Source organism: Gossypium hirsutum, chromosome D11, assembly GCF_007990345.1.
Source record: "Gossypium hirsutum isolate 1008001.06 chromosome D11, Gossypium_hirsutum_v2.1, whole genome shotgun sequence".
NCBI lineage: Eukaryota > Viridiplantae > Streptophyta > Magnoliopsida > Malvales > Malvaceae > Gossypium > Gossypium hirsutum.
This window is the reverse complement of record NC_053447.1, coordinates 54789060-54933238: the sequence shown is the minus strand read 5'-3', so window position 1 is coordinate 54933238 and position 144179 is coordinate 54789060. Positions and strand designations below refer to the sequence as shown.

Here is a 144179-nt window from a genome sequence, read left to right as displayed (position 1 = left end):
TAATTTCATAATCATGTAGGTGATAATCTTATGGCAGCTGGAGGCCCGTATATAAAGACTTAGGTATATTTCCTTGATCATTCTCTCCTCAATACTCCTATCATTATTTGACAAAAATCTACCATAACCTTCATCACATACATTATGATGTCCGGTGATGAAGATAGGATTTGTTTCTTCTACATAATGAGAGTGATGTTTTAGGCCCATTGATAAAATTATAATAGAAATGTGTTTTCATGCTCAAATGATTCGATATGAGATACTATACTCATTTGTATATCTTAGCCTATTCGAGATTAATGAAATAAAATAGTAAAGTATACAAGTGTAACTGTTCCAAGACACGTTCTATCTAAATATCATGGAGAAAGAGATAGATTGCATAATAACATTCTCACAAAAAGGTTATGTTAGACCACAACTTCTTACAACTTTGGTAGCCGTGATGCATTATTAAATATTACTCATTATTTGTAATATTAAAAGTGTTTTAATATTACTATCAACGTTATAAGATTCTATAGAAATATTTATATAATTAAATTTGGACACAATACATGCATGCATGATGCATATATTAAGAGGGTTTTAGTGATTTTAATAGGGTAAAAATCTTATTGAACTTATTTATATAAGATATTTAAATAATTTAGTTAAATAGATTTTACAGAATTCAGATAAATAGATTTTAAATGATATTTTAAAAGGATATCATATCCTTTTAGCATTGCCTTATCCTATTGAGAATGTCGGATTATTCAAAAGTGTATTGAATAAATAATATCTCAATCATATTGTTAATTTAGCCAACACTCTTTGACTAGCACACAAAGAGATCTTTTTGAAAACTCTAAAAAGTTCACAAAAAAGTTTCCAGTTGTGTTCACTGGATGGATTGAGTAGAGGTTAGAACGAAAGGTTGTGACTATGGTTTGTAACATACTATTAGGAACATTATCACCATTTGTATCAAATTAAAAGGCACAAATTTATCTACTCATATAAAAGAAGGTATGTTTTGAACCATCTTTAATTCATATTCGTTATCACGTACATAGATCCATGGTGTGAGGTCGTCATAATTTTAAATTCCTTTGTGCTACTGCTCTTTGGTAACCCAACCAAGTGCTAGCTTGAATGCTACAAACATACCAACATTCATCAACCCAGCTCACTCCACTCTTAAATGAAGACATCTTCCTCCATAGGGGTTTATCAAAATCCTACCTTCGTTTATTATTACAATTTACAATCACCATTCTCTTTTGAACCTCACAAATACTACCTAAACCTCTTACACTTTCCTCAAACACCCACCATTTTACCTTTCACCACATTGTTTGCTTCCGTGATTAAGTCGCCATTATTGAATCTTTTACTTTATATTTTTAACCTTTTACACCATTTTCAATTGCTAAGGCAACACATACTCTACAAGTCAATCCTATTTATGTTATTTTAGCCTACCAAACATTTTTAGCCATACTTATGGAACCTACCAACCATCTTACGCTTGTGCTGTGTTCTTTTCAACCTCATCATACCAACCGTTGGACTACAATCCTCAAAATATCTTGCTCAACTATAACTTCTCACCTGTACTATTGCTACTTAAAAAGAAACTTAAAATCAAACAAATAACTAGATATAACAACTTTGGCAAAGCTAACGAAATAAATGGACTAATCATGAGCAACCACAACGTGTTCCCTAATACTATCTTGAAGCTCCGGCTCCACAACTGAACATGAAAACCAAAATTGTGAAAGGTAAACTCTTAGAACAATAAAAATGTAGATTAGAAAAACCCTAATCCTCATGTATTAAACATAAAGCTTGAATGCTCTGAACAATGCTGATAATACACGAAATCATAATGTGCAAACTAATATGCTCAATACACTTATTTGATCTTGATTTGGCAAAATGGGTTGTTGCATTGATAGAATTGAAAAACCTCAAACAATCTCATCAAGATGATTATGAATGGTTGGATGCATAGCATAATCCTCTTTTTTCTAGTGAATTGGCAAGTTGAAGTTCCAATTAACATCAAGTTGTCTCTAGACACCTAAGATGGCACTATAGATCTAGTTGGCCATCTTAATCAATTTTGTTCGTTTCATGGCCTTTTAGGCATTTTTGGTCTAGTGTAATATCAAGTTTTCCCCTTAACTCTCAAATGCCTCAATAAGAAATTTTTGGTATTCTTTGATACTAGGTTCCATTATTAACTTGGTTTAGCTCAATTGTAATTTTCTAAAACATTTTGGTAGTTGTAGAACCATAACTTATACATCAACGAGTTTGATGTCTCTTAAATAAAACCCTAATGTGACTATTTGGGAATTTATCAAAACGTTTAATGCTACTACATTATAAGTGAAAAATCTTAATGTTGAATAGGCCATTACTGCCTTAATTGTAGGCATCTACTTTAGGCCTTTGAGATATGCTCTCATAGGCACCCTGTTTCTAACATATTTCATATTATTTTAGTTGGATTCTCTCTCTATATATATGTATGTGCGTGCGCGTGTGTGTCACATACACATATTGTGTTTAATTTTTAACCTTGTCAAATTAAATTAATTCATGAAAATATTTTTATAAATAATTTGTGTGAACAAAATAATCCCAACTTTCTTTGGATTCCAATCATTCCAACCATAGGTGTGATCCTATAGGATCTTGTTATGCTGGCAATAGTATTAAAACACTTTTAATATTACAAATAGTGAGTGGTATTTAGCAGTGCATCATTACTACCCAAGTTGTAAGAAGTTGTGGTCCAACATAACCTTTGTGATAATATTATTATGTAGTTTATCTTTTTGTTCGTGATATCTAGATTGAACACAAGTGATTGAACAATCATAATTGTATAGTCTAATATTTTATTTCTTGATTCTTGAATAGATTAAGATATATAAATGAATCTGATATCCCATATCAACTTATTTGATCGACTCATTTGTGCATGGTTATGCATTTCTAATGTAATCTTACCAAAGGCCAAAAACATCACTCCCATTATGTAGGAGGAGAAAATCCTATCTTGATAATACACATCTTACTACATGCTTTGTGGTATATCTAGAAAGAACATTTTATAGTATATCCAATTATGGAAGATGTTTGACTGCATCAAAATATACAACTCCAAATGTTGGAACTATGATGACCTCAAGTCTAAGGATCACATACACCATCATGTATGAGAATTGGTGTGATTATTACTTAATATTCCAAAAAGCATTATCATGGTAAGCCAATCCAATACACTACCCATGCATTGATTTGATATCCCATATTTATGAAAATATATTGTCATCAATCAACCATACATTAGTCTCAACATATTATTGTTGCCCCAACCTTATACAATATTTGACTAAGGATGGTTTAATAATAATCATATTATCCGTATAAATTTATTATTAATCAATTTATTTAACACACAAAAATAAAGACTGAAAAAACAATGTCAATGTCTTTAATTAATAAACAATATGAGTAAGTATATTATTATAATTATCTCATGATTGGTCTTTGGGCATATTCCAACACATCCGACCTACTAAATTGTACCAGTTGTACAAGAAATCTCAAAAGTATGTAGAAGTTAAAGAGATAAAAGAATATAATATTGTAAAATACAATGCCCAAAAAGAGATTAGAGGAAAGGAAACAAAAAATCCACTAGAACAAATACAAAGTCAAACCATCAAAGTCACAAGTTCTACTCAAGGTCTAATCAACACAAAGACAAGCTGCAACATGATCAAAAACAAAGAATGTCCTTGAGCTCACTCAAAATTTGAATAATACACTCATTTTAACACCACTCACACAAACATTATGCACACTATAATGAAGGAAGGCCTAGTGGAATGACTGCCTCCTATGAAAACTGATTATAGCAAGCAAAACTTTAAAAAGCATTGTGAATTCTAAAATGACACTATGAACTCCACTAAAGAATGCATCAGTCTTAAGAATATAATTGAAACATTAGTCTAAGAAGAACTTAAACAATACGTGAAGTGAGACTCTTCTACTATAGATAGGATGCATCTAGCTTTTCATAAGCAAGATAAAAATCGAAACAAATGTCATATAGTAGGAACCTTGATGTCATTGTTGGATTAAATGAGCATTAGGCTAGTAGAAAGTCCAAAGTAAGAACCATTAAAAAGTCTCATAGCACTTTATGTGTGCCCTCAAAAGAGGAAACTTTAAAATTAGTTTGTATTTGTTTGATTAGAACTATGATGTATTATTTATTAATAATGGAAATGACCCAATGGTGGTTTCTATAATAATTGTAAACTACACAATTCAGTGAGTTCTTATTGATAATGACAGTGTAATGGACCTTCATCAATTGTAGGCTTCCCTTAAAAAAGACCAACCTGAGCAACACTAATTAATCTTGTAAAATGCCAACACACAATAAGACAAACAACAAAATAGTAATAAAAGAACATGACATGGCACTTACCTCTCTTAATTTTCTTGGAAACAACACATACATACTACCATTCTCTTTCAACCTTAATTATAGGTCATAATAAATAGGATCAAAACTTAAGTTTTTGGTGCCAAGAGAAATCGAATCGAAAAAGGAAAACTCCTCCTTAGCGAGAAGCAACCTAAAATGCAAGAAGAAAGCCAAGAGAAAATTAGAAGGAGTGGACAACAATAAAATCTATTGAAATATGAAACTCAAGAAGGATTAAGTAAATATCCAATTGATTCAAAGTGTGGAAGGGTTGGATCTTAAATGGAAGTCTGATCTACCGTAATTTGATATGTCAAATTAGCAACCTGTTATACTTAATGACCTTGTTTTCGAGCAAATTAGCATATTTTTCGTTGTTTAATGTAGATTTTAAATTTCCAAGTTAGTCAGTGAAAACATTTTTTTACGCATTTTGAGACCCATTTTGACCAATTGTTCCATTAGGGGCTCTAACGTATGATTAAGTGTTGTAGGTACTCAACGGTAGCCCAAAATTGTGCGAAAACATCACTGAAGAAAGGGGTATCACGACATCGAAGCATGCGAATTGCAATACCTCAAACAAGCCCAGGATAAAGACCACCTAAAGTGGTATCGCAATATCCACTTTCCAAAAGGGACCCCATTTCAAGATTGATTACGATATCGTGATATCCTACCTTAGGAAATTGTGAAGGGGACAAAAAATGACAAGGGGTAATCTTTTTCCAACCAAAGCACCGACCAGAGAAGACCCGTTTTAGGAAATTTTGGTTACAAAATAGGGGTTAGAAATTGCTGCTAAAATAACAAATTTTGGCTGTGAAGAGAGATAAATACATTATCCTTAGTTTAGCTTGCTTTTCTCTTTAATTCTCTTAGACTTTCTTCTTTATTTTTAAGGTTTCATAGTTCTCGTATTCCTTAGTTGTAGAGTTATTTTTCTATAACGTCTCTTCTTGTTCTTGTTGTTCTTTAAGTTAGTTATCATTGTAGGTAGGGTTTATTTTCACTTTCAATCTATTTCCTTTGTTTGTAATGACATGTCACCCTTTAGTTTAATATATTTCAGGTTTTTTAGTTTAATCTATTAAAGACTTCAACTTTTATGTTTCTTGTACTTCATTCTACTATTGAATGTTCATTTACACTTTTCTTTTAAAGTTTTATAGATTAAAAATCCAAACATTCATCTTTTTCTCAAGCTTTGTGTTAATGGCTGCCATTTCCTTTTCTTGCATGTTTGTTAGCTTAGTTTTTATCATGGATAACTAAACTCTAAAGGGATTGGTTGATGGAGATGTGGGTAAGTTGATTTTTGGATGAGGGACTAAGTTGCAAATAAATTGGACTAAATTGAATAAACCTAAAAACTTAGGATTGACACCCCTAAGGGAATATTTAGGCAAGTGAGACCGAGAGGTAATCTTTTTTAGCACCAATTCGTTAGTTCTGGGTTAGTCGGTGAGATCGAGAGATAAATCAGACTAATTTGTCTAATTTTGTAAAGTTGAGATCGAGAGGTAAAATGAAACAAGTTTAGGAGTTTAAGCACTTTAGATCCCTAATTCAAAGATTAGTGAACCACAGCAAAATCAATTAACCACCGTTTGTTATTCATTAGTTAATTTAGTAACTTGTATATTTTAAATTTAGTTCTTGTGTTAATTAGTTGATAAATTAGTGTAATTATTCTTGATTTTATGGCTTTCCATACTATAGTGTTTAGCGATTAGTTAGTTAGACTCTTTATTTTGCATGTTTGTAGCTATAATTTGCTCGATCATTGACTCTCTTGGGTTTGATCCTCAAAGTACTTCGTACCCCGTTTACAATTATATTACAATTGACCTGTCACACTTGTAGACACCGCACTATAGTATATTTTTCGGTCTTTTGTTGTATTTAGTGTTATTTTTATATCTCGTTGTTTGTTAGGGAGGCGAGGGAGGCGGTCAAAGTCATGTTCTTAAAGAGAGTATGAAGAAAAAAATTTCCAAAAAGTCCAAATTGAAGTTAGAAGACAGATTCAATCCAAAATAGTATAAAAACAAATGAAAAATAATGGAAAGAAGAAGGGTTCGGTTCAAGAGAGGTGCCTAAGATAGGATTGATAACAAGTTTCTTGAAGGCTAAAAAACTGATCTTGTAAAGAAAGGAGGCACTGATCCATATATAGAAAATAAAAACAAAACATATTAGTAATCATGCAAAAACAAAACAAAACAAAAACAAAGAGATAACTAAAGGAAAAGTAATTCGTTTTATAAGAAAGGGGGATATCATAAAAAAGAATCATTCTTGAGTGAAAACAACATAAAGCGAGGTTGTTCTTGATGATTTCTTGATCTGAAAGTAACGAGCATCAAGAAATATGTTAGATCTTAACAAACTGAATAGTATAGAAAAGAAAAGAAAAGCTTAATCATATTTGAATATTCAAGGATTCTTGAATTTTAATTCACGTTTCGAGAAGGGGAAACCTTGGATCTTGGAACCTAAAATTAAAACATCGTAAAAGTGCATTAGAAAAAGATTTGATTGAACATAATCAAGATAGAAAAAATATTATGGAGAGATGGAAAAAGATTTGATGGAAGATGGAGAAAGGCAATGTCCTATGGAGCCCTTGGAAGAAGAAACTTAAATAAAGTTATACTTAACGTATGACACTCCTAACACAATAGGCTTCATGGGCTAGGCATGTATGCTTTATTTGCACAATGAGCCTTAACGCCTAGGCTTGTCATCATCTTCTAAATGGGCTTCTCTTTATTAATTGTGTTCTTAAGTCCATGAACAATCTTGTATCCTTCTAATTCATTCTTGATCTTTAATGTATTAATTTTCCATATATATATTAAGTTAAGCTCTTTAAACACTTAAAGAGCTTATTCTCGAGTATTTTGTAGTATATTTTATCATTTTTCGCATTTATTAGGTTTCATACTTAATCTTAGTTTTTATAGTGTTTTTATGTTTTTTGGAATAAATGGTAAGTTTACGTCATTCAGAACTTAATCTTAAAGCTGAACTTGTTTCAGACACTTGGTTGATGTGAAAATAAGGAAAAGAGTTTAAACTAAAGCCAAAGATGTGACACCAAGATGTTGATGTCGCGAGACCAAGCCTTTTGTCATCAACTAATGAGAGGGACTTCAAAAATTTGCACTTGAGATTGGATTATCTTCAAGGTCGTGACACCAAGGAGTTGATGTCGCGACACGAGCACTCGTGATCGCAACATTAGGCCAATGATGTTGCAACACCGACCACAACCCTACAAATGAAAAAGTCAAGTTGCCTGCTGATGATGTCGTGACACGAAAGGGTTGTTGTCACGACACTAAATACCAAAAGCATCCATTCAAGTAGACTATCAAGGATGTCACGACATCAACCTCTAACGAGGCAAATTGGCTTAGGGGTATTTTGTAGTCTAACAAGCTTCAAATTAGATTTTAAGTGAGGGTTTACTTGTCTTTTATAAGTCAAACATTATCAGAGTATAAATAAAACTTTATGAATATATTTTTAGGGAGGTAGAAAATTAGGTTAGATAATTAGCCATTAGACATTTTTCTTCTCTTTTATTTTATTTTATTTTATTCTTATTTTTAGAATAGAATTTTCTTTTATTCTCTTTTAGAATAAATTTTTATTTTTTTCATTTCTTCTCATTTCTTAAAAACGTTACAAATGATAGACGATCAAGTTGTCGCACTTCATTGGAATTCCATCAATTAAATGATCATTTTCTTAAACTCTTTATTTATTCCATGCCTACCATATGTTTGATAAGATGCTTACTTGAAATTAAAGTTTAATTATGTGATAAATTGGTTGTTGGTTGATTGATTAATTATTTATTATATTAATTTGATGTTTATTATTGATTAATTGGTTTTTCTATTATATCAAAGTACTTAGTACGCTAGAATTGACACCTCTAATGGAAAATCTAGATAAATGAGACTGAGAAGAGAGTTTATCCTTCTTAGTTTGATATAATTGTACTAGGTAGCGCGACCGAGAGGAAAATTACTTGTCTAAGTGAGTCCAAGAAGGGAACTTGGTTGGTAATTCCAAAGGTGAGACTAAGAGGAGATTCTTAGTGAGGAGTGGCAAGTGATCTAATAGGGATAGGTTATTGGCTTAGTCAGCAATCAACTAATCAATCAACCATCATTTTTATCATTTGCATAGTCAAAGGTAATAGGAAGAAAGCTTAGATTAAATAGTTTAATTGATAATTTAGAATTAGTCTCAATATACTTTCATATTTGATTTGCACCAATAATTTCCAACTCAATTAGATTAGTAATTGCTTAACTTGTAACTAACTTGATAAGCACATTTACCAATTTGACAATCCTTTGGGTTTGGTCCTTAGAATATTTTGTGTTCCATTATAACACTTATAAATATTAAAACTAACCTTCACACTTGCAGTAAAAGCTACTTTTTAATCATCGATATTTTTTTGCAAAATTCTCTACTAGACTTACGTACACCATAGTGTGATCATGAACTACAAAGTCCACCATTTGAAAGCTTCAACTCTTTTTCTTATTATCTCTTAGTCATGAAGTCTTGTGCAAATAGGTTGAGTTTTGAATTTAATTACTTGGATTTGGATCTCGTGATTGGTGTAACGCCCTCACCTCGATCCGGTTCACCAAATTCGATTCTCGGGTGTTACATTTTCCATTATAGACTTTTTACTGACTTATAAAATTTTACAACTCAATTGAAAAATCTTCTAATTGAATTTGCATTTGAGACACAGTATATAATTACATTGACCATGATGGGCTTTACATGATAATAGCATGACTTAGTTACATAGTTCTAATAATTTATTTCTAGGTGCTATCACTCGCTCGGCCGTATTACTAACATAGTTTGTATACAATCCTAAGCCTTATAAACGAATCTCTTAGTTCTTTACATTGTTCCCATCAAACTTGATCACGCCAACCTAAGCTCACTCTGTATGCATCATAGTCCAACTCGCTACACCTTTGGCATAATCCTGGGTCGTCCTTCTTGGTAGGGGTAAACAAAACTTGATTCGACTCGAAAAAATTGAAAAAAATTCGAATTTCGAGTTAAACGAATTGAGTTATTCGAGTTATTCGAATCAACTAGAATTTTTTTTCGAATTTCGAGTTCGAATCGAGTTGAGTTTTCAAATTCGAATAACTCGAATAATTCGAATAATTCGAATATCAAACTATAATATTTTACATTTTTACCCTAAACTCCCAAACCTTTTTATTTTTCCCTCAAAACTTTTACTTCTTCCCACCTCCCCCCAAAACTTTTACTCCCCTCCCCTCCCAACCCCCAATCTACCCAAAATCCATTTCCCACCAAAATTTTACTCTCCCATTTACTTTTTCTCAAAATTTTACTCCCAAAACCCCTCAAAACCTTTTATTTTCCCCCAAAATTTTGACTCACTCCCACTTTTCCCCTAAAACTTTTATTCTCTTCTCATCCTACCTCCCATCTACCCCAAACCCTCCCCCCTCCAATTTTTTTTAAATATTTTCCCTCCAAAATTTTACTCCCTCTATTTACTTTCCCTCAAACTTTTATTCCCCAAAACTTTTTATTTCCCCCCTAAACTTTTACTTCTCACCCTTTACTCTCAAAGAAAAAATCAAAATTATCCAAAAAAAATCACTAAGCATAAATAGTAATAATTTTATTTATATCTACTATTTATATTATTTATATTATTGAATTGTTTAGTCATAATGAATATTTATATTAAAATTGAATTATTAATTACGCCATAAAATATTCATGTTAAAATTTTATATTGGTATCAATTTCACATTTTATTTTTAAAATAACTTTTATTAAAAAAATCATATTTTTACATTTAATATATATTTTAATTCCAAAATACATAGTGACAAGAATCTGAAGATAATTGAAACAACTAAGCAAGCAAAGAAGCTAACCAGTATATAAAAAATTAATAAATAAATTATGAGGTGATGAAAGTTAATAAAAAATTTGATTAAAGTGGTCAAATTTTATTACGATGGGTGACAATGGTTACAAGGACCCAAAATTATTTTTTAAAATTTAACTCGAACAAATATATTCGATTCGATTCGATTCGAATTCCATCTCACTCGACTCGATTCGAGAAAACTTCAAATAAAGTTAGGATGATAAAACGAGATTCGAAAACTCGATTAACTCAAAAATTTTTGATTCGATTCGATTCGATTCGATCGAATGCTCACCCCTACTTCTTGGTGTGGCTTTAGATAAGCTAACCTGTGACATAAAATACACTGAGGCAAGTTCACGAGAACTTAGTGAGTAAACCCTCATTTACCTTTGTTTGAGAACTCCATTTTCTATCTCCTTGTTCCCATTCTTCAATTTGACTTAGGCGAATACCTCTAAGGTTTCATTCATTATGCCATAGGTGTCAAGCCTCACACAGATATCATAACTTGCTTTCCATAACTTTGATATCTCATTCACGTTATTCATTTTGTCATTTCATGGTTCCTTAACCATTCCTGTTATAGAGGGCCTTACAAAAAAAAATATCTTTGGTTTGCCACTAAATCTTGCGCATTGTTCTTACTTTAATACTATACGGGGTTCAACTTAATACTTCATATTGAAGTTTTCTTTCAGAGTCTTCCATACACAAGGTTTCCTACGGAATGTGGCATAATTATTGTACTCCCAGAATGCCCCATAAATCATTTTGTCATAACTCCTTATATGTTCCTTTTTTTTTTCATTCAAGATCTGCCACACAGGCGGTCCTTTATGTAATAGCCACAGGGGTTGTTCTTTAGACTGTGCCACAAAGGCGTCTAGCCATAAAAGCTTCTGTGTCTAGAGATTTGCCATAGAGGCATTTCCTTTCAAAGGTTCGTCACATAGGCTTACCTTTCTTGAGTTTTGCCACAAAGGCTCCTTTACATCCAGTACTCACCACAAAAACTTTCCTGTCTAGATTTTTGCCACAAAGATTGTCCTTTAATTAGTGTTTTAAACGATAGGGATTCGTCTAAACTGACACTTAGTGAGGTTTGCCCCTTATCATTCTGGGACATACAAAGAACCACATTAGGTAATAACCTTCCTTAAACTTCCCCATATGATTCCATAACCCATCAGTTACGGTCTTACAGATATGGTCTTTAATGTCATTCCATAAACTTCCTCAAACTCTAGAGACAAACGCGAACTCATCATATATCGACTCGCTCATGACAGACATTCTTATGCTTACTAGACACACATGCACTTCTTATCAGACTCGTTCTTACTTTCAAACATAAGCACGTCATAGTCATTCAGATTCATAAGTCTTACATCTCTTATCAGCTTAGTCACATCATACTTTACTAGTTCCGATCTCAAGCTTTGGTCACTTAGCATAGAAGTTTATAGAAGGCACATTGTGCATGCACGAGTCAATTTAGGGGCTCACCTAACATCCACGTACAACAGCTTGATCTTCAGGCTCGCACATGCATTCACGAACTCTTAGAAATCACTGCCCACGAGACATAGAAATATTGTCAAAACTTTATTCATATAACCTTTATTTTGTCTGAAACCTAATCAACCTCCATGCCAGTCTTTACCTCATATCTTTTCATTTAAAAACATAGGCTAGCTTACTCTCACAGAAAGCCACATGTGAGACTAGAATACTTACCTTGGGTGAGGAAACCATCCTATACATTAACATTGATCCTTAGTGTTAGCTTAGCAAGAAATTCCTGATTAGCTTTTGGAGCTAAGCATCACTGGTTGTTATCAAATAGAAGGGAAAAGATAACTTATTTCCTTCTAAACTAAGTTACAATACTTTATAGAGAAAACTCATACTCTTTTAGTAGAATTTGACACACGGCATTTACTTTCAAGGTTGCTCTTATTAGTGGCTTACAGTTGTAGAGAAGCGTATTCTAGAATCCAAAATCATTCCATATATTTGATTTTACCCATCGTTCCATCATAACTATTTTGTTAGTACCTAACTTATACCTTAACTAGACAAACTAGGCGTACCTTAACTTGGCGATGTCTTCTTATAACTAAAAAATCCTTAATATTTTTTCCAATCTTTCCCTTTTCACAATCATACACTTTCCAAAGATCATGCATTTCCTTACATCCTATCGTTGCCTATGCGCCCTACTAGTGTGCCAAAAACGTCATCTTAGTGGATAGGACCGAGCCCATAAAATTTCTTTTGGGGCATTCATCTAGACTCAAGACTCACTAATTTTAGGTGTTGCAATTGGGCCCTGAAGAAAAGTGAGCACACCTCTATTATGGGCTTGAGATTTGGCCTTAGAGCTCGCATCACCTAAGCAAGTATTGCCTTACGCTTTTTGGAGAAATTCACTTATTACATTAAAAAAAAAACCTTCCCCTAGAATTGGCTATGATTTTCTTTTCTTCTTTATTAAAAGCCTCTCAACATATCATTTGTCTTCTCCACCACAAATTATTCTCTCCTCTCATTTACCATGTCATGCTTCACATTAACAAACTTTACACGATGAAGAATGGATTTTTGTATTTAAACTTGTGTTCATGAAACTTCAGTGAGTCTTTATGGTTATTAAAGTGTACCATTTTATCTAGCCTTGAATGACAAACTGTTTACATTCTATATTAAATTAAATTGTAGTTTAAGTTGGTTTACATCAAAAATGGTTTTAAAAATATCAATTTTATGTTAGTGACACGATATTCCCGGATCCTCCTTAAGGGTAGGGTTTGGAGTGTTACAATTTGAGCTAACAGGAATGTAATCAAGTCAAACAATTTAACTTCCATAAAATTGCTCCCATTTAATCGATAAAGCTAAATTCTTTAGGAGATGTAATCAAGTTAAACAATTTGAGTTTCAGAGATTTGCTTGCACTTAATCAGTAAAGTTAAATCTCTTAAGGGTTTTAATCAAGTTAAACAATTTGACTTCCACAAATCTGCCCCCACTCAGTCCGTAAAGCTAAACCTAGTAGGGGATGTCATCAAGTCAAATAATTTAGCATCCACATATTTGCTCCTACTTAATCGATAAAACAAAATATCTCAAGAGATATAACCAACTCAAACAAATTGTTATGCATATTTGCTCCCCTTAATCGGTAGAGCTATATTCCTCAGGGGATGCAATCAAGTCAAATTAATCGATAGAATGAGGAATAAATCAAGTCAAGCAAATTGTATTCCATAGATTTGCTCGTACATAATTTATATAGCCCCCTCCCCCAAGATACAATCTAGTCAAATGAACTAATTTTAACAGATGTGTTGTTTGTAAGTGCTTAAATAGCCATAACTTGATAGCTCAATGATAGCTTGGTGCAATTTTTCACCAAGATATTGTATAGCCTACCTCAGGCTTAGGGGGCATATTGTTATACTAGTCCAAGAAAACAGGCCTCCTGCTTAAAATAATCAATAACTCAACACACCCAAGCTTTAAGATCATCCAACTGGCACACAATGTTTAAGCTATTAAGTGCAACAATTATATGTGACATAAATCAAGATGCAGGATCAACAAAAAGATTGGAGGGACAACCTTGCCAAACAAAGATGCTTGCTCATATCAATCACATGAAACCTTTACATATGCTTTCCTTGATCATTCTCTCGCAATTACTTTAACTATTACGTGATGGAAATCCCAACGAAAACATCTCTAAGTACAAAACACAAATAACCTCCAACTTTCTTTTCTTTTTTTTCCCTTCAAGAAGACATTAACAATTTTAGTCAAATTTGATATAATATAAAACTTCAGTAATTTAAATTGACTCGGTTTTATTCATTAATGGTAAAGGAATATATCCATTGAGGCCAAAATTTTGGAAAGTGGACACGTGGCAAAGATAGACGTCAAAGAAAATGATGTCATTTCGTTGAGCCGCCATCTTTAAGGTGCAGACAAAAATTGGAAAGCTAAACCAATAATCTTCAGTTTCAAAGCTCTCAATAGCTGGCACTTGGCGTGGGAGTAGGACCCTCTCTCAAATAATCAATAAAAAATACTAACAAATAACCAAAGTATTGCCTTGGCCTAATCCCCTCCTTTCATTTCATTTTCTTTTTTTCTTTTTTTTTAATTATTCTCTCTCGTTTTTTTTCCGTATAACGACAAAAATCCTACATCCATAAAATGCCAACCCTTCCTCCCCTCCCAAAAATTTCAATCCCCTTCTTCCTCTTTGAGCTGCTTTTGCTTCAATTCATCCCCCTTTCGTTTTGCTGCGCTTCATCTCTACTTCTTTTGTTTCAGTTCATCTTCAGCTTTCTTTTAAGTTATATATATGAACATGAAGCATCCACAATCAAGTTTGCCTCCAGGGTTTAGGTTCCACCCTACAGACGAGGAACTCATCCTTCATTATCTAAAGAAGAAAATCACTTCCTCTCCTTTCCCTGTTTCCATCATCGCCGACGTTGATATTTACAAGTTTGATCCCTGGGATTTACCAGGTCAGAACCCTTTTTCATGTTTATCATCATGCCATGTTTCAAAGCTTCTTTTTTTTAACGTTGTGTTTTTTTTTATCAGATAAAGCTGCGTTTGGTGAGAAAGAATGGTACTTTTTCAGTCCTAGAGATCGTAAGTACCCTAACGGTGCAAGGCCGAACAGGGCAGCAGCCTCCGGCTACTGGAAAGCAACCGGCACGGATAAGGTTATAGTTACCTCTTCAATGGCAGATAGAAGAGGAGAAGTGCAAGAGAATATTGGTGTGAAGAAAGCTCTGGTTTTTTACAAAGGAAGGCCTCCTAAGGGGATGAAGACCAATTGGATCATGCATGAATATCGACTTGCAGATAACCCTAATTCCAACTTCAACAATAGACCACTCAAGTCCAAAGATTCCTCCATGAGGGTGAGCCTCATCTTTTAAACACTCCATTTATTTTGGCTTCCAAAATTGAATTTTCATTTCAAGAAAATGAAACCTTTTATCATATACAAGAGTGCTTTTTTTTTTTTTTGGAAAAAAGAATATCTGAAACGAAGTATATAAATTTAGGACAGTTTTGTAGGATCTTGAAATTTCAAACTTATGCTTTGATAAGTGTGATGGTGACATTGATTTTTTGCCCTTTCCTTTTTCAAATAAAAAGAAAAGAAAAAACAATGATTGCATTTTGTATGATGGATTTATAACTTCTTCATGGCTGGTAATGTGGTGTAATTCCATTTGAAGTCTACCCTCTACATTTAAATATACTCTCACATTCATCATTTTCTTATTAATGTTCTTAAAAATCATGCCTGCAAATGATGAAATGATTGAAATTTCTCTGTGGCTGACATACCTGAGTTCATTTTTCTCTGTTTTTTTCCTTTCAGCTAGATGATTGGGTTCTTTGCCGGATCTACAAGAAATCCAATGCTTTATCTTCAACAACAGCAATAGGAGCAGCAACAAGTGATCAAGATTTAGAGGAAGAAGAAGCAGAACAGTTCATTAAAGATGCCCTTTTACCAGCAGCAATTAAAAGCCCTCCAACCACCAATGCCCTTCTGCCTCAGAAATCTTGTTCCTTCTCCAACCTGTTAGACGCCATGGATTACTCAATGCTCAGTAGTTTCCTGGCAGACAACCAGTGCAATGGATCCGGATATGATCCCACTTCATTCACCTGTGAGCAGCCACTAGTGAATAACTACACCATTGGAAACAACAGCAGCAGCAGCAGCAGCATGATGGTGCAAAAGCTTCCCCAGTTGAGCCCTTCGGTTCCAAACATGGAAAACAAGCTCAAGCGCCAATACTCAAGCATTGATGAGGATCACCCATCAAAGAAACTTAACAGTTCTTGCAGTTACAGTAACAGCAGCAGCCAATCTGATATGACTCACTACACCTTTCTAAACCAGTCATTGTTCAACCAGAGTTTACTCCTAAGTCCTCACGTTCAGTTCCAAGGATAAAAAAGAAAAAGAAGAAAGATTCTAACATTTAAAAAAAATGGAAAAGAATAGAAAACAATGATTGTCTAGGGCCCTTAGTGCAGGGTGTGTAAAGAAGGAGACGTGTGTGGGTTTTCTGTAGGAAGAAAAACATGGTTAGAAACATTGAACTCCTTAGTATGGTATCAAAAAGCTGATACCATATTACATAGTCAAAAAGCTAATGAAAAAAAAACCAAACTAAAAAAGGAGTTAAAAAGGGAATCAATCATACATAATTTTTGTAGAAAATTTATGTAGTGGTGGAATTGGCAGATCAAATTCACACTTTGTAAACAGTGTGTTGCTTGAACTTGATGATTTGATTTTTTTTTATGGGAATGAAAAAGGAAAGTTTATTATTATTGTCAAGCTAATCAATACTTTGCATTCTTTGTTAATCACCAACTTTCCTACCACAAAGACAAAAGGAATCAAGATTGTCACTTCCTTCGTTTTAGTAATGACACATAAACAATTTTAACATATATTAATGGGAATTGGATGCTTAAATTGTAGATATGGATCTTAATAAAATAATCAGGTACAGTGCTTATTAATTCTTATGGTTTGGTGTTTCATTTTGATGGTGGGATAAGAGACAAGTGAGGAAGCTGTTTCATTACTAAAAACAAATGCAATATGGGAGCAATAAAATAATAAACAAAATTTTCCAGTACCTAACGAGAATTGAAGAATTACAGGAATATCCTCTAATCATGTTTCTTTATTTGCTAATCTTGACATTAAAGAAATGAGATATAATGTCACATGATTGGTGCCTAAACCATATAATTAATTTTATAGTAGAAATCGTGTCACAATCAACACTAATCCTTCACATTATTAGCTTGGGTTTTTCGAGAAGATAAGAGCTCAATTATGCTTGTAATTTAAGAAATGTTTAAATTATTCATGAGGGGCCCTTCACAAAATATTTTGTGTAGAATAATTGAGGGACACTGATAGTTTTGCTGTAAAATATTCATTAGAGCTTACTTTCCCCCTAAAACCCCTCCCTCCACTCACTCTCGAAACCATTACTTTCTGCTTTTTTTTTCTTATAGTTTTTATTTTTAAACTATAATTAATATTACCCTGAAAAATTGTCTATTAAATTAAACTATAAAACTATTTCTTTGAATCAATGTTGAAAACCCTAGATTTAGAATTTAAAAAATCCTACAATTTCATATTTATTTGTTTAGCTTTTTCCGTGTGTAGCATTGAACATGAGTGCAAAATTTTTAATGTTAAAAATTAGGAAAAATCTCAAAATTATATATGAATTTTGATTTAATGTGTAATTTGATACACGAGCTTTAATTTGGTGCAATTTTACATACGAAACTTTAATTGTGGTTCAAATGTATACATAAAACTTTAATTTTGATTCAATCATACACATTTGAAGAAATAAATACATCAATTTATGTTTATATTAGATAAATATAATAACTTGTGTATGTAATATATAAATATAAAATGCTCCTATACCAATAATTGTGTTAATATTTTGTGAGAATAGAATCAAATACAAATATTATGTATAAAATTACACTATCCATGTATAATTTTAAGATTTATCCCTTAAAAATTCCACATAATCTAATTTAACCAAATTTCTTTGACATATTAAACTTTAATTATTAAATCAAAAGTTCCTATGATAAAAAATAAAAGGTTAAATTTTAAATGTACAAAGAAAATAAGAATTGGGAGGATAATTAAACTTGAATATTACTTTTTCATATTATTAGAGAAAATAAAAATTAGTCTAATTCTCGTATGCTAAAAATAGGAAATTAAACAAGAACTCTGTTACAAAAAATTCAAATAACATCAATCGAGTAGTAGTAAAGTCTCAGATTTAAGTCTTATGAATATAAGAAATGTTGTTAGGTATTTAAAAATTCGACAAATACTAAATCGAATTGATTTTGATACATAATTAATATAACATATGGTGAAGGCGAGAAGTTTGCATAAAGTTAAAAGGGTTATGAAAGCTTCAAGGTTATATATTACTTAAAAGAGTTGGAGTTGATAGGTAGAGTTTGGCACTTGTTGCAGGCAGCAGCTTGTTTTGGTAAAATTTTATCTGTTCCACTTTTCTCAACTTGTATTCAAGGTTCATTGCACATTCATGATTGAACATCAACAAGTTTTTGAGTAGTAGCTTCAATGTACGTTACGTAAATTCGGATATTTATAGAGTAAGGACATCTTATATTCATCAAACATATATTTTAATATCCAACATCAATTTTGTTTTGGTTTTCGTACATGTTTTTGAGGACCCATGTACACAAATTTATCTTTCGAGTATCCAACATTATTTTTTTTATTAATTTTATACTAAACATTTATGAATTTCAAGATTGAGTTTTTTTTTACACACAAGCATATAAATATTAAGAAAATAAATTGAAAATATTGTTTTTTTTTAAAGAGAACCCATCGAAACACTAATTCAAGAAATTACTAATTAATCAAAGTTGGTTTTATCGAAAGGAAAAAAGAAATCAAAATTAGGCCTAAAATTGAAAACTTAGATATATAAAACAAATAACTTAGAAGCCCCAGTAAGGCATATTTTAAAGACTCGGCCTTACCCACAATTAGTATTCCAGACCTTTCAAGAGATGATGGTGCCCAAACTCCAAACCAAACAAAATTAATCAAAAGTAAAATTATTTGTCTAAGTCTGAAAGTTAGCCCGAAATTTAAAAAAGTTTAGATAAAAATATTAGGCCTAAAAAATAGGATTGGGCAAAAAATTTAATTGCACTTAAAATATAAGTCGAGCTTAAGCATTTAAGGTCTAACTTGACCCAATCTATTTTAAGTTTGTAATAATTTATATTATGATATTTTAAAAGATTGAGCCTTACCCACAATCCAAACCTTTCAAGAGATGATGATGCCCAAAGTCCAAACCAAAGAAAATAAAGTAAATTTATCCTGGTAAAAGTATTTTTTTTGGGGGGGGACTTACTACATTATTTGATTTTTTAGTTTGATACTTTTGTAAAAGTGGTATTTGTGTTTTTCATTATAAATGCGGTACTTGTATCTAACAAAAGTTATAAATTTGAGTATTTGAAAGTATATTTATTCAAGTTTAAAGGCTCGTTTTAACATTTGTGAGAGTTTGAACAAAAATACTAAGTCTAAAAAATGTATTTTTTTTAAAAAAAAGGTCCGTTTAAAATATCAATTGCTTAGATCTTGAATGTTCAAGTCTGAGCTCAGCTCAGCTCTTTTTCTATGTAATTTATGTTTATTTTTATATATTATGTAATTCATAACATTTAAAAATTAAATCTACAGTAATCTATAATACTATAATGTAAAGATTAAAAAATTTTAATATGCCTATAAATAAAATTTTAATAAATGAAAATATTAAACTAAAATAATATAAATATTTAAAAAAAATGAAAATGGACAGGCCTAAAATATGTTTGTGTTAGTTATTTAAAAATACAGCTCGACTTGGGTAAAATTTTATGTACATATTTTAGGCCGAGTTAGGCCCGGAGAAGTATAAAATGTGTTAATATTATGTTTAAGCTCAGCCTGAACATGGCCCAATTTATGAACACCTCTACCTAAAAGAAACATTGTTAATTTTTTTAGTATTTAGTTTGGGTTTTAGAGTTGATTTGATGAAAATTCATAATTAATTAATAATATTAGTAATTGGCTTTCATTAAATTAACCTTAAAACTCGAAAATGATCATAATAACCAAACTATATTTAACAAATTAAATACAAAATGAATTAAACTTACAATTAACACTGAATTTATTTTATTAACAAAATCATGAAAATTTAAATCTAACAATGTTACAAATTAACTTTAATTAAATCAACTTTAAAATTCAAATTAAATACTAAAAAATTAATATGATTACATATACATATATACCATTAAAATATATTTTAAATAGCAATAAATTTATTTTCTGCCAAAAAAATATAATAAATAAAAAATGTGATAAATGATAGTATTCTAATACTAATTTTGTAATTTGAAAAATCCATCGAACAACATGTATTAAATATTAGTGTCAACTAAAATCCTCTAAATACGTAAGTCAATTTTGAGTCCAACAATATGTTTCTTGAAACTAAGAGGGTTAAAACACCCAATCCAAACTTTACTTTTATTATATTTCTAAAATTACACTAAAACAATACTTATCAACAAATTCTCAACTTATTTAGTTAATTTATACTAAATTACGACCTACTTATTTTATAAGGAAAAGAAATTAATGCCATTTTTTAAAAGTAAATTATAGTAGAGATCATTCAACTATGATTATCTTTCTTTTTTGCCATCCAATTATGAAAAGTTATAAAATAATCATCTAACTATTCAAATTTGTTTTTTTTTCACCAGTTGGCTAAGTAAAAATGAAAACACTAAAAAATCTAAGATAGTTGAGTGGCCAAAAAAATAAACTAAATAGTTGAGTGACCTTTTTGTAATTTTTCATAGTTGGGTGACCTAAAAAGAAAATTATTAATAGTTGAGTGATCATTTTATAACTTTTCATAATTGGGTGACAAAATAAAAACTCATAGTTGGTGAATACTAATGTAGTTTATCCTTCTTCTTTTTTTACTTCAAAACTTAGATTAGAGTTTGATAGATAAATGTTTTTCCAAAAACAAAATTAGGCTTCGTGTTATAAAATAAAAAGACAAAAAGAAACAAAGAAAATAGGAGAGCCAAAGAGACGTATTTTATTAATCAATTGGAATATTTACAAAGCTTCTCTAAAGTCTTTATTTATAGGCATAAGAAGTATAAATGAAGTAGAGATCTACTTCTAATGACAATTAGAATTTGAAGTACATCAAAATTTATCTTGATCTTGATGGACATCCACTTAATAAGATTTTTATAACACTCCCCTTTGGATGTCCATTGGTAGATAATGTGTCTCGTTAAAACCTTACTAAGATAAAAACCTTGTGGGAAAAAAAATTTCTAGTGAAGGAAAAAAAGTACACATAGTTAGAATACATATAATATGCTGGCTCATTAAAAACCTTACTAGGAAAACCCAATGGGACAAAACCTCAGTTAAAGAAAAAGAGTACATCGTGTATTTACTCCCCCTCATGAAAACATCACATGCTTTCTCATATTCTACATATTCAATCTTGAATACTAATTTTTCAAATGACTATTTGAATGCATTTGCTAAACTTTTATATCACCATTCTTTTGAAAGTCATGAGTGAAGGAGAATTTCGGAGGAAATATATTTTGATTTGTTCAAGAGTTTCAACAATAATTATAACAAACTTTAATCATGATTCTTCTATAAAAATGCAAATAGGTATTTTAGATCATTTTATAATCCTCTTTCAACTACTATTGATTAAGTCAAATTTACCACATATGTTCAATTATTTCAATTCATATAAATGAACAATTTCCCGAGAATTTCAATATGCTTCTAGCATACTAAATCCTTCAAGGATTTTAATATAAACTTTACACTATATAGTAATTCATAAAAGGTTGTAACAACAATCATTAGACGCAAGTTAAATCTTTTATGAACTGTCACTTTAGTAATATATCTAAAAGTTATTGTATCCATGCATCGCCCAAGAATTCAAGTAATTGATTTGTTGGATTTAATCAATAAATAAGTGTGTGTCTCAATGCTTGTAAGGCTTGATTAGGAGGGTGAGGTCTTGGGTTTGAGACTTGTGGGGGAGTCTATTTATTTTGTTTCCATGTGGGTTGGCCATGTAATAGAACTGGGGTCATGTTGGGATTCTGGTTAGTGGGAGGTGGTTAGTAGTGGGGTGCTAATTTTACTCCTAAAACCCCTCAACTTTATCCCCAAGCCTCTCATCTTTATTTTTTTAAAAGTATTTCCATTATTCCATTTTGTTTCCCGATGTTCTTTTCCTCTTCTGTTGTTGTCTGTTGACTTCTTTTTCTCAAAAAAATTCTCTTTTCGATACTTGGTTGTGGGACTTTATTCTTGTTTCATTAATTCCTTCGGTGGTGGTTCTTAGTGCAAGGTAAGGTTTAAGTTTTAATTCTGCTTGTGTTTATTGTGTTTCGATGGTTGGTGGCAAAAAGGTGTGGATTAGGAATTTGATTCTATGTATGTGTTGTTTAGGAGAAGATCGAGAATCATTGGGTTTCCCTCCGGCGACCTAATTTTCGTTGGTGGGCTGCTGTTTTTTTTTGAAGGTAAGAGGTTAATTTGAGATGTTAGGTTGATTATAACGACTTTGTGAGTCAAATTTGGTAATAATTAAAGTGACTGATTTGGTGAACAAATGGTCGTTTTTAGGTTTTGGACGACTCGTGAGAGTTTTGGCATTGAAATCTAGTCAAGTGTGTAACGAGAAACTCAAAAAATAGCGAATAACGAAAGCCAAAATTGGGGCTTATCGACGCCACACGGTCGTGTGCCAGGCCGTGTGGGTCACACGGGCAAGGCTATTTTGGGCCGTGTAGGCTACACACGCCCCAAATTTTAGAATTTTTCCCTATGGTCATACATGTCGTCTCGATCGACTGTGGGCCTTCTGTGCGGTCGGTATGTGTTATATAAGCCTTAAAGCATGAAATCTGCTATTCTATTAGTATGAATTCGACGTGAATAACATTCAAATGCTTGTAATGTGATGCGATATGTTTGATCTGTCATGTATAAGCATGTTCACTATATGTTATACGAGTATGCATGATATATATATTATGGTATCTGTTATTCTGTTATATTTGGTATTCTGTTTGTTTCTGGCTATGGGGCGGCTCATGTATTATGTGGAGGAAGTGTTCAGTGTGAGGCGTTAACTCGCCATTATACTGGCAGCACTACGGTGATATTTCTAAAAAGTGTCGTAAGGACACTAAGTGGTGTGTTCAGAAATGGTGTGTAGCGGATGAGGATAGGATTGTAATTTACATGTGACTCTAATTCTGCATGAGACATTCGTCAGTAACTATTCTGTTATGTATTCAATCTGTGATTATGTTTCTGTTAGTTACACACTAGTTATAAAACTCACTCTTTGTCTGTCTGTCACATTTAGATAACCCTCAGACTTAGGCGTGTCGGTGCAACGGAAGCTCAGATATGCCCACAATTCTGTAAAACTTTATTTACATAAATTTGGCTTATTTAAAATTTCATTTTGAAAGTTTTGTAATTTTTGAACTCTCTGGACATTTGGGTTTATTTTTGGATTTGGACTTTTAATTTGAGTTTTGGCATGACATTTAAGAAAACAAACTTGATTTCCAAAATGTAACGTCTTAAGAACTTCCACTGCAAATTATTCAATTTATTTAAAAAATATAAACAATTAACGGTTTTAACTATTAAGTATCACAAACGTTTTCATATAGAACGAGTTTTAATGAGCAATGATATGCGAAGTATTTCAATAGGCGAGAGTCAGATTTATAACTACTTTACGTAACATTTCCAAATTCGGTCATAACGTCTAGACGGGGTTTTGGGTGTTACAATCCACCACAAAAGAATATTATATCATTTCATAATTAATGCCAAGACTTAGAAAAAAACTTAATATTTTATTCCGTTTTTGCAAAACTACTTCATTTGTACCTTTATTGGCTTTATACCTTTAGATATTTGGACTACTGATCCAAGAACTCCACGAATTTAATTGTACTTGAGTTGCGTCTTTCTATTTTGACCAATTTATTTCATATCTATATTTCTCAATAGATTTATTCTATTTTAACCAATTTATTCCATATTTATATTTCTCAATAGATTTATTCAAGATCCTCCTTTTATTTTATTATTTCAACAATATTATTGCATGCAAAACCATTGTTGACCACTTTTATTATCGGTTCGATATTTTCTCGAATTGACATAACTTATCGAGATCTCTTATTTCACTATTTTAATCTTCAATTTCAGATACCTGAGTCTCTTCTAGAGTTTTACTTATTAGTTATGTCTTGGATTTCTTCTAGAGCACCCTCTTTCACTATATGATCATCTAGATTTATTATTTTCTTTTATGAGAATTTTTATATTTGGAACATGTACTGAGTTATCCTGATTGAGTTTCTGGTCAAATTACTCACACTCCTAACTCATTACAAGTTATTATTTTACTCCCCCAAATATCTGGAAAACTATTGAATCAAAGTAGTAATCACAAATAATATCATAATTGAATCTCCAAAACATTCAAAACATCTAATAATACAATGAGACTTATAATTAATATATATTCTGAACTTTCTTTGAGGATTCACTTATCTTTGTGCATTGTGGGGGAGCAATTGGAACATATACGCACATACAAAAATTCTAAGATGAGAAATATTTAGCTCTTGACTAAAACCCAATTGTAATGGAGAGTATTTATAATTTATTGGCTTGAGGCGTACGACACGTAAATCAATATAACCTTATGTTGAAATAGAAAGTTTAGTTCTCATAAATAATGGTTTAGATATTAATTAGATGCGTTCAATTAATAATTTCTCTAAACTATTATGTGCATAAATAAGAAGCTTTTACGGAAGTTTTTCAAACTCAATCAATAAAAGACTGAGATATAAACTCAATAGCTTTAGCAATATGAAATTAATTATTTAAGTAAGCAATCTTGCAAACGACATGTTGCAAGTTGATAATGCATATGTGATTATGTTGTAGATGCATCTATCAGGAATCATATAATATCAAAATCATCCACATGGTGGATGAATGAGCCTATATTCATTTCAGAAAGGCAAGACATTAAATCTCAACTTTAGCCAGTGGGTTTCTAGCAATCAATTTTCATTGAAAACAAGCAACAAATGATAAATCTTTAAATTAAAGAATCTTCTGGTTCTTTAATGAATGTTTATATGAATTCTCAATTAATTTTCACATCATATATGATCTAGGATGGTATAACTGGCCACGCCAAGTAGTAAATGCATTTGTATCAGTAAACTTCTGGTTTACTTTAACGTGCATGTCAATTGTACTAATAACATCAATATAAATGGTGACAAATTAATAATTTTACTGTCATTCCTTTTACTTTGTATACACATATAAGTACTGTTATCACGTTTACTACTGGAAATGTCTAAATCAGTGTGAAGTTTATAATGCCACTAAGTCAACAAAATAAATATAATTTCCAAACAATTATATGCAATATTCGCTTCAGGGAATATGCCAAAATCTTCAAATGTCCAAAAAGAAAAATGATGCCATAATGAGAATATTATATCATCTTTTCCTCATTCACAATCTCAATATGATATCCATTATGAATATTTTTTTTTAAAACCAATAGATTAACCATCACAAAATATTAAAATATTAGCTATTCTGGAGCTTTCGACTAATTTTGTACTATCAAATATTGAAATAATATTTGTTTGTTTCAGTACCAAATAAAATAAATATTTTATATCTGTAATGATAGAATTCATTACTATATTCTCATATCTTTCCTCAAAGAATATTAACAGAAACAAAATATTTGGTCATACGCCACATATGTGGCAAATAATCTTTCATATTACATTGATAACATAAGTTATCTTTACCTTTTAAAAAGTTATCTTGAGAACTTTCATTGTTCTCTTATTTTTTACTATGTTCCCACTTTTAGTCGTTCATAGTTATATCTTATATTTTCTTTATATTTACATTCACTTCAGGGAATGCAACAAATCTAGTAAGATAGACTTCTAAACGCCTCTATTGATTCTTTATTGCATAATCACCATCACAAACATACGTGGATTTTAAATCAGAATCTTTCTACTCATGCTGTCATGATTAGTCTCCAATTATAATAAACATAATATAATAAATAAATTATAGTAAAATATATCTGAATCTTTAACGTCATCGTCATCACCCACTTAAGGATTATATAAATTTATTTGGTTAATGATTACCCATAGTGTGCAAGTCCTAGTTGAAGATTGAAATAGTAGTAGCTCTAAAAGGCAATCGACAACAACTTTAGCAACAAATTTGGAGTGATCGGCTATTGCATTGGTTGCTGCTTGAAAGGGGTAAGACTTGGTGAAAGGGAAAAAAAATTGTGACTTATGGAGAAAAACAATTAAAAGAGAATCGTGCTGATAACATATTATAAAATAAAGAGATATAGAGAGAATAAAGAACAAATAAAATATGGGAAGCAATAGAGAATGTATTTTATTGATTAATGAGATATTTATAAAGCTTCTCCAAGGTCTCTATTTATAGGCATAAAAAGTATAAATGAAATAGAAATCTACTTCTAATAACTATTAGAATTTAAAGTACATCAAAACTTATCTTGATCTTGATAGACATCCACTTAAAGATATTCATAACACTTCGTACTTTTTGTTTTCATTTTTTATTTTCACTTAAAAAATTGTTTCCAATTTCTATTTTTTAAAATTGAAAAACACATTTGATAAATGATGATTTATTTTTAATAATGAAAATACGGAAACATATTTAGTAAACCATTTTTTTTATAATAGAAACATGAGAAATAAAATAAAAATTACTACATTTATATAGATTTAAAATAGGGTAAAATATTTCGATATTTGAAGATTGTTGAGGAAAAAAAAGAATATTTTTGCGTTTAGGGTTAACTCCTTAATTAAATTTAAAGTAAAAAAATTCAGTTTTACAAAATATTTTTATTGAAATCAATTAAAACAACTTATTATTGTTTTCTAATTTTCACATATTTTTATTTTTTGAAAATCATTTTCAAAATTTTTAATCAAACACATTTTCTTTAATATTTTTTATTTTCCATTTTTCAAGAAATTGAAAATGAAGAAAAAATAGGAAGTTATAAGTGAAGTGGGTAATTTTATAAGGTAGGGATCCACTTACACAATGTAAAAATTAAAATAATTTTTCACACTTCTATAATTATATATATGGTTAGTATTTTAATGATCCAACCGTTGAATTTATCAATATAAATGTACTTGTCATGCATATAGAACGGGTTTTAATGAGCAAAGATACGCGAAGTCTTTCAATAGGTGAGAGTCAGATTTATAACTACTTTACGTAACATTTCCAGATTCGGCCATAACGTCTAGGCAGGGTTTGGGGTGTTATAATCCACCACAAAAGAATATTATATCTTTTCATAATTAATGCCAGGACTTAGCAAAAACTTCATATTTTATTCCATTTTTGCAAAACTACTTCATTTGTACCCTTACTGGCTTTATACATTTAGATATTTGGACTACTGATCCAAAAACTCCACGAATTTAATTGTACTTGAGTTGCGTCTTTTTATTTTGACCAATTTATTCCATATCTATATTTCCCAATAGATTTATTCAAGATCCTCCTTTTATTTCAACAATAATATTTCATGCAAAATCATTGTTGACCACTTTTATTATCAGTTCAATATTTTCTCAAATTGACATAACTTATCGAGATATTTTATTTCACTATTTTAATCTTCAATTTCAGGTACCTGAATCTTTTCTGGGGTTTTACTTATTAGTTATGTCTTGGGTTTCTTTTGGAGCACCCTCCTTCACTATATAATCATCTAGATTTATTATTTTATTTTATGAGAATTTTTATATTTGGAACTTGTAATGAGTTATCCTGATTGAACTTCTGGTCAAATTACTCTCACCCCTAACTCATTACAAGTTATTTTTATCTCCCCCTAATATCGGGAAAACTATCGAATCAAAATAGTAATCACAAATCATGTCATAATTGAATCTCCAAAACATTCAAAACATCTAATAATACAATGAGACTTGTAATTAATATATATTTTGAACTTTCTTTGAGGATTCACTCATTTTTGTGCATTGTGGTGGAGCAATTGGAACATATATGCACATACAAAAATTCTAAGATGAGAAATATTTAGCTCTTGACTAAAACCCAATTGTAATGGAGAGTATTTATATTTTATTGGCTTGAGGCGTACGACACGTAAATCAATATAACATTATGTTGAAATAGAAAGTTTAGTTCTCATAAATAATGGTTTAGATATTAATCAGATGCGTTCAATTAATAATTTCTCTAAACTATTATGTGCGTAAATAAGAAGCTTTTACGGAAGTTTTTCAAACTCAATCAATAAATGACTGAGATATAAACTCATTAGCTTTAGCAATATGAAATTAATTATTTAAGTAAGCAATCTTGCAAACGACAGGTTGCAAGTTGATAATGCATATGTGATTATGTTGTAGATGCATCTATCAGGAATCATATAATATCAAAATCATCCACATGGTGGATGAATGAGCCTATATTCATTTCAGAAAGGCAAGACATTAAATCTCAACTTCAGCCAGTGGGTTTCTAGCAATCAATTTTCATTGAAAACAAGCAACAAATGATAAATCTTTAAATTAAAGAATCTTCTGGTTCTTTAATGAATGTTCATATGAATTCTCAATTAATTTTCACATCATATATGATCCAGGATGGTATAACTGGTCACGCCAAGTAGTAAATACATTTGTATCAGTAAACTTTTGGTTTACTTTAACATGGATGTCAATTGTACTAATAATATCAATATAAATTGTGACAAATTAATAATTTTACCGTCATTCCTTTTACTTTGTATCCACATATAAGTACTATTATAATGTTTACTACTGAAAATGTCTAAATCAATGTGAAGTTTATAATGCCACTAAGTCATCAAAATAAATATAATTTCCAAATAATTATATGCAATATTCGCTTTAGGGAATATGCCAAAATCTTCAAATGTCTAAAAAGAAAAATGATGCCATAATGAGAATATTATATCATCTTTTCCTCATTCACAATCTCAAGATGATATCCATTATGAATATCTTTTAAAACCAATGGATTAACCATCACAAGATATTAATATATTAGCTCTTCTAGAGCTTTCGACTAATTTTGTACTATCAAATATTGAAATAATATTTGTTTGTTTCAGTACCAAATAAAATAAATATTTTATATCTGTAATGATAGAATTCATTACTATATTCTCATATCTTTCCTCAAAGAATATTAACAGAAACAAAATATTTGGTTATACGCCACATATGTGGCAAATAATCTTTCATATCACATTGATAACATAAGTTATCTTTACCTTTTAAAAAGTTATCTTGAGAACTATCATTGTTCTCTTATTTTTTACTATGTTCCCACTTTTAGTGGTTCATAATTATATCTTTTATTTTTTTTATATTTACATTCACTTCAGGGAATACAACAAATCTAGTAAGACAAACTTCTAAACGCCTCTATTGATTCTTTATTGCATAATCACCATCGCAAACAAACGTGGATTTCAAATCAGAATCTTTCTACTCATGTTGTCATGATTAGTCTCCAATTATAATAAACATAATATAATAAATAAATTATAGTAAAATATATCTGAATCTTTAACATCATCGTCATCACCCACTTAAGGATTATATAAATTTATTTGGTTAATGATTACCCATAGTGTGCAAGCCCTAGTTGAAGATTGAAATAGTAGTAGCTCTAAAAGGCAATCGACAACAGCTTTAGCAACAAATTTGGAGCGATCAGCTATTGCATTGGTCGCTGCTTGAAAGGGGTAAGACTTGGTGAAAGGGAAAAAAAATGTGACTTATGGAGAAAAACAATTAAAAGAGAATCGTGCTGATAACGTATTATAAAATAAAGAGATATAGAGAGAATAAAGAACAAATAAAATATGGGAAGCAATAGAGAATGTATTTTATTGATCAATGAGATATTTACAAAGCTTCTCCAAGGTCTCTATTTATAGGCACAAGAAATATAAATGAAATAGAAATCTACTTCTAATGACTATTAGATTTTTAAATTACATCAAAACTTATCTTGATCTTGATAGACATCCACTTAAAGATATTCATAACACTTCGTACTTTTTGTTTTCATTTTTTTATTTTCATTTAAAAATTGTTTCCAATTTCTATTCTTTAAAATTGAAAAACACATTTGATATATGATGATTTATTTTTAATAATGAAAATACGGAAACATATTTAGTAAACCATTTTTTTTATAATAGAAACATGAGAAATAAAATAAAAATTACTACATTTATATATATTTAAACTAGGGTAAAATATTTCGATATTTGAAGATTGTTGAGGAAAAAAAAGAATATTTTTGCGTCTAGGGTTAACTCCTAAGTTAATTTTATAGTAAAAAAATTCAGTTTTACAAAATATTTTTATTGAAATCAATTAAAACAACTTATTATTGTTTTCTAATTTTCACATTTTTATTTTTTGAAAATTATTTTCAAAAGTTTTAATCAAACACATCTTCTTTAATATTTTTTATTTTCTATTTTTCAAGAAATTGAAAATGAAGAAAAAATAGGAAGTTATAAGTGAAGTGGGTAATTTTATAAGGTAGAGATCCACTTATACAATTTAAAAATTAAAATAGTTTTGCACATTTCCATAATTATATATATGGTTAATATTTTAACGATCCAACCATTGAATTTATCAATATAAATGAACTAACTGTTATGCATGTAAATTTCAAACTGATATGATATCTCTTTCATATTAATCTAAAGTACTCAATATATTAATATATATATATATTCAACGGTTGAATTTTTTTTATTACATAAAACAAATAGTTAGAAGTTTTAATTAATCTAAAGCACTCAATATATTAATATATATATTCAACGGTTGATTTTTTTTACATAAAACAAATAGTTAGAAGTTTTAAATTTACATCAAATTTGACATGCATGATCTACATGGCTAGATCATAAAATATAAACATATAAATAGTTACGAAAGTAAGTAAAACTATAGATTTTACAATGTGTAAGTGGATCCCTCTAATAATTGTAAAATTTGAACATCTATATTATTATTGAAGCCATCTATATATTAAGTTAATGTCACGAGTCAGTCAAGCATCGACTCGATTAGAGAAGTTATGAAAATGACATTTCATAATTACAATAAGTTATATTACTCGATGATGCTTTATTATTTATATTTTAAAAAAACCAACAAAAGAATGCATATAGTGCGATTTGGAACCATGTCAATTGTATTAGTAAAACATTAAATTTACCACTGGACAAAAGCTTTATTTTAATGTGCACATTTTATTACCTCCATCAATAAAATTACAAAAAAATTAATAATGTTATTGATTAAGTTGGTGTCAGAATTTAATCTAATTTTTTATTATTTTAATATCATAAATATTTCATGTGTTATTATTAATTAGTTTCAGACCATACGTTTCATTATTTATTATATGTTACTTTTAAGCACACTTTTGTTCTAAATACATGCATGTGATAGAATTTCTTATTAGTAATGTTATTGGTTGAGTGGTGTCACAAGTTAAGTCAACACCAACTTAGGATTGATGACAACACCATGATAAACGATTGTATTCATTTGGTATTCTTAATATGATGTATTTATTTATTTGAATTTCATTTTTCTTTTTTAGTATAATTTTTTTTAATATTGTAATATTTCATGCGTTGTTATTAAGTAATTTCAAACTGTACATTTATGATAGAATTTTTTGTTATTAATAAAAGTATTTTAAATTTTATGTTAAATAATATTTGCACCCTTCGTCTCTTTTTTATGAAAAATAAAAAGAATAAATTGAATTAATGTCTAACTTATGTTGTTAAACTTAATCAAAAAAAATATATTCAACTAGAAATTCTACCAAACATTAGAAAATATATATTTAGAATATAATGGTGTGTTTAAAATAACATAGAACAGATTATAAAATGTATTGTTTGAAATTAATTAATAAAAGCACATGCAATATATATAATATTAAAATGAAAATATTAAATTAAATTGTGAGAAAAACGAATTTTAAATACATAAATATATTTGATTAAGAATATTAAATGCACTACAATTGTTTATCATGATGTTGTCATCAATTTTGGATGATGTCGAGTTAACTTTTGACACCAACTCAATCAATAACATTATGAATAAAAAATTTCATTGCATGTTTATGTGTGTGAAAACTAAATATTTTACACAATATATGTGTTTAAAAATAACATACAATAAATAATGATCCGTAAGATTTGGGACTAATTAATGATAATATATTAAACATATAATATTAAAGTGAAAAAAAATGATCAAATTGTGAGTAAAACGAAATTCAAGCACATAACTACATCAGGTTAAGAGTACTAGATACAATACAATTGTTTATGATGGTGTTGTCATCAATCTTGAGTTCCTAAAATTAAAAATACAAGGGCTAAATTTTAATTTTTTTAATAAAATTTGTTGGTGTGAAATTTTGAAATAAAAAAATATACTTGTATTTAAATTTTGAAATTTTAATTTTTTAAATAAAAAATCATTTAGATCATTTTAAAGTTTATAAATTTTAAATTAATAAAGATAAAATTATAGTTTAGTACCCTTTAAAATGATAAAAATTTGATTTAATCTTTTAAAAATTATAAAGATATAGATATTAAAAGAATGAAAAAATATTTTTATCATCATAAAAATATACAATTTATTTTCAACCCCTAAACAATTTCTAACTTTACCAGTTAGTACAGAAAGTATATGTGAATGATAATGACAAGCTTCGTAGGAAAAGAAATTAACCGCTGTCTTGAAGAGCTCAAACGACTCTTGCAATTACCAATGAAATAACAAGAGAAAGAAGAAGAAGGGTTGGCCTTATTTAAAGAGCTGACAGTTACAATTTAAGTGGTGCAGCAGCTGGCCATAATTTGAAAAAAAAACATGCTAAAAACAGCCAAATTAACAATCTGCCTCATTTGTAACAAACCGAAGTTTATGTGAAATAACAAATTAACTAATTTAAGGTAAGATTTTCTAAAAACATGCTGTCAAAATCAAGATTTTGAGAATGAAATTACAATTTTCTTATATATTCACGAGGTTACTACAAAAGGATTTCTTACTCTCCTGTTCTTTAACTTTTAATCCAGATGGAGTACTCATATGGTGGAGAACCCTCTCACACTGCCCATCATCCAACTAATTCCCAAGATAATGAAAGACAACGCAATGACTTTGCACCGCCGCACCAACCATTGCCTCACCAACCTGGATATGGTGCTGCACCACCGCACCAACTCGGATATGTTGCTGCACCCATGCACCAAGCTGGATATGGGGCAACACTACTACACCAACCAGGATATGGGGCTGCACCACAGCACCAACCAGGATATGGGACTGCATCATTACACCACCTTGGATATGGGGCCCCACCGTCGCACCAAGCCGGATATGGAGTCGCACCGTCACACCAAGCCGAGTTTGGAGCTGTACCATCGCACCAAGCTGGATATGGGGCTGCACCGCTACACCAACCCGGATATGTGGTTACACCGTCACACCAAGCCGGATATGGGGCTGCATTATCACACCATTCAGGATACGGGGTTGCACCTCTTCACCAACTCGGAGATAGAGCTGCACAACACCAACCTGGATATGGAGCAGCACCGATGTACCAGCCAGGATACGGTGGTAACTACCTACCTCCTGAATATGGTTCATACAACTACATAACAACACCAGGACATGTTCAACCTTGCGGCCATGGAACTAGTGAAGGGAGGTTTGATCATCATGGTCATAACCGTCCATATTCCCCATCTATAACTCACCATTCATCCTATCCTGGTTCTGCTTCCAACCCCTCCATGAAACCTACAGTCAAAATATTTTGCAAATCTGATCCAAATCTTAATCTTTCAGTTAGAGATAACAAGGTTGTTCTTGCTAAAGCTAATCCCTCCGATGAACACCAGGTATGTAACTGGAAACTATATCAGCAAAACAGTTTTTGATTATGTACCATTTTTGTGCCTCTTGCAGATAGTTCGAAAGCTTGTTCATATTCAACAAATTAGTTAACAAACCGAAAGTCCATTTTGATTCTTAAAGCTTAAAAGGAACGCAAAGAAATTGATCCTATTTTGATTTGCATTTTCCTTTCTTTGGTTGCTATTTTAGCTTTGGTACAAGGATGATAAGTTCGGGTCCAACGTGAAAGATGAAGAGGGTTTTCCTGGATTTGCTCTGGTTAATAAAGCCACCGGTCTGGCCCTCAAACATGCTAGTGGAGCTACTCAACTGGTAAGAATTGTCCATTGCCTTTTATTTTTCATTGCTTGAAAACTTTTGTTGATACATGCAAGAAGTAGTAGGCATCTACATTAAAATATGCGATACACTGTTTGCTCATTCATCATTATTTTTTTTATTTTAAGCTAGTAAAAATGAACAACATTCTTTATATATTAACTTCAAATTTGCATTGAAAAATGTTTTCTTTCCTCTACAGGTGCAATTAGAACCTTTCAAGCCATACGAATTTGATAAGTCCCTGATGTGGAGTGAGGGCAAGGTGATCGATAATGAAGGCTATAGAGCTATAAGAATGGCTAATGACATTCACCTAAATATGGATGCATACCTAGGTGATCGCCCTCAAGTCCAAGATGGCAATGAGATTGGGCTTTGGGAATGGAACTCTGGAAATAACCAAATATGGAAGATATCACCACATTGTAAGTTTCTTAAAAACTAAAAAGAAAAGGCAACACGGTAATAAAAAAAAAAAAACCAGAAAATGTCACTAACTCTTCACTGGGTTCATCCAACTACTTGTCAGCACCAGGACATGAAAAACAAGGTTGTCATGCAAGTAGTGAAGGAAGGCTTGAACATCATGGTCACGATGGTCCTTATTCCTCATCTGACACCCACCATTCCTCCCACTTTGATTCTGCTTCCAGCCTCTCCAAGAAACCTGCAGTAAAAATATTTTGCAAATCTGATCCAAATCTTAATCTTTCAGTTAGAGATAACAAGGTTGTTCTTGCTAAAGCTAATCCCTCCGATGAACACCAGGCATGTAACTGGAAAGTATATCAGCAAAATAGTTTTTGATTATGTATCATTTTTGTCCCTCTTGCATATAGTTCTAAAGCTTTTTTACTTCATATTCAACAAATTAGTTAACAACCCGAAAGTCCATTTTGATTCTTAAAGCTTAAAAGGAAAGCAACTAATTTGATCTTATTTTGATTTGCATTTTCCTTTCTTTGGTTGCTATTTTAGCTTTGGTACAAGGATGATAAGTTTGGGTCCAACGTGAAAGATGAAGAGGGTTCTCCTGGCTTTGCTCTGGTTAATAAAGCCACCGGTCTGGCCCTCAAACATGCTAGTGGAGCTACTCAACTAGTAAGAATTCTTCATTGCCTTATTTTTCATTGCTTGAAAACTTTTGTTGATACATGCAAGAAGTAGTAGGCATCTACATTAAAATATGCGATACACTGTTTGCTCATTCATCATTATTTTTTTTATTTTTTATTTTAAGCTAGTAAAAATGAACAACATTCTTTATATATTAACTTCAAATTTGCATTGAAAAATGTTTTCTTTCCTCTACAGGTGCAATTAGAACGTTTCAAGGCAAACGAATTTGATAAGTCCCTGATTTGGAGTGAGGGCAAGGTGATCGATAATGAAGGCTATAGAGCTATAAGAATGGCTAATGACATTCACCTAAATATGGATGCGTACCTAGGTGATCGCCCTCAAGTCCAAGATGGCAATGAGATTGGGCTTTGGGAATGGAACTCTGGGAATAACCAAATATGGAAGATATCACCACATTGTAAGTTTCTTAAAAACTAAAAAGAAAAGACAACCTAATAAAAAATCCTAGCAAATGTCTCTTACTCTTCACTCGGTTTATACAACTAATCAGCAGTGTCAGGGCACGAAAAACATGGTGGTCATAAATTTGGTGAAGGAAGGTCCGATTGTCATGGTAATGATTGTCCCTACTCCTCATCTCACACTCACCATTCCAATCATTCTGGTCATGCTTCCAACCTCTCAAAGGAACCTACTGTCAAAATCTGCTGTAAAGCTGATCCAAAATTAAATCTTTCGGTTAGATTTGACAAGGTTGTTCTTGCTAAAGCCGATCCCTATGATGAACACCAAGTATGTATCTGTCAACTATATTAGCAAAATAGTTTTAGATTATGGGAATTTTTTTATTTCGTTTAGATTTACCTTGTTTATCCACTTTTCCTCTCTTGCATAGAATTATAAGGTTTTTGACTTGGTATTTAACAAATTAGTTAACAGCCAAAAAGCCCATTTTGATTGTTAAAACTTAAAAGGAGGGCAAAGAATTTGTTCTTATTTTGATTTTCATTTTACTTGCTTTGTTCGCTATTTTAGCACTGGTTCAAGGATGATAAGTTCGGGTCCAACGTGAAAGATGAAGAGGGTTTCCCCGGCTTTGCTCTGGTTAATAAAGCCACTGGATTAGCCCTCAAGCATGCTTGTGGAGCTGCTCAACCAGTAAGAATTATTCATTGCCTTGTATTTTTCTTTGCTTGATAAGGTTTGCTGACATCGGTAAGAAGCAACAAACATCCTCATTCAAAAATGTGATACATTTTTCCTCTCTTTTATTCATTTTTTTCTTGAGTCAGTAAAAATGAACAACATTTTGAATATATTAACTTTACATTTGTGTTGAGAAAAAAGTTCTTTTTTTTCTTTGTAGGTGCAATTGGCATGTTTCAATTCAAATGATTTATCCCTAATGTGGAGTGAAAGCAAGGTGATTGATAATGAAGGCTATAGACGTATAAGAATGTTTAATAACATTCACTTGAATATGGATGTATACCTCGGTGATCACCCTGATATCCAAGAAGGCAATAAAATTGTGCTTTGGGAATGGAAGAATGGAGATAACCAAATATGGAAGATATCATCGCATTGTAAGTTTTAGCAACCGAGAACTTGGATAAACATGATCATCAGTCAAATGGTGTAGCCAATTAAGCTCGATTACCTTCATTTCTTTTATGTTTCTTCCAGTAATCAGTGATATATGCAGGATGGTTGCAATGTGGTGGAGTCAGTTTCGTGATCCAATAGCTTGAAAGGACCGATTGCTGCTTAATTATCTACTTAATATAAATATATGTTGGAAAGTACTAAATATCTGCTGGCTGCATAGTTTCTGTGAATGCCTGCAAATTTATTCTATTCAAATATGCTTCTCTTTGTTCTTTTTTTTTTTTTTTGGTTGAGGTCATTAGTAGAGAAAATGAATACCAACCCAAAACAAATCAGTTGATGAAGGATTCAAATGAAAATTTCTTCATTTGGCAAAACAATGAAGATTTAATAACATTTTGCCATCGCTACAATATGTGCTACCATCATCTTGTATGCTTCTGCACACTATAATTAGTTCTGAGTTTTTGAGATCAACCTTTCTAAACAAAAGCTGAAAACTCTCTTTCAGATATAATAGTATGAGGTCTTTAAATATTAAAAAATCAATACAAACTTAAACTAATTAAGCCTGCCTAAGTAGATGCGAACTAAAAAAAAGGCATGTTGAGGACCCAAACATTATAAAAGGTTCTCCCTGTCTCACCTTTTCTTTTAAAGAATCTTTATTAAAAGATATAGATCACAAATCATAGGAGTTAGGCAAGACTAGTGATCGAGTATTCGATCCTTACTCTAGGTATGGAACAAATTTAAAATTCGCAAGCAGTATCTACTTTGAAAATATAGAGGATTGATTATTGGATGAGATACCTTTAAAATATTATATTATATTATTTTCTTGTCATTTTCGTGTGCAAATATATGAAACTTTAGCATCAAAATACTTTAGTTGATATTGCCAAGAATGACATCAACGCGGATAATCTGTTTAATTTAAACAGTAAATAGATTGGATACATTGTGTTTTTTCTATCTGTAATAATAATATTCCATAATGATTAATGTGTAAAGAAGGGTGTTCACATTATTCATATTGTGATTTAACCTTTATATATCATAAGTTGGTTTGATTTATCTTCACACCTCATTATTACATTTACTATTTCTCATTTCATCTAAATTATGCTCATAAAAACAAATCCCACCTCACAATTCACAACTTAACTTTAAATTAATATTTTCATTTTAAATTATCCTTAAATTCTAAATCCTTCTTATCTCAATTAGGTATTTCTGTTGTTAAAATTGTTAATTTAACTGTTAAATGACACATCAGATCTTATATGACATAATTCAAAACGAAAAAAATTAAAAATAAATATTTCGGATTTAGTTTTCTTTAAACTTTTCATTTTAAATTTAGCTAGATAAGATTTGGCATATCATTTAACATGTTAAATTAACAGTTTTAATAATGATTTAAAAATGTAATTAAAATATTTTAAAATTTTAAAACAAAATTAAAATGAATGTCATAATTTGAAAATATCCATTACAATTAACTCTTAAAATAAATACTTTATTCATAAATCATAATCTTTTTCATTTTATATTCATCATAAAGTTATTTAAACTGTTGTGAGTTTGAAGTTTTGAATATTAATGTAAACTCAAGTGCATATTGACTTATTTTCAATCTAATATAATAATTATTTTTTACAAATCCGATGTTTAAAATGAATCATGATTGAAATGTAGCTTAATCATTTGATTAAGTCTTAATGAATTTTTTAATCTTCTTTTAATTTCTTGACTTTTGACTAATTATACTCATTTAAGGAAGGTATTATCCATAGTCTACCAAAATTAATATTCAACCCATCTAATACTATCTCATAATCATTCAGTGTTCTAAAAAAATAAAAACAAATTGAAATAGATGAAAGCTTTTTTAAATAAAATATGTCCTTGTAATTTCACATGGATAAGTATAATTGTTTTATTTATTTTTAATTGAATTTTTGAAATTTTAAAATTGGACCAATTTATATATGATCTCAATAGAAATTCTTGAAATTTACCCCTTCAAATTCTCACTAATTAAATTATGTAAATAGTCACCTAATTATGAGTATGTTTGTATGTTAGTCATTCAATAATGGAAATTTCAATTTGGTCACTAATGTTTACGATTTTTTTTTGTTACTCTCTCGTTAAGTCACAAAAGGAAGCTCGACATAACTTTTTTGTTGATACAATAACAAAGTTAGTCCCCAGTATTTACATATTCCATCAATTAGTTCACAACTCTAAAAAAATAAAATTTTAAATTCTACAAAATTATCATTCCTAGACAATTCTCCATCATTGCAAAGGTGTCCGCGACCACTCCTTTTTGTAACACCCCTAACCCGTATCCGTCACCGAAATAGGGTTACGAAGCATTACCGGAATATATAGATCAAGTAAACAAATATTTCATTTTATACAATATTCATGTCAGAAATCAAACATAAAGTTCCTTATATGAACCCTCGAGGTCCAAAACATGCATTAGAAATGAGTCGGGACTAAACCGGGTACTTAGAGAATTTTTCGCAAAATCTCAAAATTTTTTCTAGGTGCAGGGGTCTCACGCCCGTGTGGTCAGGCCGTGTGGTTCACATGGCCAAGGAACACACCCGTGTCTCAGGCAGTGTAACTCTCTGACTTGGGTCATACGCCCGTGTGCTAGGCCGTGTGTAAATACCTGGGCATTCTGTTTTGAAATTTTAAAGATGCATGGGACACACGACTAGGTCACATGCCCATGTGCTAGGCCGTGTGTCACACACAGCTAAGATACACGCCCGTGTCTCTGCCCGTGTGGACGAAAATAAGCTATTTTCCAAGTCATATTTCTCACCCCATTTTGTCATCCTCCTACACCAACACTTTAACACATTCACAAGCTATTATAGGTCATTTAACCCAACTCAAAATCAAGTCCTATACATGATATAATACATCATATAATCAAGTATACACACTTAAATTACCAAGTTAACATATATGCATATCTTATCAAATATGCTAACTTAATTCAATCATCAATATGCCAATATATTTTCTATCAATCAACCATTTCTAACACATACCAAACATATCCATCACAAGCCATTCCAATGTCTAGTTACAATTAAAGCATTCATATGCTGATATTGGCTAATTAACCTATACATGTCATTATAACCATAATTGATTTACCATATATATATATATACCAAAATGGACTGATGGATAGTGTGAGTGATCTTCGCCAAGCTTCCAATCCAATGAGCCTCCAAATTACTATAGAACAGGGGAAAATAAAATAGAGTAAGCATGAAATGCTTGGTAAGTTCATATAACATGGTAATTAACTTACCACTCATTTAAATTCAATATAAACATACAAGGCACATTCAATCAACTTGATCACGAGCCCTAACACGTATCCTCATCACCTTTGTTAGTCATATTTTCATATAAATATAAAGAAACGTGTATGGGCTCAACAATAATTAGATTTCCATGTACATATACTTTCCACATTGTACAAGCCCATTTTACTCGGCCCAAAACCCAAAATTTTTGCAGCCCAAATTCCCAAACCAACTAAGCCCAAACATAATAGCCCAAAACATTAACTTGTTTCAGTAAAACAAAATTGAAACCCTAACCCTTGCTCCCTTGCGTCGCTGCCTCCATGTGCGATGTCAGCACACCCACCACCCTTAGCCTGACAGGCATCTGTGACCATGCACCAAAATAGCAATGGTCAGCCCTTCAACGTCCATTGACTTCACCTGAAAAAGACAGAAACAAGCAAAGACACAGAACACAGTAGCATAGATTAACAATAACCGTGGCTATAAAAACCACGAAAAATAACAATGTAAATGAGAGGATTTTTCTTTGGTTTTTCTTTTCTGATTCAATGAAAGAGAGCAATCAAAAACCTTGAAAAAAAGGTGATCTTTTTATTACAATCTTCCCTTTTGTATTATTGTTATCTATATATATAAAAACAAAAATAAAAACTACATATCCGTTCTTCGTCGCCGTTGGGATTCGAAAGGTCCTTCCTTCTTTCGGCTATTTTTGGCCACTTTTTCTATAAAAAAAACAACCTCAGATTCGGAATCAGGGGGTCGAGAGGGTTAAAAAGGTGTTTTTTTAAAAAATTCGGCCACCGTGCGAGGCGACACCGTCGCCGGCGACCGGCGGCCGGTGCGGTAGACCTTGGCCGAACTTTAGGCCGAAAACTGGGCTGAAGGAGAGAGGGGGGACAGTATCCTTAGTTTTTTTTTAAAGGAAGGAGAAAAATAAAAATTTTGAAGGATTTTTGGCTTAAATAGCCTAGTGAAACGACGTCGTTTCACTTGGCCTCCCCAGGTGCCAAAACGGCGTCGTTTTGGGGAGGCCGACCTGCGACCCGACCTGCTCCAGGGAGGATCCGCGTGTTTTCGCAGAATGGGTTATTTACAGCCCTGGTCCTGCCGAAGTTTTTGCTTCTTTTAATTTACTCCCTATTGCTTATTTTTAACCTTTTTAAAATTTTCCCCCAGAATTTTGCTTAGTTATCAATCAGATCCCTAACCCATCAGCGCGCTGAAAAGCGAACACGTGTCCAGGGTCTGGTTTATTCACTCATTCGGCCCTCCGCCCTTACGTACCTTTCCATTTTGGCCCCTCCGTATTTATTTTATTACAGTTTCGACCTTTAAATTTTATTTTTATCCCTAATCGGTCCATCTGTGTTATTTTTGTTATATTATTAATTAATCTACTTATTATCTACTTATTATTTTCTTTTTATATTTATCTATTCATTATAATATTATTATATCATATTATTAGTTTTGTATTATTATTATTATCATTATTATTTATTCATTTATACCATCTAATTTTAGATTTAATCATATACATATATACACATCTTTGATATATATATACTTACTTATTTTTTTATATACTTTATAATTCATATACATACGTATTCATATATTTTTTATATTTTATATACACGTCTATATATATTTATGTACATAGTTTTTACTTTACCTCCACAAATATATACACACTTATATTTTTCTTATACATTTTTAATTTATATACATATCTACATGTATCTATATACCTACTTTATTTTCATAAACACGTACATATATATCCTTTTATAACTTTATTCATTCTCTTTATTTGTTTATGTATTTACGTTTTCATCATTATTTCAAAAGAATGTTTTAACTTTACTTGCTTATTATACTTGTTATTTTGCATGTTATTAATTTGCCCTTTTTTATTCATTTTTATTATTGTGCCTTGTATTATTTTTATACTATCGCATTCAATATTGCTTTGTACGCGTATTAACACCGTGTTTTATTTCTACCATTTTGTGTTAGACTAATTTTATTCAATGCATAAATTATGAATTTTGAATAAGTAATATCTCGTGTTTAGATTCGAGAAGGTTGTACCCTAACTTAGGGGTGAGCATTCGATCGAATCGAATCGAAAATTTTCGAGTTAATCGAGTTTTCGAATCTCATTTTATCATCCTAACCTCATTTGAAGTTTTCTCGAATCAAGTCGAGTGAGATGGAATTCGAATCGAATCGAACCGAATATATTTGTTCGAGTTAAATTTTAAAAAAATAATTTTGGGTCCTTGTAACCATTGTCACCCATCGTAATAAAATTTGTCCACCTTAATCAAATTTTTTATTAACTTTCATCACCTCATAATTTATTTATTAATTTTTTATATACTGGTTAGCTTATTTGTTTGCTTAGTTGTTTCAATTATCTTCAGATTCTTGCCACTATGTATTTTGGAATTAAAAAATATATTAAATATAAAAACATGATTTTTTAATAAAATTTATTTTAAAAATAAAATGTGAAATTGATACCAATATAAAATTTTAACACGAATATTTTATGGCATAATTAAGAATTCAATTTAATATAAATATTCAATATGACTAAACAATTCAATAATATAAATAATATAAAATGTGAAATTTAATTTAATAATATAAATAGTAGATATAAATAAAATTATTACTATTTATGTTTAGTGATTTTTTTTGGATAATTTTGATTCTTTATTTCAGAGTAAATAGTGAGAAGTAAAAGTTTAGAGGGGAAATAAAAAGTTTTTGGGAATAAAAGTTTGAGGGAAAGTAAATAGGGGGAGTAAAATTTAGGAGGGAAAATTTAAAAAAAAAATTGGAGGGGGAGGGTTTAGGGTTGATGGGAGGTGGAATGGGAAGAGAATAAAAGTTTTAGGGGAAAAGTGGGAGGGAGTAAAAATTTTGGGGGAAAATAAAAGGTTTTGAGGGTTTTTGGGAGTAAAATTTTGAGAAAAAGTAAATGGAAGAGTAAAATTTTGGTGGGAAATAGATTTTGGGTAGATTGGGGGGTTGGAAGGAGAGGGGAGTAAAAGTTTTGGGGGGAAAGTGGGAAGGAGTAAAAGTTTTGAGGGAAAAGTAAAAAGGTTGGGAGTTTGGGGTAAAAATGCAAAATATTATAGTTTGATATTCGAATTATTCGAATTATTCGAGTTATTCGAATTCGAAAACTCAACTCGATTCGAACTCAAAATTCGAAAAAAATTCGAGTTGATTCGAATAACTCGATTCGTTTAACTCGAAATTTGAATTTTTTTTCGATTTTTTCGAGTCGAATCGAATTTTGCTCACCCCTACCCTAACTTACTGGGTTTCGATTTTCACAATAGATCTAAATACACGAATCTTTTCAAACTCAAGTATTAAACGATCTCGGGAATCAAGAAGAGATCATGTCCTAACTTACTGGGCATGATCCCCTTTTTTTTCTCAAGTTTTAAACGATCTCAGGAATTAAGAAAAGATTGTGTCCTAACTTACTGGGCATGATCCCTTTTTCAAATCCGAGATAGCTAAAAATCTTCTAAATAAGTAAATTTTGGCATTCATTCGCACATCGGGAATTCAAGACATTGTGTCCTAACTTATTGGATATAATTCTCTTTCTCGATTAACGTAAAATATGCTCTTTTCCCGAAAATTTTCAACATTCCAATAAAGGATCATATTTTAAAACTCTTTAAAGTTTTCAATCTTCGACACTAAGACATTAATTAATCAACTAAGTACCAATTTTGGGCGTGTCGAGGGTGCTAACCCTTCCTCGTACGTAACCGACTCCCGAACCCGTTTTTCTAAATTTCGTGGACCAAAATCATTGTTTTAGTAAAATTAAATTGTTTATTAAAAACAACCACATTTCAAGGTGGCTCAATCACACCTTATCAAAAAAGATTGGTGGCGACTCCCATTTTCGTTTTCATTTTTAAAAATCCAAGTCGACCCCGTTTTATCAAAAAAATGGTGTCAACACACATCATGTACTCATATAACATATACAAATTATATCCTCATATTTCACGTACATTTTTATAATAATTCATCTCGAGTTCAGATTATTTCATATCGAAAATTTGCCCATTAAATCATTTGAAATATCAATGCCACACGCGTAGTACACTTAAGGTGTACAAATCTATAATCATGGATGAACATATTCATCAAAAAAATTCCATGTTCATATATTGTCATCTAGTATTTCCATATATCATGTATCATCATTTTCATGTATTTCAGACAGATACGTGTATTAATTAATTTCATGTTCATATTTTCTCATGTCAGGATTTTGCCCATTGAATCGTTAAAAACATCGATAGATACACAGGTAGTACACTCAAAGTGTACAAATCAAAAATCCGTCAATTCATATTCAGAAATGCTCTTTAAAGTACATAATCGGGAAATCCTCTCTCAAGCCATATAACAGGAAGCTCACAAAGAGCCATTAATCAGGAAGCTCACAAAGAGCCTATCAGAAAGCTTATTCGGGCTATATAACAGGAAGCTCATAAGAGTCATAATCAGGAAGTTCACAAAGAACTTTTAATCAGGAAGCTCACGAAGAGCCTTTAATCAGGAGCTCCGGATAGCCATATATCGGGAAGTTCAAGCGAGCCATATTAGGATGCTCACAAAGAGCTACGTTTGTATCCACAATATATGCAGGATCACAACCAATCATATAACAGGACGCTCACAAAGAGCTACGGTAGTCCGCAACACATGCAAGATCACTACCGATCAGGATGCTCATAGGAACCATATAACGGGAAGCCCAAGAGGGATTATAGCGGGATGTTCGTAGGAGTTGTGGTGTGTTCGCAACACATGCAGGACCACAACCAATCAGGAGATCCTGTATCCATCGAATTCCATTATTCAAACGGGATTTAATATTTATCGGGTTTTGCCGGATATGTAACCAATTTCATATATTTGACAATTATACAATTCAAACACACAACATTTAATTCAAACATATAAATATACACAATTTAGTTACACGAACTTACCTCGACAAATGTTCGTGTACGTAAAATTTACTAATCCGATATTTTCTCTTTTCCTCGTTCTAAATCCGAAATTGGTCTATCTAAATCTATATGAATTAATTTAACATTAATTCATGTTCATTTCAATTCAATTCACATCTTAGGCAAAATTATCATTTTCCCCTAAACTTTTAATTGATGACGATTTCGTCTTTAGGCTCGAAAAATGAAATTCATGTAATTTAATCCTTATTCCAAGTCTAGCCAATTTTTACATATAAAATTTATAGTCCATGTATTTCATAAAATTTAGAATTTTTTTCGTGAATTTTACATCTTTTCAATTTAGTCCCTAAATCATAATTTCATCAAAATTTCCTTTACAAAAGTTGTTTATCTATTAACAACCTTTCATTTTCTACCATAAAACTTCATAATTCATCTATGTTCATACATGGAAAAACCCTATTACCTTGATAAATTTACAATTTAATCCCTGAGATAGCTAGATTAAGTTATTACGATCTCGAAAATATAAAAATCATTAAAAACGGGAAAGAATACTTACCTAATCAAGAAAAATAAGTTGGCTTGAGCTTAGGTTTCCATGGCTGGGGTTTCCATGCTTTTAATTTGGGAAAGATGATATAAATAATGATATTTTTATTTTTTTTATCATTTAATCATCTTTTATTATTTCACTTTCCAATTTCATCCTTTTCTTTATTTTATTTTCCATGGATGAACCATCATCCTTAACCACTAAGCATTTCTAATGGTCTATTTGCCATATAAGGACCTCAATTTTTGAATTCCATAGCTATTTAATCATTTTAGCTATTAGAACTCAACTTTTGCACTTTGTGCAATTTGGTCCTTTATCAAATTAAACATGTAATCGGTAAAATTTCTTTATGAAAATTTTTTATACGACATTACTATCATACTATAAACCATAAAATAATATAAAAATAATTTTTTCTTCCGAAATTGGATTTGTGGTCTGAAACTACTGTTTCGATTTTACCGAAAATGAGCTCAATTTAGTACTTGAGCTTTCATAAGCTCGATGAAGTCTAAGAAACATTGTGTGACGTATTTATGAAATGTTATGATTATGAATGCTTGTATAAATCGTTTATTATATGTTGTAATTGTTCCGATATGGACCGTAACATCCCGTAACTTAGACCCGGCGATCGGGTCGAGCGAGGGGTGTTACAACCCTGGTATCAATACTTGGGTTATTGCTTGCCTAAGTGAGGCCCCCAAATGACGCTTAAAGACCTATTTGAATAAATTTTTTTGTAATTGTTTGTGGATGCTTAGATTTATTGTATGAATTATAAAACTTGTATACAACTAAGAAACACTTAAAAGATAGATCAATCAAGGTCAAATGTAATGTTTTTTGTCCAGCCAAGCCTTTAAACTGGGTGATGGGTGTTATAGAAAGTCGCGGGTAGGTAATTTTAGGGGCTATGAGACATTTCTCTATTGACCACAATATTGTAAACACTCCCTATGATAAAGGTAACATTAGACGAAAAGTTTCAATACAAGTCATCTTTGGCACAATTGTTAAAGGACATAGGGGTGTTGTAGAAAATTTTGAGTAAACTCTCTAGTGCCTTGAAAGAGAGTCCAATAAAGCCCTAGTCCTCCCATCTAGCCTTCTTATTAGTTAACAATTATTCTTCCTCTTCCCTTGGGAGGGGGACTTGGATTAGGACTTGATAAGGAGAGAAGGGGTCACCTTGTCTTATCTCTTTGTAAAGCTTGATATTATTTAACCTCTCGTAGTTTACCATAATCTATAGTTCAAAACTAGTAATATAATCCATGATTAGACCAATCTACTCTGTAAGAAAAATGAAGTTTGCAACTTTGTACATATAAAACAATGCAAACTTTCTTTTACTTTTTTTTCTATATTGATCTCTCATCTCATCTTTTATAATAACTTTAACTTAAATTTTCAAATCAAAATATCAAAATTTAACCATTTATATGCTTTCGTAAAGACTTTATAGATATATATATTGTAAATAAAGTAAATTAATCCATTAAATTAAAGTCGTGTTGTTCTGGCCATCCTCGATCAAGTCATCATGAACAAGAGACAAGACATAATCAAATGATTTTATATATCAAATCAAAATATCAAAATTTAACCATTTATATGTTTTCTTAAAGACTTTATAAATATATATATATGGTTTTTTTTGGTAAATAAAGCAAATTAATCCATTACACTAAAGTCGTGTTGTTCTGGCCATCCTCAACTAAGTCATCGTGTACAAGAGACAAGACATGATCAAATGGTTTTATATATGAAATCAAAATATCAAAATTCAACCATTAATATATTTTCTTAAACACTTTATATATGTATTTTTAATTACCAATAATTTATCAAGGACTTTTTCTTTTCTTTTTAAAATGATTCTAACCAAAATAACATCACAGCCAAATTACATTAAAACCAAATTTGTGACTTAACCAATAGTTACATTTTATCATTTATCAAAATTGACATCTAATTAATAATTTAGGATTTGAATATCTATAAATACATCCCCTATCTACAAAAAAGAGTTTTTCTTTCTCAAGGTTGTGGGGTATATGTATATATATGGTCTCCAAGCTAGAAATTGCCTCTCTCTTTTTTTCTAGAGCATTAGATTCATTGTTCTATAAGCCATTGAATTAAGAGGTCAAATTAGTTTGATTAGAAGTGCTGTGATGTTAGAATTACTTTTAGTTAAGCTTCATAAAGACGATTATGTAATCCAACAGTTGTGATTAGAAAGCATCATTTTATCCCTAAGAATTGCATAGATTTGGTTAGTAAAAACCTTTAAAATAGATTATTTTCTACAAATTATATGGAGTATATTTTTCATTTTTAGTAAACCAAAAATGTATTTAATTCAAGGTTTAACCATTAAACCGTAGTTAACACAACTATATCTCCAACGCAAGGACAAATATCACTGTTCAAATAGGCTAGAATATACGGTTAATGTTTTCTTTTTATTCCACAAACAGTCTTAAAAATTGTAATATGTCTCTTTTTAATATTTTATTATACTCAACGGATAGTGTAGAAAGAAATTTATTTTCCTAAGAAACTTGTAAGAATTTTCCCAACCTTAAAAGAATATTAGCCCCCATGTAGGATGCATGTTTTTCCTGCAGCTTCTAGAATATTTTTTTATTAAAATATAGATTTCTTTTTTCAACTTCAACTATTTATTTATTGAATCCAAAAAAAGATAAGCTCTTGATTTTGAATTTATTTGGGAATAAATTCTTGGCATAAACCAAAGTTTTAGTTAAAATAAAAACTTAAATGGTAAGAAAAATAGAAGGATTCAGAGAAATTTCTTTTAAAAGAAAATTAGGAATAGTGGAAAATGGGATGATATGGGTTTCCTATGGGGTTTGATTCAATCAAAGATTAGGTTGAAGGTGTGTGATACGAAATTTCCGCGTCTTTTATTTTAGAGAATAAAATTATATAGGTAGCGAATAAAAGCTTGAATCCCCTCCATTATTCATTTAGATTTGGAATTGATGAATGAAACAGTAAAAATGATGCTAGTTTGTGAAAACCCACGTGAGCAAACTTAAAGTTTGTCCTTCCGTTGGAGACCCACATGATTCAGGAATGAAGTAGATTGTGTTTAAAATGTTGATTACCTAATTGAATCTTAGATGAAATGGTTACACAAATATTAGGTTGAATCACGAAATAAATGACTTGAGGAAGAAGATTCATATCAAATCTAGAAGTTCAGACTAAATCTGATCTAAATATATTTAGTTGTGTTTAAAAAGGGTTGTTCACTTTAATTTTCACAAATTTCACTTCATCAAAATTCCAACTATAATTTAATGTGGCCAAAATTAAGTTAATTTAAAATCTAAATCCAAGAAATTCTTTAAAAACAAAACAAGGCCATGTGACTTAAGCAGCAGTGTTATACCAACTAAATCAAAAATCACAAAAGATACCCTTTTCCTTTAAAATAATCAGTATTATTATTAATTGTGATTTAACCAAATGTTACAAAAAGACTGAACAGTGTCCAACCAAAGAAAGTGGTGAAGAAAAAGAAAAACCCGAGATGGCGGATAAGATGATGATCGCAATACAAAGGAAGAAAAAGAAAGGCGGTCTCATTTTTCAAAAGCTGACAACGATTTTAGAATTCTACGCGGTGGAGGCTGGCAATTGGTTGGTATCCCCATGTTTTCATGCAACAAATCAGGGCTTCCTTTTTTTTTCCTTTCTTAATACAATATTGTCTCCTCCAATTTCCTTTTTTTTTTTTTTTTTAAATATTCATAACTTAAACACATATTGTGTTGCTTGGTAAAAGGAGATGTATATATAAAATAGGGTGCTAAAACTTTCCTGAAAGCATGAATCTCCTAAGGGTAGACGGAAGCTTTGGTTTGAATAGAAAGTAAAAAACAAAAATGGAGGGTTCAATGTATATCCACACAATCACATGACCCTTTCTTCCCTTTCAGTAACCGATTCCCTATCAATCATCTCTTTTTTTCCTTTTCTCCTCATGTTTTTTTCCTGCTGCCTTTCTGTTACACTCATATCTACATTTTCATCCAATCCTCTTTTGGTTTTTTTCCTAACAACTTCATTCACTTCCCATGTCATCAAATCAAAATAACAGATATTAAAACATGTTTTAAACATTAATATCACATTATTATTATTGTACGTGTCTAAATTCAATACTTTAGAATACAAATGGAGTTTCTTGTACAATGATTCATTGTACATCAAATTAAAAAGTAAAATGGTCTTTTCTGTTGCATACCTGACAAAATAATCAGTTTTCTCACATCGACCAGTTTTTAACAATAGAATCAAATAGATGCAACTAGGGATAAGGGTATTAATTAGTTGAAAATTTATTGGAAAAAAAGGAAACAGCTAAGCTGATGAAAGCGTATATTAATTGAGGGTTTACGGGAGGGGCACATGTAATAATTAATCATTAAAAATGAGAGTACTTAAGACAGAAGATTAAGTTGAAGCATTGCTGTTTAAGAAAACAGTGTGGGATTGTTATTGTCAGGGATATTAATTAATTAGTTAAGTGATTCACAATCTGGTTCATCTCATGCAGTGAATTTGATGGAGGAGGTGGTTAAACTGACATTTCAGTGAACATCCACTTATTATGGCTTTCTTGAAATCTAATGTTAATTATTCCTATTTACAATTATTGTAAGTTTTAACAGAGACAATATATTTCATTTAACAGACAGTTGAAAATAAGTAACTAAAACAAATAAACCTTAAATGTATGTTTGGTTTTAAGTAGGAAATATGATCACAACATTAGAACATGGAATCAATGAGAATTTATAGCTAAAATGGAAAGGTCAAAAATAAGAAGAAAAAATTTCCACTACCACAAGAAAGAATTCATGTACATAAACCTTTCTCAGACATATATATCTGTTGATAAAAATGTAATGAAGTGAAAAATATTTTCAATACCATGAATCTACCTATACAAATTGTATACCCATTTGTCTTTTCCATCCAAATACCAAGAAACTTTCCAATCTAATAAAAATAAATAATTTACCTAGTGGAGAAAAAAAAAAGAAAAAAAGAAAAAAAAATGACTGTTTCAAATCATATATTCCTAGGAAATTTCAACAAGCCAACTTGGTGATGATCGTCATCAAATAGTACCCATCATATGATTCTTAGTAATCCCATAAACATCTCAAATCTTCAAAAGACTTGCTGATTCCAAATCCCATATCGTTCTTGGAAACCACCGATGAAATCTCATTGTTGTTAATTTCAGTGCTGAGACCGGTATCTTGTGAGAGACTGACCATTGATTGATTTGATGAAAACTGCTCCACCTTGCACTGCCTGTTAGCAGGATCATTGCCCGCGAAGCCAGTTCCGGCAGTGGTCCTCCCTTGGTGCAAGTAGGTGGAAGTGGGAGTGGCTTGATGGAAGACGATGGGATTTTGGATTGGGATTTGTGGGTTGAAAATATTGGAGCTTCCGTAAGGATGATTTGGCGGAACCTGAAGGAAGGTTTGATTGTTGATGGCGGCCTTGAATTCGTTATCGCCGCCGTCCATGAAAGTGCAGGAGGAGCCAGGCTTGTTGGAATTATAAGTAGGGTCCATGAGAGGAGGCAGTGAAGCATAATCCATAAAATCATCACCATAAGAATTCATTCTCAACAGCTGATGATGATCAGGGATTGGACTTTTCTTGGTCCCTGTATTATTCTTATCGAAAACCCTACAAACAACCCATTCATCCTGCAACAAGAAACAACAAAAGTTAACATACAAATGCATAGATTCTTCATTTGCACAAAAGCAAAGAAAAAAAAGACCCCATGAAAAGATACCCCTCAACCAACAGAACAGTAAAAAGATGATGATAATGATAAAAATTGAAAAGAAGAAAAAGGGGGTTTTAAAAGTGTAGCTTTAGTTGAAAAATATGTTACCTTTGCACCTTTGGGGAGATTATAGTAAGAGAATTTGCCTTCAAGTCTGTATTCATGCATGACCCAATTAGATTTCTCTCCTTTGGGAGCTCTCCCTTTGTAGAAAACAAGGGTCTTCTTCATCCCAACAAGGCAACCTTTCCCTTTGAAAATCTCTTTGTCTTTGCCAGTTGCCTTCCAATAACCAGCTTCAGTTGCTCGGTTTGTTCTCATCCCTGTCGGGTACTTCCTGTCTCTCTGACAAAAGAAGTACCATTGCTTCTCTCCCATCTTAGCTTTCTCTGCAAATTTAAGCAAAAGATTAGATGCAAATACAAGGCAGCAAAGCAGTAATAAACAAAACTAAACACCCAAGCAAAGAAAACCAAAAACACACAGTTGGCTTAAACAGAAAGCTTACTAGGTAAATCCCAAGGCTCACACTTGTTCAAATCAACTTCACCAATAGCGCTTGCACTGAAGTTGCTGTTCATCACCTTCTCTGTGAGATAATGAGTTATGATCTCCTCATCAGTGGGATGGAACCGAAACCCAGGAGGCAAATCGATGAGTTCGTCGTCTCCTTTGTTCACAACAATAGCTTCTTCCATGGAAATATTAAACAAAAAACAAACCCAGAAACAAACAAGTATAAATAACACAAAAGGGAGCTGTTATAGAGAGCAGAAGAACTATAGAAGATGTGAAGCTAGCTTGCAGAAGATGAAATGAAGGGAAGGCCGTTAAGAAAGTAGAACAAAGGGGAAAAAGGGGGCTTAAATAGAGGAGCTTGTTGAAGAGCTAATGTTGATTGAAGATCCGTAGGCTGCAAGGCACTTGTCAAGGAAGCCTTGATTCGGTATTTCTCAAATTAAAATTGGTTTGCTTTTCTCTCTGTTTATTTTATTTGTTTTGGTAATTTATGTAGCTTTCTTAGCCATATCTACCTGTTTGAAAAATACAAATTAGTACGAAAATTCATTTATTTAAAATGGTAAAATGAAGCTAGTTGGGGACCCATGTTTCCAGCTCTCTTTTCACATTAAACTATGTGACTTTTCTCTGCTTTAAACCTAACCCAAAGCTAAAAATTCTGTTGCCTGTTTGCAGTGTTTTAAATTCCCAGTAAACCTCATCTATTTTATAAGAGGAGGAGGGTTTTACTTTCGAAGGTTTACAAAAATGGGGTGCTGTAATTCATGGTTTTATATTAAAATAGTAGCAAATTTAGGTTTGGTTTTGTTGGGAATGTATATGGTCATACTTGACATTGTAGACTAATTGGGTATTTTGGTCTGACTTGGTATGTTATACAGATAATTGCAAGTATTAAAAGGTATAATGATTTATTTAACACTCCAATCTTATAAAAAGAATCATTTTAGCCCTCAAAATTGGAAGTGGTTAGACACTGAAAAGGTCAAAAAGATAAAGAACAAGGGGAACGAAATTTCATGGAATTCTCCATTTCACACGATAAATAGGTGGCATATTTGGCTATTAATACGTGTAAATAGATTTGAAGTGGAATGTGGATTAATAATCTTATTATACCATAAACATGAAATGGTGAGAATTGAAAACAATATGCTTAAATAAGTAATTTTGTAGGGACCTATTACTTTTATTTGCTAATATTTGGAAATTCAAATTTCTTTTGTCAATTGCACTTTTGTTTTATATGTAAAAAAATCCCAAGCCTTTTTTTGGCTCTCATGTGAAAATCCTATATGCAATGAATCAAGTACTGGAAATTCTTGGCCAAAATATATACAAATAAATGCTAAAAAGATAAAGACGTATAATTATTTCCTGTCAATAGAATAGACAGATTTCTAAATCCATCCCTCACTTTCTTTTATGAATCTTAAATTAATTTAAAGCACACCTGTATACTTTGTACACACTTCAGATTTGTCTTTATCTCAACCGTCAAATTACCAAAATTGTTGAAAACGAAAATTCAGTAGTAACTATTACAAACTTAATATATCAAAACAACATTAAAACAAACAAAAACAAATTTCATCTCACTTACTAAACTTTAATACTGTTACCCGATCGATTAATCAAACTAAAATAGTATTAACCGAATTAATTAAATTTTTTTATTTCTTTAACCGTTAGCTGAATCGAATTTTTTTTAAAAAATTTTAACCGAATTGAAATATTTCAGTTAATACGGTCGGTTCTCACTTACTAAACTTTAAATGTTTTGTTGTTTGGTTAAAACAAGTATAAAACACATAAAAAATTAATTGACAATATTCATTTGGTCGAATTAACCGAATGAGTAATAGCCTAATACATATAATATATAGTATTATTTTTTAAGTTCAGTTAATCGAAATTCTAAAAAACGTTTAACCGACCTCCGACCGGACTAGATCAATTAATCAACCGATTAACCGAATTAAATCGGTTCGGTCGGTTAATTCGATTTTAACCAAAATTTGAACACCCCTAGTTTAATATTGTTGATACAAGAATGTGGTGCAAAGACATCCAATCGGAGTGGAGAGTTGCAAAATGGAGGTAAAAGCCATGGAGGAGAGAATGGATTGAAGAAGAATAAATTCAGGAAAGCTTAGTTTGGAACAGAGGAGAAAGTCGATTCCAAAGAGTGAAAAGTGTCCCCCTACTGAGCAGAAAGAATGATATAAATGGGTTGACTCCTTATGCCATGCGACACTTTCTAATGGACCAACCTATCATTCATTGGTTCTTTGTTAGGTTCGTAATTTAATGAAAAATGACTATGCTATAAGATATGTAGGTGACAAATAATAGATATCTTGTCAAAATTGTTAGCTTGTCAAGGGTAGTAGATTTGCATACTCCTAACAACATAGCAGAATTGTTCTTGTGGCAAAAGGAATAAGCCACTAGCAAACAAGTTTAGATGGTGAAACTAGTGGTCAAGTAGAGCCAAGCGATGAGGGTATCCTTGACAAAGGTGTCTTTAGTGGGCTAAGTGTAGCAATTGCCCTCTACTCGAATGTGAGGTTACAATCCTTGAGACGAGAATATGCATCGGGTGAAGGTTGCTTGTTTTTATTTGTGGCTAGATTTTCTTTCGGTGTAGGTTTCAAAAATTCTGAAGTTTCTATTTTTTTTTAATTAGGTAAACTACATTCATGGTCACTCTAAAATAGGGTTTGCCATATTTTGGTCACTCTTTTTTTTAAATTTAGTTACTCTAAATAAGATAATTGTACGAATTAGTCACTATTATTAAAATTTCTATTTTTTTAATAGGTTGCTGACATGGCATATTAGCTCATTGAGTGATTGACATGTGGCATTTTTTGTTTACTTTTGACTAAAGTTTAGGGACCTGTCTATAGAGTTTAAGGGGAAAAAGTTTTTGACTAATTATAGAGAGGTCTCTAAACTTTAGTCAAAAGTCAACAAGAAATGTCACCTGTCAGTCACTTAATGTGTTAATGTGTCACATCAAAAATTCGTTAAAAGAGAACAAAAATTTAAACGGCAGTGATTAATTCATACGATATCTTATTTAGAGTGACTAAATTGAGGAAAAAAATTTGGAGTGATCAAAATAGGACAAACCTTATTTTAGAGTGACCATGGGTGTAATTTACCCTTTTTAATTTTTAATTTTATAATTGAAAACTTGTTGGTGAGTTGTGATTCAGGGAAACACTATTTGAGCTATTACTTAAGTTGTACAGATTATTAGAGTTATGATGAAGCATAGGATAAGTTGTAATGCCTGATTGGTTGTTGTGGTGACTTCTTAGGGAATGTATGTGAGAATTATTCTCTTAGGTATAAGGGGGATGAGATCATTTATAAGTAGGAGCTTTGTTTTTACTATTCTATATTTTGAAATTTTCTTAGCTATTTGGGAGTTCCCTTGTTTATGTATTACTTGTTTTCTTTCTCTATCTTCTACAATAATTTATCTTTTCCTTTTTTCTTTCTTATTAGGTGTTCTGCTTATTATTCATTTACTATCTCTGTTCTTGATCTTATCTGAGTACGTTAGGTGAGATTTTCATATTTTTCTTTAGCTTTTTATCTATGTTTTACCTTCTTTTCTTAGTTGGTGAGATGGATGGTGGTAGTAAGAAGAAACATGTTGCTAAAAAGAAAAAGAAGAAGAAATGGGGGTAGGGGGAGAGGTCAATCAACTAATGCATTAATAGTGAGAACTTTGAGTGCACAATTACTACAGAGGAGATGGAAGCCCTATTGGAGTGTCATGGCATATAATTGGATAATTATCACTATGAATTCTTGATACCAAAGAGGGAGAATGCACTGAGTATGATGGCTATAACAATTAAAGGTAGACTAGCTTCCTTTATACCCTAATATGCCCACAAAACTAGAATCCATCTTCCTATTCATCTCTTCTTTGTGGAGGTGTTAATTGCATATAGAATCACGCTAGGATAATTAATTGGGACCTCCTAATGGGCACTTGTGACATATGTTATTGCTTGTTGTCTATGAGGTGAACAGTCACTAAAGGTAATGTTGCACAAAAATTGCATCATTTCCCCCATCAACAAAAGATTCTAGAAGTTTTGGCATCATTATTAGACCAAGGCTGAAGATTTGTTGCACAAAAAGAATGCATTGAAGGCTTTCATTGATAAAGCCACGGTGGATGCTGCAAAGTTTAAGAAATTAAACATAGAAATTTCCACCAGGGAGGTCTACTTAGGATTAAGGTATGGCACACTATGGATGTCACAAGTGAATAAATCCATAAACGAGTTTAGGATTTATTTAACTTATGTTATATCTGATGCATTGTCAATCCAAACAATGACATTTATGTCTCTATCTTCTGGGAGTCATTCATTTCGATGCCCAAGACAATGCATTTCCCCAATTAGACTTGATAGACAATATAATAGTCTTTCAATCTATTCGCTCAAATTTCATTAGACTATGAACTATTTAGATTATCTACTAATATAAATTTCCTTCTCAAATTATGAACTAACCACATAATGCAACTTAATATTAGTTAAATACTAGATAATTAAGGAGTCAATATTTACTTACATTTTACTTTATATGAAAAATCATCGAGAACCAATACAAATGATATTGATGTACAATGGAATTTTTTTAAAACTAATTTGTTCAAAAAGTTACAAGTATAAAATGACGAATACACTACACTTAAGGAATTGGATCCTAACATAACCACAAAGAATTCTACTGTTTTTATTGTGGTATATTGCCTATCACCTAATGTAATCGACTAATCCTCTCACTTATATAGGTTGGTTGGTGAAACCATAAATAAGGCTCCCACTTTTGAGTATTGATTTCTTTAAACCCACATGTTCAAATGCTTACCAATGTAAGACTTCCACCACAATTCCAATATCAAATGATATCCATTTCACTCGAAAATTATTATAGTTGTTACGACCACTAAAGGATTATTATCATTTGTATTTAAGAGTTAGTCTTCATTTATATCATCAAACTTAAGTTTCCATCACTCACTAAGTGGGGCTTGCATTAATAAACACCACACTCCTCAAATATGTCTTTCTTTTAGCATTAGATTTTGTCCAATCCTCGTTACTGCATACAATTGCATTTATAAATCCTATGAATGGTTTGCTTACCTCTTGCCTTGTCCTCTCTGAACTCTCAAGAAAAATCTTCTTCTCAGTTACAATATTATATTGTTCTAATTTTAAGGGGGTTAAGTTACATACTACTTTAATTGCCCTCTTCGCACCGCGGATACTACTGTATCTTAATTGAATGAAATTATAAATTGGAAAAACGAAAAACGGGTGTATAAGTTTCAAATATGTTATAAAGACTTCTTTCAATTTACCTTCTCTACTGATGTCATTGTCTATCGTCTCCCTTTATTTTTTTGATGATGTGGAAAGTTGACAGGATTAGAGAAACGTTGCCCCTCAAAGTGTATGCTCGCAATGGGGTTTCATCTTTGGTAACCATGTAATGGTGGGAGACCCTTGCACAGGTTATTATAGTTTCGCGTTGAAGGCTTGGCATAAGACTTGGATAACTGAATGTTGGCTACTTGAAGTTTTTTTTAGTTGCTTCATACCTTCACGCCTTCTGTAACACCCCAGTTATTTAGCTAAACAATCAGCCAAACAAGGATGCTACTCATAGACTGAAATCAACTTAATATGTTAATGTATGATTTTTACTTGCTTGCAAGCTAAAATACACAATCCACATATTCATAAGGGTAAGTTAAAAGAATTTCATACTCATGAGCGAATTAACCAAATGTCAATCAATATGATACGATATTCTTATAGCATTAGACCTACATAATGTCTTGTAGTTCAACTACATAACCAATTATGACCTTGAGCTTAAATCCTACAATTCGCCCCAAATGTACGAATGTTATCATGAAGGGAATCAAACTCACACTAGTTTGAAGGATCCTGACTTTGTCCTTCCTCTAAGTGTCATCTAGCTCGGTATACCTAGAAAAACAAAGAAACAGGGTAAAATCAAGTGAGTTTGTGAATCCCAACTACTCTATCATGATATTAAGTTTGATAAATTTCTGCTAGACTTGCTGGACTGAATGCTTATCACCATTGGCACATGTAGGTCATACCTTAACATAGGGCTCTTATTGACATCATTCGTACATTATCTAGGCTTACAGGTAGACACATTTTGTGGATTGGAATTGTCACACTTAAAGATTTATTGTAATCATATCCCGTAGATAAATCATATGAAGAGAGCCTTAACATATGTCTCCATTACAAATTTATACGTAAGGATTAATCCCAGCAGACTCACACTTGAAAAATAATTTTCGTGAATTCTTGTTTAATAGACTTTTACGTATGACTCTACGCCTTACGAACTTGGACATGCGGAACCATGTTTTGGTGGTCTTAGACATACCGATTCATACCTTTCAAATAAATGTTTGAAGGCAGTCATTGTAGACACGTACTTGTACACATGCTCGGGAGGTAGTCTCTATAGGCACATGCTTGGAAAACAAAATGTCTTGTGGACTTTCTTAACTTGTAAACTTGAGGACAAGTTTTGCATACTTATATACACGGATTCATACTTAACAGATGCATATATGCTGATTCATTCTTGATAAGAAATCTTTGCAGACTCATACTTGATAATAGTCTTTTTGGACTCATGCTTGAAATAGTATCTGCAGACTCATACATGAAATAGTCCTTGCGGACTCATACTTGAAATAGTCCTTATAGACTATTGCTTAAAAGATATTCCTTGCAGAATCTTACATGAAGATTCATAGATACAAATTCATATATGCTAAATTCGTGCTTGGTGGGCTAAAATGAGAGAAATCATTCCATACGAATTCAAACATACAAATTCAATGAACAAATAGTCTTGCTGATTTTTATATGGTGGAGTCCAGTGTATAGCCTTAGTATGGAAACTTGAGGACACATCCAACGAACTGTTATAACTTGAAATATGTGGGAAAGTCTAGCAAATCGTCATAACTTGAAACATGAGGGCAAGTCCAGCGGACCGTCATAACTTGAAACATGAGGAAAAGTTTAACAAACTATCACAATTGCGTATGTCAATAGCCATGGGACTTGCATACATATATGAGGCTTAGAGCCTTAGACTTTGTAGAGTCTCATACTTGAAAAAAACCCTCGTAAGGCCATCACATACTTGTGCGCATAAATCCCCATACAGTCCAATCGAACCTCGAAAAAGCCAAATAACATGTGGCACAAAGTGTACAACATGACATCTCCTTATTCAATCATCCACCATTACATCCCTGCATACTCTGCATATCATTCATTTTCACCAAAACAACACATATCAAGCATTCATCAACATAACATAATCAATAATACTTTACCTAGTAACAACTTATCAATATAAAAAGCTTATGCTTATAATCAGTCATGCATTTGCACACCAAACTTAACATTTATCAATATTACAGCAGAAATCTCACCAAAACAATAAACATACACCATAACACTGTACTCATTAAACCATTCTTCAATACCATAACTCAAGCTCACAACCAACATGCACCTTATCTCATAACATACATACACGATTATGGTAACTTTCTTACAACAAGGTAACACTTCCTCGTCAGTATAACACACAACCTGAACATCATAGTACAAAGCATGCAAAACAAACACTGAAGATGGTAACACTAACCAACAAGAATACCTAGAAGTTGATACCACTTTCTCCTGCTTAGTTTCTCCATTTTCACTCAATCCTTAACCTCCGTTATTAGCAGCTTGCCAAAATCTCCATTACTCAAGCTAAAATGTTTTTTTCTACCTACATGCAGACTGTTCCCTTATTCCTTTTTCTATCGCTTGCAAAACAAAGCAGAGAAGTAATGGAAGAAAGAAAGTGAATGTGAGAATGAGAGAGAACTGCAGAAAGACAACTCCGATTCTCCCTCATTTATAACCCTTCTCCTGCCCTGATCTCTAGAACTCAATAAATATTATAAAATTTTATAACCTCATCATTATGTTTTCCATTAAGAAACAGTGTAGTTACATCTCAACCATTCGGTTTCACTCCAAATATTCCCCAACCGACCACATAAGTATTCTATAATTACTCTAAGGCCCGCTTCAACCCAAATATTTACAACTTGATACTAAATAATTTTCATAGGGAAAAATTAAATAATAATAAATTAAGTAACCCAGGGATTTCAGTTCAAATATATACAGGCTTTATTTCTAGATTGGAGGGTGACACCTTCTTAGATAAAATTGATAATCTTTTTGTTTGGTTACTTATCAACACGTACTTTAAGTGGTTTTGTGCTACCCCCCCAAAAAAATAGTTTTTGAAAATTTTAGTATACCCTTAATTTTTTTTTTGAAAAGTTCAATTATGCTCCCAAATTTTTTTGAAAATTATTATTAAACCTTTGAGTTTTTTTTTAATTTCAATTAGACTCTTCAATTTTTTTTTGTAAATTTTCATAAAACCTCTAACATTTTTTTAAGTTTTAATTAAACCTACCAAAATTTTGAAAAATTCTCACTAAAACCCTCAAAGTTTTTAAAAATTTTTGTTAGCCCTCCCAAAACTTAATGCCAAGATTCGCCACTGGGTATTAAATTTGCGAATGAACTCTTTGAGGAGTTAAGCTGAACTTTGTTGTAATGTTTTGTTGGTGAGGAACCTACTTATGAATAATTTTTCCAACCTATCAAATGAATGTGTAGAGCCCTTTGGCAAAGATAAATGCTAAGCCTTTACACTATTTTTTAAGGCCATTAAAAAAGTGTGTCATATCACGGTGTCTAAACTAACCAATATATTGATGGTGTTGTTGTAGTGCACCAAAAGAACTTAAGGGTTGGATGTTATACATCTCCTTGGGCAATTTGAAAGTTAGAGACATACATTCTTTTACTACCTCGAAAAACTTGTATTTTTGCGGAAGGACTACATTTATTTTTTGAGGGTTTTTTTTTCTTAAAAGGATTAGCTTGTTGTTGAGGATCTTGCATTTGTGACTAATACAAAGGGTTAGCCTTTAGATTTCTATTCGGTCTTGGGCTCCTTCTTCTATTGGGGAAGGGTTGAGATGTCTCTTCCTATTGTTCTTCTTGTTAAGGGTTCTATAGTTAAGGGTTTTTGTTTTCCTTAAGTTCTACAATCTTCTCATTTCTTGAGTTCACTTTTTGATGTTTGTAAAGTCATTGTTGCATGGAATTTGTTCTTAAAATATTCTTACGTTTTTCTTGTATCTTTTTTAATTTTTGTGAACCAGAGTTTAGGTTATGTGAGGTTTGCCCACCATTGAGGGCATTGGGGTGGACTTAATGGAGTGGTGTTTGGGTTTGTTGGTTTAGATACTGAGTGTAATATTAGGATGAAGGTAATATGCATAGTTTGTGTGGTATGGATAATGGGGTCATATGGATTATATGGGTCATAATTGCTATTTGGTTGTGATTGTTGTTAAGGTTATTGTTACCTTGTGCTAGTCTGAGATTGGCCTTAAGTTGAAAGGAAGGAAAGAATCGATTCCAAAGAGTAAAAAAGGTATATAAATGGGTTGACCCCTTTATGCCACGTGGTGCTTCCTAATAGGTTGGTTTGTCACTCGTTAATTCCTTATTAGATTGACAATGTGATGTAAAGTAAATAAATTGTAGGGTATGTGAGTGTCAAATAATAAATGTCTTATTAGAGTGGCTAAATTATTAAGAGATAGTAATTACCTGACAGAGCAATTTTTGTGACAGAAGTAGAGCATCCCTAACAAAGGTGTGCTTCATGTTGTATGTGTAATAAAATATTTGAAGAACAATATTAACATGTGACGATAGTTTAATATTTTTACCGTAATTCAAAGTGTATTTTTTTTTCCATAAACATGAAAAACATAATTCACCCTTTAGAAATTCAATAAGCATGTGTAAATTTGACTAGCAAGCCAAAATAACAATAAAAAAAATGAAATAATGATAGGTGAGTTGGGTGAAGCCACGCATATGTTTCCTAATGTATAACATAAATAAAACCAACGCGTGGGAGCAGACACTAAATAGGTTGAAAAAGTTAACAGTTCCGGCGCCGACAAATTGAAAATAGAAATCAAAATTAGGAAACAAATGAAGAAGTAATTCCATCGAAAGGGTACGAAACCAAATCTTGTTGACCAATAAAACTCAACTACTCAGCAAAGCTTATTGACCTTTTAAAACAAGATTAGGTTTAAGATTATGAACAAATTTGAGTTCAACACTATTCTCGATTACGTACAAAACATTATGTACACGTACACTTGATCATCCAAATTATTGTATTACTACTTAATTAAGCATAGATTATCCAGAGATTTCTAGGACTGAAATTGATGACTAAGAAGGATTTTTTTATTTATTTCGAAAACAACACTTTTGAACAATAATGAAAAATAAATATAATTTAGGGCGCAATATTCTTATGGGTTACATTGGGTTGAGATTTCCAATCTCATACCTTAAGTTCGGCCTGTTTAGACTCAATCAAATGATTAAACTTATAGTTTAAAATTAATTTCTAAACAAAAAAATGGGCTAGACAGACTCGAACTGAAATATATAAACTTAAACCCGACCTAAAGTAGCCCAAATCGATTGAACCAAATGGATTACTCGATCTATAAACACTTCTAATCTAATTGGTTTTTTAATAATATTTTATTGGAAATTTTGTGAAATAGATGAGGAAAAAAATGACTAAATCTTGGACTTTGAGGTTTATCATGATTGGGCATAAACATAAAGAAAGAGAAGGATTAGTGAAAAAGAAAACGAAGGGAAGTAGAAGTAATAGTAGTTTAGAAGATTGGGTGGTGGGCCAAAGCCAAGCAAATACCATGCCAATGCCATATATATAATTGACATTATGAAGCTTCAGCATGCTGAGCTGGAGACTCGCTTTCCACATTTGATTCAGTTATGTGTTCATATTCTATCTTACCACCTCATCACCCCTTTTTTTTCTTATTAATTTTGTATTAATCCAAATTTGATTAATTATAAAAAAGAGACTTGTTTGGATTGTGGAAACGCAAGATACGGAATATAATAAAAAAGAAGAGAGTTTGTCAAAGAATAGCGTGTGGACCTATGAAAAGAGACGGCTTCAGAAAGTGTTACCCTAACTCTCATAACTTAAAACTGTTGACTTTTGTACCCTATCAACGAAGCTGCAAAGCAAAGAACCCTTTCGCCATTGGTGACGATTACTGACGCTCTGCACCTCATAAACTATAATTAAAAGAATACCCATGACGTCATTCAATTTTCCTCATATGTCATGGTTAGCACCAATAATATACTCATCCCTCAACCCCCACTATATATCTTGGTCTTTTAATATCCCATTTTAATTAGTTTAAGAACAAAGGTAAACTGAATCAAGTGGGCAACTAGATTATATATTCAATAAATTTAAAGTTTGAATTTCGATATTTCTAATTTAATAGCAACGCGATTAGCACGACTCGAATCCAGATCGATGAAACCATCGTATATTCATTTGTAAAAAGAAAAAGAAAATAGTATTGTAATAAAGTTAGAGAGGAGCCACTGTTTCAGATTTTGAAACAGTTGGCTGGCAATGAGACAGATAAGGAGATCAGATTTATATTAATTAATAATAATATATATAAAGATGAGTAAGCAGTAAGGTTTTTAAGGCAATTTTCATTTATTCACTCACATGTCAGCTTGAAAATGATAAGATTTTTTAATCCCATATTTACTTTTTTTTAATCACTTATTAATTAAGGTGAGTTTGGGTACATAAAAAAGAAAGTCAAGATAATGGACTTTTAGAAGGGTTTTTTTTTTTATTTTATATATATATATATTGTGTTGGGTTGGAGAAAGTTCTACAGTGGACTTTTCTTTTTAAGCTAATCAATCTCTTCTCCACTAATTAAAATCAAACTGTCCTAACCATCAAATTAACTAACAAATGATAAAACTGTAGTGAAAAGTAACATATATATGATCCAACTATATGTGACATATCTGTCTTTGTCTGTGAGTACTGCCCAGAAGACTTGCTATGCTCATAAATCTGAAGGAATTAAGATGCAATTGTTTATGATTAAGATGACAATTATTTATTCTTGTTTTTTCGTTTGTGTATTATAATGATTATTTCTGGTTGTAGTTATAAACATATATTGATTGTAATTATATTTGATTGATTTTGGTTTTTCTTATACGATAATTGTGATTGTAGCTTTAACTTTAAAAAACTATTCGATGATTAGGAAAAACAGTTTTATCGAAAACATAACCAGTTTATTGAAACATATTAATTGTGATTCATTTGTTGACGTGTTAAGCATCATGGTATTGTATTTTCTGGGTGCTCTTGCGTACTATATGTACATATGTCCAATGAAACTTGCTATGCTCATAAATCTGAAGGAATTAAGATGCAATTGTTTATGATTAAGATGACAATTATTTATTCTTGTTTTTTCGTTTGTGTATTATAATGATTATTTCTGGTTGTAGTTATAAACATATATTGATTGTAATTATATTTGATTGATTTTGGTTTTTCTTATACGATAATTGTGATTGTAGCTTTAACTTTAAAAAACTATTCGATGATTAGGAAAAACAGTTTTATCGAAACATAACCAGTTTATTGAAAACATATTAATTGTGATTCATTTGTTGACGTGTTAAGCATCATGGTATTGTATTTTCTGGGTGCTCTTGCCCTAACAAGTAGGGGAGAATATAGAAAAGAAATTTGGGAGAGCAAATTGAATTACAAATTTTTGATATAGATTTTATAATATTATTATTTTTGAAGAGACTAAATTGAGTTACAACTTTTTAATTTTGGGGGACCAATGCTCGTGCCCCTGCTTGATCGCTTGTATTCATCCTTGCTAACGAGGGGCTTATGGGAGTCGATTCCCTAGATTTTGTCCCTCATCCCTCAAGAAGATCATGAGGGCTTCTTATGGATTACTGAATAGATAAAATCATGAAAATTAAAGAGTTTGCGTAAGATAAGATTTGTGCATATGACTTTTAAAAAATGTTTCGAATGAGAAAATTTTAAAATTTAGGTCTTATAAAACCTTTTTTATAGAGAAAAATAAAATACTGGATATGGACTTGGCAGATTAACAAGTACATAATGTTTGTAATTACACAAGTTGATTGTGAATCTTGAAGATTCATAAAAATAATTTAGAAGGCAATAATTAGAGATATCCAAGGTTTGAGCAAAATAATTGGTGAATGGAACATATGATTGCTGCTGTTTGAAGGCCTCGATAAAACCAGACAGCTTGCTTTTAATTGGGGGATTGGAACAAATGATTCTGTAATAATTGAATGGAGAGTTTAAGATAAGGAGAGTGAGCCAACCATCAACTTCACAATCACTACCTTGTTGTATTTAAAGCATTTTCTTTTTCCTTTTTAAAAGACAAAGTGGGGTCTCCACATCAAATAAATGATTTGAGAAGACACACCAAAAGCTTCCCAACTGAATTCATGGCAATCACTAACTACACCCATTTTATTTATCTCATATATAACATTGCCTTTTATCATATACCTCATTTAAAACCTAATAAAAACCATATATGTATATTCAAAGAGAGACAATATTTGGTGAAACCTAGTACTTAATATGTGTTTTTGTTCTATTATCCTCTTTTTCTTAGGAAACAAAATGGAGTAGAGTCAACTTCACACTCATCGAAGAAAGGAGTAGAAATAAGTCTGCATATGCAAGCGACATGTCAAGTTAATTAAATAATTAAATCCATACCAAATGTGAGAGTAAAGGATCTTCCACTTAATCCTTTTGATTCAATTTCATATTTTTCTATGTTATTACCAATAAAATGTTTCAAAATATCTGTTAATTTTGAATTATTAATTTCTATATATATATAACTCCAATTTCATCGTTAAAATAAATATTGAAAATGGATAACTACGCCTAAGGTCACTAAACTATTCCTAATAATTTTATGTTTTGATCACTCAACTTCAAAAACTTATAAAATGATTATTGAATTATTTAAAATTTTTTGTTTGAGTCATTGGGTTTTTCTAAAGCCCGGCTAGTGAGCTTCAAGTAACGATTTGGTGATTGGTACGATGGATCAGTACCCATTGACAAGTAGAAGAACATACCTTAGATCAAAATAAATCTGGCAGTTTATATCGGAGAAGAAATTTATTTGGATTTTGGTTCACAGATCCGTGACGTTCAAAGTTATTTCATGAAAAAAAACTAAACTATAGAAAAGAAAGAGAAAAAGAGATTTTAATTGGTGCAAGTAGTGCAAACGAAGAAAGTCATACAATAATGATTTTAATAGTTCAATGACTTAAATGAAAACTTTTAAATAATTTAATGAGTATTTTGTAATTTTTTAAAGTTAAATGACCGAAACGTAAACCCACTAATTTAGAAAACTTGATGTGGTTTAAAAAATAAAGATTTATAGAATGGTGTTCATCAACTGAAAACAAAGCCCAGACATTATTAGAACCAGAAAGAAAAGCCCAGGCATCACTAACAAACCAGAAAATTTGGATCTCAAAAGCCCATTATGAAACCCCAAAGCCCCCATAGATCATTAGATTAGATCCATCCTCATAAACCCATCAATTCTTCTTTTAGAACCCTCCCTGGGGACGGAATTTTTTCAGAAAAAGAACAAGCGAGCAGCAGCAAGCAAATTAATACCCAAAAATCTAAGGTGCAATTTTTATTTTACCTTATAATGTGAAATATATATACGGAAACTAAGAAATCACATTTGGGTTTCTGAAAAGTTCTCTCTTTTTTTTTCTGACAAATTTGATTGTAAGAACTGTATTTCTTGTTAATTTTGTATGGTTTTATGTCTCCATGCTGGCAGTGTTTTGTTGTTGTTGTTATTTTTCATTTCTAAGTTTGGAGTCCTTTTACTATATTATGGGTTTTGGTCAAAATTCAATGCAAGAAATTATGTGTTAATTTCTTTTAGTCATCTACATTTCAATGGCCTAGGTGTAATCTTTGGATTTTATTATTATTTTTAGGAAACGAAATAAGGTACTGTGATGCTTTAATGGCTGCTATTCCATCATCACAGCCTTTTAGCAGTCCTCAAATGCAGCAATTTGGATATCAAGGTGTTGAAGGAGCAACGTCAAACCCTATAGGAGCGGATTCTGTGGCTACCCTTTTGATTCGGCATCTTCCCGAGGCCATTCCTCCTGAAACCCTCTTGCGGCTTTTCTCTCACTACGGAGCGTCATCTGTTCAACCTTGCTCTAGTGGAAAGTAAATGAATTTTAAACTTTTGATGGTTCCTTTATAAATTTTATTCAATTTGAAATTAGTTTCCAAGGCCTTGTATATCTTTGTTTTTATTATGCATAATCATTTTTCCTTATTTGGTTAAATAGGTTGAGAAACTGTGCATTTGTGGATTTCAAAAATGAAGCATTGGCTTCTCAAGCGCATCGTCAATTAAATGGGTAAATATCTTGCTTATGTTTGTTCTCCCATGTTAGGCACTTGGTTTATCAAACATTTGAGTTATCTCTCACTGGCATTAGATGGGAACCCCTGTATTATAGTTATATTTCATGATTTGTGTATCAATTATGTTTTTATTTGTTGATATCAATACAACATCAGAAACCAGTATCTGACTATCCTATTTATTTGGTGTCCCAGCCTGAAGTTTCTTGGTAAAGTCTTGTTAGTGGAGAGAGCTAGTAAGCCGGCTGAGCAAAATAAACCTCAACAAACTGGAGTTCAGCTTGGAAAGGATTTTTCACAATCTGCATCTTTGCTGAAAGATGCCAACTCGACCAGAGACCCGAATCTAGGTTCAAGATCGGGATCAATACCTGCTAGTGAACCAATTGCTCCTAGACTTGGTGTAGACTATCCATTTCCTCCTCACCTTGAGTGAGTCTTTCCTTCTATCCTTTCAAGTTTCCTTTTACTCTTTATCAGCAGATGCTTGAAATATAAAGGTCCTAATATAATGTCAAGTATTATGCACACATCGTATACAGTAATCGGCATAAAGTTGGGTTTTTTTTTGCCACCAGTGGATAAGGATTTATTCAATAATGATTTTATAGTTTGAATAGGGTATCCTGCTTTCTTTCTAAATGCAATGAACATGTCAGATATGAACAAAAGCTTATGCATATTTGTGGTGCAGATATGCTTACCCTCCACCAGATGGAAATATTTTGACTAATATTGTCAATGCACTTATTGCTGTTCCCCGCTTCTATACTCAGGTTTTTTTTTTTTTTGTTTCACTTTATTGTAAACCTGCTTAAATATTTTATGATCTTTCCTTTTAGGTTCTTGTAACCATAGTTGGAGATATGTCCCTTACCAACACAGTATCTCAATTTCAGGTGTTGCACCTAATGAATAAAATGAATATTCCAGCTCCATTTCGTATGGCTTTGCCCACACCACCTCTGCCACCTCCAGTACCTGCACCACAACAACCACCCCCACCTCCTGCTTCCACACCTGCTCAGCCTCATTTGGAAGATGCATCTTCTAGTGAATCTGAAATGGAGTCTTCGGATGAGGCAAGATACTGCTGCTAAAATAAAATGCTGAAAATCAATAACATAGATCTAACCGTATTTATGAATTCTGTAGTTGTTGATTGTTAGTTGACTAACATGTTTGTAGGAGGTCAATGACAAAGGTGTGCCAAAATCTGCAAGGAAGCGTGCAAGGCGAGAAGTTATTGTAGGCCCTGCAATTGATAAAAGTGTAGCTCATGAAGCTGTTGGAGTGAAACCTGCCACCTTGATCCCAAAAGAAATCCCATTGATGAAAAAGAAGAACCCTTTACTACAGGTCATACTATTATCTAATGGGACTATTTTAGGGTAACCTTTCCTCTCTGAAGTTTGATGATCTTCTCGGTGTTTTCACAGATCAAAATTGCCCCCAAACACATTCCATATGAGCGGAAAGATGATGGTGCTGATGATGACCATAAACAGATTTTAGAGGAACTGAATGAGGAAGGCTTAGATGCTAAACAATTTACTTCTGCCGACGAGTTGGAAAAGGGAAAATTGCCCCCAGAAGAAATCTTATCACTTCCAATGTTTAAGGTATTCGATCTTATCTCAGCAGATGCTTTTAGATTGTAGATTAAATCAAATATGCAATGACCCTAGTTTCCATTTACTCATCTCTTGAAGTATGAAAGCTTTTCGTTCATGTGCATCTGAGAAAACATAAACTGAACTGGGACTCTTGGTTTTGCAGAACTATACAGCTGGTAATCCTGCTTCTGTGTTGTATATAAAGAACTTGGCAAAGGATGTTGTTCCTGAAGATTTCTACTTCATATTTGGTGAGACTAAATGGATTTATTCTTACTTTACACAAATAGTAAGCTTGAGCACTCAGTGCCCATGATAAAATGGGAAAAGAAGATAGTAGTTATAACTTTTCCAGCTAAAACTGCTCTTTTTAAGTACTTGGAGTTTAAATGCCTCTTTACTTTGTTCCTTGTTGGTATTAGCAAAAAGATTTTGGCTGATTAAATGTTGTTGTAATGTAGGATCATTATTTGGAAGCATTGATGCTGCTACATCCGGTCTTAATGTGAAGCTAATGCAGGTTACCTTACTTCTGGATTGCTCTCTGTAGCATTATTTCTAATGTGCACTGGCTTATTTAAATTTCTTCTCCCAACTTTATTGCTGAACTTTTTGTTGATAAAATGTCTTGCCGTTCAGAGTGTTTCACTTGCATGCAAATAAAAAGGTGCTGTGATTACCTAATTGTGAAGCTGAAAGTGATCTTTTGATTTCAGGAGGGAAGGATGAGGGGTCAAGCGTTTGTGACATTTCCATCAGTTGAACTTGCCCATCGTGCTTTGGTATGTTTATCTCGGGTTTTTGTTTTTTCCTGTTACAAGGGAGTTTGTCCACTTTGTTTATCTTGTAATAGTAGCTGCATAGCCTGCTCAGCAGTATCAGTTGTCCTCAATGTTTAAAAGAACAGACTGAAGTTGAAACCAGTGTGAACAAAATTAGATACTTAGCCAGACCAGCTAGAAATAACTTGGTAGTAAAGAATAACATACAAAAGTGAGGCAGGATGAATTAGCTCTCTTCTTTAGAAGTTATCATCTCAACATTATGTTTCTTTTGCCTAAACTGCTGACCTGGCCCCCTTTCACAGTAAATCTTTTTCTTGTGACAAAGTTAGCAAAGTTAAACACATCTTTGAAGCTCAGAACAACATTCTTGAGACTCTCCTGTTTGTATTTCTACTATACAATAATTATTAACTTGTAAAATTTGTGCAAATCACAAACCTTCATTAGCAAGTGTTTAGTCTTATTAGCAAGTGACTTTAACCATCTTCTAAGAGGTAATTCTTAGTACACAAGCTATTCATGTTTAGTTCTTAATTTCTCACCGGAGTAGTTACTCCCAGTGATTACTGCTTTATTTTAGGTCTATCAATTCTTTGTTGTCTTTGGTAGCAGTGATGGACTGCTCATGTAGTATTCAATTGGATTCTCCTTCCTTGCAGAACCTCGTAAATGGATATGTATTCAAAGGCAAACCAATAATTGTCCAGTTTGGCCGGAATCCAGCTGCAGCAAAAACAAATTAAATTGATATGAGGTGGTAGGAGCAAGTCTCCATATATTGTTGATTAGGCCTTATTAAGTCAGGTAGTCTTACCTTCATAATGTTATAATCCCAAGGATGCACCGAGCAATGTGTGATAGGGTTTGTGAAATGATATATCTTGCAACTAAAATTTTCATGTAGCAAAGCAGAGCAGGGTCTTGCAACTTGGCTTCCTTGAAGGTTCACTCCAAAAGTCATGATTTGTACCTTCATTGGTGAAAGGAGAGCAAAGCAGAGCAGGGTCTTGCAACTTGCCGATACAGAATTTAAAGGTGCAGAGTCGCTAGGGTAAACCTTTATCGTTCCAGAGCTCTAATGTGAAGCCGTTGCAATGCCCTCAGTTTTTCTTGGTCGATCATAAACTGGGTACAAGCATGCTGTGCTGAAGTAGAACTTATTTTTAGGCTTGGTACTCCTGATTGTGATTTGGAATTTGGATAAAATAAATTAGATACAGAATAGGAAAGCTTACACTTATTTGGAGCCTTTCGATACTTCAGGTTGTAATATTATTATTATTATAATCAATGGTTTCAAACACTCCTTTTTCATCATTTTCTCTGCTTTGTTCAAACAAATTATCATGCATAATTGAATCAAACCAAGCTCAAGCTATAACAAGCTCAAGTTGCACTTGATTCAAACAAATTCTTTTCCTTTGTTGCTTTCACTTCAACAAACCCAAACCCATCTCTCCCATTCTCCTCGGTAAAACACAACCATCAAAAGTACTTCCAATTTCTCATTCTTAATAAAAAACCCAGAGAAACCAAAGAGTCCCAAATAAGTCCACTTCCACTCTCAACTGCCTTCATTTTCCCACTCTCAATGCTTTATTTTGATGCTATACTGTAATGAAAATCTCAAAGATGCCATCTTTCTTTACCATCATCTATTAACGGTTACAATTAATTTGTAAGGTAAACTTTCTTATTGCTGGTTCAAGCAAAAATTAATATGATATATTGATATGAACAAGAGCAACAAGAGACTGAACTTATCAGTTCAGATTTCAGGGATTCTGTATATTCCATACCATAGATGTTGCCTTGTTGGTGATGACATTTTGCAGGAAGAATGGTCTGAATTTAGTATCAAAATGAAAATGTTGTATCATTTTGATTCCTTAAGATGAAAATCTTAGTCCAAAAGGATCTCAACTTCTTCATTTTAGGAGATCTGCCTCTTCAGATGAGACAGATTGTTCAAGTATCTGTAATAAAGATATGAAATAGAAATCAGATGATTAACACCTGCTGAGACATTCAATTTAATATGATTTCTATTCATTGTTTGCAGTTTAAATAATACAATATTGCTATCTGAAAGACTTTCAATAATACAATTCATTTCAACTAATGAATAGATCTCAACTACATAGAAGATATCTTTCATGTCAGTCTGAAAAGACAATCTTTATTTCTGTCAGAACTACCTGTAAGTCATCTAATGCCATATCCCCAAAACAACTGCAACGCCAAAGAGTAGTGCAAGCGCCACGTCTCCTCCCGGGAGGATCGAGAACCTGTCAAATTGAAGATGTTAATCAAGAAATGGGGAAAATGCAGTGCACATATTTATCTTTTTTCTGTCAAGTATATGCAGTACATTGGTATATTTAGGCAAACACCTGAGCTTCTTCCTTGACTGCTGTATATATGCCATTGCAGGGGGTAGGATGCCAAAGAGGAAACAGTTTGCATAAACCCCAGCAAAATCAAGGGCTTTTGAAAAAGTTGAGCGGAAGAAGGAGGCTATAAGAACTGGAGCACTGAGCACTAGTGGCATTACAAATATTTCTAATGATTTAAGGTCAGTTGTTCTTAAGAGTTGTTCATCTTCTGAAGCAGATCGAAATGAAACTTTCCCGAACTTTCTGCATTCGTGCTGACTCGAATAAATCACAAAACCAACTTTGCCTGAACCATTAGAGACCAACTGAGATTGATAAGGAATTTGCTTTTGCAAATTTGTTTTCCCTAGAACCAGTTCCAGGGTATCAAGAAGTTGCTTTGGAAAGCTTACAGCATATCCTACCAGGCTAGTTGCCAAAGCAGAAAATGCAAAGCCTTGAACTGCAGACAAAGCAGAAGGATTCACTGAAAGTAAAAGGGATATAGGGTCTTTGGGGGAGGTATTTCCAGCCAGTCCTAAAACAATCAAATTCCATGACACAACCATAACTAAAGGAACAGCCCCTCCGATCAGTATTGCTTTTCGAGCCTCGGATACTGAATTTCCAGCAATCTTGCAAATAAAAGGAGTGATAACATGGAATCCTAATGTGAGTACAGTAACAGGAATGGCAGGCAAATTTGATGATAGACTCCATGAGGCATGGGCAAAGGAGCCTAATACATTTTCTCTGGCCACAGATAAACCAATGGCCACCAATGCAGTAATGGAGAAAAGCATGAGGAAGCATAAAAGCCTGTTTGAAACATCAATGACCTTGAACGGAAAGAACATAATAACAGTCCCAGTAGCTAGTGGAAACAAAGCATGAGCCAATAACAAATTCATCCAAGGAAACCATTGACACACTATTGAACCAATGCCTGAAACACAAGCCACTAATAAAGAAAAACTAAGGGAGGCATAAATGACCGCAACAAAAGCACCGAAATGACTTCCTAATGCCTTTGTTGCAAGGCCAGTAAAGCTCACTTCCGCTACACCCTCTTCTTCCATTACTGCAAAACTTAGTTCTGCAATAAGAATGATGGAGGAAATAACATAAACCCAAGAAATAATAATGGCAACGGTTGATGGAAGTGGACCTGATATTATCGTTGCAGCGGGTAAACCCAACATTCCAGGCCCTACAGCCGTACCAATAATCAAACTAACAGCACCCCAGAAGCTCTTGTCTTCTTGTTGGGATCCTTCTGGTAGCTGCTTGTTCACTGTTTCAACATTATGTTCCTTACCATCAAGGGGAACAACAGGAAGTGCCGAACTTTGGGGTGTAGATTTAAGGAGCGGCTGGTGATTCTTGGAGGGTAATGTAGAGAAGAAATGTTGGGTTATGGCAAAGAATGGAAGAGGCTTATTCTTGAATGCTGGTGAGTAGGGAATGGACAGCCTGGGAGGCTGAGTGTAGAGATATGGAAGACTGAGTCTTGACTTCAATGGTGAGATGAAAGATGGATGGTGAGAAAGTAACATATTGGCAAGACAACTTTGTTAGCAAAAGAATCTTAGAGAATCTTGTGTACTTTTAATTTTTTGGGAATCTTTGAATGGAGGCTGATAGGTAGGGAAAGTTTCAGGGGAAAATCTTAGCTTCTATCTTGTCAGAGTGGAAGTACAAAAAAACTTATATGGAGGAGATCATGGATCTATATAGACCAATTAGAGGGGCAAGAATGAAGAATGGGACTCATCCAAGAAAAAGAAGAGCAACCATTCAAAGCCATGTTTCATGGGCCACGTTAAAAGTGGGCTTACACTCGTAAAATATTTGGTAATATACATTTTTATATGTTTGGTATCAACTATCAAGTATTGCCGGCGCACCTTCCATTTTCGAATCTTAAAAATAATATTTTTAGAATATAACATTTATTATCTTATCCCTAGTTCTTTTTTCAAAACGATTTAGAGAAATACTACTTTCATATTTTTTATTTGCAATATTGGCACTCAGCAACTTATGAAACATGCATTTTTCATAAGAATTTTTCAAAAGTGTCGTGAAAGAGTATTTAGCAAAAAAAAAAAGGTTAAAATTTAAGTGTTTTGTATTATTGTTAAAATGTGTTTTTGAGAAATAACATTAATTTTAAATTTTAAATTTTAAGTATTTTTAAGAAATTAATGTTAATTATTTGTATATTTTGTTTTGAATATATAAATATTAATTATTTAAAATAAATTTAAACAATGAAATAATTATGTATTCAATACAAATATTAAATAAAATACATATTAAAAATGTTTATTTTCACAAATGCAAAAGCTAAAAAAAAATATTGCTTTTGCTTTTAGATTCAAAAGCAATTTTAATTTCAAAAGTTGTCTATTTAACCTCACTTATAAATCTAAAGGCACATTTTAAAATTAACGAGAGACAATGTTAAAGCAAACTTGTTACCATCTATGAAGAAATAAAACATCTTGTTTTTCTTTTTACAAATCATATTTACTCAAGTTCGACTCGACCCAAAATATGGACCTAAATTTTTGTATAACCCCACCTATATTTATAAATAGTTAAACCCAAGGTAATTTTAGGTTATTTTTAATTTAATATGTAATAAATTTATATCTTTTATTTATTAAGCTTTTATATTAATCATTTTAATATTTTTAATATTTACATTATAGTAGTAGAGATTTAATTTGGAAAAATTACAATAGAAGTCACTTAACTATGGTCAATTTTATTTTTTTGTAACTTAACTATAAAAAGTTTTAAATTGGTCACCAAACTTATTGGGTTAATCTCTTTTCGTCCTTTTCCGTTAATTGCTGATAAAACTTGGACGGAAGGATGACATGGCTGTTTTGAAATTGGTATAATTATAATTTAGTCCTTAACAATTACATATTTTATCAATTTGATCTTAATTCTAATAAAATCAACAAATTTAACCCTCAATTTTTACGTATTATATCGATTTATTCATAATTTTACGTTAATATATCAAAAACTTTATCTTATATTAATATTAAATAAAAATACTTTTCCCATTTCTGTTCCTCCTACCCCTCCCCCAGGGACAGTGGAGGAGAGGGAGGGGAGAATGGGAGGGAGAAGAGGTATTTTTCTAAATATTAATATAAAATAATTTTAAATATATAAATATAAATATTATGATTAAATTAATATAATATATAAAAGTTGAGGATTAGATTTACTGATTTTATTAAAATTAGGACCAAATTCATAAAATATATAATCGCTAAAAATTAAATAAGTTATTATACCAATTTTAAACTCGCCACTTCAAAAGTCTTAAAACAAGTAAGAGAAAATGACCACAAACAAAAAGATAACTCAATAAAATGGATGACAAGAAAATGTTAAGCTCTACTGAACAAAAAGAAAACTCCGACCAACTTAAAACTTTTTAAAAATTGACGCAAAAAAAAAAAAAAAAACCATAAATGGGTTACTTCACTTAAAAAATAGGGTAGACAAGACCAAGCCTGAGCCTTAAATGAAAGCGCGAGCCCTATTCCTTAAACCAGGCTAAATTTTTTCTCCAAACTCGGAACTCGGGCGGTACCCCGGCCATGAAACACACAATACCACGCCGCCAAACAAGCTTCTCACCACTTTAGTCCACTACTGTCCCGGCCTCCTTCATTGACTTGACCCAAAGCCCTCTCCTTCCGACAGACAAGGAAATTAAATGAGGTCATTTGACAGCGTAAACTTCACTTACAACATTTCTTCTGCTCGAGTCATGAGATATTGTCTGCTCTCTTAGCGGTGGTGCGAACTGGCGGCTGCTCCACCGCTATTTGAAACCATTTCTCCGGGCTGCACATCCGAGCCTCGACTCTGGATTTTAGGTACACAACTACACACCCTTTCGACTTTGTTTGATGTTCGGCTTTCACTTATGTGCATATGATTGATTTCATTTTATTGGAGCCCCATAGCTGATAAGGTAGAATAGAATTGACTAACCCAATTTATCATTAACATCATTTGTTTTTTGAATTGGTGTTTACCAGTCTGCAAGAAATACAGCCAAGTGGGAAGCAAAAGCAACATGAAGGGCATAGCTAACCTTTTGCAAACTTGCATAGACAACAAATCTCTTCTGCTAGGCAAAGTCCTCCATGCTTACATTCTTCGCACCAACCTTTTAACCAATACTTTCCTATGCAACCGTCTCATTGAACTCTATTCCAAATGCAACGACCCAACATATGCTCATCGTACATTCGACAATACCCCTCAGAAGGACATTTATTCCTGGAACGCCGTTTTGAGTTTCTATTGCAAAACTGGGAACTTAACTTTTGCCCGTAAAGTGTTCGAACAAATGCCTGAAAGAAACGTTGTTTCCTGGAACAACCTGATTAGTTTAATGTTAAAAAATGGGCACCAGGAAAAAGCTTTGGATGTTTATAAGCTTATGGTTTTGGAAGGTTTTTTGCCCACCCATATTACTTTTGCTAGCGTTTTAAGTGCCTGTGGAAGTGTTTTTGATTTGCAGCTCGGGAAGAGATGTCATGGTCTTGTCATTAAGATTGGTCTTGATAAGAATATCTTTGTCTGTAATGGGTTATTGTCTGTTTATGCTAAATGTGGGGTTATGAGGGAAGCTGTTCAAATTTTTGCAGACATTGATGAACCTAATGAGGTTACTTTTACTTCAATGATGGGTGGGTTAGGAAGGATTGATGGGGTCGTTGAGGCTTTGGAGATGTTTAGAATGATGTCTCGGAAAGGGGTTCGGATTGATTCTGTTTCATTGTCTGCTGTTTTGAGTGTTTGTGCAAAGGGGGGAGAGTATGATGAATTTGGCTGTTATGAAAATGGAGATAGATTATTACGTAATGTTGTACTTGGAGAACAAATACATGGTCTTGCATTTAAGCTTGGATTTGAACATGATCTTTATTTGGGCAACTCATTGCTTGATATGTATGCTAAGAATGGGATTATGAAGAGTGCTGAGATGGTTTTCCATACTTTGGGAAAACCCAGTGTTGTCTCCTGGAATATAATGATTGCTGGATATGGCCAGAAAGGAAATAGTGGGAAAGCTATTGAGTGTTTTCAAAGAATGCAGTTTAGTGGTTTTAAACCTGATGAGGTTACATATATTAATATGCTTGCAGCGTGTATAAAGGGTGGAGATGTTGAAACTGCACGTCAAATGTTTGATAACATGTCATGCCCAAGTGTTATTTCATGGAATGCTATAATCTCTGGCTATTCCCAGAATGAGAATCACAGAGAAGCAATAGATCTTTTTAGGGAAATGCAGTTTCAAAGTGTAAAACCTGATCGGACTACTGTGACTGTTATCCTTGGCTCATGTGCTGGAATGGCCTTTCTGGAGGGTGGAAAACAGGTCCATGCTGCCTTGCAAAAGGCTGCTCTTCATACTGATAATTATGTTGCTGGTGGGCTGATTGGCATGTACTCAAAGTGTGGGAAGATAGAAAGGGCAGAGCACATATTTTCTTCCATGCCAGAGTTAGATATTGTCTGTTGGAATTCTATGATTGCAGGTCTTACTCTTAATTCTCTAAACAGAGAAGCTTTCATGCTCTTTAAGCAAATGCGACAGGGTAGAATGTTGCCTACTGAGTTCTCTTATGCCACAGTATTGAGCTGTTGCACGAAATTATCTTCTTTATTTCAAGGTAGGCAGGTCCACTCTCAGATAGTAAAAGATGGTTATGAGAGTGATGTGTTTGTAGGCACTGCTCTTGTTGATATGTATTGTAAATGTGGTGACATAGATGGGGCATGGAAGCATTTTGATATGATGCCTGTCAGAAACATCGTTACATGGAATGAGATGATACATGGATATGCCCAGAATGGATATGGAGATGAGGCGGTTCATCTATATGAAGACATGATTGCATCAGGTGCGAAACCTGATGCTGTAACCTTTATTGCTGTTTTGACTGCTTGTAGCCACTCAGGATTAGTAGACTTGGGGTTCAGAATTTTCAACTCAATGAAGAGTGAGCATGGAATTGACCCAGAATTGGATCATTATACTTGCATCATTGACTGTCTCAGCCGAGCTGGTCATTTTCATGATGCAGAGCTCCTTATGGAAAAGATGCCATATAGAGATGATCCAATTGTATGGGAAGTTGTGCTTAGTTCTTGTAGAGTCCACGGTAATGTCAGTTTAGCTCAACAGGCAGCACAGGAACTCTTTCGCCTGGACCCTGAGAGCTCTACCCCTTATGTGCTTTTAGCCAATATCTATTCATCTTTAGGAAGATGGGATGATGTAAGAGTTATAAGAGAGCTGATGAGTGAAAAGCAGATTGTTAAGGATCCTGGTTATAGTTGGACCGAAGATAAAGAGCAAGATACATGTCTACTTGTTGGGTGATACATTTATGGATGGTCAATGAGGCTTTTGACGACATTACTCTCTATGTTAGAAATCAGTCATTTAGGTTTTGTGGGCTGTGCCGAAGATGCAACTAAAATCACTCAATAGAAGGCCAAGAGAATGACATGGGAAACCAATGATCTTTGCTACCAAAATGATTTGGCCATAGTTTGCTTATTGTTTAACTTATTTATTTATGTAAAAAGGTGGAGAATGTTGCAGAGTTTTGAAGTGGAGGTTCAGTGGCGAATCACCCAAGAACCCGCAAAAGAGTCCATGTTGCCATCCCCTGTTGTTCACAGGATGGTAGTGCCTTTCTAAAGTGGTAATAAATACCTATATTCCCCTAGTCATGTATATACCTAAAAACTATTACTTTGCCTATTGTTTTCCTTTTTCTGGTGGGGTGATCATTGATCAATGATCATTAGGATTTTTCTATGCTTCACCTTTATTAGTGATATTGAGGTTTGGGTTTTTTATATTATCACGTACTGTTGAAATGTCATTTGTGGTGAAATGGTGGCAATTGTGTTGGCTGACATGCATGACTGTTGTGGGCAGAAAGAGAATGAGTTGAAAAGGTTTAAGGGCATAGCTGGAAATCAAAATGCTGTCAAACCAATAATTTCGTTGCAACACAGGTTGCCTTTAATATTTTCTTGTAAACTTCTCTATTCTGATTCCTCACATTACATTCTTCTATGTCATCCATTTATTACATTTTCAAATTGTTTAGGTTTTGGAAGGTTTGAGAAATCCTAATGAGGGGGAGAAGGGATTGGAACCTTAAACCTCAAATCTTGTAGAAGTCTTGGCCATGCATGTTATTATGGCATTTTGTTCTTTATTGATGGTATACAGTGAATATTCTGTCAAACTTGGGTCTTTTTGTTTGCATATTCAATTATTTTGTAGAAGGTACAACTTTGTGGGAAGCATGAGCTTGAGTCCCAACTCTTTTAATTAGGAGAAACATGTAATTGGTCAAACACCTAGGAGCTTTGTCTATTTGTATCTCCCTAAAATTGTTTATGACCTGATTTTACATGCAACATGTTAACCACATTTTGAAATTCATCTTGGTTGGTGAGAAAATGGAAAGAGATGGAATTGCAAAAAGGAATTAAACTGCACCTTCATGACCATTTTTGAGTTGAGGGTTTGTACAAACTAAACTGAATTATGCATTTCGTTTGGTGTGTTTCTTTATGGAAACCAACAAGAAAGGAAATTTGATTGATATTGACCTGAAGGGGTTTTGGACTTGGAGAAACATGTACGAGGAGGTAATGGTTATCCCAATGCGTGGTTTCTTTTTGTAGGAAGTTTTCTGTTGGTATCTCATGATGAATATCATCGGTGTATTTTTCTTCATAGGAGAGAGAACCATATGTTACTCAAGCTGGAAACATGAACTCAGCCTACATCAAGGGCGTGATTGAAGAGGAGAAAAATATTATAAAGGTAACGGGGTTCAGAGTTTATGAATGTTAATTCTTTTAAACTATGTATAGAGCGACTTAATTCGTTCTTGGCATGATTGGTGAAATCAATCGTTGTGCTTTCGTAGCATTGTGGATGTTAATCATAGAACTTGTTGTGTAGATTCTTTAAATCATGAGCTGTTTGTGAATTAAGTTCTTCTCTGTTATCAGCTGATGAATAAGAGAGATGTCTTAAGGCCTGATTATTCTGAAGATACATGATTCTGGTTTCCTTCCTTAACATTGTCAGTACAATTGCTTCTGAATTATAAAATTTTCAAGCAAGAATTCACAAGAATAAGAATCAGCATATGACATATGATTGCAGTGATGTGTTGATAAATTAATTTCTCCCATGTGGATTCTTGAAATGTTTGAAGTTGAACGTTTTCATGTTGATTGTTCAAAATGGAGCATATGATTGAATTTATATAGTTGTTAGGTAAGTGTGAAAATCATTTATTAATCTTTAAATTAATACATAATTAAAAATTATATCTATATCTAATTTCTTGACAATAATTTAAATATAAAATAAAAATTATAAGAATATGTCAAATAGCATTTTTTACAAAACTTTTTGGTATTTATGCAGTGTTTTATTTTCATTTAACTCATAATAGTTATATAATAATATTGTTTGTCTACTAAATAATTACACCAATTAAAAACTCAAACCTAAATTTTCTTAAAATCATTTCAATGAAACAATCAGAGCATAAATTATAACATTTTCCTTTAATAATAAAATTTTAATTTATAATAATATATTATATAGACTTAATAATAATTAATATCCAATTAAAATTTAATTTGAAGTTATATATATTATATATATATATGAAAGTAGACAATGAACATTAGAATTAAAAGTGATAAATGAAATTAAGTAGGATCTAAATAAATATTTATATTCATGTTATTAAGATATTCATATTTTTATATCATAAAACATTTGTTACCAAATATTTATAAATTATAAATTCTATTTATTATTAAAATATTAGGATAAATTATATTACATGTCATTCAAATATGCTTAAGTTTCTCTTTTGATCACCCAACTGTAAAAAGTTATAAAATGATCATTCAACTAATTGTGTTTATCTTTTTTGGTTTAGCTGCTAACTCGGTAATGAAAAGATGATGCGATAGTTATCAAAATTGACATAACAAAATTATCTCCCAAAATTCACATATTTGTATTAATTTGGTCTTAATTTTAAAAAAAAATCTTAATGTCTACACATTGCGCAATTTCTTCTTGACTATGAAAAATATAAATTTTCAAGAAATAATTTTAAATCTCAAAATTTCAAAACATAGATTTTACCTAATTTAATCATGAATTATTAAAAATAAAAAATATTTAAAAATCAATGATTTATATAAATATAAAAAATATTTAAAATATTAATTTCCTCGTTCATAATTTTCATTGTTAACTAGTATGATTTTCGATCGACGCTTTGTGTGGGGTTAATTGTTTGTTTGTACTAAATTATAAAGTAAAAATTTGAAGGTTAAAATATTATCTAAGTCCTTATATATTTTGTACATTTGAAATTTAGTCCACCTACTTTTATTTTTAAAAATAGAATCCTCTACTTTTCAAATTAAAAGTTTAGGTTAAATTGTAACCACTGGTAAATTTCTTCTATTAGATTTTCTGGTCTGATATTTGAAATTAAAAAAAATCATTTAATAGTTATGTAACAAAAAAAATGACGTTGAAAATGTTGATTATGGCTTTTTCTTAAAAATGACCATTTGAAATTGTCATAATAGAATAATATTTTTGTTGGAATAGTGTTCTCAAGAAAAATTGATGTAAGCAGTTTGATTGAAATAGTTAACAATATTAACTATTAAGACTAACTAATTATATCATAAAAGTAGGGGATCAAATTATGTCAAAATTAAAGTATATAAATTAAATGTCAAGTTTCAGCATGGTCTAGGGGCCAAAATTAAAATTTGACCATTGCCTTATAATATAAAGAAAAGCGACGCAAACCTAAAAAAAATGGGAAGCAACGTGTTAATCTCTAAAACTCTTAGGGTATTCAAATTATATACAACTGTTGACACCATTTTTTTGATAAAAACGGGTCAACTTGGATTTTGAAAAAGAAAACGAAAATGGGAGTCGCCACCAATCTTTTTTGATGAGGTGTGATCGGGTCACCTCGTAAAGCGGTTGTTTTTAATAAACGATTTAGATTTTATTAAAACAACGATTTTGGTCCACGAAATTCAAAAAAATAGGTCCGGGAGTCGATTACGCACGAGGAAGGGTTAGCACCCTCGATACGCCCAAAATTGGTACCTAGTTGATTAATTAGTGTCATTGTGTCGAAAATTAAAAGCTCGAAAAGAATTTAAAAATACGATCCTTCTTTATATTGTGTTATTTAAAAATGCTTTAATTAAATCAAAAATAGAAAATGCCTCCTTATCTCGAAGTAACAAGATGTCACACCCAGTAAGTTAGGACCCGACATCTCATATTTTGAGAGTAAGTTTGCATTTCACTTTTTATTTAAACCTCATTTATTTTAATTTTAAAAGGATATTCAATTACTTAGAATCTACGAGAAAAATCAAAGCTCAGTAAGTTAGGGCACGATTTCTCGAATTTTCTAAATATAGAATATTGCCTTTATTTTTTGAAATTTTATGTGTTTGAAATTTAAAAGGATATTTTGCTATTTGGGTTTAACGAGAAAATCGAGAGCCAGTAAGTTAGGGTACAATTTTTCAAATTTCCAAAATGAAAAATATTGACTTATTTAGCAAAATTCCATTTCGAATAATAGCGGGTAATCTATTTGAAGGTAAGCATTTGTTTTGTTTGGAATAAAATAAAGTAACCTAAGTTGGATAACTATGTCGGAGTTTAATTTACAATATGATGACGTGAAATAACAATATAATAATAAACATGGAATACTGATACATGGATAATTACGCAAATGTATGACAATAATATGAAGATAAGAGTAAACTAATTATGGTACACACAATGACAATACACACTCAACATACATTATTTGAATACTAGTATTAAAAGTTAAAGACGAATGAATTAAGCAGCATATAACAATTTCAAAATGAGTAGCATAAAACAAACTAGAACAAAAAAAAGGTAGAATAATTTTAAAAAGATATAAGTGAGCTTTGAATAAATAGTATGGAAAAGAAATTTAAAAATCAATTATATACAAAATAAATTTTAAAAAAATATTATGTATGAAAAATTTTAAAATAAATAATATCTGTACACATAAAAGCTTAAAATAAGACAAATCTTAAAATAGATAATAAATAAAACAAAAAACAGATAGTAGTTGAAAAAGATACAAACTGATTTAAAATAACTAGCATATATAATGAGACAAAATAATGTATAAAGTATTAAATCTATAAAAACATGAAATAAGTAAAAATAAAGAGGTTTGGAAACGATCAGTATAAAGAATTTCAAAATAAATGGCAAGAGAAACAATTTAAATTACATAATACATATAAATTTGAAATGGATAGTGCACACACATATATTTGAAATAAATAAAATATATAAGTCAATCTAAAATAGTTTAAAGTAAAATAATATATAAAAGAGAATCTTAAATAATAAAAGAAACAGTTAAAAAAATACAAAAATGGTGTTAAAAGGTTAAGGGCGCGATTGAAATCATAATAAAATAAAGGGGCATAATTAAAAGTTTAAAAGAAATGGAGCAAGGGTGTAACACCCCGACCCGCGTCCGTCGCCCGAATTAGAGTTACGAGGCATTACTAAACAAAGCACACATTCGAAAACACATAAAACCCAATTTAAACAAAATGATCATGAACAAAACATTTTTTTTAAACCAAACTGATCACCAACATGGAAATTAAACCATTTTCGCATGGCTGTTTATATTTTATGATCCAAAACTAACCAAAAACAAACTCAAGTCTATACATGCCATAAAATCGAGATCAACTTAACAAAATACCAAAAGAAGTCGATAGTGTGATAGACTATGCTGATGATCCCCGAGCTCGTAACGCGACTCCAAAATCTATAAAACAAATGGACAAAAACAATCAAAGTAAGCTTTTATAGCTTAGTAAGTTTATAGCAAATTAAAAATACATATAAACGAACATATGTATAAACATTATATGCTTATAATCAAGTTACATACATAATCATTAATTGCATATACTAATTTCTAATATACTTATCATTTAGATTTCATCGAATGCATTTCTATGATCTTTTCAATACATATGTCAAAAGCTTATATTTTTACTTATCAACTTCATGAACCAAATGCACATTTATACTTCTAATCCACATGTGCCGAATGCCTACATGTATATTCAACAATCTTCATAACAACCGATATATATGTACCTATTCACTAAACACATAGATCCAAACATTTGTATGCTCATCAAATACATATAAATAAATGTTCATATACTTATCCATTATATAACCCAAAATCATTTACATATTTATATATATCAAATGCATATAATCACTTAATTTAACATATTCACCGGCACTTAACCTGCTAAGCTTATAGCCTGATTCAGATCACCGGCACTTAGCCTGCTAGGTTTATAACCTGATTCAGATCACCGGCACTTAGCCTGCTAGACGTAAAGTCTGAAAAATTCACCGGCATTAAGCTTGCTAGGCGCTTAGCCTGAAAATTTCAATTTCACAGATACAAAGATGATTCCTCGTACATTTCTTAATAGCAACACATGGTCATAACATTTATGTATAATTCACAATCTCAACTTTATCTCCAGAGAATTTGTAATCCATGTTCGAAGCATACAAGCATTTACAAATTATATTTTTAATCCAACTCAAGTATTTGTATATGTATTTATATCTATTCGAACCACACACATGCATATGTAAAGTCCATACTTTACATTCATTTCAAAAACTTATATATATACACATAACTATATATTCGAACCTCACACATATGCATGAAAATATAGAATTCATACTTTTAATTCCATTCAAAAACTTATACATGTATATACATATATATTCAAACCTTATATATATAAATATATCATCCATACCTTTAATTAAACTTAAGATCTTATACATATTCATATATACATATTCGAACTTCATTTATGCATATATATAACATTCATACTTAACTAATTTCAATTTATATACTTTCAATTATAGCTCATCAAATATACAATAGATATACGTATATATTTACATATATTCGAACTTCATTTATGCATATATATAACATTCATACTTAACTAATTTCAATTCATATATTTTTAATTATAGCTCATCAAATATACAATAGATATACATATATATATATGCTGATTTAATAACATTAAATTCCTAATAGACTTACCTCGGACGATGGAAAATCGAAGTCGGACGATTATTCGACTAATTTGGCTTTTCCCCGATCTAACTCTGATTTCTTTGGTTCTCGATCTAAATATATTCAAAATGAGATAATTTATTTATTAACACATTCAATTTAGTCCAAAAACACATAATTTGGAAAATTACTATTTTGCCCCTAATATTTACACTTTTTGCAATTTACTCCCTATTGCATAAAACACAATTTACACAAAATTTGCCCATACCACACAAGGGCCGAATATTCATGGTTCTCATACAAGTCCACACATTTCATTTATTTCACATTTTAGTCCCCCAAAAATTGAATTTCACAATTTAGCCCTATTTACTCAATTTCACTAAAAATTCAAAGACAAAACATTTTAATATTTCACCCATCTTTCATATTTCATCATCAACTATCGAAAAGCTCAAACATTCATCAATGGCATATCTCAAAATCACCATCAAATTCTAAAATTAAAGCATGGGTCTTGTAGTACACAAAGCAACGATCTCAAAAACGTAAAAATTATAAAAAAATCGAAACAAAACAAACCTCAATCAAGCTATGAAAGTGCCGAATTTTAGAAGGCCATTGTTGGGTTCTTCATGCTTAACATTCAGCTAAGAAAAGATGAAAACATTCATTTTTTCATCATTTATTTTTAATTATAATGTTTAATTTAACAATTAACTAAATTAACCTTAGTATAATAAATATATATAACATATATATTAAGGTCAATTATGTCATATGCCACCCACTATCTACTTTATGGTTTTACTGCATCATAAATCCTCCCATTTAAAAAGACATCAACAATTAGGTGCTTTTATAATTAACCCCTAAATTTTCATTTTATGCGATTAAGCCCTTTTATTAAATCGGACACTTAAACGACAAAATTAAAACATGAAAATTTCACACAATCAAATGCACACAAAATAAACACACAAAATAATATTAAAATATTTTTTTGACTCGGACTTGTGGTTCCCGAAACCACTATGTCCGATTAGAGTCGAAATCGAGCTGTTACAAAGGGATTGAAATGAAAAGCGCCGAGGACACAAGGGACTGACTGTGAGAATTTCCCATCCCTTATGCGCATCACCTTGTGCAGGACCAGATTAGAACAAGCGAAAACTTATGTGGCCAAAATTAAGTAAATAGAAAAGTGCATCGAATGTGCCCCAGAATTGGAAGGACTAATTGCGCAAAATACCCATTAGGGTAATAATGTGCAACCCTCCAAGCCTTCAAACGGCGCCGTTTTAATTACCATAAAAGCAAAAAATTTTACTCCTGCTGTTTCATTCTTTTGCAAAGAATACACAAAAAATAAAAATAAAACAAAAGGGAGACTCCTTTTCTCTGCTAGGGTTCCAAGGTTAGGAACCCCGCCGCCGTCACGCCTCCTCACTGCCTGGTGGCCGGAGCCATGCGAGGGCGCCTACTATTGGCTCATTGAAGCGCATTCAGAGGTTGAGGCTATGGAACGGGGAAACAAAGGGAAAGAGAAAAGCTTTGGCCCCTCCTTGAACCCAAGTCCGGCGACGGTGGAGGACCATCGACGGCAAGCCTAAGGGCCGGTTCAAGTAGCTTCTTTTCGTTTCTTTTTTACTATTGATTATTTTTAAGATCGATTTGCAGAAATAAAAATAAATAAATGCGCAAAAGATAAGAAAAAAATGAAGAGAAAGCAATTCAAATCAACCTTTTTAAATCTTGTTTTCTGTTTTTTGATTCCAATATCTGTGTATTCGTAAAAAGGTTACAATGAGAATCCTTTGGCTTTTATAGCCGTATTACACCCGTTTTATCTTCATCTTTTTGTTTTTTTGCTCTTTACTTCTTTGTAATCCTCTGTTGCTTTGCATTCACTCCTTTCTGTAGGTGTCAGAGGAGGCCAACGGTGGTGGCAGAGGCATGCGGCGCGCCCTAGGGTTTGCTGTGCCGTTCTGCCAAAACTGTTAATGTGGCGGGCTTGGGTTAATTTGGGCTTAGGGTTTGGTTTGAGCTTGTTTGTAAATGGACTTTTTATTTTTGAGTTTATTTTTATTTTGTTATTTGGGCCCGGGCAGAAATTGGGTCTCACAATAACTATACAATCTTTCAATCGAAAAGCTAACAACATTAATTAATAACATTATACAAATATAAGAATCAATTTATATTAGAAATTAAAGTAAATTTAAATATATTATAAAGATGAAAACTAAAATTAACCATTTTTCTAAATTGTAAAGAGAGAGCATAATGGATGTGTCAAGTGTCAGGAAAAGGGAGAACCTTTAGACCTTCATTATCTATATAGGTATATAAATTATTCTCACCACCAATCCATCAATAACATGTTTATATTTTAGGTGGTATTTATCGTTTTTGCATATTTATTAACCGAATTGAATTAATATTAATTGAATTAATAATTTTTTTATTCCTTTAACAGTTAATTAAATCGAAATTTTTAAAAAGAATTAACTGAATCGAAATATTTCGGTTAAGTTAATCGGTTAACCGAAATTTATATGTTTTTATTTTTAATTTTGGCTAAAACAAGTGTAAAATATATAAAAATAAATAAAGTGATAATGTTCATTTGATCGAATTAACAGAATTAAAACTACATATAAATTGTATAATTAATTATTAAGTTCGATTAATTACTCGATTTCAAACTGAATTAACTGATAACTGAACTTCTAAAAAATCATTAATCGACCTCCGATCGAATTAGATCGATTAACCGACTGGTTAGTCGAATTAAATCGGTTTGATCGATTAATTTAGTTTTAATCAAAATATGAACAGCAAAATTATTATTTTTAATTAGAATACATGATACCATTTGATTTAAGTTTAAATTCTTAAGTAAAATTTAAATTTTAAATTGAAAAAACAACTCAAACATTAAAATCAAATAACATGAAATTATATTGATGATTTTAACTTCTTTTATTTCTTTAGTCTTTTTTTTTTCATAAATAAAAATCAATTAATTAAGATAATACCGAATAAGTTATAAAATATATCTTGAGAATTGCTTGACAGATGGCAAAAGAGGTCAGCAAGTATAAGCCTATTTGACATGAAATCCGTATCTCACCTCTATATATAGTTGAAGTATCAACATGCACAATATATGGCTCTCTTCTTTTCACTAACAAAGGAAGAACGCCAAGAAAACTCACTCCAAATTACAATCTTTTTCTTTCATTTATCTCTTTGCTATTAGAACGCCAAGAAAGCTTTGATCCCTCTAATTTCAGCACTTACATCTTCGTTTCTGTTCATTGGGTGTTAAGATCTTGTTCCTTTCTATTTCAAAAGAACCTGTTTATTCTTTTCTTCTTAAATGGCTGAAAAAGGAGACTCATCAGCAACAGGGGCAGAAACAACTTCAATGGCTGAAAAAGAAACGCCTTCAATGACTGAAAAACAAGCGTCATCAGCAACTGGGGAAGAAACATCTTCAATGGCTGAAAAAGAAACGTCTTCAATGGCTGCAGAAAGAAAGTCATCAGCAGTAGGGGAAGAAACAGATTTAGAGAAAGTAGTGGAAAGAGTGGTGACAACGATTCCTGAAGATGATGCTACCTACAAAATTGATATAATGAACGAATCTAGAAGACTCTTGTCTCTTTTAAAAGAGATGAAGCTGAATCAAACGGTTGGTCTTGGAAGGGGTGACGGAGATAGAGCATTCTTGGATGAGCAACTCGTGATCTTGGGTTCAGGCCAGGTTAGTCTTTTAACCTTTCTGTATTGGTAAATTGGTTTTTCTTTAAGCATAAACTTATTATTTTGGTTGGTTTGTTGCATAATAAGGTTTCTTGTCTATCAGTAATCCATTCTTTAAAGCTGCTGGTAAATGTTCTAATTTTTGGCTTTATTGAAGAATCTTTTATAGATAATAAGTTGCATTATGCATGTAAAGCTAATTTTGTTACAAACGGAACTACATTGTTTGATCTTTGACCATGCCAATGTTAATGAGATTAAAGTTAATAGGTAAAGCAGATTACTCTCTGTCATGATTGTTAATGAGGTTGAACTTCCAAAACTATAGAGCTTCAACATTTTGCCTTTTTTAGCATATAAAATTTGGTTTTTATTCTTCTTAATCATATGTGGTGACCGCATGTTATCAATTTTCAGAACTGGTTGAATGATGGTAACCTAAAATGCGCTATGGTGGATCGAGTATTAGTAGAGTTGTTGCTTGAAAAGTTGTCGTCTTCACTTCCTGATCAGAACGAAGCTGCTAAAGACCTTCAAATGCTGACAAAGGCAAAACCATCATGTAGGGAAGCTTTTTCCAAGCTCAATGGTGCCATCTCTAGATTGCTCAGTCCGCTATCGTTAACCAAGGTCGAGTCAAATCCAGAGCTCCAGGAAGATTTGATCACAACAGTTTTAAACATTTTGACTGATGACCGCAATAAGCATCTCGTAGGGGAACATCCTCGTGCCATCCCTTTGCTTACTGAATCTATGAAGTACGGAACCGATGAAACAAGGAGAAATGCTATAGCTGCTCTCGTATCATTATCGGCACTCGACTTAAACAAGTTCATCATTGGAAGTTCCGGTGCTCTTGCACCTCTACTTGAAGTAATGTGTGTAGGACATCCATTGGCAATAAAAGAAGCTGCCTCTGCAATACGCAGCCTTTGTAAAGTATATGAGAACCAAGACAAGTTTACTAAATTAGGAGCAGTGAAGATAATCCTACAGAAGATCAAAGAGGGTATACTTGTTGATGAGCTATTGGGTGTTCTTGCAGTTCTATCTACACATAATGATGCCGTTGAAGAACTTGGGGACCCTGATACTTTTCATTACTTGATTGATATCAAAAGAAATACCGCTTCCGAAATTGCTAGAAAGAAATGCATCGAGATCCTGTTTAATGTGTCTATGTTAGAAAAACCTTCTTTTGGTGATGAGAAGAAGAAATCAAGGAGATTAGTCTAAAGGCACCTGCAGAAATTAAAGGTCGGTTGCATCATTGCATAAATAAATAAAGCTGTTTCCAGCTTGATATGCTGCTTGATAGGGAAACAATACTTGTACATTTTCATTGTTGTTCTGAAACAAATTCAAGCTCAGTTACCAGCTGCCAGCGTAAAAAACTAGGGCATGTGTATACAGAACTTCCATATACCAATTATCAGGCAATTTTTGGTCCAAATGAGCAAAGGGCAAAGAAAAATTCTATCAATTGTGGAAGTCAGTCCCTTTATATCAGCAATATGGTCTTCTTTGAGTTCAAATATTGAACTGATACATTTTCTGTACTTAAAAAGAGAACTCCATGTGATGGCTTGATAGTTAAGGGTGTTTATTACTTCAGATGTGACGGGTTCAAATTGTGTAAGTTGCGTTTGTTGTTCGAATTTTCTTTGAACATGATCACGAACTAAATATAAATCCACCTTAAGATGCTTTATTTTGCATTGGATGCTAATTGTGAAATATCGCACCGTGATTGTCCCAAAAGATTTTAAATAATAGAAGGTTAAGATATTTTACTTGATTCATAACTCAAAGAATTTCAAATGTGATAGATGCAATCACTGGATATTCAATTTTAGTGGAGGAGTGGGTAATGATAAGTTATTTATTTGAGGATGAAGAATAAAACCACTTGTGAAACTATGATAAGTGTGATCATTTACCCAGTCAAGATCTGTGAAAATATAAACAACATTTATGGTTTTGTCATCATTTTCAAATCTCCTTAACCATTCCATCTCTCATCTCTTTGTCATCTAAATGGCCCATGCTATACTCATTTCTTGTCTCGCACCAGCAAGTGCACCAACGTGATCTCCAACATCAGGTTTCATAAATGTATGGATAATAGAGCATACGTAGACTGAAAAATTTTTGTTCTCAGCAAACTAAATACCAAGTCTTGTAAGGAAAAATATTGGAGTTTCCAAATAGCTCTTTGATATATAGTAATGTTAGGTCTCATAAATGTATGGACAATGGAACATGCGTAAATCGAAAAATATTTGTTCACAGCAAACCAAATACCAAGTCTTGTACGGAAAAATGACATTAATAGGGTTAAACTCATCTTAAAGTTTATAATGGCGAGAGGAGTTCATTAGAGTAAGAACTGTTGTGTTTCCTTACATTTTTATGTCACTTAGGATTGATTTGTGACAAGAATAGATCATATGTAATTGGTATTACTTTAACCCAAGAAAAAAAATCAATGAATAAGTTTTGAATCTAGTACCCTTAGTATTTTCGTCTATGTAAATTATTATTGTTTTGAACAAATTGATTTAATAAAATATTCATTAATTACATTAATATTCTTTATTTTGATTAAACTCTTAAAAACTGATTTTATATAGAAAATAGATTAAAAAACTAATAAATAATAATATTAATTAAAATTTTATTTTTCCCGTATTGTCTATATTTAATCTCAATAAAAGTTATTCAACCAAAATAAAATCTCAATAAAAGTATTTATTGAATTGAAAATCTAATTAACTTTTTCTCAAAACACTTAATTTACCCTTATTAAAATTGTAAAATAACTAAATTACCCCTATTAATTTCAATGACTCCCAAATGGAGCTAGTTTTATATCATGTATAAATTTATTCAGAAAGTAAATAAATTTCCTAACTCAATAAAATATTTAAATACGTAATTATATAAAAATAAATAATTAAGTTAAAAAAGAATCTTATACCATCTCAATTATTATACAAAATATTAATGTTAAATTAGATAAAATAACAGTAGCATATAAAAATGAAAAATAGAAGGTAAGGTTGCTTTTCAAAAAGAAATGAGTTAATTACATTAAACATCTCAAAACTATGATTTTATTTTTAAATTGGTTCTCAAACTTTATAATATTCTAATAATATCCCTAAACTATTGATATTATATCAGTTAAGTCCTTCAATTGTTAAAGCCACTAATTTAACCGTGGAATGACATGTCAAAATCTTATGTGATATGATTTAAAATGAAAATTAAAGAAAGTAAAATATTATTGTACAGTAAAAATTAAAAATAAAATAAAACTGAAAATAAAAGGTAAGTAATAAAACTTTTGTAAAAGCTTTGGAAACCTTAAAACCAAGATGTTTATAACATCTATTTTTCTTTAAACTTTTCATTTAAACTATGTCATATAAGATTTGACATCTCATTTAATGGTTAAACTAGTGGTTTTAGTAATAGAAGGACATTATTGATATAATCTCAATAGTTTGGGGGATGTAATTAGAATATTCTAAAGTTTCAAGACCAATTTAGAATGAAGGTTATAATTTGGGGATATATGGTGCAATTAGCTCAAAAAAAGTTGAAAAAGAAAATAAGTAGAAAAAACGGGTAAACTATACTCAAGGTCACTAAACTATTAATGAGTTGACATTTTGGTTACTCTACTTCAAAAAGTTACAAAATGGTCATTGAACTATTCAAAAGTTTTCATTTAAGTCACTAGGCTATTAAAATCGTTGTTGTATGGCCTTCTCTGTCACACCACTTGCACCAATTGAAAACTTTCATTTCCCTTTTCTTCTATAGTTCAATTATTTTCATGAAATAATTTTGAATATCACAAATATGTGAACCAGAATCCAAACAACTTTCTTCTTTCTCTAACATTAACTATTAATCGATTTGGGTCTAAGATATGTTCTTCTAGTCGTCGATGGTATTGATCCACTAGATCGATTCTTGAATTGTAGCTTAGAGCGCTCTAGCTGAACTTTAAAAAAAAAATAACAGCCCGTTAATTTGAATAAAAATGTTTAAATAGTTAAGTTACTTAAATGAAAACTTTCAAATAGTTCAGTGATCATTTTGTAACGTTTTGAAGTTAAGTGACCAAATCATAAATTTACTAATAATTTAGTGACCTTTGATGTAATTTTTTTTAAAAATAAGCTGGCCCACAAAAGTAATGAATGACGTGTCAAAGAACCTACCTTTTATCCATTGTATATCCGAAACTGCCCTTTACTTTTGTAATATCTAAAGTCTGATTCCACGTGTCACAAAATTCACTTATCACGTACATCTCCTTACCACCATAAAAACCGACCAATATTAAAAAAAAAAAAAAGGCAAGACAAAGAACCTTATCCAATACGTTTTGACATGAAAATTTTCCAGTCACAACACATCATCAAGCGTTAGATTCACATCAAGACAAACCAGATCGACGGTTAAAGTCCATCCTTAGACCTTCAAAAAACCAACAAAGAAAGAGAAAGATAAAAGAAGCAACTTTTGCTTAAAAACGCTTCATTTTCATATTCGGTATTTTAATCTCCGTTCGGGAATAAAGCTTAGAGTTTCAATTTTGAATCTGAATTTCTGTTTTTGTTGTTAGAAAAAAAATATAGAAATATTAAGCATGGCTGAAGTTTTGGGGAAGTCAAATCTGTTTACAGCTTGTAACTATAGTCAGAAGAAGCATCAAGAAGGTGGCGTTCCTTTGTTTTCCAGGAGAATCTCTGTGTTTTGTTTGAGAAAGAATAGTTTTCCTTCTTTGAGGTTGGAACCTCAAGCTTTGAGGAGTGGTTTTAATGGTCAAAGAGTGGTTTTTTTAGAGAAAAGAAGTCTAAATGAGAGAAGGTTCTGTCGAGTTCCCATTAAAGCACAGGTTGGTTTAATTAACTTTTTTTAAAAAGAAAAATTTAGAACTCTTTTTCTGGTCCAAAGGTGTGGGTATTTTCTGATTTATTTTATGAACTTTTTTATTTTGAATTTCTCTGTAATTTTAGCTATAGGTAGTTCTTAGTTTAGTTTTCACATGCCAAAGGTCAAATCTTCATATAGAAATTTTACTTCCATTACCAAATAGATTTTTCCTTTTTTGGAAGGGTTATTTAGTATGATTTTTTATGTTTAACAGTCCTTTTTCCCTGTACTTTGATCTGTTGCTGAGGATCAAAACGAAACATTCTAATTGGTTTCTCTCTTTTATTTTCTGGTATTGTTCAACGAAATTAGATGCAAACTGGGCTTATTGGTAAAACTCAAAAGTGGTGGGAGAAGGGGAATCAACCAAATATGAAAGAAGTGACATCTGCACAAGACCTGGTGGACTCACTTTTGAATGCTGGGGATAAACTTGTTATAGTGGATTTCTTCTCTCCTGGTTGTGGTGGCTGCAAGGCTCTTCATCCCAAGGTATAATAATATAGACTTTTGAAGTTTTTTTTATCTATTTTCTTTTGCATAGTTGTGCTAATGGTGAATTTGGATGTTGGGATTTTCCAGATTTGCCAATTGGCAGAGATGAATCCGGATGTGCAGTTCCTTAAGGTGAACTATGAGGAGCATAAATCCATGTGTTATAGCCTTAATGTACATGTGTTGCCTTTCTTTAGGTTCTATAGAGGAGCTCAGGGTCGTCTATGCAGCTTTAGCTGCACCAATGCCACGGTTAGTCTTGTTTCTATCCCTCCCTTGTGATGCAAAATTTATCAGATACGTTTTAGTAATTAGAATGAAATAAACCCACTGGTCCCTTTGGATCATTTGATTTTGATGACCATGGTGCATCTTAGTTATCAGTTGCTTGTGTTATTGATGAGGCTCTGCTAGTTTTGCTCCTTCAATGCAACTGGTTTTGTATCTTAACTGTTTGTCAATTGTTGTTTATGTTTTACCATCATATATGTTCTAACCACAATGATAATCCCACAGATCAAAAAATTCAAAGATGCATTGGCCAAGCACTCACCAGACCGATGCAGCCTTGGGCCGACAAAAGGTCTCGAGGAGAAGGAGCTTTTGGCATTAGCTGCCAACAAAGACCTTTCCTTCAACTACACACCGAAACCAGTTCATCCTGCACCGGAAGAAATTCCGGTGCTGAAAGAAGTTCCATCCGGTTCATCCTTCAAGCTAAAAGAAAGCGAGGAGAAGACCTTGATTGGTGTGGGGAGATGATCGTCAGGGATAGTTTTTGCCAACCCCGTTCCCACTGTACAGTTACTATAGTACTATCTCCATGTTCGGTTTTCATGTTCTAATATATGTTCATGTAAGAAATGAACAACATAGTAGAGGTGAAGCCATTAGGTATCGTCTTCCTTTTGGAGTTGCAGGCTATTGGATTTATTTTTTGGGGATCCCAGCCTGCTTGATTGAAGCATGTTTGAAGAGCAACTAGCTTTATGTGTATGTTATGGTGGTTGTCATTTTTAAGGATAAACCACTTATGTGAAAGTAAAATATATGGTTCATATTGTATGGTTTAAAATATTATAGAAAAGTAAAAGCAGTTTTATAAATTTCATTGCATTTATGTGTTCTTGTTACTTTTTTGGATATGGTTGAAGAAGTGGGCATCCCTGAAAAGGACAACTCAAGGGCAATGCATTTACTCTCTTTGTGTACTCAGGTATCAGATCTTGTACTGAAAAACGAAGCTGTCCTCGGCCACTTATCCTCTGTCATAAACCCAAAAATATCCGGTTGGTTTTGGATGGTATAGAACTCGTGGAAGCTTCAAGAATTGTTTGAAGAATTGCCAAGTCTGTTCGCATCATCTTCAACCGCTGTTTAATAATTTGTAGGAATTTTGTCAAGGCCATAAACATGTCCAGGATCCTATCCTCAAACATTAAATGAAACAGAGATTATAAAAGCTCATTTGCATGGATTAGACTTGTTTTACCCTCTTTTAGAGAGGTAAAAAGTAGTAAATTGATCTTTTCTTTTAAAAAGATCATTATTTTATATTGTTAAAGATTGATGTAGTTGATAGAATAATGACGTCACGTGTATTTTTTTTTAACATACATAAATTAATTTTTAACCGAAACTTTTAATAACAATAATTTACAAAAAAATTTTATTTTTAAATATAAAAATCAAAATACAATTCAAATTCTATTATAAAGGTTACAGTTTACTTTCATTATCATTAAGACAATTACAGCAAAAACCAACAGAAAATTTCAGGGTTTTGATTAGTAATGCAAAGCATCCAACCTGTGTCCCATCCATGTTGTTCCATGATGAACAAATTAATTGCTTGAAAGCAACAAAGTTATGGTTTGAAAGTAATACAAAACTCTTCTCTTACGTTATGTTCACAGGTGTCGAGGGGCAAATCCACAGAAATGTTGTCATGGTGTGCTTGGTTGATTGGGTTGAAAGCAAATCCTAGAGGGATGGCCGACAGCCCTTTTCTTTGTTACTATTTGGGGTAGTAGGAATTGAGTGGAAGTTATTAGGTGTGAGAATAACGGAAGTTGCTTTTTAATTTGAGTGAAAGGTGGAAGGGTGATACGTGTATTCCTTCCTACGCAATACACGGTTTATATGACACTGACACCACTAACTTTTCTGCCTCACTAAGGAAACATTACATCTATAAACCACAATTTTTAAAATCACCAATTAAATTTACTATATATATTTAAAAAACTATTAACAAATAAATTATTTACCCATATCTATGTATTTGATTAATAACATTAATTTAGCAATGAAATGATACAAAAAGTCATACTATGATTATAATAAATTTATTTATTTTATATAATACTTCAAACTATTCATAATTTTACCTTACTCTTAAATAGAAGGATAAACACGTTTTAGTGTATTTGAACTTACATATTCCTATATTGATAACAATATCGATGTTAATTGAACTAAAAACCAATTAACAATTACAATAAATTTATTAAATAAAGAAAAATTTGTCATTTATTCTATAAAATTTACATACTTTTATTTTTGTGACTATATTAATAAATAACTACCCCTGAAATAAATAAATAATCCTTCACTTAAAAATTATTATGGATTCATTCATAAATTATTCTTAGTTTAAGTCTCATCATGTGTGGTTGTTATTCAGATTTATTTTGGTTTAGGTTCGAATATATTTAAGTTTGTAATCTCTTGTGCTTTTTATTGAATTGGTTCTATTCTAGTTGACCAGGAATGTATCATTTATAATTTTTACTATATTTGAACTTATAAACTCCTTAAGTAAATTTTTTTTATTTTTCAATATTTTTCAAAATTTAATTAATTTTAGTAAATATTATTGTTTTTTTTTTAAATTCCACTCCTTAAAGAATGTGATGAATTATAATATAAAATTAAGAGAATCATTTAGGTCTTCAAATAGTAAAAGTACTAAACGTCCTTATACTAGTAGTTAGATTGCATTTTGTCTCATTTACTCAAGAAATGGGTAAAATAGTCATTGTACATTAGATCAAAGAGCAAATTGGTCATATATTTTAAAAATATCATCCAAATGTATTGTTAAAAACTGGGATGGTTATCGGAATAACCATACAATGACATGTAGTGTGTCACGTGTACCTCATGCTGATGTACAACGACCAATTTTAATAGTAGTAATGGATGACATTTTAACCAGAAGGATTAGTTTGCTTTTTTATCTAACGTATAAGGACTAATTTGCCTATTTTTTGAGTAAAGGGGACAAAATTCAATTTGACTCTTAGTACAACGGCTTCCATGCTACTTTTACATCTTTAAATTTAACTAATCGAGCTATAAATAAATTTTCATATATAAGTAGTTTTAAAAATAAGTAGTTTCTCCAAGTCTTCGAACGTTTCTGGTTTGGTTGCTCTAGTCGGGGACATGAATGGCAGGTTTGTAAGGGATTTTACACGTTGTTTCTCCCTACTAATGGAACATTGGCTTGCGGAGGCTATGTCTATCCGTGAGGCCTTCTCTAGGTTCAAAGCTTCAGGCATGGATAACATTGAGGTGGAGTCAAACTGCCTGGAGGTCACTATTGCCTTAAGTTCTCGACAGATTTGCTCCTACGAGTATGGCCTGATTTTACACAATTGTTACCTGTTGTGGCTTTAGTTTCAACATCTGTCCTTGTAGTGGACTTGTCGAAATGCAAATAAGGTGGCTCATAATCTCACTTGAGTGGCCTTATCTTCTGCAGACCGGTCTTACTTCGAGTTTTGTCCTTTTTCTATTATTCATGTTCTTACTATTGATTGATAAATGATAAAACTAACATATTTTAATCTCATTCTTAATGCGTTTTTGGATGATTATTTACGGAAATTGGTGAATTTAATGCTCTTAATCCTTTTAATTCATGTTCTTATACTTAGGTGAGCATTTGGGAGTGAAAAACAAGCTAAAATCAGACAAATAGAGTAGATTTCAGGAGCCACATGAGCTAGACACATGCCCATGTGCCAGCCCTTGTCAATTTCGCCCATTGCTTCACAAACATGCGAAAAAACACAATTTTTAGGCTTTTTGGGCATTTTAAAGTCTAAATACCAAATAGAAAAAGAGATATGGGAGTTATCAGTGAAGATCGAAGAAAACACTCGAAGAACACCATTGGAGCCAACTCTGAAGTGAATTTCCATCAAGATCGAAGATCTCATTTTAATTTCTTCTGAAGTTTTTATGAGTTTCTTTATGTCTTGTGGTTTTTCTGACTTTGAGATGTTTTTATTCAGGATTATGAACTAATTCCCTAGATACCTAGGGAAGATGAAACCTATGATGAATTCTATTATTTGATTTTTGTTTTACATGATAAATACTTTATTCTTGTTCTCAATTATGTGTGCTTATCTCTTGTTTAAATATTTTTGGGATATTAATTCATGTTTAATGTGCTTAATTCAAGAGAGGAAAAATCCCTGTTTAAGAGTAAATCTAACATAATTGAGTAAAGTTGCATGCAATCCTGGAAATCGGATGACATAAATATACTGGATTATAGTGAAATCTAACAAGGGAATCCATAGATCGAGTTAATGTGATGATAGGGGTTTTAATTAGAAAGAGATTTCAATTAGTCAACCTAGAGTCAATTGTTCTTACTCTCGAAAGAGATATTAACATTATTTAGGGATTACTACGAATCAAGACACCAAGTGAATAAATCATTTGATTCAGATTCATAATAATAGATGAAGTCTAAGTGGGTTCTTTCTTGGGTATTGTCTCTCTCATTGATTATCTTTCGATTAATTTCTTATTTCATTCTCTGTTGAGTTCTTAGTAAATTTAGTTTAAAACACATCACTCTAATTTGTCGACTAAATATAGAAAAACAGTAATTACTAATACTTTTAGTCCTCATGGATACGATATCTCTACTCACCATAGCTATACTATCTATCGATAGGTGCACTTGCTTTTGTCGTATTTTTAGTTAGTCACATGAGACACATCAAGTTTTTGGCGCCGTTGTCGGGGACTAAAATATTAGGAACACTTTATTTTTATTAATTTAGTCATTTTTATTTTTATTTTTAGTTTAATTTTTACATTCTAATTTTTTTTCTTTTGTTTGCTTTTAGCAGGTTCTTTTAATTTATGACTAGAAGAAACCCGCTGAGACCATTGCTTTTCGATAGTAAAATTGAAAGTACAACTTGCAAAAATCGTAAAGAAGTAAGCCAAAATCGACAGAATTTAGTAGACGAATAAGAGGGCATTATTATTACTGAAGAGATGGACGATAATCAGAATATTCAGCTACCTCCTGCAGCTCCTGCTCCTGTTCCTCGTACTATGTACGATTATGCCAAGACCACTCTGATTGGGCTGAATCGAGTATTATGAGACCTATCATTGCTGCAAATAATTTCAAACTGAAGCCAAACACAATTCAGATGGTACAACAATATGTTCAGTTCGATAGTTTGTAAGACGAAGACCGAAATACTCATTTGGCTAATTTTTTGAAAATTTACGATACTTTCAAGATTAATGGTGCCATTGACGACGCCATTCGTTTACGGTTGTTCCCATTCTCGTTGAGGAACAAAGCTAAATAGTGGTTAAACTCTTTACCAAAGGTTTCATCACTACATGGGCTCAGATGACCGAGAAATTTCTGCTAAAGTACTTCCCACCGGCTAAAACAACCAAATTGAAGAATGACATCTCTTCCTTTGTTCAGATTGATTTAGAGACTCTATATAATGCATGAGAGAGGTATAAGGAATTATTGAGAAGGTTCCCTCATCATGCATTACCTCTATGGTTATAAGTTCAAACCTTTTACAATAGTTTGAACCCCTCAACTAGGTAACTAATCGATGCAGCAGCCGGTGGAACACTTAACAATAAAACACGCGAAGCAGCTTATGAATTTATTGAAAAGATGGTACCGAATAATTATCAATGACAAGTCATGAGAACAAAGCCGATGAAAGTAACCGGTTTCTTTAATTTAGATGCAGTTACCATGTTATCGAATCAGGTAGAACTATTAAATAAAAAAATGATGGTTTATATCTTTCTACGCAGGTACATCCGGTGATGCAATGCGATACAAATGGAGGTGGAATGACTAATCTAGAATGTTTACCCTACGGTCTTAGCATAAAGAATGAGCAAGTCAATTATATGGGCAATAATTCTAGGCCTCAAAATTAACTCTTATAGTAACAATTATAATGCAAGTTGGAGGAACCATCCCAATTTCTCTTAGGTTAGTCAAGGAAATCAAAGAACACAACCACTTCTAGGCTTCTAGCAACCTGACCAACAAGAGAAAAAGCTGAACTTTGAGGAGATGTTGATCAAGTTTATCTCGGGGTCAGAAACGCATTTTCAAAACATTGAGGTAGCATTAAAAAATTAGCAAGCATCGATTCAAGGGCTCTAGAATAAAATAGGTCATCTTGCTAAACTAATTTTGGAACGACGACAAGGTAGTTTGCCTAGCAATACTAAAACTAACCCAAGGGAGCACCTTCATGCAGTTACTGTTTGAGACGAAGAAGGGTTAGTTGAATCTGAACAAGAATCGATGCAAGAAATTATGGTGAATAATGATAAGGCTGTGGAAGATAGGAAAGAGCAAAAGTCTGTTGTCAATGAATATAAACCTCGAGTGCCATATCCTAATGCATCAAAGAAAGACCACACAAACGAACAATTTGGTAAATTCCTCAAGCTTTTAAAATAATTACATATTAACTTACTATTTGTTGAAGCTCTTTCGCAGATGCCAAATTATGTTAAGTTTTTAAATGAGCTGTTGGCAAACAAAAGGAAGTTAGACGACTCGTCGACTGTGGAGCTCAACGCAATTTGCTTGGTCATTCTTCAAAATAAACTACCCAACAAATTAAAAGATCCAAGGAGTTTTACTATTCCTTACCTAATTGGAAGTTTAAATATTGATAATGTTTTGGCTGATTTAGGGGTTAGTATTAATTTCATGCCCTAGAAAATGTTTAAACAACTAGGTCTTGGGAAATCCAAACAAACTAGGATGCATATTCAACTAGCAGATAGAACCATTGAATATCCTAGGAGTATTATTGAGGATGTACTTGTAAAAATTGATAAATTAATATTCCCTTTGACTTTGTTGTGTTAGACGTGGATGAGGATAGTGACGTATCTTTGATTTTAGGTCACCCTTTTTTAGCAATTGCTAGGACTATTATTGATGTTGGTACGGGTGAGCTTGTACTTTGAGTAGGTGATGAGAAAATTATTCTCCAAGCACGTGATTTTGTGACAGTTTCTAATGATTGAGATGATATTAAAAGTTCTGTTAATGTGAGTAACCATGTGGCTCAACATTCTTTGCAGGAAATCCCTCGTGGAACCATGATGGAGCCATGTTTCAGTCAAGGTGACAGAAACAGAACAACTTATGAAGAACGAATGGTACAACTCGATGAACTAGATGAATGATGTACACATGTTAAGAAGAAATAGGGAAAACACGATGAAGAGCCAAAGCGACGCTGTGAGGAGCACATGAGGATAAACCAATTTAAGGTTAAGGATAAAGTACTACTGGACAAAATGGATCTAGAATTGCCCCTTCGGAGATCGAATCAAACGGATCGAGCACATTTATGGTATTAAACGTCTTTCTATACGGTACAGTCGAGGTAACTCATTCTGAGTTCGGCACGTTTAAAGTAAACAATACTCGACTCAAACCTTATATTGGTAAAATAATTGATAACGAGAGAGAGGAGCTTCGGCTCCGAGAACCACCGTAACCTTGCACAAGGTAAAGCTAAAATTTGACTTTAAATAAGCGCTTCTCAAGAGGCAACCCGAGTGTTTAACTTCTGCTAACTCTTTTAATCTTATTGCATGTTAATTTGAAATTAAACTAAAAGAATTATGTTTTTGACCCACACGGCCTGGACACATAAGCGTGTCCCAGGCTGTGTGCATAAGGAAGCAAACGACAGTGAGTCATACGGCCTGGCGACATAGCCATGTGACACACATGGCCTGGACACACGGGTGCGTTCTTGGCCGTGTAAGTCCTGGGACTTAATTTTTAAAATTTTCGAAGGTTACACGGCCTAAGGTGGTCCACACTGTAATGACCCAAAATTCATGGGCATCGAAAAAGTATAAAATCGGGCCTCCGTCTTAGTAAACTGAGTTTGAAAATAATTATTAGAAATATTTACGAGACTAGTTGTGTGTTTAATTAGGTTTTAGATAGGTGAATTTAGCTTAATTAAGAGTAATTAAGAGTAAAGGGTAAAAGTCTAATTATAGATCAAAAGAAAATAAAATGGACTAAATAGGTAAATAAGCCAATGGCTTAAGATTAGGCGGCAATACATGGAAAAAATCTTAGATTTTTTCTTGATTAATATTATAAAAATGTTATTTAATTAAACCATTATAAATTATATTAATTAAAGTTAAAGATATTATATTAAGAAATAAATTAAATAAAGACAAATGTATGGTGATGATTTAGTGCAAGTGTATTAATAAAATACATATATTTGTAATACTTATAATTAATTATTAAATAGATATTATTAATTTATTTAGTTAAATTATTATTGTAATTATTTTTATTATTATCATATTTTGTAATAAATTAAGAAAAAAATAAATGTAGTGTGTAAAAATTATACATGTGTCATGCATATATTCTTACACTTGTAAAATAAATGTATGATTACTTAAAATTTAAGTATAAAGATATTTATAAATCTCAAGTAATTTAATATAAAATAAATAAATTAAATGGTGCCAATTGTATGGTGATAAAATAATAAATGTGTAAAATATATAAAAACACACTTGTAATAAAATAAAACATTTCCTTATAATTTAAGTAAAAGATATTTGTGAATAAAATATTATTATATGATTATTATAATATATTGTTATTATTATTAACTAATACATAAAAGGAATAAAATAAAAAAATAAAAGAAACAAAAGAAGAAAAGAAACAGAGACCATTCGAAACAGGGGAAGGAAAAAGAAAGAAAGAAAAGAAAAAGGAAAACCTAGGGTTTAAGGATTTAAGCTTTAATTTGGTAAGTCAATCAAGTCCTTTTTTTTAATTTTGATGTTTTAAAAGCCTTAGAATAGAGTTTTGTTGAAATTAAGTTGAGGTTTTGGAAGTTTATAGTTTTTTTAAGCATGGTTCATGTTGAACAAATTGTTAAATTAGGGATTTAATTGAATGAATTTCAAGTTAGAATTGATAAAAGGATTAAATTGTAAAAGAAACAACAAATTTTATGTGTTAGGGACTAAATTGAGGGAAATTCGAAATTAGGAAAATATGCTGAAATTTTAATAGTTACATTTGGGTTTGGATGAAATTTGAATAAAAATAGAGTGTGAATTGAATTAGGAAAGTAAGTGAACTTAGTTAGGATTAAATTGAGAATAAGGAAGAAATTGAATAGAAATTCAATTATTTATCATAATTAGTGCTAAAATTAATGGTATAAATTATTATTATTTTCGTAGCTAGCAAAGAACCAGTTATTTATTATTAAATTTTAAATTTTAATTTATGTGTTTGGTAAAGGAAATGTGAGGTAAGTATTATTATTATTATTATTATTATTAAGATGAGTGAGAATTACATTGAATAGTTGATATGAATTAATATTTGAATTGTTTGTTGATTGAAAGCGGGAAGTGAATTTGAATCGAATTGTGACTGAGATTAAATTGAATGGAAATGTATTGAGTTGTGAAAATGTGTGAGTTTGTGGATTAATTATTGATTGAAAGGTGGAAAAATGATTGACTTGAAAATGTGAGAAATTGTGATTGAATTAGGGTTATATGTGATTTAAATACCATATTAACTAGTCGGGCTGAGTCGGATATAATTGGCATGCCATAGGATTGGAAGAGTTCAGGGATACTTCGACCTCGAGTTAATGAGACACTGGGTGTCACTATATTTCTTTGGATAGATTCGATGAGGTACTGGGTACCAACTTTCTTCGACTTTGCCGATGAGACACTAGGTGTCCACTATTGCTTTGAACTATCCGATGAGGCATTGGGTACCAATTTGGTGTGTTTGGTTGGATCCATGTATCCGCCAAAGTCCGAGTTTTGTTAATAGGGGTAAATAATGAAATGATAATCCTAATGAGTTTGATCAATCGAACTACTAAAATAAGATGAAAAAGTTGAATTGTGAATTGAAATATTATATGAAATTGAGGAATGAACCTAAGGGTCATGATATGTTCAAGTTCAAATTGTGGATATATGATATTAATCGACGAATTGCTATCGTTGAAATATGAAAATTGAGCTTAAACTTGTATGTTTGATGTTTATGTTTTATTCTTATTATTATAATTTGAATTCTGGTAATACCACTGAGTTGAAATACTTAGCGTACGGTTGTTTCCGTGTGCAGGTCGATAAAAGTCAAAGGTTTCAGTTCAGCATCCAGACCAATTCCGACTTCAGCATAACTTTGGTGATGTATATTTTCTTTTGGCAATGTGGCATGTACATAGGATATGAATAAAAGTTATTATGTTTTAATATAAATGGTTAAAAATGTTAGTATTATAAGTTTATGAATTATAATGAAAGAAGTTTATCTATTTTTATTTAATTAGTACATTGTTAAATTTAAATTGATATTATGTTGATTGAGTTTGATTAGAAGGTATTTAGAATAGAAAAAAAATGAGACTGTGACATGAATTGGTTGATTTGATTATATTTGAAAATTATATGGTTTTTAATTGCAGGGGGTTTTATGTAAAAATAAGCATAAGTGCTGCCGAAATTTTTTAAAAAAATGAATGAAGTCAATGAGTAAAATATTATATGAATTTATGATTTTATTTTAATATGTTTGTTATTTATTTAAGAATTATTTGTAAATTATCTGATATGTCCGGTAATGCCTCGTAACCCTGTTCCGATGACGGTTTAGGGTTAGGGGGTGTTACACACACGACCTGGAGATTCGGGTGTGTCCTAGCTCGTATGAGTTCTGGAACTAATTTTTCAAATTTAATTTCAAGTCAGTGAGTTACAGGGGCAAGAGACATGGCTGGGTCACACGGGCGTGTGATACGAGAGTAGGAAAAGCGAAGGTGCAACACACATGGCCTAGACACATGGGCGTGTCTGAGGCCGTGTAAAGACTGGGCTCAATTTTTGAATCGTACACGGGCTAAGAAAGCCCACACGGGTGTGTGGCCCAATACGGGCATCTACATGACTATGTCACCCTTTTAAAAGCCTAATTCCACCTTCATTTTATTTTTTGTCTTCTTCCTACCCCAAAGCCCTCATACCGTCGCTTTACCTCTACCCACGTCAACCCCCATTCTAGCCACTGTCGTCATCGCCCATCCGCACCAAACGCCGTCGCCGTTCCCTTCGTATTTTCTCTTTTTCCCTCCCTTTCCTCTTTCCCTTCCCAGTCGTCCCTAAACAAAACCCCTTCCCTTTTTCCATTCTTTTTTCCCCTCTCTCTTTCCCCCCACGCACACCCTCACCCCTATTCCCATTCGAACCTCCTTGCTTCTCCCTCCCTTCAAAATAGCCTCCACCATCGTCGTCCCTTTCCTCGTCGGCCCACCGTCGCGCATCTCTGCCCATTTTTAGAGAAATTTCCCTAAATTTGGGTTGTTTCTTGAAGTTTTAAATTTGCAAGTTTGACATAAAAAACTATGATTTTTTGTGAGATTTTGAGCCTTTAGTCTTGCTCATTCTATTATTGGTTATGAGTGTGTCAACCTAATTTGTTATTTTAGAACTTGTTTTGACTATGTATGTCGAGACCACACATTTGATTGGATATACTGAGATGATAAAGACACTTAGGTTTTAACCCACTTATCCCATAAAAAGCCTATTTTTGTAATTAACCTTTAGTGAACCCCGTTAAGCCTAACACACTGTTTCTTGGTAACCCATTAATGTTAACCCATAACCCATTTTTTCATTCGTTGTGACTTTTTCCCGTCCCTTTTTGTCAAGATTTGATTTGATTAGTTGCCTAGCTATACTCTTCTATTTGATTTGCTGAATTATTTCTTATTATTCTTGATAAAAAAAAGAACAAAAAAATATTGATTATTAATTAGTTATTGTTGATTGAGCTTGAACAGTTAAATTCATATTTTAAGAAGAAGCTCTTTTTTGTTCTTGAATAGTTCTTGATTGATGCGCTTGTTTTTAATACAATATTTGTTTATTTTTCCTAGTTTGGTAATTTATCAACTCGATCTCGATCATAACCAACTTTTCTGGCCTTTCTCCACACCCTTAACCTAAGCCCCTTGCAACATCTTAAAGACCTTTTGATTAGTATGTCATATCATTTTATGGTGGTGGAGATTTAATTTTCAAGCAAGCTTATGGTAATGACATTTCTTGTTCAACTGTTGAGTGCTTATTCTTGAACCTTAAACACTTTGAGTGATTTGAGTGAATCTTTAGTAAGGATGTCAATTCTTGTAGATTTTGAATTAAAGGCAATTACTTAGATAAGGGGAGATACCTATGTTTTCATGCTTTAAAAATCTCGACTTGGATTGTTTGAATCTTTAGTGCCCTTTTAGTTGAATGGTCAATGCATGATTATTTGCGAGTTATTTCGAAACATTGTTGATAAGAATTATAAGTTGAGAAAGACTAATATTAGTGTGAGTTGAGGATATTTCTTGATGACAAGAAAATGTTTAAGTGTAGGGATATTTGATAAATGATAAAACTAACATATTTTAATATCATTCTTAATGCGTTTTTGGATGATTATTTATGCAAATTGGTGAATTTGATGCCTCTAATCCTTTTAATTCATGTTCTTATACTTAGGTAAGCATTTGGGAGCGAAAAGAGTGAAAATGATCTAAAATTGAGTAAATAGAGTAGATTTCAAGAGTCACACGGGCTGGACACACGCTCATGTGTCAACCCGTGTCAATTTCGCACATTGCTTCCCAAACATGCGGAAAAATGCAATTTTTAAGCTTTTTGGGCATTCTAAAGTCTATAAATACCAAATAAAAGAAAAGATATGAGAGCCATCAGAGAAGATCAAAGAAAACACTCGAAGAACACCATTAGAGCCAACCTTGAAGCGGATTTCCATCAAGATCGAAGACTTCTTTTTAATTTCTTCTAAAGTTTTTATGAGTTTCTTTATTTCTTGTGGTTTTTTTTGACTTTGAGTTGTTTTTATTCAAGATTATGAACTAATTCCCTAGATACTTAGGGAAGATGAAACCTATGATGAATTCTATTATTTGTGTAACACCCCAAACCTGGCCTAGACGTTATGACCGAATCTGGTGATGTTACAATGATGGGTTTTGAAAACAAAGTCATTTTGATAAAACATGGTTGTTCAATAAATCATCCAAATATTATATCCAATACTAAAAGCGTTGTTTAATTAATTCATTTGCCAAAACATGATCTACAGCGGAATTCTTAGACAGCGTTGTATTTTGGAACAGTTCGTGTATTTGAAAACTCTTTTATTTTTGTAAAATCGCGATTTTAGTCAAATGTGGCAGGAAAACTTAAAACTCGTCCAAAACCTAAATAAAAATTCAAACAGTCCAGAAAGTCCAATTGTTACAAAATTCCCAAAAACAATCATTAATTTAAATAAAAACTATAATTTAAATAGTTTTATGAACTCGTGGTCACCGTGAGGCTTCGTCACACCGATCCGCCTAAGTCTTTGGATTACCTGAATAGAAAGACAAACAGATGTGACTTTTCGTAAACTCAGTGTGTAACCCAACAGAATTAGACATGCAATACATACATAAATCTTAAATACAGTCAGATACAGATTCAAACTTGTGTCCATTTCAGATACAAATAACAAGATCAGATAAGCAGTACAGATATGCAAAATCCTACCCTCATCCTCTACACACCATCTCTGACAATCCCAACACACCATGTGGGGTTAAAAACACCCACCCATCCCTACACACCATATAGTATCGATGCGACACATTAAAGATAATATGTAGTCAAATTGTCAGAATATAGGCGAAGTATCGCTGTACAAATCACTCCATCCACATATACAAAACCCACCCCAATCACAGATACAGAAATAATAAATATAGTAATTATCATACATAACATGCTCATAAACAGATATCATGTATATACTTAATTAGAACACATATACTCATCAATATCCTACACAAAGTAGACTATCGGAATAACAAAGCATATAGTTTAGGGTTTGGTTAGCCCTTACCAACCCTACAATAGGCTTACAGTCAATCAGAACAAACCATGTGGCCATAGGGAAAATTTCAGAATTATGTCCCCACATGCCCTTGTGACCCACAAGCCCAGATTGACCTTACCCGTGTGGCCCACACGACTTGGCCTAAGACCCACACGCCCACACTCACACCATCACACGGTCATGTCTCGTACATGGCCAACCACACGGCCAGGCACACGCCCATGTGGCGTTGACAGTATGGTTTTTTAGCGTTTGTTGAAGCTCGATTTTCTATGTTTTGCGGACGGTGCTGTTACGATTTTGATGCAAAAACACTCCTGAGCCACACAACACCTAAAATCGACAAACCAAACTCACTAAATCAGTCTTAATTTATTATTAAACGAAACCACGAAATCGACAATAGTTCAATTCAAGCGTTCATCACTTACCCCAACACCCCGAACGATTTTGACTATGACTTCACAATAGGAGAGCCCCGTTCTACACGATTCCCTACTACCAAAATAGAAAATAAAGTTCCAATAAAAAATTTGGAAAACGAAAACTATAGAAACACAAAAATCCTACTTACCAAACAACCAAGAGAAAATAGAGAAGCAAAATACAGAGATTTGACAACAGATCAAAATAAAATAGAGGGAAGCAGTAAAAGAAAAGAAAAACGAAAGAGCAGAGGGAAAGCAAAACACAATTGACTTTAGTTTTCTTTTCTGGAAAGAGAGAGAAATTTTGAAAAAGAATAAAATAAAAGATATACCACATCCCCTATTTTTCTCCCACTAACCCACTAACCATAGAATTTTAGCTTCACCAAAACTCTAACATGCAACCGAGCAAAAATAATATCCATGCTCACGCCGAGATTCGAACACAGAACCTCTAACATACTAATCCCCTTACCACTCGAACCAACAGGCTCATTCTAATATGGATTAACAAACAGGTTTATACAAGCTCATTCAATAAGGGTAAAACTTGGATCTAAAATAAAAAAAATTTGCCAAAGTGGAACTTGAACCCAAGATCTCACACACACACCTAGAACACTTAACCACTGAAGCAAATATACACTTGTGTCAGATATTTACAGAAACAGAAATAAATTATTCAGCGCGTTACAATTTGATTTCTATTTTACATGATAAATATTTGATTCTTGTTGTCAATTATGTGTGATTATGTCTTGTTTTAATATTTTTGGGATATTAATTCATGTTTAACGTGCTTAATTCAGTGGAGGAAAAGTTCATGTTTAATAGTAGATCTAGCCTAATTGAGTGGAGTTGCATGCAATCCTAGAAATCGGATGACATACATATACCGGATTAGAGTCAAATCTAATAAGGGAATCCATAGATAGAGTTAATGCAACGATAGGTGTTTTAATTAGAAAGAGATTTCAATTAATCAGCCTAGAGTCAGTTGTTCTTACTCTCGAAAGAGATATTAACATAATTTAGGGATTTCTACGGATCAAGACACCAAGTGAATAAATAATTTAATTCAGATTCATAATAATAGATGAAGTCTAGGTGGATTCTTTCCTAGGTATTGTCTCTCTCATTGGTTATCTTTCGATTATTTTCCTATTTCATTCCCTGTTGAGTTTTTAGTAAATTAGTTTAGTAAATTTAGTTTAAAACACATCACTCCAATTTTTCAGCTAAATAATAGAAAAACAGTAATTACTAATACTTTTAGTCCTCGTGGATATGATATCTCTACTCACCAAAACTATACTATCTATCGATAGGTGCACTTGCCTTTGTTGTATTTTTAGTTAGTCACGTGAGACACATCATTGATATTAGCTCATTTAGTACCAATGAAGTTGAGAGATATTTGGACTGGGTGTACGGGGCAAGCCTATTGGCTTGGGGTTTAGTTAGTTTCCTCGTTTCTTTGGCCGTTGCTTTGTTTGGTTGAAAAAACAGGCGTAATGACAAATTTGGCCACTAACATTTGTATGTTTTGTCAAACTGGCCCTAATTGTTTTTTGAGCTTTTTTTGGCCGTCAACGTTGTTCTTTTTTTTTCAATATGCTTTTTCTAACAGATTTAATGAAAGTACCATTAAAAAAGTTAATGGGGATGATGTGGAATTTCATATGTGGAATATTTTTAATGAGATGCAATTTATTACTTAGATAACCCAATAAGATAATTATATGTGGAAATAATAAAATAAATAATACTTTAAATTAAAAAATAACTCGTAATTTAAATAAAATTAATGTAATTATCTAAAAAAATTAACTTAGTAAAAAAACTTGTTAATAAACAAACATATGAAAGATTGAAACATTTTGAAAGAAAAGAAAGATTGAAACATTGAATTTATTCATTTAATCTCTTGAATTTATTTATTAAATCTGTTAGAAAATGTAGTTTGAAAAAAAAAAATCAAAGATTGATGGTAAAAAAATTCGAAAATACAATTAAGGCCGGTGGCAAAATTTAAGAAAATAAAAAGAGATGAAGGCTGCATATCTATACTTTCTACTCTTCAATCTTTATTGTTTTCGATCGCTGAAAAAGCTATATAAATAAATTAGTTATATTATAAATGTATTAAATAATAGTGTTATTTTGAGTTTTAAAATAAAATAATTTGTGTGTTGTAAGCACGGGCTAATATTTTTGCTTCGAGAGAGTCATAACTAAAGTAAATTTTAAAATGTTATTTTAATTAATGTTATTAATAAAATAATTATAGAGGATTGATGGGGGAGAGGAAGGTAATTTTTTTATTTTATTTAATATTAATATAAATATTAAAATAAAATTTCTATTTAATTATATTTTAATGAGATGATTACATGTAAAATTTGATTGGCTAACATGTTTTTTTTAACGGCACTAACGGCAAGTATCAGCTTCAATAACGGAATCAAAATTTAGGTACTCAGATTTATCAAAAAATAGTTTGGAGACTTAACTCAAACAAACCCAATAGTTTAGGTACCTCTTGTTCGATTAAGCCTTTTTTTCTACTTATTTTCCATTTTAGCCTTTTTATTTTCTTTTAAGTTAATTGCACTATATATTTCTAAACTATAACCTTCATTTGAAATTGATCCTAAAACTCTAAAATATTCTAATTACATCTTCAAATTGTTGAGATTAGATCAATAAGGTCCTTCCATTATTAAAACATTAATTTAAGCATTAAATGAGATGTCAATCTTGTCTAGCACGGTTTGAAATGAAAAGTTTAAAGAAAAATGGTTGTTATAAACATCTTGGTTTAGAGGTTTTCAAAGCTTTTACAAAAGTTTTATTGCTCAGTCTATTTTTTCGATTTTATTTTATTTTTAGTTTTTACTTTTGAAAGTTATGAAATAATGTTCTACTTTCTTTAAAATTTCCATTTTAAATTATACAACATAATATTTGACATGTCATTTACAGTTACATCAATGGTTTTAATAATTGAAGGACTTGATTGATATAACACCGATAATTTATGGATGTAATTAGAATGTTTTAAAATTTAAAGACCAATTTAAAATGAGGATCATAGTTTAGGAATATTTGATACAATTAACTCTTTAAAGCAACCTTACCTTCTAATTTTCATTTTTATATGCTAATTTTAATTTATATAATTTAACATTAATATTTTGTATAATAATTGAGTTGGTATAAGATTCTTTTTTAACTTAATTATTTATTTTATATTTTTCCTTATTTAAATATTTTAACGAGTTAGTAAATTTATGTAATTTCAGAATAAATATTATATAATTTTGAACATCTATAACTACATATAAAAGTAAAATACATAATGTCACTTTAGAAGTTTGGGCTTAGATTTTTGTCCCCTGCACTTGTTTTTTTTTATTTTTATTTTCTTTTGTAGTTTAGGAAGTAAGAAGTGGGGGAAAGAGGAAAAAAAAAAGGAGAAGAAAGAATTAAAAATTTTGTATTTTTTATGTTTAAAAAACTATCATTATAAATTTAATGAATTTTCTAAACGTTAATAATTTTGTATATTTTCACATGTCATATTTATTTCATTTTCCATTTTGTATATTAATTATTAATAGTATATCATGTTTAAGGCTTTCAGGATTAGTCGGGTGGTTGAACCGATCAAACTATCGATTTTTGATTCGATCGGTTTGTTTGGATTAATTGAATAAATTATTAAAAATATTTAAAAAATAGAGGAAACAGTTCAACTAAATTTTTAGTTTGATCTTACCGGTTCGTATCAATTCGTAAGTTTAACAGGTCCAACTCTTTATTCTAGACTAGTACTATAATTGATTCCTAATCTAATCGATCCGGTTCCGTAAAAAATGTCTTGCTAATTTGTTTAGAGTTTGTGCTTATGTTTTATACTATATGTATATATATATGGTATGGATCTTGGTCCATGCTTCACGTTGGGTTGATTAGTTGTTAGTATCAAATTATAAAGTAAAAAATTGAAGGTTAAAATATGCTCTAAATCCTTGTATACTTTGTACATTTGAAATTTAGTACCTTTACTTTTATTTTCAAGAATATAGTCTTTCATTTTTCAAATTTATAAATTCCAGTGTAGTTGATACCACTGTTAGAATTCTTCTATTATAATCTTTAGTGTGAAATTAAAAAAAAAAAGAGTTGAGAATCATATAACAATGAAAAAATCATTGAAAATACTTATTATGATTTTTTTTTCTCGTAAAAACACTTATACGAATTTCATGATAATTTTTTTTGTTGAAATAGTGTTTTTGAGAAAAATTGAGGCTATCATTTTGGTTGAAATAGTTAACAATATTAACTATTTAGACTAACGATGTCATTATAAAAGTAGATGAATCAAATTATGTAAAAAATTAATGTATATAGATTAAATCACAAGTTTCAAAACCAAAATTGAAATTTGACCATTGTCTTATAATATAAAGAAAAGCATGCGAACTTAAAAGAAATTGAAAGTCATGCAAACTTAAAAAATTAATTAATTATGTAAATGACCTATTTTTTGATAAAATATGTAAATAACCTAAAATCTACAGTAAAAGTTGGTGGAGCCAAAGTGTTTGGCGCTACCAACATGCCATATTAGCAATCGGGATAAAAAAATCAATTTTTTGGTGGAGCCACGTAGAATTGCGCCACCTGTATAAATACTAGGGAAATATTGCGATTTTTGAAAAAATAAGGGGGCTTTAAAAATTTTTCCTTTTTCTGATAGAGCTAAGGGTGAGTTTGGATAGGCGGTGCGTTTACCTGCGGTTAGTGTAAAAACAATGGTGGCGTTGAGATTAGATACTGTAGCAATACTGTAGCGTAAGACAAAAAGTAAGCTAAACGCACCGCACCGCACCCAGTCGCCTATCCAAACCCATCATAAATAATTTGGCGCCAACAGATTCCAACGCCTCTGCTACCTTTTGTTCTTTTTCTTTTATTTGTTTATTTATCATTTGTTTTATAATATTTTATGCATATTTTTTTGGTGGAGCCATTCCAAATGGCGCCACCAGTGCGTTTTGAGAAAACAGACAAAAAAATTAAAGGGACATTTTTAATAGAAATAAAAAAAATAGAGGACCAAAAAATAAAAAAAATGAAAAAAATGAAAGTTGAATTATTGAAAAAAAAAGATTTATTTGTTAAAAAATTATGGCTTTTTAAAAAAAACTTATGAAAGAATTAAAAATACATATTATAATTGGTCATATTGTGTCAGTGACATCAGCGATGTGACTGGTCAATAAGTTTATAATGTTTATAATTGCTAGATAAAAAAAAAAGAAATAGAAAGGGAGAAGAAGAACCAACGTCTCTATTTAAAAAGTCAAGGAAGGAAAGTGGGGTTTTGGTCCCCCTTCAAATATTTTATATTTTGTAGAAGAAAAGAAGGAAGAAAGAGAGAAAAAAAACTCGCAAGGTATTTATAGTTTGTATTTTGTATTTTATAGTTATTCTAATATAATAATTAATTATATTTAATTATGTAATTTTTTTTAAAATTATGTAGATATCAAGATATCTTCTTGAGTAAATACGGATCACACTTCATTGAGGATCAAAGAAATAGTAAAATTAATTATAAATTAAATAAAAAATTCGTTTTAGTTTCTCATTTTTTCTTGCTCAGCGCTACTTTGCTCAACGTATTTTGATTGCATAAAATTGATCTCTATGTGGTTGTTATTAACCCTTTTTAACCCCTTTTTGCATGAAATTAATCTCTACGTGGTAATAATAATCTTTTTTAATTTATGACACATTCATAAATTTATATATTAATTTTTTTAATATGACGACCTTTGTGCTTAATTTTGCATTGTTGCTGTGCTTGGTTTCATTTGTGGGGTACAAAAAAGTTACATTTGTTTTCCACTAATTTAATATCACCTAAATAAAAACTAAAAATCACATTCACATGAGGAAACTGTGAATATATATTAATTTGGCTTCAACTAATCTATATATCATATTATAAGTGTTCAAATCAGATTGAATCAAGCTCGAAATTATTAAAGTTATGATTAAATTATCTTTAATGAATTAATATATATTTTTTTATAGAAGTTCTTGGATGTAAGATAAATTTTCGAGTTCTTTGATATCCATGTCGCTCTAAATCCACATTGTTGCCGGTCAACCTTTGACTTTCCCACGTAGTAACCGATCAGGCAACATCTCAAATGTAGGTGGTTGCACTTCCCATGTCGATACGTCCCTTAATATGGGGAACTCGTTACCCTAAATACGTAACGCACGTTCAAGCGTGTACACATCGTCAATATATTGTTCGACATTCAAATTGTAGGTAGCACACGCTGCAACCACATGTGCACACAGGTACCGTAGTGTTTGGAGCATCCTGCACTCACATCGCCTGTTTCGGATATCAACTCCGTAGGACCGTGGCGGAATCCCCGACTGACGATCGATGTACTTTGTCACTTAGAAAGTTTCCAAGTTTTGGGAATATAGTTCTACATTTCAGGAATATAGTTCTACATTCATCGACCTGGCCCTTTGAGAGTTCTCTTTCATGATATCCCTGATATCTTTGATGTGTACATGTCTTATCTCCAACTGTTTTGCTTGTTTCAACCCCATTTTTGGCATTAAGGTTGCCAGCCTGTGAAATGTGGCTGAAAAAACTGTTGAAATTGGCAAATGACATGTACGCCTCAAGACAGAGTTAACGGCCTCAACGAGGTTGGTCGTCATATGACCATATTGGTACCCAACCATTGTCTGAGAGAAGGTTTGGACTCCGCCATATCAGTCTTAACCTCACCAACTTATGTCTAAATCGGTGTGCTTCCAGCTCATATCCTACATATGTATTCCGATAAAACACGTTACCATCCCAATTAGGAAATGGACTCAAAAAATTTACAAATATGAATTTAAATACTATATTTTTACCCATGTTTATGATTCATTTGTGCTAGTCTTTGTTCTTGTACTCATTGTAAAAGTTGACAGTGATGTGGCGAATATAGTAGACGGACCTCCACGGAACCTTGGATTGCCGAATCGCAATAACAAAAACCTTCGATCTGTCAGAGATAATGCAAATGTTGTCTTGCCTGACAACATTCCTCCACAAGTTTTTAATGAAATATACCCACGATTCGGGGTTTTTCGACTCCACGATGGAAAAAATGATTGGTAGCACATTTTCGTTACCGTCCTATGCAACCGCAATTAGAAGTATCTACGTGTATTTTCCATAAAGCCACGTTCCATCAACCTGTACTAGCGATTTGTAGTGGGAGAAATTCCTAGCACATGGATCAAAAGTCCAGAACAATCGATAGAAAACTCTTCTCCCCAATTCCAATTGTCCATCCGGGCCTCTATAAGGCAATGTTTGCAAGTCCACAAAAGTTCTTGGGACGTACTCCACCATCGTTGAAATCCAACCCTGAAGTTCATTGTATGACTCATCCCAGTCGCTGTACAATTGTTGCATGGCCATTTGTTTCGCCCACCACACTTTTCTGTACGACACTCTGTTCTGGAATTGGGATTGAATGTCCGCAATCAATGTTGACACATAAATGATTGGGCTATCTTTCATTAGTGACATGATGCAGTTGCAATTACTTTTAGCATCCAATTTCTGGTGGTCTTGAGATATACGTGCGAAAGTGCATGTTTGACGCCATTCTAATTTTCATATTTGCCATTGTTGAGTCCTCTGTATAAATGCAACCCAAACCCGCCAGCCACACCCATCGTCGGCTTTCCAACATTCCCCAACATATAATGTCAGTGTAGACTTAGTAACCTTGTAATCAATCGACAACTTCATGTTGTACTGTTTGATGGCAAACACACAGTTCGCCTCGTTCTTGAACGGTTTCCCAACAAACAATTCTTCCAACTACGAATTTGACGTCAATCTATGAGTAGATACTATATCGGCGTACTCAGGGAACTCAGATGCATGCGCTACATCTGGATCTACATTCAACATGTCGCCCCCAGGTTTATTTCGTAAAGTAATGCCACGACTTGGGTTACTGAATGAAGGGCCGTGGGCATCTTCAACCTCTTCTCCGGGCCTTCATCATTGATATCATTCAGAACCTCATCAACATCGGGGTCATTAAAATCTTCAACGTCCTGATCAGAATCTTTAACATTATTGGTCTTTTCTCTGACGTCTGCCTCTGTGCTTATTATCACCTCCAGATGCATCTGTAGACGGGGATTGAGGGTAGGGGTTTTATACGAACTCCCACCATAATTTGGATTTTCGGGTATCTGTGATGTCCCTTCACATTCTATTTGGTCTGTCCATCCGACATTAAGATCAAAGTCAAATCCGCTATTTTGGCTTATTGGACTAACATTCTCAACAGGCTCTAAGTCTGCTAACTTAGGAAATAACTTAATTGGTTAGGGGTTCTCACTCCCAGTCGACCACCATATTTCCATCATAGTGCCCAAGTCATCATCACCTAACAGTTGCATCTCACAAAATTTCAATGGATCTGTAGAGATTGGAAACTTGTAAAATAATCTGGACGTCGCCCTTCCACAATGGATAACTATTTTTGCACTGATCTTCCTTTTCATTTTTTTCCAGCTTCATATTATTTTTGAATTGCAACCCTACTATTTGTCGACCTTGAAATACACAACCAACATCACCTTCTACAATTTCACCATAAAAAAGAATGTACACCAAAAACACCTCGTTATTCATCTTCAACAGAATTTTTAAACTCTCCTACTAAACACAACAAATTCACCATTCTATATATGTTAGAGAACCAAGTGGTGGAGCCATAAAGAATGGCTCCACCAAAATAAAATATCAAATTTTAAATTTTTATATTAAAAATAAATTTTTAAAAAAATTACACTTGCAATAAAGTGGTGGAGTCATTTAGATAAAATATTACTTTTTAAATTTTAAATATATATTTTCTGAAAAACGTATGAATAAACAAATATTATAAAACAAATAATAAAAAAATTAAAAAAATTTGAATAAACAAATATTATAAAACATTTAAAATATTATAAAACAAATAATAAATAATTTAAAAAACAAATAATAAACAAATTAAAAAATAGAAAAATGACAAAAGGTAACTGATGCGTTGGAATCTGGTGGCGCCAAATTATTTGGCTCCACCAGAAAAAAGAAAATTTGTTTAAAACCCCCTCCATTTTTTCAAAAATTGTAGTACTTCTCTAATATTTATATATGTGGTGCTATTCTACATAGCTCCATCAAAAAATTAGTTTTTTTATCCCGATTACTGATGTGACATGTGGGTGACACCAAATACTTTGGCTTTATCAAATTTTACTGTACATTTTAAGTTATTTACGTATTTTATCAAAAATAAATCATTTATATAATTAATTAATTTTTTAAAATTAATTTTATAAAAAAAGCCAAATGTATTACATATATTAAGGTAGGATACTTTAAACGTTTGACATTTTAAAATTGACAGCTGGGTTGGTTGGTGCGCGCGGAGGAAGAGAGAGAAAGTGAATAACAAGTAAAAGGAAAGGGAAAAAGAATAGGAAATTTTACTCTTTTTTTTCTGGGGCAAATTACCAAAAAAAGCCGTTTTTTTTCAAAATTTACCGAAATAGGTCGATTTTGTGATTATTTACCGGAATGAGCCAATTTTCGGGAAATCGCGTCCACGTCATTGAGGGCGCGATTTCCTTCCATGTCAGCAGGTCGCGCTGACGTGGACGCGATGTCCTGACACGTACCCTGACATCGCGCTGACGTGGACGTGATTTCTCGAAAAATGACCCATTCGGGTAAATAATAAAAAAAATCGGCTCATTTCGGTAAATTTAAAAAAAATGGCTTTTTTTGGTAAATTGCCCCTTTTTTCTGTGTTATCTTTTTATTTTTAAAGTGTTATTATAGATCCATTATTATAAATTTATCTAAATTTTTATTAGTTAATAATTTAGTTTATTAATCTTAGATTACAGTATAGTTTGGGAGAAAAATATGTAAAAGAATATATTTTAAAATTGATCTAAAAATCAAATGAAGAGTGTGAGTTTTACCAAAAAACTTTATTAAAAATGTTTTATGTTTTGTGTTTTCAATTTTTTTTTAAAATAGCTTGGTCAACCGAAAATGATTCACTTATCAATATAAAATAAGTTTTATTTTTAAATTAATTTCTTCTTTTAAAAAGTATAAGTCATTTTTTTGAAAACAGTTTTTTATAAGTAATTTGATTTTTACATAAGATTTAATTTGAATAAAGTAAATATTATTATATTAATAATAATAAAAAATTTAAAAATAAAATATTAATATCAAATATTATAGTTTTCAATATTGTTAAGAGAAAATATTTGGTACATTGTAAGTGGAGTTTTTAAACTCAACAAATAGGGTCAAGCAGTTGACAAGTGTCCTATAGAGGTATAATAATTTATTTAAAAAAATAAATATATGTTAAAAAAGAGAGACATATGTCAAATTTTTAAGGCTATTTGTGGAATAAAAGAAGTACATTGCCAATACCAAATACTCACCCTATTATTAAACGTACTTTTTTTTTGATATAATACTTACAACTACTCATAATTTTAATCTTACTCCAACTCTTAAATAGAAGAATAGACGTGCTTGAGCACACTTGAACCAAGCTACGACTCAGTCAACAACATGATTATTTATAATTAATCATATAATAAATCATTAATATAATAATAATTATTTATTATTCTAATAAAATTATTTAATACTAAATTATGTCACACTCACAACGTGGTTGAAAAACATAAATATGTAAAAATAAATATGTAGTGAATTATATTATTATGTTTATTTATATTTCTATTTTTCTATATAAAATGGAAAAAACACCTTTAAAATAATATAATTCACTATATAAAGTAAGGATATTTTTGTTATAATTCAACTGAGTTGGTGCTCGATTGATTCGTGACACCAACTCAGTTAGTAGGGAGTACAATTTATTTTAATAATAAACTTTAACATTAATAATAATTTTAAACATTAAGTAATACTCTTAATATTTTATTGAAAAATTTATATTAATATTTTTGGATAAAATACAATGCAAATCATGCAAATATGTTTAAGTTTATTTTTTCGTCCCCCAACTATAAAAAGTTACAAAATAGCCTCTCAACTAATCACATTTGTTTTTTGGTCACCAACTGTTTATTGAATAACGGAAAACTAATGTGTCAATTATAAGTGTCGAAACCATTTTTTTGGTAAAAGGGATCGACTTTGATTTTGAAAACGAAAACGAACATGGGAGTCGCCACCAATCCTTTTTATTAGGTGTGATCGGATCACCTTGTGATTTAATCGTTTTAATAAAAGATTTGATTTACTAAAACAACAATTTTCGGTCTACAAAAATCCAGGAAATGGGTTCGGGAGTCGGTTACGTACGATGAAGGATTTACACCCTCGTAACGCCCAAAATTGGTACCTAATTGATTAATTAATATCTTAGTGTCAAAAATTGAAAACTTTGAAAAGATTTAAAATACAATCATTTGTTAAAATATCGCTTAATTAAATTTTTTTAGAAAAGAGCGTATTTCACGTCAATCGAGAAAAAGAATTATATCCTGTGAGTTAGGACATAATGTCTTAAATCTCCGAAACAAGAATAAACACCAAAATTTTTATTTATTTTAAAAGATATTTGATTATCTCGGTTTTAGAAAAAAAACATATTCCGTAAGTTAGAACATGATCTTTTTTAATTCATGAGATTATTTAAAAACTTATGTTTAAAAAGGTTCGTGTATTCGGATTTATTGAGAAAATTGAAACCCCGTAAGTTAGGGAACGATTTTTCAAATCTCAAAATACAACATATCGCTTATTTAAAAAAATTATATATTGGGTAATGATTAATGTAACACGAATTGGTAGAAATAAAGTACGATGTTGATATGCATAGCAGAATAACAATAAATGCGTTAATGTGAATGATAATATAAAGAACGAAAATAAAATAAAATAAACGAGCCAAAAATAAAAAGACAAATAATAAAGATAACAAACTAAAATTTGAAGCTAAAGACCTAATATTAAATAAATAAATAAATAAATGTTGTATAAAACAATTTAAGAATAATAATAATATTAATAATAATGATGATGATATTAAAAATAATATAATAATAAAAATCTAAAGTTTTAAATTATATAAAATGATATAAACAAATAAATGACATGATATAATAAAATAAATTTATTTAAAATATTTAGGTAAATAAATAAATAAAATATAAATAATAATGCAAAACTAATTTATTTAATAATATGGTAATAATAACAAATAAATAAATAAAAAGGAAAGTAGTAATAGTAATAGTAATAATAATATTAAATTAATTAATTTTAATAATAAAATAGAAAAAATAACAAAAAGGGACTAAATTGAATTTTAAAACATAAATTTGGGGCAAATCAGAAAATAATAAAAGGAAAAGGACCAAGTTGAACGCGTGAATAAAAAGGAGGGACCAAATGGGCAATAATCCCCACCCTCCAAAACTTGCAGTTTTAGAGTAGACCAATTTCTAAATCGAAATAAATTATAGGGCACAATTAAAAAATGAAAGAAACTTGATTGCAAACCATAAAAAAAGCGGAAGGGCTAAAGGCGCAAATAGCCCATTAATAAAAACATGCGGATCCTCCTAGACGGGTCGGGTCGCGCGTGGGTCAGCCTTAAAACTATGTCCTATTGGGGCTTTCTGAACCCCACCAAAACGGCGCCGTTTTAGCACTTTATAAAAGTTAATTTTTTGCCCAAAAAATTCATTTAGCCTATCATTTAAAAAAAACTTCAAAAAGCCTCTCAAAACTCTCTCCCCTCTTGTAACTTCCAGCCATCAGACTGCCGACCTCCTGCTGTGCCGGTTGCCGGTCACTGGCGACGGCGCCGCCGTCTGCAGTGACCAGAAAACACCAAAAACCTCTGTTTTACTATTTTGACCCCCTCTAAACCTAAATACGGGCCCGAAATTCCCAAAATCCTCACGAAAATGACTCGAAAGTAAGGAAAACCTTTCGGCTTTCAGCCACTTTTCATCGGAAGTGGCTACCTCAGCCATTCTCGGTGACGGAGCGCAAAGGTTTGTCTTCTAAACCTTTTTTTTGTTGTTTTTTTTATTATTTTCTATTTATAAAATGAATCTATTCGAAAAAATAACACACACAAAAAAAGAACCACCTTTAGAAAATTGCTATTTTGTTTTTGATTGATACTTGAGTGTCCGATTCTCTGTGTTTTTTGTATGTAAAAAAATATACATGGTGGTTTCGTGGCTTTTATAGTCTAAAATACAACATTTTTTCTATCTTTTTTTTTCTTTCTACTGCTATTCATTTCTACAGGTGCGGTTTTGGTGCAAGGCCAGCTGTTTTGGGAGCATGCTGTGGAGGTACGAGGAGGGTAGGCTCTGAAGTGGAGGCACGAGGGGGAGCAGCAAGTGGTGCGGCGCTGGAGGCTATTAGGGTTTAAGTTTTTTTGAAAATGTTTAAGTTGTGGGCTAGGACTTTGGGTTAGGGTTTGGGTTAATTTTGGGTTTGTAAATTAGGTTTTTTGGGTTTAATGTAATTTGGTTTTTTTTGGTTTGTAATTTATTTGTAAACTGGGCCCAAGGGAAATTGAGCCATTACAGCTGCCCCTCTTTGCTCGTTGTCGTGTAACGAGAATGGAGCAAAGACTTTAAAAGGGCCAATTTTGTCTGGTCTTGTCGAATCTCGACTTCTTTAGTGCTTCTCTTCTCCAAGTAGCCTCATTCCAACCTACTGCAACTTCGGAGGTATTAGAATTGTTGCTTCGATCTACTCCACTGCAACTTTAGGGAAATAAGATCTATAACTTCAATCTGCTCCACTGCAACTTCAAGGGTATAAGCTTTGTAACTCCAACCTGCTCCACTGCAATTTCAGGGAGATAAGATTGATATGATCTGCTCTACTGCAACTTCAGAGAGATAAGATCTGTAATTTATAACTTTAGCCTATTCCACTACAAATTTAGGGAGATAAGATTGATATGATCTGCTCTACTGCAACTTTAGAGAGATAAGATCTGTATTTTATAGTTTTAATCTGTTCCACTACAACTTCAGGGAAATAAGATTCGCTATCTTCAGTCTGCTCCACTGTAACTTCAGGGAGATAATACTTGTAACTTCAACCTCCTCCACTGTAACTTCGGGGAGATAAGGTTTGCTATGATGACTTCAATCCATCCTACTGCAACTTCAGGGGTATAGGATTTGTGGATTTACTGATCTTGTCACACCATCTTGTAGGGAACATGATCTATAGAATCCATTTCATGAGCCTATGTTTATGCTGAATGATTAGGATGTCATGATCAGAATGAATCAAATGCTCCTAACTAGATGTGTATGAATGATATTTGCTTGAATACAGAATGTCATTTTTCGAGAATGATCCATTTTTAATACTTAGGTTGTCATTGCTCTTTGTTCATCAATGTTCTATCATTGACGCATTACCTTGCCTTCTTATTCAGCTATTATCTTTGACAGAAAACCCGAAAAAATAGCCATAATTTAGACTATTCTTTCTCAAATTTTCTAACCCTTAGGTTTGGTTAGTTCTAAATAATAGTCCTGTTTTAGGTCCTTGTGCTATTTAGAAGCTTTCAGAGTAATATGAAGAACTCCTTTTGCTTGAATATTATCAGTCCATTAATTGTTATTTCAATGAAAAATGCTTGAAAAAGATTATCACAATAGACAAGATGAAATTTTATTGAGAGAAAAGCTCAAAATGAATAAATTAATCAAGATAGCAAATTTTGCTAAGATACAAAATGAATAAGATGAAAAAAGGTACCCCAGATATCATAGCATGAGCTTCTCCGTACAAACTTCTTGAGGGCCCTTTTGAACTTGATATGTGTTTCAAAGATTCAGAATGCTTTGTTGATGCCCCAAGATGTAGCATCCCTCATTCTTGTTAATTTGGAGAGGACAAGACTACCATATGCCCCCATCTTTGATCAAAATTTGAGCTGTCCTTTTTCGGGTTTTCAACTCAAAACCCCTTTGGTCGGCGCCCTTTGCGGGCTTTCGCCTTGGCATCTCCCTTTATTTATTTATTTTTTTTAGGTCTCAAAGCACCCTTTGCGGGTTTTCGCATTGGCCTTTCCGCCCTTTTTTAGGTGAAGTACTTCTTGACTAAATCCGAATTTACAGGATTGGGCAAGTTTTTACTATCCATATCGGTCAAAATCAGCGCTCCTCCGGAAAAGACCTTCTTTACCATATAAGGTTCTTCCCAATTTGACATCCATTTCCCTTTAAAATCCTTTTGTATGGGAATGATCTTTTTCAATACCAGGTCCCCTTCATGGAATTCTCTAGGACGAACCTTTTTGTCATAAGCTCGCATAATTCGTTTTTGGCACATCTGACCATGACGGATAGCCCTTATCCTCTTTCTTTCGATCAAGTTCAACTTATCATATAAAGACTTGATCCATTCTACTTCATCTAATTTTAGTTCTGACAAAAATCAAAGAGAAGGAATCTCAACTTCAATAAGCAAAACTGCCTCAATTCTGTAAACCAAAGAGAAAAGCGTTGCCCTAGTAGAGGTCCTGACAAATGTTTGATAAGCATAGAGGGCAAATGGTAACTTTTCATGCCAATCTTTATAAGTCTAAGGTATTTTCCCCACAATCCTCTTAATGTTTTTATTGGCTGCCTCCACTGCACTATTCATTTTTAGGCGATATGGCGACGAATTATGGTGTCTGATCTTGAATTCACTGCAGACCTTGTGCTGTTGGGCGATATACCGACATATGATCTCATTCTTCAAGAATTTACTGACTATTGATTTTGTGACATTGGCATATGAAGCGGCTTCTACCCACTTGGTGAAGTAATCGATGACCACGAAAATGAATTGATGCCCATTGGAAGCTTTCGGCGATATTGGCCTAATAACATCCATGCCCCACATAGAGAAAGACCATAGAGAAGTCATAACATAAAGAAGTGAAAGAGCCACATGAATTTTGTCTCCATAAATTTGGCACTTGTGACATCTCTTAGCGTAATTAATACAATCCCTTTCCATAGTGGACTAATAATACCCAAATCTCATAATTTGCTTAGCCATTATAAAACCATTAGCATGTGTTTCACAAACACTCTCATGGACTTCTTCCAAGATTTTCTTAGCCTCAACAACGTCCACACATCTTAATAGCCTAATCCTTTCTTCTTTTGTATAAGATCTCCCCATCCAAGACATAGTCACTGGCCCGTCTTCTCAACGTCTTTTTATCATTCTCAGTTGCTTGTTCAGGGTATTCACGATTATTCATATATCGCAGTATATTGTGGTACTAAGGGTGATCATCCTTTTTTTTTTCTTCGATGTTGTAAAAATGAGCCGGAGCTTCATAAATACTCATCTGGATAGATTTTATGTCCTCTTGTTTGTTCACTTTGATCATGGAAGCTAAAGTAGCCAACGCGTCAGCCATCTGGTTTTCATATCGCAGGAGGTAGCAGAAAGTGATGTTATCAAACTCCTCAATTAACTTTTGAACTAGCTTTCGATAATTGATCAATTTGGGGTCTCTTGTCTCCCATTCGCCTTTGAGCTGATATATCACTAGTGCAGAATCCCCATATACCTCTAGCACTTTGATTTTGTGTTCTACGGCTGCACGGATACCCATGATGCATGCTTCGTATTCTGCCATATTATTCGTGCAATCAAAATCCAATTTACTAGTAAAGGGATAATGATCTCCGTTTGGGGATACCAAGACTGCCCCAATTCCGTTACCCACAGCATTTGAAGCTCCTTCAAAATTTAGTTTCCAAGGATGGTCTTCTTGAGAATCTTTTTCGATGGTTGCAATATACATTAGATCTTCGTTTGGGAAATCAAAGTTCAAGGGCTCATAATCTTCCAGAGCTCTACTGGCCAAAAAATCTGTTATTGTACTCCCTTTTACAGCTTTCTGGTTCATGTAGACTATATCAAATTCGAAAAGCAGAATTTACCATCGAGTCATGCTTCCATTCAAAGCTGTCGACTCTATCATGTACTTCAGAGGGTCTAGTTTCGAGATGAGCCAAGTTGTGTGATACAACATGTACTGTCTTAGTCTTCGGGTTGTCCAAATTAAGGCACAACACAATTTCTCAATCGGTGAGTACTTTGTCTCACATTCAGTGAACTTTTTACTGAGGTAGTATATCGCTCTTTCTTTCCTTCCTGACTCATCATGTTGGCTGAGCACACATCCCATGGAATTCTCAAATATCGCCAAATACAGTATCAATGGCTTATCTGGGTTGGGTGGCATTAACATTGGAGCATTAGAGCATTTGACAAGTAATGTTTGACTTTGTCGAAAGTCTTCTGGCATTCTTCATCCCATATACCTGGATTGTCCTTCTTAAGGAGACGAAATATAGGTCGCATTTCTTCGTTAGTTGTGAAATGAATATGGCAATGTAATTTAACCTCCCTAAGAAACCTTGAGCTTTTTTTCTGGGTATATGGTGGAGGTAACTCCTGTATAGCCTTGACTTTATCCGGGTCAATCTCGATCCTTTTTTCACTGACCACAAATCCTAGTAATTTTCTCGACTTGGCCTCGAAGGTACACTTTACTGGATTGAGCTTTAGCTGGAACTTTTTTTAATCTTAAGAACAATTTCCTCAGGACTTGCACGTGCTCCTTCTTTGTTCGGGATTTCGCTATCATATTATCGACATAAAATTTGATTTCTTTTTGAATCATATCAAGGAACAGAGTTACCATGGTTCTTTGATACGTTGCTCCCCTATTTTTCAGTCCAAATGGCATCACCTTATAACAAAAGGTTCCCCACACAGTTACGAATGTGGTATTCTCCATGTCTTCAGGATGCAAATTAATTTGGTTGTATCTGAAGAAACCATCCATGAAGGAGAACAATAAGTAACCTGCCGTGTTGTCCACTAATGTGTCAATATGAGGCAATGGGAAATTTTCTTTCGGGTTGGCTCTATTAAAATCCCTGTAGTCTACACACATTCATACTTTTCCATCTTTTTTAGGGACGAGGACGATATTGGCTACCCATTCTGAGTATTTAACCACTTGTAAGAATCCAGCATCGAATTGTTTTTTAACCTCTTCCTTTATTTTCAACAAAACATCGGGGATCATTCTTCGGAGTTTCTGTTGAACTGGCTTACACTCTTCCTTTATAGGGAGTCGATGTACCACAATATCAGTACTTAACCTGGGCATGTCTTGATATGACCATGTGAAGACATCCTTGAATTCTTGGAGTAACTCAGCGAGGTTTTGCTTTGTCTCTACGACAATGCAAGCTCCAATCTTCACATTTTTTCCCTCTCCTAAACTCACAATTTCCACTAACTCTTTGTGAGGTAAGATTTGTTTCTCATCTTGTTCTACCATCTTTAACAAATCAAGAGATATGTTACAGTCTCGATTATCTTCAAAATCTTGAGAATCCTTCATACACATATCTTGCTCTAAAGGAGACTCTGAGTTATTACCAGCGTCGTTCATATCATTGATATCTAGAGACGTGTTATAGGGATGAAGGAAGATCCAAAGAACAAAAGAATCTAAGAATAATTATCAGTATAGTATGATTATGAATGAAATGGAAAGAATAAAAGAATATTTGCTCAAAATGATACGCAAAGATGCATTTTATTGAAATAAAGATTTTGAACATAATCTTATTTCACAAAAGGATTCTTATTACTACTAGGCTTAGAGCAATAAGTGTGTTTTGAACATTACTCTGAATTAGCTCTAAAAATTATAAGAATCTCTTCCGTAGTCCAATTGTTCAGAACACTTCCGAGTATATAAGGGTAAATGCTTGATAAATTTTTTTCTCCAACTCCTTCTACGGATATGGCGTTGATGTTCAGATTACCTAACATTTCTTCTGCAGTTTCTTTTCTTGACATCTTCCGTTCAAGGTGAATAGTTCCTCCTAACATGAAACTGGATATGTGGGGGAAGGTCATTGGTTCCCATTTGATCTCCTCCCCGCTCAAACGTGCTCTCTTCCTTTTCTGTTTCTTCTCTAACTCTTTTCTCTTTTGCTTCGCATCTGGCTTATATCCCAAGCCAAAGTGGTCTCGTTTGTCCATTAACATGGGTACCTCAACCCTCCCTTGGAGGTATTTCCTTAGTCTTTTTCCAAGTAAAGCTCATTTCCCAACTGTCAGCTGTAGGCCCATCCTTGTAGTTTTGGATATTTTGGGCATCGGGATATTATTCTCTTCGACAATGAAAGTTGCATTTACAAATTTCAAAGATCGAAAGGAATATTTGATCACTTCATCATCTGCCCCTAAATATAGCGCGTCACTGGTTATAGATGCAATGATGTCTTCTTCTACGTTTATCGTTACCAGTCGACCCTTTGTTATCAACTTTAGTTTTTGGTACAATGATGAAGGTACTGCCCTCGCTGAATGAATCCAAGGGTTCCCCAACAAGTAATAGTAAGAAAGCTTGATGTCCATCACGAGGAAGTCTACCTGGTACGTGTTTGGGCTAATCAAAAGAGGTATTTCAATCCTTCCCATTACCCTCCTTTTGGTACCATCGAATGCTCTCACTATGTTTTGGCATGTCTTCATATGAGAGGTATCCACGGGTAACATATTCAGTGTGTCCAAGGATAAGACATTTAGGGCCGATCCATTATCAATTAACACCGTTGGCAGTGTATATCCCTTGTAGCAAGTGGTGATGTGCAGAGCCTTAGTCAATCCCATGCCCCCTGGCGGTATTTCATCATCATTAAAAAGATAAAATTATCGGCGCTTATGTTACTAACCAGACGGTCTAGCTTGTTGATGGAGATATCATTAGCAACATAAGTTTCATTTAATACTTTCATCAATGCGCTACGATGTACCTCCGAGCTGAAGGGTAAAGTTAGCACTGATATGCGGGCTAGTTGTTTATACAACTGTTCTGCAACGTTATACTCCCTGTGTTTTAAGAATTTCAAGAATTTCTTAGCCTCATCTTCATTTACCAGCTCGTTAACAAGTGACTCAAGTTTGGCCATTTTTTCTTTCTTTTGTTCAACCGCCAAGGCTTTTACCTTTATAGGATCAGCTCTTGCATTTGCTGAATCATACCGCCTCCCACTACGCGTATAGAAACCCACATCCTGGTCCTCTCTTGAAGCGCCAACCGGGTTTTCCTCTCTTGGGATCGTCACATTACAGTCGTAATTTCAGGGAACCCTCTTGCTGTCTTTAGAGGGAAAGACTACAGGTTTCTGGATTATGATCTTTGGTGTCGTTTGTACTCCGACTTCATTGGTTTTTGGTCGTGAAATAATGACCACCAGGTAGTTCACTTTTTGGATCTTCACCGTCGATCCTCCCTCCGACGCGCATATATTTCCCTCATTTGGGCCTTTTTCATAAAATTCAATTTATTTATTATCCATCAGGTTTTGCACTAGGGCCCTGAACTTGATGCACTCTTGTATTTCATGACGCTTCTTAGTATGGAACTCATAGTAGTTCCTCATCCTTTTAGATCTCTCCACTGAATCCTGCTTGATTGATCCTCCTTCTACCATTTTTTCCAAACCCATCTTAGTGGGGTTTTTACTTCTTCCACATCAAATTTGTTTTCTTACCCCCACTTTCAATTATCCCATATACCCCTTGGTTAGGATGACTGGGTAACAAATTTTCTGCCACATTTGGTCCTGATGGGTCGTCGAACTTTACAATTTTCATTTTAATGATCCTTTTGATCAACTTTTTAAATGCAATGCAATTTTTAATTAAATGTCTAGGGATTCCCGCATGGTATTCGCATTGAGCATTTGCATCGTACCATTTGGGAAATGGAGGTTGAATAGGTTTAAGGTAGAAGGGGGATACTACATGTGCATCAAATAGGCTTTGATACAGCTCCCTATACGTCATTGGTATAGGTGTAAACTGAGGTCTCTCTGTATTTGTCCTTGTGTAGGATTCTTGCATTGGGGGCCCTGATGGCTAGCGGTTACTGTCTTTAGCTTGCCCACAGTGTTTGGTTTTAAGTAACCCTTGTTATACATGCTTTTGTTATTCACCTCATTCTCTATTATCCTTGGGGCTGATCTTTTGGTACTTCCCCTGCATCTATCTTATCACTTCTTATTGTGTTTTCAATCATTTTGCAGGACATCACTATGTCTGAAAAGCTTTTAGTAGCGCTTCCCAACATGTGTTTGATGAATGGGGATTTTAAAGTGTTAATGAAAAGTATTATGGTTTCTTTTTCTAGGAGAGCTGGCTGGACTTACGTTGCCACCTCTCTTCATCTTTGGGCATATTGCCTAAATCTCTCGTTTTACTTTTTTTCCATATTCTGCAATGTGATTCTGTCAGACGTCATATCCGTCACATGACTATATTGCTTCATAAAAGCGTGTGCTAGGTCTTTCCATGAGTTGATCTTGGTACGGCTCAGTTGGTTGTACCATTTGGATGCTGATCCAACCAGACTGTCTTAGAAATAGTGAATTAATAGTTGATTGTTATTGGCGTATCTTGTCATTCGTCTACAGAACATGGTGATGTGAGCTTCAGAACAGCTAGTACTATTATACTTTTCAAATTTTAGAGTTTTGAACTTGGGGGGAAGCACTAGGTCTTGTACCAAGCTCAAGTCTTTAGCATCAATTCCATAATGATAATCAACATTTTTCATTACTTTGAATTTTTCTTTTAACTATCTGCATCGGTCTTCGAGCTGCTTTGGCAGTTCCACTCTCAGTTTTTCCATTTCTGCCATATCATCTAGATAAAAAACAACGGGATTAGTTGGATTATCCCCCGAATTAGAACCTGAGCCTATTTGGCAGTTCCTTGGTGTCGAAGTACAGGCCTGAAATTGTTGAGTCTTGATTGTAATAGGCACCCTTCGTGGGTATGCCTCTGGTTGTGTCTGGACATTTATCAGGGTAAAACCTGAGGGGTAGATAAGATCTTTATTATCATCTCCTCAATTGGCCACAGTGCTCTTCCCCTTTTCGAGTCCTTTAGCCAACAACTGTGTCAGTTGGCTTATCATGCTTCTTTGGGATTCCTGGATCTGATCCCTCATATCCTGTTGTACTTTTGCTAACTGTTCTTGTAGCTGCATTTGTAGCTAATCTTGCATTTCATTTTGAATATGTTCTAGCCTTTCCAATATTTGGTCCATTACTTTAGTCTTGGCGCGAGTACCGTAATGATGTTTAGTTGGTAGACTTTTGTCGGTTTCTAGATTAACTAAAATAATTTCATTTAATTAGGGTCTTTTGTGAAATTTAATGCATATGATGCAATGTAATGCATGCGATGAATAGAAAAAATGTGTCGATTCTGATTCAATTCTATTAGAACAACTTTACTAGAAAATAAATATCTTTACATAAAACGGATATTTACATATACGGCCTTGCCCTAATGCTCACAGTCTTGACTTTTTTAAGAAGCCAAGCTAGCCCTCGGCCTCGGTCCAATTTTGATTCATACTTCAAGCTTAGCACGTTAGCTTGAACTGCTAGGGTTTGCAAATGATCGGCCACCTCTCGTATTTGAGCCACAGCTTCACCCATAATATGATCTCTGTACCAAACTTGACCTTGAGAAAGGTGGAGTTGTTCTTTCCAATGCTCATTATTTGTTTCAAGGAGTTCAACTCGGGATTCACAATTTTGTAACGCGGTCTCGAGCTCCTCTATCTTCTTTTCCAGCTCTTCAATCTTGTTTAAGCTCGCCTTCAGCTCAATTGTAGAGTTGCGATTACGATACTAATGAAGTAACCTTTCTAGTTTTGCTACCCTAGGCTTTAATTCGATTTTTTCATTTCGGCTTTCTGACAAACTCTTTTCTTGGGCCTTTCTTTGAACCCGAGTGTCTTAGAATTTTTTCTCCCATCGATCAGCTTTAATCTTTTCTTCATGGATCTCTTGTCACCATTGCTCTAACGTTTTCCCCAATCCAGCGGTTCTTATCAATAAACGCAACTTCTTATAATCCGTTTTCAAACTATCCAAATCTTCTTCAGCCTTGCTCTTTCCTTTTCTCAATTTCTCGGCCTCTAGTTTTTGAACATCAACATCTGATCTTAAATGCATTTTTTCCTCCTCCAATTGTTCTATCTTCTTTCCTACCTCCAAATTTCTCTTTTCAAAATCTTGCTTTGTGATCTCTAGCTCGGATGGGACCACTTGCAAGTGTTCTCCCATTGATCGAATGCCTTTTTGACTTGGCTCGGGGATTTTTTCATTGACTTTTTTACTCCACCGCCCATTATATTCGGGGGTTGTCATCGGACCTACAGCAAATCATTTCATCTGGAGGGTTTCGTTCCAGGCGTTAGACATTTCTCGAATCTCTTTCTTGTAGTTACACCCCTATACGAAAACTCGCACTGAGCCAACCCTTGTGTTGTTGGTATGAACTGTCTTGATCTATATTGTCTCAATACGAACAAGGGAGCATATCCGATAGCTCTTCAAATCCTAAGTAGAGGGACCCAGTTAAAGTCTCCACATCAGTACAGAATCTCATTAGGGACCATCCAAGGGGCTTTCCATTTAACGTCCTCGTCTTGGAGAATCACTATCCATTTTTCCTCTGAAATGTTGTCTCGCCTCAGTGTAACCACTAATTCTTTCAATGGGGAATTGTTCTCGGAGAACACTCGATAATAAACTTTGTCTTCTTTTCAGAAGTGGCTATGAAATCAAGCTAGCAAGAGTTGCCCACATCCGATGAATCTTCCTTCACCCTCCTCCGACATGCATTCAAAGATCTGAATGTTTCGGCCAAAATTACCAGGACAGGCGTGACCTCTTATCAAGTTAGTCAAACAAATCTGAAATTGCCTCATCTACGTGTCCTAGTACTTTAGGGAAAATAATCAGCCCGTAAATGCTTAAAGCAAAAACATTGACCCTTTTCTTCATATCAAGGTGTGCCAAAATCAGATCTCGCAAACTTTTCCAAAGGATACATTTGCTTTCTCCTTTTTGCTTGATCCGAGCTGCGGCCTATTGCTCACTCATTCTCGTGATGCTCATTAACTTCTTTATGAAAGTCGAGACATTGATGGCTCTAGAATAGGCCTTGTCAGCTTGAATCTTCGGACAATGAAGCAAGGCTGTATACTCCTCCATAGTAGGTAATAAATCTACCTTCCCAAAGGTAAAATAGCTATAGACGGGATTCCAAAATTCAGCCAGAGCTCGAAACAAGTGTTTGTCCACCTTGATATCGAGTAGATAGGGTAGATCACCATAATTACAGTAAAATAGTTGTTTGACTTCATCATCCCATTGGACCCATATCTCTTTCAACTCTTGGAGATTGTTCTGGGTCACGTTGATACTAGTGAAGTCCCATAGTTCTAATGCGTACTCTTCCGTGAAACTATCACCTTTCTCTAGTTGCATTTTCTCTGACCATATTCGGACAGCTGCATTATCTTCCACTTTATCAAGAAATTCGTTCTCCATAGCAAGCTCTCTATTTAGTAATCAAACGTGAATCAACACCTTTTTTATGATAAAAATGTCATGCAATCACAATCAAAGCGAAACAAAACAAGTTAGTACATTTTATACAAAACTAAAATTTAAAGTAAGAAAGAAATAATAAACAGAGCACCTACTCGGTCAACCACTAGTGGTTCGGTGCGGTTCTACCAAGGGTAGGCTCTTATGGCTCACTATATGTGGTTTGGTTCTAAAGAAAGGGTTCCTGAATCGACAGATTCCTTGATCCTTACCCATTACAGGCTTATACGGACTGGGTTTAGTTTAGGGGAATAGATTTACCTATGGCTATACGGAGATGAAAATCTCATAAAGATATAGGTACTGATGTATCCCAAAAGCAATCTACTATCCTATACGGAGGCGAAAACCTCATGAAGGAATAGTTTCTCACTCCCACTTAAAAGGGTATAACTGAACGGTTATACAAATGCAATATGCAAAAATATATCGAGACTTGAATAAATAAAGCAAATATAACAAAATGGTGCAGACTATAAAAATGAAATGCAATGAAAGGATCATAAATTTAAACCAAATTATCAAATTTTGACAAAAAGACAAGAACTAATCAACTCGTGGCTTGACTATCTTATTTTGGTCCCTAGTAGAGTCGCCAACCTGTTGAAACCATTTTTTTTGTAAAAGAGGTCGACTTTGATTTTGAAAACGAAAACGAACATGAGAGTCGCCATCAATCCTTTTTATTAGGTGTGATCGGATCACCTTGTGATTTAATCGTTTTAATAAAAGATTTGATTTACTAAAACAACAATTTTCGATCTACAAAAATTCAGAAAATGGGTTCGAAAGTCGGTTACGTACGATGAAGGATTAGCACCCTCTTAACGCCTAAAATTGGTACCTAATTGATTAATTAATGTCTTAGTGTCAAAAATTGAAAACTTTGAAAAGATTTAAAATACGATCCTTTTTTAAAATATCGCTTAATTGAAATTTTTTTAGAAAAGGGCATATTTCACGTCAATCGAGAAAAGAATTATATCCCATGAGTTACGACACAATGTCTTAAATCCCCGAAACGAGAATAAACACCAAAATTTTTATTTATTTTAAAAGATATTTAATTATCTCGGTTTTAGAAAAGAAATCATATTCCGTAAGTTAGAACACGATCTTTTTTATTTCCCGAGATTATTTGAAAACTTATGTTTAAAAAGGTTCGTGTATTTGGACTTATCGAGAAAATTGAAATCCCGTAAGTTAGAGAACAAATTTTCGAATATCAAAATACGGCATATCGCTTATTTAAAAAATTTATGTATTGGGTAATGATTAATGTAACACGAATTGGTAGAAATAAAGTACGATGTTGATATGCATAGCAGAATAACAATAAATGCGTTAATGTGAACGATAATATAAAGAACGAAAATAAAATAAAACAAACGAGCCAAAAATAAAAAGACAAATAATAAGGATAACAAACTAAAAATTTAAAGCTAAAAACCAAATATTAAATAAATAAATAAATATTGTATAAAACAATTTAAGAATAATATTAATAATGATGATGATGATATTAAAAATAATATAATAATAAAAATCTAAAGTTTTAAATTATTTAAAATGATATAAATAAATAAATGACATGATATAATAAAATAAATGTATTTAAAATATTTAGGTAAATAAATAAATAAATATAATAGAAATAATAATGCAAAACTAATTTATTTAATAATATGGTAATAATAACAAATAAATAACTAAAAAGGAAAATAGTAATAGTAATAATAATATTAAATTAATTAATTTTAATAATAAAATAGCAAAAATAACAAAAAGGGACTAAATTAAATTTTAAAATAGAAATTTAGGGCAAATTAGAAAATAATAAAAGGAAAAGGACCAAGTTGAACGCGCGAATAACAAGGAGGGACTAAATGGGCAATAATCCCCACCCTCCAAAACGCGCAGTTTCAGAGTGGACCAATTTTTAAATCGAAATACATTATAGGGCGCAATTAAAAAATGAAAGAAACTTGATTGCAAACCATAAAAAAAAAAGCGAAAGGGCTAAAGACGCAAATAGCCCATTAATAAAAAATACACGGATCCTCCTAGGTGGGTCGGGTCGCGCACGGGTCAGCCATAAAACGACGTCGTATTGGGGCTGTTTGAACCCCACCAAAACGGAGCCGTTTTAGCACCCTATAAAAGGCAAATTTTTGCCCAAAAAATTCATTTAGCCCCTCATTTAAAAAAAACTTCAAAAAGCCTCTCAAAATTCTCTCTCCTATTGTAACTTCCGGCCATAGGATTGCCAGCCGTCAGTCACCAGTGGCGGCGCCGTCGTCCGCGGTGGCCGAAAAATACCAAAAACCCCTATTTTACTATTTTAACCCCCCTAAACCTAAATCCGGGCCCGAAATTCCCGAAATCCTCACGAAAACAACTCGAAAGTAAAGAAAACCTTTCAGCTTCTGGCCACTTTTCATCGAAAGTGGCTACCTCAGCTGTTCCTAGCGACGGGGTGCGAAGGTTTGACTTCTAAACCTTTCTTTTGTTGTTTTTTATTATTATTTTCTATTTATAAAATGAATCTATTCAAAAAATAACACAAAAAAAAGAACCACTTTTAGAAAATTGCTATTCTATTTTTTATTGATACTTGAGTGTTTGATTCTCTGTGTTTTTTGTGTGTGTAAAAAAATATACATGGTGGTTTCGTGGCTTTTATAGCCGAAAATACAATGTTTTCTCTCTCTCTCTTTTTTTCTTTCTATTGCTATTCGTGTCTACAGGTGCGGTTTTGGTGCAAGGCCAGCTATTTTGGGAGCATGCTGTGGAGGTACGAGGAGGGTACGGAGGCGCTGACCTGGAGACACGAGGGGGAGCAGCAAGGGGTGCGGCGCTGAAGGCTATTAGGGTTTAAGTTTTTTCTGAAAATGTTTAAGTTGTGGGCTAGGACTTTGGGTTAGGGTTTGGGTTAATTTTGGGTTTGTAAATTGGGCTTTTTTGGTTTAATGTAATATGGTTTTTTTTTTGGTTTATAATTTATTTGTAAACTAGGCCTGGGTGAAATTGGGTCATTACAATAAGAATTGACACAGTAATAAATTTAGCCCTCAATTATTATAAAATTGTGTAATTTAGACTTAATTCTAAAAATATATATATTAAAAATAAAAAAATATTTTTAAAAATTCAAAAATTATTAAAAAATGATTTATATAAGTATACAAAAATATTTATCCATGTTCATCATATTTCTTGATTCTTAATTATCCCCGTTCTATCAACTTGTTTATATTTTAATTGGTATTTCTCGGTTTATTTTTCTACAAATTCATCATCATTGTTGGTGGGCGTGGCCATTGGAAAAGGAGGTTGTTTGGTGATCGGAGAACACTACCCATGAAATTGGCGTTAGTGTTGTTTGGATGGAATAAGGATTTCCTTGGGGAAATGGTTGAATGTGTTGCCCTATTGTTTTATTTTGTGGGTAAGTGTTAGAATTTCATTATTCAAAAGAAGCATAGTTCTGCTACATTTACCAAACAAAATTTCCCTAATTATCCTAATAAAAACAAAAACAATATCAACTCTATAAATATGTTTCCCCAAAATTCTTAACTACATATAATATCTTTAATGCTACTCAATAAGTCTTGCTCATTACCATGTAGTCCTTATAATTGCCTCTATTTCCTCTCCCTCCAAAATCAAATAGATGTGAGCTTATCAAGCAATCTTCATAACCGAAGTGATAATAGATTTACTCTTCAGCTTGGTATATGCAGGCTTGCTGCCAATTCAAAACTTCTTTATCAATCTTCAATAGCCCAAGCACTTCAGACCAAACTTTCTTAAAAAACATACAGTTAGAAAAGAGATGATTCCTACTTTCAAAGTCTTTTTAATTGTACTAATGGCACGTATCAACTTTAGTAATGGAGTCAAATTTTAGGTATTCGGATTGACCAAAAATAGTTTAGGTACCTCCTGTTCAATTAAACCAAAATAATTGTAATGAATGATGTGTCAAAGAACCTACCTTTTATCTATTGTATATCCGAAATTGCCTTTTTACTTTCGCAAAATCTAAAGTCTAATTTCAAGTGTCACAAAATTTGCTTATCACATGTGTAACACCCTAATCCCGAATACTGAGTACTCGAATACTAAGGCGCTACATCAGGTCACCGGAGTAACCCAACAAAATTTCAAATAATTTTAAAACATTGAAATACATTTTATATAAGAGAAAATACCATACATAGTTATACTGAAAATAGTAATAAAAGTAGTTATACAAAATATGTGGAGCTCCAATATCATCGTATATCAAAATAGTTAAAATAACAAAAATGATAAATAAGTTACAGACCTACAAAAAAAAAATACAAGGCCTTAGGAATATAATGCCCACTAATAGATAAGGTACTGTACTCTGAATACGTGATGCTAGGAGTCTCTTGTCGATGATGTTCCTCAGACACTAAAAAAAGTCTAAAAATTTGAACATTAAGACAAATTCGAAGGCTAAGCTTTATAGGCTCAGTGGTACACAACAAATCTACCGTACTTCAAGCAATTCATAAATATAAGCATGCAAATCAGATGTATACATAGAAACATGACATGATTACCGAATAATTAAATCATGAGTCATTAAATCTACATAACCAAATTGCTTGCATGTCAAACTTGTTAGATTGCACATACTACTCAAATAATCGGTTATCCAGATAGTCCCGCGCCACTCATGGCCGCTAGTCAAATAATCTCAAGTGCCCATAGGGTTATCTCGAGCGCCACTCATGACCGCTAGTTAGGTTAGAGCCTGAAGGCTGAGCACAAACAAAACATCAAATATATAATCACAAAAATACAACCATGACATTCGAGTCTCATACTCGTTTCAACTTGCTTATCATTCCAACTAAAATATTAACTAATGAGATGTGACTGTCTGTTACCTTGACATTATGACATTTTCTCATCCAAAAATTAATAACTCTTAATATATAATTCTAAATCAAGCACCGTTTGTTTTAAAAGAAACTAGACCTCAGTACGGTTATAGAGATATAAGGCTTACTTCCTCTTTTATAAAAATTTTGCTGCTAGATTTTTATGACCTTTCAACACTCAAAAATTCATATATTTTAAAATACAAATCGAAATCGATCTCTGTTTGTTCTAAACGAAACTAGACTAGCTCATGGTTACAACGATGTATAGATCACTTTTTAATTATTTTTATAGAATTTATGACGAATTTTTAAACTTACTATTCATGTAATAATTTATTTCTGGCAGATTTCACAACTAAGTTTTTAGCTTCATTTTAAATCATCCAAACATGATTTCTACCCAAAGACATATAACATGCATGCATTATCATACAAGCATCATATTTATGTCTTATCAAGAATGATAAGAGAGTTAGAGAGTACCACCTTGATGGAAGAACTCCAACAAAGTTTCTTGCCTAGCTCTCCACCACTTTGCCTTTACCCTTAGCTTTAGAAGATTCACCACCCTCTTTAACTAATAACCATGTAACACACAAGATTTCCCACAAAAAATAAGAGTTGATCGGATGTAAAAATACATGCTTTAAATAAATAAATAAATAAATAAAATAAGAGAAGATGGGTAGAGACTTCCTCAAACTCAAACCCTTCCAAACACCCAAAAACCTCCACCTTCATCCTTGATGAACATAGATATATTTTTCTTCCATGGATCTTTTTTAAAAAAAAAAACTAGATCAAGACCCTTACATTCTTTGAGATTTGGAGGATGAAAAAAAATGGTGAGAACTCACTCAAATCTCTCTCCCTCTGCATGACTTGCTAAGGAAAAATAGATGGAGAAAAGAAGAAAAAAAATGAAGAAATGTAAAAAGAAAAAAAAACAATAGGGTGATTATAATATAGGGAAAGATAGGGACAAATCCACTTTATCACATACCTCAATCTACCAAACCATTTTTTCCCATTAATTGGGAGAAGACTTTTATTCAAAAATGGTAAAATCACCATATTAGCCATCCATCTTCCCTCTACTTCACACAAGCTTCCCAACATCCTTAATTTCTTATAAAAAATCTAAAATTCACCCAAATTAATTCCAACAAAACCCAATCACAAAATAAATATCCATTGCCAATCCAGGTCAACACTCGAACATTGACTCGAGAATTTGGAGTCGTTACAACATGCATCTCCTTACCACCAGAAAAACCAATCAATGTTAAAAACACCAGAAATCCATAACATGTCGAAAAATTTGCTATGTTCTAAAATTTCATATTGAGAAGTTTTTTAGGAATGGATATTGAGTTATTGAATAATTTGATAAGAGTGAATTTCCATTTTCAATTTCCAGTAAATTAGTTGAAAGTGAGGAATTAGTAAATTGGGATATGGGCTATTTTGTAAGAAAATGGAAATTTATTAGCCAAATATCGTAGGATTAGATTTTTAATTTAGGATAGAAGAGAGAGGTTTAAGAGTTGATTTTCTCAAGGACTTAATAGCTAATAGAGTTTAAGGAAAACAGAGGTAAGTGTTAGTTAATTTCATTTGGTTTTCATGTCAAAGCTAGAAGAAAAAGAAAAGAAAGAATTGGAGGAAATTTTCTCTCAAGTTTCTTCAATCTTGGAGTCAAAATTCATTTAATCAAGAAAGGTGAGAGAGATTTTACTTGTTTCCTTTATCAATCAAATGGAAATCTTAGATAATTGAATGAAATTTATGCTATTTTTCTTCCTCTTTGTTATTGATATATTTTTTTGAGTAGATAATTTTGAGAGAGGATTTAAATAATGTTGAAATTTGTATCAGCATTAAATCATTAGAAATTATATTATTAAAGATTAGGTTGAATATTGATAGGATTTCGTGGGGTTCTTAAAAAGTGAAGAGAGTTTCATCATATCGAATGCATTCATATTAGTTGATTTAGAATTTTAGATGTTTAACCTTATTAATCTTATTAGATTCAATGTTTTGAATGTGTTGTTGAAGTGAAAGAAGTATTGAAAGCTCAAAAGTAAAAGGAAAGACGAAAGTGGTTGAAGAGTGATTAAACTCCTAACAATTGTGGTTTAGATGGTTAATTTGTGTTCTCTAATTTTTTTGAAATACTCTATATTCTTGTCTAAATTATCTTCTTAGGTTTGTATGTTGATTTCATTAACTAGATTTGATTTGCATAGATTGATTGAGATACTGGCATGATAGTTGATGTTAAATTTACTAGTTTCATGTGTATAATTTTTAAATAAGACGATAAATGTGTTATTGAAAGCAATATGTTGTTATTTGATTGGTATTGAAATGTTAAAAGATATGATACATGCAGGTTTACTTATTGCACTTGGGAGTACATAAATGTTGTGCTTTTCACTTTCATGTGGTTTGGTTGACTAAGTCATATTTTATATGCAATGAAGTATAACTCATTGTTTTATGGTAAAGTATTGGATTTGAATGAATATCCGTATATCGAATGATTATTTTGATACTCAGTTATTAGAGGCAAATCTTTTAAAGAAAATGTTTCTTGATGAAAATGTTTAATGCATGACTTGTAAAACAATAATTGCTACCAATTTGTTTTATATATGCAAATGTGTTATGTGAACAAGTAGATGTTGAGATCTTGAATGTGCCTAATCGAATTATGTTGACATATGATGCTAATCTCATAGTATGTTTTTAATTTAGCAATTCTATATAGCATTGTTAGAAAATAGTTTAGTACTATTGAGCTTTAAGGAAGTTCAGTGTGTAGATTTGTATTTCGAGCACAAATTACAGGTGATTTGAAAGGTTCGTCGGCTGGGCAAGAATCTCAAGAGTCTTAATGGATCTTCTATTTTTCATATATATTTTTACTCTTTAGCAGTCTGACATGTACCTAGAATCTTATAAAGACTAAATTGTTGTTTACTTTAAAGTTTTTATGAATGTTAATATTTTGACCATATGCTGCACTTTTGTATGGTATATTATGTTGGTTACTGTGATTTATTTTATTGAGCTTGAGTTGATAAGCATATTTGTGTTGAGTAATTTTGTCTCATATCTTATTAAGGAGAACATTTGAATATTTATACATACTATCACTGTTCATGACATGACCCTATTATTCATGACTTGACCCCACTATTCCTAGGACTGATCTTCTGAACGGATCTCGAGCATATTTGGCACGTACTCCATTCTGGGTTGCTTGCCAGAGCACGCAGTCTCCATCCTACGGGCTCCTTGGGTACATGCGAACAGAGACCACGAGCTCCCCTTGCTATCCTTTCGCTGTTCGCCTCAAATTTATCCATCCAGCGGGTCACTAGTAGGCGATCCAGATCCTATCTGAAATTTGGGTCAATGATTATTGATGTATAACAATTTGATTTACTATGGTAGTCAATTTTTGAATTAGATTAAGTATGTATTCAAATTTGCATGTTTTAATTATGTTTGGAATGTTAAATATGTTAAAGATTAGTTTAGTTTTATGTCTTGTGTGTTTAGATATATTTTGAAGAATGTTTAGTTGATTTGTTTTAGTTTATTTTTTGCATTTATGAATTGAAGTACCAGTGCTTCATGTCCTAGTATCGCTACTTCTTTGAACTGAGTATTGATACTTAGACCCAAGTTTTGATACTTTTGAAGTTAGTAGTCAAAATTTTGAAATAAAAGAAGCATGTATAGGTACTTGATCTCGAGTATTGGTACTTATCATTAGGTACAGATACATCCCTTAGTAGCATTGATACTTTGAAACATCAAAGCTAAATAATTGAGAATTTGACCCAAAGTATTGATACCACAGTCCTAGGTATTGGTACTTGGCTTGCAATTTGTATAATTTTGTCTCCAAGTCAATGTTTTAAGGTTTGATTAATCTTGATTTTTGTTCATATTGATTCGAGAGGTGTTGCTCTAGCAATTGATAGAGTACTTATTGTCCGACTAGACCATTAAATCGGGTAAAGGGTGTTTCGTTTAATTTAAACATATATTAATAGTATTTTATCATAAAAAATGAAAGTAGAAAAATATCTATTTGGAAATTGAAATAAAATAAATAATTGATGCAATAAGTTGATGACATTTTCTAGAGAAAAAATTGAGTTATTTTTCTTTTATGTAAAATATATTTAATGATTTTATGC

At 32.2% G+C, this 144179-nt stretch overlaps 8 protein-coding genes, 1 long non-coding RNA gene and 1 other non-coding gene across 28 annotated transcripts; 7 read left to right on the top strand and 3 right to left on the bottom strand.

Annotated features, from left to right (window-relative positions):
• The first annotated feature begins 14718 nt into the window (after positions 1-14718).
• On the top strand, positions 14719-16865 carry LOC107961893 (NAC transcription factor 47). Its single transcript, XM_016898062.2, has 3 exons — positions 14719-15022; positions 15102-15427; positions 15898-16865. Exons 1-3 carry the CDS (start codon positions 14854-14856, stop codon positions 16480-16482), a joined length of 1080 nt encoding a protein of 359 aa, XP_016753551.1. The 5' UTR covers positions 14719-14853; the 3' UTR covers positions 16483-16865.
• Positions 16866-33493: 16628 nt separating this feature from the next.
• LOC107961892 (uncharacterized) lies at positions 33494-37853 on the top strand. 4 transcript variants are annotated; one of them, XM_041104152.1, is made up of 10 exons: positions 33495-34348; positions 34554-34676; positions 34885-35110; positions 35215-35453; positions 35664-35786; positions 36000-36225; positions 36328-36560; positions 36804-36926; positions 37135-37354; positions 37474-37853. In XM_041104152.1, coding segments are annotated over exons 1-10 (2346 nt in total). In that variant the 5' UTR covers positions 33495-33517; the 3' UTR covers positions 37476-37853. The 4 variants fall into 4 exon arrangements, 3 of the variants coding, with proteins under 3 accessions (XP_040960086.1, XP_040960085.1, XP_040960083.1); XM_041104151.1 differs by having other exon boundaries at positions 36322-36560; XM_041104149.1 differs by having other exon boundaries at positions 36319-36560.
• Positions 37854-51509: 13656 nt separating this feature from the next.
• Positions 51510-52962, bottom strand: LOC107961891 (NAC domain-containing protein 92-like). The gene is given in 3 exon segments (NM_001327716.1): positions 51510-52089; positions 52284-52564; positions 52684-52962. Coding segments are annotated over 3 exon segments (1050 nt in total). The 5' UTR covers positions 52874-52962; the 3' UTR covers position 51510.
• A 14457-nt stretch (positions 52963-67419) lies between these two features.
• LOC107961890 (U11/U12 small nuclear ribonucleoprotein 65 kDa protein) lies at positions 67420-72021 on the top strand. Of its 4 annotated transcripts, none has more exons than XR_001701477.2 (13): positions 67420-67530; positions 67856-68099; positions 68225-68296; positions 68499-68735; positions 68998-69079; positions 69203-69385; positions 69492-69662; positions 69743-69925; positions 70083-70170; positions 70381-70439; positions 70636-70701; positions 71364-71508; positions 71609-72021. XR_001701477.2 is itself a non-coding variant. In XM_016898055.2 (12 exons), exons 2-12 carry the CDS (start codon positions 67885-67887, stop codon positions 71445-71447), a joined length of 1440 nt encoding a protein of 479 aa, XP_016753544.1. In that variant the 5' UTR covers positions 67420-67530; positions 67856-67884; the 3' UTR covers positions 71448-72021. The 4 variants fall into 4 exon arrangements, 2 of the variants coding, with proteins under 2 accessions (XP_016753544.1, XP_016753545.1); XR_005920527.1 differs by having other exon boundaries at positions 67467-67637; XM_016898055.2 differs by having other exon boundaries at positions 71364-72021.
• A 386-nt stretch (positions 72022-72407) lies between these two features.
• Positions 72408-74776, bottom strand: LOC107961889 (tyrosine-specific transport protein). 3 transcript variants are annotated; one of them, XM_016898053.2, is made up of 3 exons: positions 73076-74733; positions 72903-72992; positions 72408-72680 (listed from the first exon to the last, which is right to left on the bottom strand). In XM_016898053.2, exons 1-3 carry the CDS (start codon positions 74633-74635, stop codon positions 72633-72635), a joined length of 1698 nt encoding a protein of 565 aa, XP_016753542.2. In that variant the 5' UTR covers positions 74636-74733; the 3' UTR covers positions 72408-72632. The 3 variants fall into 3 exon arrangements, with proteins under 3 accessions (XP_016753542.2, XP_016753543.2, XP_040960082.1); XM_016898054.2 differs by having other exon boundaries at positions 73098-74733; XM_041104148.1 differs by lacking the exon at positions 72408-72680 and having other exon boundaries at positions 72728-72992; positions 73098-74776.
• A 1739-nt stretch (positions 74777-76515) lies between these two features.
• Positions 76516-81218, top strand: LOC107961888 (pentatricopeptide repeat-containing protein At4g20770). 11 transcript variants are annotated; one of them, XR_005920526.1, is made up of 4 exons: positions 76516-76990; positions 77156-79843; positions 80083-80162; positions 80844-81218. XR_005920526.1 is itself a non-coding variant. In XM_016898051.2 (2 exons), exon 2 carries the CDS (start codon positions 77194-77196, stop codon positions 79513-79515), a length of 2322 nt encoding a protein of 773 aa, XP_016753540.2. In that variant the 5' UTR covers positions 76516-76990; positions 77156-77193; the 3' UTR covers positions 79516-81218. The 11 variants fall into 11 exon arrangements, 1 of the variants encoding a protein (XP_016753540.2); XR_005920525.1 differs by having other exon boundaries at positions 80745-81218; XR_005920523.1 differs by adding an exon at positions 80745-80807 and having other exon boundaries at positions 77156-80162; positions 80899-81218.
• A 6531-nt stretch (positions 81219-87749) lies between these two features.
• LOC121223120 (uncharacterized) lies at positions 87750-88519 on the top strand. Its single transcript, XR_005920519.1, has 2 exons — positions 87750-88014; positions 88313-88519. It is a non-coding gene; the product is annotated as an uncharacterized lncRNA (long non-coding RNA).
• Positions 88520-89542: 1023 nt separating this feature from the next.
• On the top strand, positions 89543-91878 carry LOC107963080 (U-box domain-containing protein 9). The gene is made up of 2 exons (XM_041104147.1): positions 89543-90161; positions 90578-91878. Exons 1-2 carry the CDS (start codon positions 89775-89777, stop codon positions 91394-91396), a joined length of 1206 nt encoding a protein of 401 aa, XP_040960081.1. The 5' UTR covers positions 89543-89774; the 3' UTR covers positions 91397-91878.
• A 2582-nt stretch (positions 91879-94460) lies between these two features.
• Positions 94461-96714, top strand: LOC107961887 (thioredoxin-like 1-1, chloroplastic). The gene is made up of 4 exons (XM_016898050.2): positions 94461-95075; positions 95426-95605; positions 95696-95860; positions 96125-96714. Exons 1-4 carry the CDS (start codon positions 94827-94829, stop codon positions 96368-96370), a joined length of 840 nt encoding a protein of 279 aa, XP_016753539.1. The 5' UTR covers positions 94461-94826; the 3' UTR covers positions 96371-96714.
• Positions 96715-101336: 4622 nt separating this feature from the next.
• Positions 101337-101443, bottom strand: LOC121223903 (small nucleolar RNA R71). The gene has a single exon (XR_005921370.1). It is a non-coding gene; the product is annotated as a small nucleolar RNA R71 (small nucleolar RNA).
• Positions 101444-144179: the final 42736 nt, after the last annotated feature.

Coding starts and splice junctions, on each gene's coding strand:
- LOC107961888 (XM_016898051.2), top strand. CDS start 77,194: ATGAAGGGCATAGCTAACCTTTTGCAAACTTGCATAGACAACAAATCT.
- LOC107961887 (XM_016898050.2), top strand. CDS start 94,827: ATGGCTGAAGTTTTGGGGAAGTCAAATCTGTTTACAGCTTGTAACTAT. Junction 95,076..95,425: donor GAGTTCCCATTAAAGCACAG/GTTGGTTTAATT, acceptor CAACGAAATTAG/ATGCAAACTGGGCTTATTGG. Junction 95,861..96,124: donor TTAGCTGCACCAATGCCACG/GTTAGTCTTGTT, acceptor ATAATCCCACAG/ATCAAAAAATTCAAAGATGC.
- LOC107961889 (XM_016898053.2), bottom strand. CDS start 74,635: ATGTTACTTTCTCACCATCCATCTTTCATCTCACCATTGAAGTCAAGA. Junction 72,993..73,075: donor GTTTGCCTAAATATACCAAT/GTACTGCATATA, acceptor TCAATTTGACAG/GTTCTCGATCCTCCCGGGAG. Junction 72,681..72,902: donor TGGCATTAGATGACTTACAG/GTAGTTCTGACA, acceptor TCTTTATTACAG/ATACTTGAACAATCTGTCTC.
- LOC107961892 (XM_041104149.1), top strand. CDS start 33,518: ATGGAGTACTCATATGGTGGAGAACCCTCTCACACTGCCCATCATCCA. Junction 35,111..35,214: donor ATGGAAGATATCACCACATT/GTAAGTTTCTTA, acceptor ACTACTTGTCAG/CACCAGGACATGAAAAACAA. Junction 35,454..35,663: donor ATCCCTCCGATGAACACCAG/GCATGTAACTGG, acceptor TTGCTATTTTAG/CTTTGGTACAAGGATGATAA.
- LOC107961890 (XM_016898055.2), top strand. CDS start 67,885: ATGGCTGCTATTCCATCATCACAGCCTTTTAGCAGTCCTCAAATGCAG. Junction 69,386..69,491: donor AAATGGAGTCTTCGGATGAG/GCAAGATACTGC, acceptor ACATGTTTGTAG/GAGGTCAATGACAAAGGTGT. Junction 70,440..70,635: donor TTAATGTGAAGCTAATGCAG/GTTACCTTACTT, acceptor TTTTGATTTCAG/GAGGGAAGGATGAGGGGTCA.
- LOC107963080 (XM_041104147.1), top strand. CDS start 89,775: ATGGCTGAAAAAGGAGACTCATCAGCAACAGGGGCAGAAACAACTTCA. Junction 90,162..90,577: donor TGATCTTGGGTTCAGGCCAG/GTTAGTCTTTTA, acceptor ATCAATTTTCAG/AACTGGTTGAATGATGGTAA.
- LOC107961893 (XM_016898062.2), top strand. CDS start 14,854: ATGAACATGAAGCATCCACAATCAAGTTTGCCTCCAGGGTTTAGGTTC. Junction 15,023..15,101: donor TGATCCCTGGGATTTACCAG/GTCAGAACCCTT, acceptor TTTTTTTATCAG/ATAAAGCTGCGTTTGGTGAG. Junction 15,428..15,897: donor CCAAAGATTCCTCCATGAGG/GTGAGCCTCATC, acceptor TTTTCCTTTCAG/CTAGATGATTGGGTTCTTTG.